Source organism: Dendrobates tinctorius, unplaced genomic scaffold (assembly GCF_039654945.1).
Source record: "Dendrobates tinctorius isolate UK_male_01 unplaced genomic scaffold, ASM3965494v1 ptg000475l, whole genome shotgun sequence".
Taxonomy (NCBI): domain Eukaryota; kingdom Metazoa; phylum Chordata; class Amphibia; order Anura; family Dendrobatidae; genus Dendrobates; species Dendrobates tinctorius.
In genome coordinates, this window is record NW_027362137.1 from 277,753 (window position 1) to 421,931 (window position 144,179).

General features: G+C 48.6%; 1 protein-coding gene across 2 annotated transcripts; it reads left to right on the top strand.

Moving 5' to 3' along the window:
• The first annotated feature begins 31,555 nt into the window (after window positions 1-31,555).
• On the top strand, window positions 31,556-75,514 carry AGPAT3 (1-acylglycerol-3-phosphate O-acyltransferase 3). 2 transcript variants are annotated; one of them, XM_073564706.1, is made up of 9 exons: window positions 31,556-31,703; window positions 71,809-72,040; window positions 72,120-72,289; window positions 72,497-72,658; window positions 72,885-73,038; window positions 73,739-73,841; window positions 73,922-73,997; window positions 74,140-74,338; window positions 74,408-75,514. In XM_073564706.1, exons 2-9 carry the CDS (start codon window positions 71,863-71,865, stop codon window positions 74,494-74,496), a joined length of 1,131 nt encoding a protein of 376 aa, XP_073420807.1. In that variant the 5' UTR covers window positions 31,556-31,703; window positions 71,809-71,862; the 3' UTR covers window positions 74,497-75,514. The 2 variants fall into 2 exon arrangements, with proteins under 2 accessions (XP_073420807.1, XP_073420806.1); XM_073564705.1 differs by having other exon boundaries at window positions 31,641-31,796.
• Window positions 75,515-144,179: the final 68,665 nt, after the last annotated feature.

Genomic DNA, 144,179 nt, shown 5'->3' on the forward strand with positions numbered 1-144,179 from the left:
ATGTTTATTGCTTGGTAGGGTACACCCTGCCTTGTAGAGCATTCCGTGTGGGCCTGGAGGTGCAAGCTCTGTAGCTGGTTTCATGTTAAGGGAAGTTGAACCTTTTGTTGTTTGTTCCCGATGAGGACTGTTTCTATATCTAATGTTTTTGTTTTCCGGTTAGGTCACGAAGGCCAGGTTTGTTTTGCTAGCATTGCACTGGTTTATGCAGTACTTTTTAATCAACCAGTGGAAGATTTAAAGGGACAGTGTTCCTGTATCTACCTCTGTGTGCCGCCAAGTGAGCCTGCCAAGTGAGCCTATCTACCACAGGGTATACACATGGAAAACTTACCACAAATATGGTTATGTTTGTTTTTGGTAGTTGGAAAGCCTACAAAACAAGTTAATTCAATGACCGAGTCCCCGATTCACCCTTCAGGAAGAACGTGTGAGTCACAAGCTTGCAGCTGCTCCAGCCTTGTGGCCAGTAATACTACCATAGGCAGACCATTAGTGTTCTATTTTGCCTCCATCAAACTATTATTAACCCCTTAAGCCCCCAAGGGTGGTTTGCACGTTCATGACCGGGCCAATTTTTACAATTCTGACCCCTGTCCCTTTATGAGGTCATAACTCTGGAACGCTTCCTTGGATCCCGGTGATTCTGACATTGTTTTCTCGTGACATATTGTAATTCATGCTAGTGGTAAAATTTCATTCAAATAACTTGCGTTTATTTGTGAAAAAACGGAAATTTGGGGAAAATTTTGAAAATTTTGCAATTTTCCAACTTTGAATTTTTATGCCCTTAAATCACAGAGATACGGCACACAAAAAACTTGATAAGTAACATTTCCCACATGTTTACTTTACATCAGCACAATTTTGGAACCAAAATTTTTTTTTGTTAGGAAGTTATAAGGGTTAAAAATTGACCAGCGATTTCTCATTTTTGCAACATCATTTTATTTTTACGGACCACATCACATTTGAAGCCACTTTGAGGGGTCTATATGATAGAAAATACCCAAAAGTGACACCATTCTAAAAATTGCACCCCTCAAGGTGCTCAAAACTACATTCAAGAAGTTTATTAACCCTTCAGGTGCGTCAGGAATTTTTTGAATATTTAAAAAAAAAATTAACATTTAACTTTTTTTTTCACAAAAAAATACTTCAGGTTCAATTTTTTTTATTTTACCAAGGGTAACAGGAGAAATTGGACTGCAAAAGTTATTGTGCAATTTGTCCTGAGTACGCTGATACCTGATATGTGGGGGGGAACCACTGTTTCGGTGCATGGCAGAGCTCAGAATGGAAGGAGCGCCGTTTGACTTTTTCAATGCAAAATTGGCTGGAATTCAGATCGGACGCCATGTCACGTTTGGAGAGCCCCTGATGTACCTAAACAGTGGAAACCCCCATAAGTGACCCCATTTTGGAAACTAGACCCCACAAGGAACTTATCTAGATATGTGGTGAGAACTTTGATCCCACAAGGTCTTCACAGACGTTTATAACGTACAGCGGTACAATTAAAACATATTTTTTCCACAAAAATGATCTTTTCACCCCCAATTTTTATTTTCCCAAGGGTAACAGGACCCTAAAAGTTATTGTGCAATTTGTCCTGAGTACGCTGAATCCCCACATGTGGGGGTAAACCACTATTTGGGCGCATGGCACAGCTCGGAAGGGAAGCAGCGCCATTTGACGTTTTTGGCTGGAATTGAGATCGGACACCATGTCGCCTTTGGAGAGCCCCTGATGTACCAAAACAGTGAAAACCCACACAAATGAAACCATTTTGGAAACTAGACCCCCCAAGGAACTTATCTAGATGGGTGGTGAGCACTTTGAACTCCCCCAGTGCTTCACAGAAGTTTATAATGCCCGGGTATGAAAATAAAAAAATCGTATTTTTTCCACAAACATGATCTTTTAGTCACCAATTTTTTTTATTTTCCCAAGGGTAACAGGAGAAATTGGACACCAAAAGTTGTTATCCAATTTGTCCTGAGTACGCTGATACCCCATATGTGGGAGAAAACTACTGTATGGGCACACGTCGGGGCTCGGAAGGGAAGTAGTGACGTTTTGGAATGCAGACTTTGATGGAATGGTCTGCGGGTGTCATGTGCGTTTGGAGAGCCCCTGATGTGTGTAAACAGTGGAATCCCCCCACAAGTGACCCCATTTTGGAAACTAAACCCCCCCCAAGGAACTTATCTAGATGTGTGGTGAGCACTTTGAACCCCCAAGTGCTTCACAGAAGTTTATAACGCCTGGGCATGAAAATAAAAAAATAATTTTTTTCCACAAAAATGATATTTTTGCCCCCAATTTTTTATTTTCCTAAGGGTAACAGGAGAAATTGGACCCCAAAAGTTGTTTTGCAATTTGTCCTGAGTATGCTGATAACCCTATATGTGGGGGTAAAACACTGTTTGGGCGCATGGCAGAGCTTGGAAGGGAAGGAGCACCATTTGACTTTTTCAACGCAGAAATAGCTGGAATGGAGATCAGACGCCATGTTGCATTTGGAGAGCCCCTGATGTGCCCAAACAGTGGAAACCCCCAATTCTAACTCCAACCCGAACCCCAACACACCCCTAGCCCTAATCTCAGCCCTAACCCTAGCCCTAATGGGAAAATGGAAATAAATACATTTTCTTTTAATTTTATTATTTTTCCCTAACTAAGGGGGTGATAACGGGGCGTTTGATTTACTATTTATGGCGGTTTTTATGTTTGGCAGCTGTCGCACGCTAAAAGACGCTTTTTATTGTAAAAATTGTTTTTGCATCACCACATATTGAGAGCTATAATTTTTCCGTATTTTGACCCACCGAGTCATGTGAGGTCTTATTTTTTGCGGGACGAGTTGACGTTTTTATTGGTGCCATTTTCGGGCACGTGACATTTTTTGATCGCTTTTTATTCAGATTTTTGGGACGCAGAATGAACAAAAACCAGCGTTTCATGAATTTCTTTTGGGGGGGGTGCGTTTACACCGTTCCGCCTGTGGCAAAATTGATAAAGGGGTTTTATTCTTCGTGTCGGTACGGTTACAGCGATACCTCATTTACGTCGTTTTTTTATGTTTTGTCGGTTTTATGCAATGAAAACTATATATAAAAAATTATTTTTGTATCGCTTTATTCTGCGAGCTATAACTTTTTTATTTTTTCGCTGATGATGCTGTGTGGCGGCTCGTTTTTTCCGGGACAAGATGACGTTTTCAGCGGTACCATGCATATTTATATGCGTCTTTTTGATCGCGCGTTATTACACTTTTTGTTCGGCGGTATGATAATAAATCATTATTTTTTGCTTCGTTTTTTATTTTTTAAGGGGTTTGCTAAAGGGGTTAACTAATGGGACAGTTTTATAGGGCGGGTCATTACGGACGCGGCGATACCTAATATGTGTACTTTTATTGTTTTTTTTTATTTCCAAAAAATGAATTTATTGGGGAATATTTTTTTTTTCTAATTTATTTGGCGATTTTTTTAAAAGTATTTTAACACTTTTTTCTTTTTTTTTTTTAACTTTATTACATTGTCCCAGGGGGACATCACTGTCCTGTGACAGATCACTGTGACAGATCAGCGATCTGTCACAGGCACTGCTGCAGACTTCCTCATGCCTGCGCTTTGCAGGCATGAGGAAGCCAGCTCCCTGCAGGCCCCCGTCGCCATCTTGGATTCGGGGGCTTGCAGGGAAGGAGCCCCCCGCAGCAGCGCTGCACATTGCGCTGCCGTGGGGGGCTCAGCGAAGCACGGAGGGAGCCCCCTCCCTGCCGATGCTTCCCTTTAACCCCTGGTACACCACGATCGTGTTTGATCGCGGTGTGCACGGGGTTAATGTGTCGGGGGTGGTCTGTGACCACCCCTGACACATTGTGCCGGGTGTCAGCTGTGATAATCAGCGGCGCTCACGTGGGCACCACTGATCGCTATGACGTACTATCCCGTCCCTGGGAATTAAGTCCCAGGGCACATGGACGGGATAGTACGTCTCATGGCAGAAAGGGGTTAAGGAGGAAACCTATGATATTATGGCACATGTTATAGCACTATAATAATAATAATAATAATCTTTATATAGCGCTAACATATTCCGCAGCGCTTTACAGTTTAACAGTTTCAAACACAACAGTCATAAGTAACGCCGTTAACAATACAATAAAGCCCAATCAGCCGCCCCTGCTGGTGAGAGCTTACACTCTACAGGGAGGTGGGGGAGATACAGAGGACAGGGGTGTATATACAATGGTGTATCTACAGTGGTGGTCCGGCCATCCTGAGGGAGTGAGGGATGGATGGAGATAGTGAGTGGGCTACACACGTCAGGGCGGCAGTGAGGGTTTTTGTTGTTTCCATGGTCAGAAATGGGCGGATTCTAGAGATGTTCTTTAGGTGTAAGCGGCACGAGCGGGCAAGAGATTGTATATGGGAGGTGAAGGAGAGATCGGAGTCAGACATAACACCCAGACACCACACCTGCTGCCGGGGTGTTATTGTGGTATCACCCACGGAGAGGGAAATGTCAGATTTAGGGAGGTTAGTAGACGGTGAGAGCAGAAGAAGTTCAGTTTTGGAGAGGTTGAGTTTCAGATACAGAGTGGACATGATATTGGAGACTGCGGACAGTCCCAGGCGTTCTGTAGTACAGCGGGGGCAAGGTCGGGGGAAGACGTGTATAGTTGTGTGTCATCAGCATAAAGATGGTACTGAAAGCCAAATCTGCTGATGGTCTGTCCAATTGGGGCCGTGTAGAGAGAGAAGAGAAGGGGCCAAGGACTGAGCCCTGAGGTACCCCGACAGCGAGAGGAAGAGGAGATGACGTGGAGCCAGAGAACAAAACACTGAAGGAGCGGTCAGAGAGATAGGAGGAGAACCAGGAGAGAGCAGCGTCCTTAATGCCTAGTGACTGGAGCCTAGAGAGTAGGAGAGGTTATCTGCTCGTACCTGGATAGAGCCTTATCTGCATTGGATACCCTGAGAATCCATCCCATGGGCCTCTGGGTCAGCCGATTGCAGCAGTGCTAGGAACAGGCCCAATTTGCCATTGCAGTAGTGTCTTGTCCATCCCCTCGTATACGGTCAGCTGGGTAGTCAGCGCGGCACGTGATGTCGTCACTCTCAAGTAGATACGAGTGCCCTCCAATTGTGAAAATGAATCCGGATTTTTACACGGATCTCCCATTGCTAAGAGTAAGGACTGTCTGTATCACAATGATCCCACAGCCGCTGCCTTCTCCATCATGTTCCTGCTGCCGATGCTGGCCCCGCACAGCTGCACATCTCCTGCTTGTCCACCATGTTCTACACTTTGTGCATCATTATTAAGCACTTTGTAGGTGTGATTAATTGTGTTATTGAACATATGCAGTGCGGTCGGTCAATCCCAAAAAAATTATAAACCTGATTAAGGCTGCCACAGTGCAGTTTTCTCTTTCATAGGAGAATATCTCTGTGCAGAATTGTTGCGCATCTAAATGAAAAACTTACATTTTCCATCTCAAATGTTATGATCACCTGTTTCAGTGAGAAAAGGAACCAAACGGCTCAAAATTTCCAAAAATAGAAAGATTTAGAAAAAAATCTCAGAGGTGCTATAGCGTTATGGATACTGTCAGCTGCTTACATCACATGACACGACACTATTCTCCTTCATCGGAAACCTCCGTGTAAGAAGGGCCACAAGTTCTCTCTAAACTTGAGGTTCAGGAAGGACGAGGGCTGGGACATTCTCCATAATGTGGAAACACAATGGTCAGCGGGTGCTCTAGTCCTCTTCACGAAACCATATGGACCAGGTATCATCCCAGTGAACACCTGCTCACCTTTTACCGCGGGCGTAATACTACTCAGACAACACAGGGTGAGGGTAAAACAGTGTTGCAATAATTTATTTAGCCACAAAACAGGTAGATAACACATAGAACAGACCCAGCACAATACCCCGAGACGGTGAACATTAGAGTCTCACCCTTCCGCTGACTCCCCAAGATAAGAGCAGGTGTAACTTCAAGCTTCTGGGCTGACTACCACACCTGTGGCACACACGGAGAGGAGGTAACAACAAACTTAAGACAGTCCATTGAGGTAAAAGGCCAGGTGACCGGAGCGTCACATCCTGGCTTCTCCAAACATCTACATTGAGACAGGTCAACGGCGGGTCCCAATCCTGACTATGCCAAGCGTATCCATGGTTCAGTGATAGTCAATGGAGCAAATCTGTATTCTTTCAGTAGGGACTGATGTCTCCTAAGCTGGCATCCTGAAGAATGTCAAATCTGTCTCTCGTGATGAAGCCATGATGTCTTGGCTGCGGTTCTGTAAAGAGTCTCTGGTTCTTTGGATCTCTGGATCTCTTGGCTGTCTGGATGTATTTTAGTTAGATGTGCATCTCCTCTTTTTATAGTTAACAACTGTCCTTAAAGCTAGCATCCAGAGGAAGATAGGATGAGGTTGGCTCTTATTATTTGATTATTTAATCTATTTGCATAGTTTTTACTCCTCTGTTTTGCAAGTCAACTAGCTAGCTGGCCAGGACAATGTGTAATCAAAATATCAGCAAACATCATTGCTTCTTTACCAGTTTTGGTGAGGTACCATTGCTTCTTTACCAGTTGTGGTGAGGTGCCATTGCTTCTTGGCAGGCGCGGAACTGCATAAGGAGCGCGCCTCTGACTGTGGAGCCCATCTAACACAATAAAATACGGCCAGTGCCCAGTCCCCCCTCACACCAATCCCCTTGGTGATGCACTAATTGGGATGCCCCTGCCGGCCAATGGTTCTTAAAGGGGAAGGGTCCTACGGCCACACCTACAGGGGTTAAAGCCAGGTGTCAATGCCATTAACTTCCTCTTTTCCTCACGGCGGACACCTGGAAGCTATTGTGCTATTGGGGGGGGGTCGGAGTCCCGTGTAGGTTATACACAGGATCTTCCGTGGTGGAAGAAGCGGAGGAGGGCGCAAAGGTTCGTAAACCGCTCGTTGGGCCAACTCGCCTGTCGAACGCGGACAGGATCTCGGCGCGAGCCGCCCGTTACGAAGTGTAATTGCCTTTCTCTGCTTATGTAATTAATAAACTGTGACCGACCTGTTCAGCCCACCTAGGATTGTCTGTGTTTTATTACGGGATTGGAGCGAGGGGGGGAGGCACTGGTTACGACACACAGGTCTCCACAGTCTGGCAGGCGCGGAACTGCATAAGGAGCATGCCTCTGACTGTGGAGCCCATCTAAGAGACAACAATAAAATACTGCCAGTGCCCAGTACCCCCCTCACACCAATCCCCTTGCTGATGCACTAATTGGGATGCCCCTGCCAGCCAAAGGTTCTTAAAGGGGAAGGGTCCTACGGCCACACCTACAGGGGTTAAAGCCAGGTGTCCGTGCCATTAACTTTCTCTTTTCCCCACGGCGGACACCTGGAAGCTATTGTCCCACCCTCCCTCCCTTATAAAGGTTATTGGAGGTGAATGGCCATACTAACTGGCTGGTAGATGTAAATTTGTAATTTATATTATTAATATAAAAAAAAATGTGTGTGTGTGTGTGTATATATATATATATATATATATATATATATATATATCTGACCATTGTTACCTTTGCTAAGTCACAGCGGTAGAAGCGGAGGAGGGTAGAGGTTCGTAACCGCTCGTTGGACCAACTCGCCTGTCGAACGCGGACAAGATCTCGGCGCGAGCCGCCTGTTACAAAGTGTAATTGCCTTTCTCTGCTTATGTAATTAATAAACTGTGACCGACCTGTTCAACCCACCTAGGATTGTCTGTGTTTCATTATGGAATTGGAGCGAGGTGGGGGGGAAGGCACTGGTTACGACACACAGGTCTCCACAGTCTTACCAGTTTTGGTGAGGTGCCATTGCTTCTTTACCAGTTTTGGTGAGGTGCCTATGTTTCTTTACCAGTTTTGGTGAGGTGCCTATGTTTCTTTACCAGTTTTGGTGAGGCGCCTTTGCTTCTTTACCAGTTTTGGTGAGGTGCCTTTGCTTCTTTACCAGTTTTGGTGAGGTGCCTTTGCTTCTTTACCGGTTTTGGTGAGGTGCCATTGCTTCTTTACCAGCTTTAGTGAGGTGCCATTGCATCTTTACCAGTTTTGGTGAGGTGCCTATGTTTCTTTACCAGTTTTGGTGAGGTGCCATTGATTCTTTACCAGCTTTAGTGAGGTGCTATTGCGTCTTTACCAGTTTTGGTGAGGTGCCTATGTTTCTTTACCAGTTTTGGTGAGGTGCCTTTGCTTCTTTACCAGTTTTGGTGAGGTGCCTTTGCTTCTTTACCAGTTTTGGTGAGGTGCCGTTGCTTCTTTACCAGTTTTGGTGAGGTGTCATTGCTTCTTTACCGGCTTTAGTGAGGTGCCATTTCATCTTTACCAGTTTTGGTGAGGTGCCTATGTTTCTTTACCAGCTTTAGTGAGGTGCCATTGCGTTTTACCAGTTTTGGTGAGGTGCCTATGTTTCTTTACCAGCTTTAGTGAGGTACCATTGCGTCTTTACAAGTTTTGGTGAGGTGCCTATGTTTCTTTACCAGTTTTGTTGAGGTGCCATTGCTACGTTACCAATTTTGGTGAGGTGCCATTGCTTTTTCATCTGACATGCTGTCTGCGCCTGGTAGTAATCCATACTTTATTCGAGTAGCGCGAAACGGCCGTTGTCAGCCTTTCTTGCACTCCTTATGTCACTCCCCCGACTTGACATGTTCATGATATGTCAATAAATCAGTGAAACTTTCATCTCGATGAGTGCGACCTCTTCTCTTTGCATGGATTCCCAGGATTGACTGTTTCCAGGTCTGGCACCCGAGATTCCTAGCTGCTGGGCTTCTGTATGCCACACATCATTTGAAGTTACACGGTAACAGCGGTGCCGTCCGCTTTTTATCTTGAGTTTTGTAATTCCATACTTTATTCACTTTGCAAAGAAAAAAGAAAGCTATAGCCACTCAAAAGAGAAGAGATTTTTGGATGGCTTAAAGAATCCAAACCATTTCTTCAGCTTCCGGACACCAACTTGTTGCTACTCCTCAAGAAGGAATAGGTTTTGGAGCACCACTAGTTGAGAAATCATGACTTTCCAAATGCATTGCCTGCTATTACCAGCGATTTCCATACACTTACCTATAGTCATATCTGATTAGATGTTTGCCTCTGTGATTTGTACTTTATTTCAGGGCATTTGGAGGCTTTGAAGTATTTTCTCATCTTCACAACCAAATTGTAGCAAATCTGTTAAAATTGAGTTTTGTAAGTTTTGCTCATCCTTAAGTTCACTATAAGGTAAAGAAACTGCGCTTTTCTGCTCCTGTTGGCTCGGGCTACAGACACTTGTAGTAATTTCACTGCTTGGACTTAAGTTGCCGCTTGTGTACTTGGCGCGGAGCTGGGGCGACAGGTTTCGGACTAAGGCTATGTACATGAAACGGGGACCAGAGCTGTAGTCGTGGCTAACGGTGGCTGCTCTGTCGCACCCTGGCCCTCTGTCACATAAACACACTGTGCCTTCAGTAGTGCCCTTACTTGTAAAGCGGGGTCCTCTCTGGACTGCTGAGCCTTCTTTTCCTTCAGCACGTCACAATGGCAGTCAGAGTCCAGGTTCAACTTTAACAAAACAGGACAGGACAATGTGTAATCAAAATATCAGCAAACATCATTGCTTCTTTACCAGTTTTGGTGAGGTACCATTGCTTCTTTACCAGTTTTGGTGAGGTACCATTGCTTCTTTACCAGTTTTGGTGAGGTACCATTGCTTCTTTACCAGTTTTGGTGAGGTACCATTGCTTCTTTACCAGTTTTGGTGAGGTACCATTGCTTCTTTACCAGTTGTGGTGAGGTGCCATTGCTTCTTGGCAGGCGCGGAACTGCATAAGGGTATGTGCACACGTAGTTTTTAGTCTCTGCGGATTTTGTAGAGAAAACTGCAGGAAATCCGCAGGACAAAGTGCTGCGGTTTTTCTGCGGTTTATCTGCGGATTATCTGCGTTTTTTCTGCGGTTTTGCCCTGCGGTTTTACACCTCATAATGGATGAGGTGTAAAACCGCAGCGTTTCTGCACCAAACAATTGACATGCTGCGGATTGTAAACCGCAGCAAAACCGCACGGAAAAAAACGCAGCATGTGCACAGCTTTTTTTTATTTCCATAGGAAATAAAAGTACTGTACAACGCAGCAAAATCTGCTGCGTTTCTGCAGAGCCAAAAACGCTGCGGAAACGCAGCAGAATCCGCAGCGTGTGCACATACCCTAAGGAGCGCGCCTCTGACTGTGGAGCCCATCTAACACAATAAAATACGGCCAGTGCCCAGTCCCCCCTCACACCAATCCCATTGGTGATGCACTATTAATTGGGATGCCCCTGCCGGCCAATGGTTCTTAAAGGGGAAGGGTCCTACGGCCACACCTACAGGGGTTAAAGCCAGGTGTCAATGCCATTAACTTCCTCTTTTCCTCACGGCGGACACCTGGAAGCTATTGTGCTATTGGGGGGGGGGTCGGAGTCCCGTGTAGGTTATACACAGGATCTTCCGTGGTGGAAGAAGCGGAGGAGGGCGCAAAGGTTCGTAACCGCTCGTTGGGCCAACTCGCCTGTCGAACGCAGACAGGATCTCGGCGCGAGCCACCCGTTACGAAGTGTAATTGCCTTTCTCTGCTTATGTAATTAATAAACTGTGACCGACCTGTTCAGCCCACCTAGGATTGTCTGTGTTTTATTACGGGATTGGAGCGAGGGGGGGAGGCACTGGTTACGACACACAGGTCTCCACAGTCTGGCAGGCGCGGAACTGCATAAGGAGCATGCATCTGACTGTGGAGCCCATCTAAGAGACAACAATAAAATACTGCCAGTGCCCAGTCCCCCCTCACACCAATCCCCTTGCTGATGCACTAATTGGGATGCCCCTGCCAGCCAATGGTTCTTAAAGGGGAAGGGTCCTACGGCCACACCTACAGGGGTTAAAGCCAGGTGTCCGTGCCATTAACTTCCTCTTTTCCCCACGGCGGACACCTGGAAGCTATTGTCCCACCGTCCCTCCCTTATAAAGGTAATTGGAGCGGCTGCTTGGACTTAAGTTGCCGCTTGTGTACTTGGCGCGGAGCTGGGGCTACAGGTTTCAGACTAAGGCTATGTACATGAAACGGGGACCAGAGCTGTAGTCGTGGCTAACGGTGGCTGCTCTGTCGCACCCTGGCCCTCTGTCACATAAACACACTGTGCCTTCAGTAGCGCCCTTACTTGTAAAGCGGGGTCCTCTCTGGACTGCTGAGCCTTCTTTTCCTTCAGCACGTCACAATGGCAGTCAGAGTCCAGGTTCAACTTTAACAAAACAAGTTTACTCAGCTTGTCCAGTTTAGTCACAGAAACAGCACAAGATTCTTCACAAAATATCACCATTCTGTTCCCTGTATTGTCCCTCACTTCTCCAGGAATATCGCAGGGTCGTACCGTCACCTTCTGTACCGCAGCTTCTTGACTGGTCAGACCAACCCGCTTCAGGAGTTCCCTGTCCGTTTCGCCCCGAACGTTTAGGGTTGTTCCCACAAAGTTAGCTGCTACCTAATTGATGCTGCCCTGTATTCCTCCACTACTTTGTGACTGTCAGCCCATAGGCCCTGGACGTCTGGGCTCCTCTGCTCAAATGTTACGGGACTCAACTGTCCTGTCCGGGCTCCCAGCCCCTACTGACTAACTCCAGGAAGTTTACTCCCAGTTGGCCCCTCCTAACTAACTAAATCCTATTGGTCTAACCTACTCCTATCTTACTCTATTGTGCCCCCCCAGTGGGCTAAATCTATATCCTACGCTTTCCCTACATCTATACAATAAGAGTATATATACATATATATCTATATACACACCAGGCATTACACTATATAATAACATATGGTATATCAATTGTACAGAGACATAGGGACGTGTGCAAGGGGAGCAAGGCATAAACTAGCCTCCGTACCCCATTACATACACATGCCGGCATTGTCAGTAACCGCTCAGAAGGTTGCAGATATGCGTTATCATGTAAATGTGACCCGCTGTTCACTTGTTCAGGTATTTAAATGTTTTTTTAACCGCTTCCTGTTTCTGAAAATAACAAGCAGTTAAAAGAAGTGACCGACCCAATCTTCTGTCATTTTCCCCTCAGAAAACACTCTGTGCTTTACATTGTTTGTGGTGTCTTGCCACAGTTTTCCTTAAAACAATGCTAGCTGTTTTTTTTTCATTATTCAATAGATTGAAAACGACAGTAAAAAAGGACATCGCAAAAACCACTGGAAACAGCTACATAAATCTGCCAGCGACAAAAGCATCAGGAAAACACTCAAGAAACCTCCAAAAAACAACAAGAAAGACGCTGCAGGAGCAAAAACACCAGAGTTTCCTGAAGTGTCTTCTGCTTGAAAATCTAGGCCGATGTCTGAGATTAAAATACGTTGAGTGCTTGTTGCATAAACCTCACTGACCCCGTGTTATGTCTGTCCGAGGCCCGAAAAGTCTACTACAGACAGACTTTGCACAATCAACTCCATCTGGCAAATACCAGAAGAACCCCCAGCCTTCACCCTTTAAGCCTTGCACAGGGATCTGGTCTTTTTCATGGGGTCCACTGGATTGCTTACATGGAAGGACTGCTCACCGGAGGAGTGACAGAGGCAAAGAGAGTTGTCAGGTAGATGAGTGAAAACCAAGAGGGTAGCAAATGTACAAAATTGTTAGGCCGGAAAAATGTTAGTAAAAAAGCCGAGCTCAAAACAGGAACACATACACTAAACTGGAGCAGAGAAACAGGAGGACAAGGCTAGAGCGGGCAGCCTCCAACAGTAGGCTGGGACTTCAGTAGGGTGCGGTGCTCTCGAATTGGCTGGAGCAGAGAGCTGATAACTCTCATTCACATCTATACTGCCAGACTGGATGACACCACAGGCCACAGCCACCCAAATCTAAGTGGCCGGACAGAGCCTGTGCCGTCCATAGCTTCTGGTTACTGCATTGACGTTAGAGAAAACTTATCAGTCCATTCACTCCGGTCAAACCACGGCAGCATCAAATGCTCCCACACTCCAGGGAAAATTTAGTTTTAAAAGCCATCCAGAGACGAGACTAGACCAGCTCTGCCTCTGCCATCTTCTCCCCGTAGCTCTCCAAGTGATTGACAGGTCTCTCCTTACATGCTCACATGGGGCAGACCTGTCAATCAACTAGAGCGATGTTGGGAGAAGGCGGCCAGGGTATCGCTGGGCCAGTTTTGTCTCCAGCTATGGTCTGCAGGCAGATCTGTAAGCCTTGTTTTCTCTGAAGCATCGGAGCATTTCAGAGAAAACCAATTATGCAGCTGGTTCCGGATCGTGTTTCCCATGGTTTGGAATGAATACACAGATTTTCTTTAAAAGTAACCCGGTGTTACAGAACCCCCCAGCACCCCGAATAGAAGATGCATGTATGATAGGTGTAATGTGAGATGTATGCCCTTAATGCAGCAACCGACCGGCTGCGACCCCTGGGCAGAAGTAAACAAGATATCCCACTTCTGACCTCCCCCCACTTTTGTAAATCCCACGGCTATTGTAATGTACGTCTGGCGTCTTAATTGGAGCCTGTTATCTACTGGCCTGCCACATATTGATTGTCTTGCCCTCTGTATGTACAATGCGTGCAGAATTATTAGGCAAGTTGTATTTGAGAGAATTCTTTTTTATTATTGAGCAACAACTATGTTCTCAATCAACTCAAAAGACTCATAAATATCAAAGCTTAATATTTTTTGGAAGATGGAGTGGGTTTTTTTAGATTTGGCTATCTTAGGAGGATATCTGTTTGTGCAGGTAACTATTACTGTGCAGAATTATTAGGCAACTTAATAAAAACCAAATATCTACCCATCTCACTTGTTTATTTTCACCAGGTAAACCAATATTACAACACAAAATTAAGAAATAAACATTTCTGACATTCAAAAACAAAAAAAAAAATCAGTGACCAATATAGCCTCCTTTCTTTACTATGACACTCCATCCATGGATTCTGTCAGTTGCTTGATCCGTTTACGATCAGCATTGCGTGCCACAGCCACCACAGCCTCCCAGACACTGTTCCCAGAGGTGTACTGTTTTCCCTCCCTGTAGATCTCACATTTTATGAGGGACCACAGGTTCTCTATGGGGTTCAGATCAGGTGATCAAGGGGGCCATGTCATTATTTTTTCGTCTTTTAGACCTTTACTGGGCAGCCACGCTGTGGAGTATTTGGATGCATGTGATGGGGCATTGTCCTGCAGGAAAATCATGTTTTTCTTGAGCGATACCGACTTCTTCCTGTACCACTGCTAGAAGAAGGTGTCTTCCAGAAACTGCCAGTAGGTCTGGGAGTTGAACTTCACTCCATCCTCAATCCGAAAGGTCCCACAAGTTCATCTTTGATGATACCAGCCCATACCAGTACCCCACCTCCACCTTGCTGGCATCTGAGTCGGAGTGGAGCTCTCTGCCCTTTACTGATCTAGCCTCGGGCCCATCCATCTGGCCATCACGAGTCGCTCTCATTTCATCAGTCCATAAAACCTTAGAAAAATCAGTCTTAAGATATTTCTTGGCCCAGTCTTGACGTTTTATCTTATGTTTCTTGTTGAAAGATGGTCGTTTTCCAGCCTTCCTTACCTTGGCCATGTCCCAGAGTATGGCACACCTTTGCTTTTTGATACTCCAGTAACGTTGCAGCTCTGAAATATGGCAAAACTGGTGGCAAATGGCATCTTGGCAGCTTCACGCTTGATTTTCCTCAGTTCATGGGCAGTTATTTTGCACCTTTTTTTATCAACACGCTTCTTGCGACTCTGTTGGCCATTTGCCATGAAACGCTTGATTGTTCGGTGATCACGCTTCAAAAGTTTGGCAATTTCAAGACTGCTGCATCCCTCTGCAAGACATCGCACAATTTTTGACTTTTCAGAGTCCGTCAAATCTTTCTTCTGACCCATTTTGCCAAAGGAAAGGAAGTTGACTAATAATTAAGCACACCTTATATAGGGTGTTGATTTCATTAGACCACACCCCTCCTCATTAAAGAGATGCAAATACAATACCCAGAGAGATTAGCAAAATTAGGATTATTTAGTCTAGAAAAAAGACGACTGAGGGGCGATCTAATAACCTTGTATAAGTATATAAGGGGACAATACAAATATCTCTCCGAGGATCTGTTTATACCAAGGAAGGTGACGGTCACAAGGGGGCATTCTCTGCGTCTGGAGGAGAAAAGGTTTTTCCACCAACATAGAAGAGGAGGATTCTTTACTGTTAGGGCAGTGAGAATCTGGAATTCCCTGCCTGAGGAGGTGGTGATGACGAACTCAGTCGAAGGGTTCAAGAGAGGCCTGGATGTCTTCCTGGAGAGTAACAATATTGTATCTTACAGTTATTGTTAGGTTCTTTAGAAGGACGGAGATCTGGGGATTTATTCTGACAGAATTTTATAGGCTGAACTGGATGGACTAATGTCTTTTTTCGGCCTTACTAACTATGTTACTATGTTACCTGATTTACATAATTGGCAGTTGGCTTTCAAGCCTATACAGCTTGCAGTAGGACAACATGTATAAAAAGGATGATGTGATCAAAATACTCATTTGCCTAATAATTCTGCACACAGTGTGTATATATTCTGAGACAGGTGAGTAAAATGTCACACTGGAAATACGTGGAGAAGCAGTGATCTTTTATATGTTCCCATGTTACAAAGCCTTTCGAGCCAGCGACCTTCATCCAGAAGTGAGGAAAAGCAGAGTAATAGAAATAGGGTGGTAATGTAAGAGGTATTACAGCACAGAAGACCCTGTTACACCCGGCTTTTAGCTGCAGACCATTTGACGTCTCCATGGTGGCAGTGTCAGCCATATTGTGTATCTGATCATAGAATCATAGAATCGTAGAGTTGGAAGGGACCTCCTGGGCCATCTGGTCCAACCCCCTGCTCAAAGCAGGATTCGCTAAATCATCCCAGTCAGATGTCTGTCCAGCCTCTGTTTGAAGACTTCCATTGAAGGAGAACTCACCACTTCTCGTGGCAGCTTGTTCCACTCATTGATCACTCTGTCAAAAAGTTTTTTCTAATATCTAATCTGTGTCTCCTCCCATTCAGTTTCATCCCATTGCTTCTAGTCTTTCCTTGTGCAAATGAGAATAAAGTTGATCCTTCTACAATGTGACAGCCCTTTAGATATTTGTAGACAGCTATTAAGTCTCCTCTCAGTCTTCTCTTTTGCAAACTAAACATTCCCAAATCCTGCAACCTTTCCTCATAAGACAGGGTTTGCAGACCGGTCACCATTCTGGTCGCTCTTTTCTGAACTTGCTCCAGTTTGTTGATGTCTTTTTTAAAATGTGGTGCCCAAAACTGGACACAATATTCCAGATGAGGTCTGACCAAAGAGGAGTAGAGGGAAATAATGACTTCACGTGATCTAGACTGTATGCTTCTGTTAATACATCCTAGAATTGCATTTGCCTTTTTTGCTGCTGCATCACACTGTTGACTCATATTCAGTCTGTGATCTATTAGTATACCCAAGTCTTTTTCACATGTGCTGTTGCTTAGCCCTATTCCTCCCATTCTATATATGCTTTTTTCATTTTTACTGCCCAGTTGTAGTACTTTGCATTTTTCCCAGTTAAAAACCATTCTGTTAGTTGCTGCCCACTTCTCCAGTTTATTTATATCTTTTTGAATCCTCTCTCTCTCTTCTCTAGTATTAGCTATCCCTCCTAGCTTTGTGTCATCAGCAAATTTGATCGCATAAAATTATAATAAATTGCTACAAAAAGTCTCACACAGGCGTGACACAGGCCTTAGTCCAACGGCAGCACAGCCCGAGGTTGAATTCTGCTAGAACAGGAAATGTCATAATCATATTTCCACTTCTTACAGCCCATCAGGACAACCCTGAGTCATGGAAAGCTTGGGCTTGCGTGAGATCTTCATGGTCATGAAATGCTTAGAGAAAAAGCGAGGTCCCAAAGATTGCTGGTAAGGGAGGGTTCACAGCACGTCCTGTTCTCCTTTTGGCATGCCTATGGATCTTCTGCCTGAACAGCCATAGAAAGGCATTCCTGTCTAGTCACCTGAAGGAAGCAAAGTCTAAAACATGAACCTTTCGCCTCCGTTTCTCCCCCCATAGATTGGTGTCAGGTTTGCAGACACAGCTGGAAAGGAGGAAAACTGAGGCCAAAGTTTCACGTATTAGACTTTGCTTCATGTAAATGAGTGTTTGTCAGGGTCGTGTCCGACCACAGGGGATTCTAAACGGAGAGCACCATGTAAGAACACTCTCCTTCTCTGCAGAACGCTTATTATCTGACAGAGTAACCAGGCCGCTGATCACCCGGCAAACCCGCAGAACTCGCCTTCATCCGGTGAAATGATCTCATGTGGATCTTCCTCGGCGGTGCATTGTGTGATCAGGGCTCGAGCTGCTGAGAACCAAAGCTCCTTGTATATACTGAGCCATATGTTATGGATAAATCATAATAAGTGTTATCTCTACAGCACCAACCTGGCCACTGGCCAGTATCTGCATGTATGACATGGTCACTGGCCAGTATCTGCATGTATGACCCGGTCACCGGCCAGTATCTGTGCATGTATGAAACCTGTTAGCGGCCAGTATCTGTGCATGTATGACCCGGTCACTGGCCAGTATCTGTGCATGTATGAAACCTGTTAGCGGCCAGTATCTGTGCATGTATGAACCGGTCACCGGCCAGTATATGTGCATGTATGACCCGGTCACCGGCCAGTATATGTGCATGTATGACCCGGTCACCGGCCAGTATCTGTGCATGTATGATCCGGTCACCGGCCAGTATCTGTATATGTATGATCCGGTCACCGGCCAGTATCTGTATATGTATGAAACCTGTTACCGGCCACTATCTGTACATGTATGACCCGGTTACCGGCTAGTATCTGTGCATGTATGACCCGGTCACCGGCCAGCATATGTGCATGTATGACCCGGTCACCGGCCAGTATCTGTACATGTATGACCCGGTCACCGGCCAGTATATGTGCATGTATGACCCGGTCACCGGCCAGTATCTGTGCATGTATGACCCGGTCACCGGCCAGTATCTGTGCATGTATGATCCGGTCACCGGCCAGTATCTGCATGTACGAAACCTGTTAGCGGCCAGTATCTGTGCATGTATGACCCGGTCACCGGCCAGTATCTGTGCATGTATGAAACCTGTTAGCGTCCAGTATCTGTACATGTATGACCCGGTTACCGGCCAGTATGTGTGCATGTATGACCCGCTTACCGGCCAGTATCTGTGCATGTATGATCCGGTCACCGGCCAGTATCTGTGCATGTATGATCCGGTCACCGGCCAGTATCTGTGCATGTATGATCCGGTCACCGGCCAGTATCTGTGCATGTATGATCCGGTCACCGGCCAGTATCTGTATATGTATGACCCGGTTACCGGCCAGTATCTGTGCATGTATGACTCGGTCACCGGCCAGTATCTGTGTTGCCACCTGTTGAACAAATGTCTGAACCTATGCAATGTGATAGAGTTTTGTCCAGGGAGCAACGTCAGGAGTTCAGAAGGCGTAATAAGCTGTGTTTTTTTTTGTGGAGATGCCTCGCATATTATTTCTGTCTGTCCTAAACGAGAGAAACGTTTTGCACACACGTTTTCTGTGGGTGGTGTTCAACCTAAGTTTCTTCTGGCAATTACTCTGATCTGCTCCCTGTCCACATTTTCCGCCAAGGCTTTTGTGGATTCGGGAGCAGCCCTGAACCTAATAGACTTGGATTTTGCTAAACGTTGTGGATTTCCTATGACACCTCTGCGGACGCCTATCCCTTTGAGTGGGATTGATGCTACTCCTTTGACGAAAAATAAACCTCAGTTTTGGACCCAGGTGGTAATGCGGGTCGCCCCAGACCATCAAGAAAATTGCAGATTTTTGGTGTTGCATAATTTGCATGATACCATTGTTCTGGGGTTTCCCTGGTTGCAAATTCATAATCCAGTTTTGGATTGGAAATCTGTGTCTGTGGTGAGTTGGGGTTGTCGGTGTGCCCTTAGTGAGGCTCCGGTTTTTTCCACCTCTCCTCAGTCGCATGATGTTCCTGACTATTTGGCGGATTTTTATGTTGTATTTAGTGAGAATGAGTCTGCATCTCTGCCTCCTCATAGGAGTTATGACTGTGCAATTGAAGTGAGCCCGGGGTGTAAATTTCCCAAGGGTCGGCTCTTCAATTTATCTGTACCCGAGCACGAGGCTATGCGATCCTATATTAAGGAGTCATTGGAGAAGGGTCATATTAGACCATCCTCTTCACCCTTAGGTGCTGGGTTTTTTTTCGTGGCCAAAAAGGATGGTTCATTAAGGCCTTGTATTGATTATCATGCCCTCAACAAAATTACTATTAAATATCAGTATCCGTTACCCCTGATTTCGGATCTATTCTCCAGAGTTAAAGGTGCCTGCTGGTTTACCAAGCTTGACCTCAGGGGGGCGTATAATCTTATCCGCATTAAGCATAGGGATGAATGGAAGACGGCGTTTAATACTCCGGAGGGACATTTTGAGTACCTGGTGATGCCTTTTGGGCTCACTAATGCCCCTTCTGTCTTTCAGTGCTTCATGAACGATATTTTCCGAGACTTTGTGGATAAATTTTTGATTATCTATCTGGATGATATTTTGATCTTCTCCAAGGATTCAAATTCTCATGTGGAACATGTTTGGACTGTGTTCCGGATCTTGAGGGAGAATTCCCTGTATGTCAAAGGATCGAAATGCCTTTTTGGGGTACAGAGGATTTCTTTTTTGGGATTTATTTTGTCTCCGTCAACTATTGAAATGGACCCAGCCAAGGTACAGGCCATTTATGATTGGGTTCAGCCCACTTCTTTGAAGGCCCTCCAGAAGTTTTTGGGTTTTGCTAATTTTTATCGGAAATTTATAGCAAAATTTTCTAGTATTGCCAAGCCATTGACTAATCTGACTAAGAAGGGTGCTGATGTGTTGAATTGGTCTCCGGAGGCTGTTGCTTCCTTTCAGGAGCTGAAGCGAAGATTCACTTCTGCCCCGGTTTTGCGGCAACCTGATGTCTCACTCCCGTTCCAGGTAGAGGTGGACACTTCTGAGATTGGTGCAGGAGCTGTTTTGTCCCAAAAGGATCCTGTAACATCTAAAATGAATCCCTGTGCTTTCTTTTGCTGAAAGTTCTCTCCATCTGAACGTAACTATGATGTGGGGAATCGGGAACTGTTAGCCATGAAATGGGCATTTGAGGAGTGGAGACATTGGTTGGAGGGAGCTAAACATCAAGTCATGGTCCTCACTGACCACAAGAATTTGATTTACCTGGAGTCGGCCAAACGCTTGAACCCTAGACAGGCTAGGTGGGCCTTGTTTTTTACACGTTTTGATTTTGTGGTCTCTTTTCTTCCTGGAACTAAGAATGTCAATGCAGACGCCCTCTCTAGGAGCTTCTTTGCTGATTCTCCTGTGGTGACTAAACCTACTACCATCTTAGGCGAAGGGGTAGTTCTTTCTGCCATCTCACCCGATTTGAGACGTGCTCTGGAAGAGTTCCAGGAGGACAAACCTGAGCGTTGTCCCAGTGGAAAGTTGTATGTTCCTGACCAGTGGAAGAAGAGAGTGATGTCTGAAGTTCATTGCTCTGCATTGGCTGGTCATCCAGGTATTTTTGGTACTAGAGATCTGGTGAGTCGGTCTTTTTGGTGGCCCGCCTTGTCTTGTGATGTCAGGAATTTTGTGCAGTCCTGTGGGACTTGCTCCCGGTCTAAACCTTGTTCTCGCTCTAGTGGGTTGTTGATGCCTTTGCCGGTCCCCAGGAGGCCATGGACCCATATTTCAATGGATTTCATCTCTGATATGCCGGTCTCTCAGAGAATGACTGTTATTTGGGTGGTTTGTGATAGGTTCTCTAAGATGGTTCATCTTGTACCACTCCCTAAGTTGCCATCTTCCTCTGAGTTGGTGCCCCTGTTTTTGCAACAGGTGGTTCACTTGCACGGGATTCCTGAGAACATTGTATCTGACAGAGGAGTTCAGTTTGTGTCTAGATTTTGGAGGACTTTCTGTTCCAAGCTGGGAATTCAGTTGTCCTTCTCCTCTGCTTTTCACCCTCAGACCAATGGGCAGACGGAGAGAACAAATCAGACCTTGGAGTCGTATTTGAGATGTTTTATTTCCGCTGATCAGGATGATTGGGTTTCATTTTTGCCCTTAGCCGAATTTGCTTTAAATAATAGAGCTAGTTCTGCCACTTTGATGTCACCTTATTTTTGTAACTTTAGGTTTCATCCTCGATTTTCTTCAGGGCAGGTGGAGCCTTCTGCTTGCCCAGGTGTTGACACTGTGGTGGAGAGAATGCACCAGATCTGGGACCAAGTGGTGGATAAGTTATCTCTCTCCCAGGAAAAGGCCCAGTGGTTTTCCAACCGACATAGGACCATTGGTCCCCAGTTCAAGGTTGGTGATATGGTTTGGTTATCATCAAAAAATATCGCTATGAAGGTGGCTTCTGCTAAGTTTAAGCCTAGATTTATTGGACCTTACAAGATTTTGGAGATTATTAATCCGGTCTCTTTTCGTTTGGCTCTTCCTGTTACATTTAAAATCCATAATGTGTTTCATAAGTCCTTGTTGAAGAGGTTTGTTGAACCAGTAGTTCCTGGGGTGGCACCTCCGGACCCTGTATTGGTTGAAGGTAACATGGAATATGAGGTAGAGAAGATACTGGATCCCCGTCTGGCTAGACGGGGACTCCAGTATTTGGTTAAGTGGAAGGGTTATGGTCAGGAGGATAATTCCTGGGTCTCTGCCTCTGATATTCATGCCAAAAGATTGGTGCGTGCCTTTCATCGGGCTCACCCTGATCGCCCTGGTGGCGTGGATGAGGGTTCGGTGACCCCTCCTCAAGGGGGAGGTACTGTTGTGAGCTCATTTTCCTCTTCACCATTGAGGTCTGATGAACTCCCTCTTCTGGTGAAGGAAGGTGGTGAGGCTGATTACCAAGCACCTGGGCAGGATGATGATGACTGGGTGACGGGAATTACTGACTGGATATAAGGCAGCCGACGCCCTTCTGCCTTGCTGGTGATCTCTCTGAGGGATTCTAGGAGACCAATCTAATTCCTGCTCCTCAAAAGCTAAGTTTTCTGCTCTACTTTTTGCATTTGTGTTTTGTTTTGCATTGTTTTACTTGATTTCTGCCATTCCCTGCTGGGGTGAGCTGAATTCCTTTTTGCACTGTCTTCAGAAAATACCTGAGTACTGATATAGTCTTTTTGAAGCCTAGCGTCTTCAGGGCTTTTTTCCCTATCAGCTGTTGGCTCTTGTTTTGATAGGGTTTTGGCGGATTACAGACAGCAGCTTTTCTGCCCTGTCCTAGCTAGTTAGCTTGGGCCCCATGATTTGCTCAGCCTATCTTTCTATCTGTGTTAGTGTTTTTTCATCTTGCTTCACCGTCATTATATGCTGGGGGCTGCCTATTGCTTTGGGGTCTGCTCTGGGGCAGTTTAGATTTCCCTTTCTGTCTTTAGGCTATGTAGTTCTCCGGCTGTGATCGAGGGGTCTAGGGCACCGTAGGAACCCTCCACGGCTACTGCTAGTTGTTGATAGGTTCAGGGGTCTGCAATCCGATAGCTGCCAACTTCTCTGGTTTTCTGGACTTAGCTAGTATTTCTGTTTTTGCCTCCTATGGTGACTCATTCATAACAGTCCTCTTTCTCAGGCTCTGGACTCATGGAACCCCCGCCTACCCAGTGTCCCAGGTAGTGGACCTTGCTCATGCCCATTTGGCAATTTCCCAGCTTGATGGTCAGGCCTGCTTGGTGAATACGCTTGAGCACCTCCTGGAGGTGCTGAAGGTGTTCCTCCCAGGTGGAGCTGAAGACGGCAATGTCGTTCAGGTACGCCATGGCGTACTTCTCAAGTCCCTGAAGCAGGTGGTTGACCATCCGCTGGAAAGTGGCAGGGGCATTTTTCATGCTGAAGGGCATGACCGTGGACTCATACAGTCCAAAAGGGGTGATAAAGGCGAATCTCTCCTGCGCCTCCGGGCTCAGGGGAATCTGCCAGTATCCCCGACTCAAATCCATGATGGATATGTATTTTGCGTTTACCAACCGCTCAAGCAGATCCTCGATGCGTGGCATCGGATGTGCATCAGAGGTTGTGATGGCGTTGAGCCCCTTGTAGTCCACGCAGAACCGGGCGGTCTGATCCTTTTTGGGCACGAGAACTACAGGTGAGGCCCACACGCTCTTGGACTGTTGAATCACCCCCAGCTGTAACATCTCATTGATCTCCTGGCGCATAACCTCCTGCACCTCCTCAGAGATCCGATAAGGTGTTCGTCGGAGTGGGGCATGATTCCCAGTGTCTACCTCGTGTACCGCTAACTCCGTCCATCCCGGCCGATTGGAGAACACGGCCCAGAAGAGTTCCAGGGTGGTCAACAACTGCGACTGCTGGGATTCGGATAGTGAGGCAGTTACCTCCATGTCCTCAATGGACCCATGTCCAGGAGGGGATCTTCCTCCGCATCCTCGGGCAGGTTGCAGACCGGTAGGACGCAGGCTTCATGTTCGTGAAGAGCCTTCAGCATGTTGACGTGAAAGGCCTTGCACCTACCCGAGCATGGTCAAGCGTGACCACGTAGGTGACTGGGTTGAGCTGTTGGTGGATGACGCATGGGCCTTCCCAGGCTGCCTGAAGCTTATCTGTTGGTACGGGGACCAGCACCCACACCTTCTGTCCCACCTGGTAGGTCCGCTCCCGGGCGTTCTGGTTGTACCAGTGCTTCTGGTCAGCCTGAGTCTGCACCATGTTGTCATATACCAACTGCGTCAAGGTCTGCATCTTGTCATGGAAGCGCATGACATAATCCACGATGGACACTTCTGTGAGGTTTGGCTCGTCTTCCCAGGATTTTCTTATCAACCCAAGGGGTCCCCGGACTCGCCTGCCATACAGGAGCTCGAAGGGGGAGAACCCGGTCGAGGCCTGCAGAACTCTGTAAGCGAATAGCAGGTGTGGGAGGCAGGGCTGTGGAGTCGTAGTCGGTGCTCATTTTGGTGGAGTTGGAGTTGGTATAAAATGGACCGACTCCGACTCCTAAAATATATAATAAATTGGGTACAGTAGTTCAATGCAGGATGTGCTAAATATTTTTTCATAGGAATTTGGGAAAGTTATGAAATGTCCTATAAATGGCTGTTCTATTCCTGATCTAAGGCTACATTCACACACAGTGTTTTTGCTGCGTTTTTTGAGGATACGTTTTTCAGCTGCAAAAGCAGATTAGCTTTTTAAAAAACTGCATCACCTGAAAGGTTTTTGAGCTCATAGATAATGTTTTCAATAGCAAAAGCAGAATAGAAATCTGCTCTATCTATCCATCCATTTATCCATATCTGTCTATCCATATCTTATCTGTACCAAAAAGAATGAAAGCCGGATAGCACACAGACTAACACTCCTTCTTTTTTAGCACCAGTCAGGTACACCTCATAGCTGCCCAAAAGGACGCCCAGGACAGGCATTGCTCGTCTTCAGTAGCACATCAACATCAATTGATAGTTGGAATAAATAGACTGCATTCATCACATCTTCTTAAGGTGCAGGCTTTATTTTCAAGTGTAAGGGTGTGCAGTATGAGGTTCTGCAGCAGCTGTGTGCAGGTTGAGGTTCTGCGGAACAGTATGAGGTTCTGCCCCCCAGGTTTGATCCTGGCTACACCCATAGTGTGAATGTGGTCTGAGGATCTACCTTTGTCTTAGCTGAGATAAGTCAGTGCTGCACTCCAGCACCAGTGAAGCTCCTCCTCTACAGACAAGGGTACAAAGTAAACACAATCAGAAAGAAGGAAGGCCTGCACTCATCTCAGAAGAATTGCTAGAGTGAACAGGATAACAAGATTAAGGTAATTACTTCTTAAAGTATATTTAAACTTTCAATAAACTGTGCATAAATCAATAGTCCGGTATACTGTATGTTCTCTCTGTATGCTTGATGCTTGTTTTTTTCTTTGAGCTCATACACGTTTGGGAACCTAGCTTTTATACAATATACAGGGAAAATACAGCAACAGGATTGATGAGGACTTATATGAGGACTTGAATAGGTATAGAAGCCAAAACATCAAGTTATTAGCTCTGTTATCAGTTTCTTTGCTCCCTCCCAACTCCCCTCTTCATAGACTGTGAAGTAGTGAGCTGTACCCTTGGAAATTCAAAGTAAAGCTATCTAATAACATATTTTACAAACTTTATATTTGTCATCTGTACTATTGATTTATGCAAAGTTTGTTTTATTTCTATCCAAAATTATACAGTGGGGAAAGTATGTATTTGATACACTGTCAATTCCCACCTACAAAGAATGGAGAGGTCTGAAATTTTTAATCATAGGTACACTTCAACTGAGAGAAACAGAATCTACAGGAAATGTCTGACCTCTGTAATTGCAAACAAAGGTTTCTGTACCAAATATTAAGTTCTGTTTTTCTATTGTATCAAATACGTATCCCATGCAATAAAATGCATATTATTTAAATCATACAATGTGATTTTCTGGATTTTTTTTAGCCTGTCTCTCACAGGTGAAGTGTACAATTGTAGACCTCTCCATTCTTTGTAGGTGGGAAAACTTGCAAAATTGTCAGTGTATCAAATTCTTATTTTCCCCACTGTACATGGTTCCCTGTTCTTGCTGGAATTATAATATACATTATTTTATTTTATAGGACAAAATTATTTTAAGAGTGAATTTATATGATTACAACATGTCTAAGAAGCTCTCCATGAAGTCAGCTTATTTGAGCATTTCACAGTGACTCAAGATGAAAAATATTTTGTGTGTCAATGTATGACAAGTGAGGAAAACAAATGCTGTGATGCCAAAATCAGCACATACTCAGGCTGTGATAAAAAAGCTCCTACAAGAGTTTCCAATCTAAAAAGATATTTACAACGCTTCCACCCAGAAGTTTTCAAAGCTGTGACTGAGAAAGATAACAGCAGCACCAAGAAACCCACGCCCAGCACTTCCTGCCAGGCAAAGGAGGAGGAAAGAGCATCTCAAACATCATTAACAAGATATTTTGTAAGTGACAAAGTTACTGTAACAGTGACAGCAGATATGTCTAACAGACGGCTCCTCCAGCTTGTTGTGAAGGACGGTGCACCATTATCACTATTGGCACGACCAGCTGTTACAGCTCTTAATGGAGAAATGGCCGCAAACTTGGTGTTTCTCTGGAAACAGAAAGTATTAGAAAATTAGTGATTGAAGAAGCCCTTAAACAAAAGGAAGATCTTAAAAAGACTCTCAAAAGACGCTGCATGTTTCTTACACTGGACGCCTGCACACGTCACAGAGTGAACTATTTTGCCATCAGCGTTCGATATGTTTGTGACAACCAAGAAATTGTTACCAACACGCTGGCAGTAAACGATACTAAAGCTCCTCACAGCAGCCAGTTTCTCCAGGCCTTAGTGGAAAAAGTTCTGCAAGATTATGGACTCACAAAAGAACAGGTTCCTGCTATTGTAACGGACAATGCTTCAGACATAAGTGCAATTACACTGATGAATGAGAGTAATGAACAACAGCTAGAGGAACATTTAGGATTCAGTATGAGATGGAAGGCCACAGTGCTGTTCATGTAACTGAGGAACAAACAGATATTACTACAGAAGAACATTAACATTATACAGTAGAAATAGATGATCTTGTTGAAGCTGCTTCACACCTCTTTCCTATTCATCACATGCGCTGTGTTGTGCACACGCTGCAGCTGGCAATAAGAGAGAGTCTGCAAGAGGGACATGCTGGAAATCTGATTGGAAAAGTGAGGAAATTGGCTATTGCCGCCAGAACCCCTAATCTTGAAGAGACGTGCTGGGAAAGGGGCAATTGTCGATCATGCCACTCGGAGGGGCAGCACCTATATAATGATTGAGCGATTGCTTGACCTAAAACCGCTTCTTACAGATATGGCCAACCCTCAGGTAACGCTAAATGAAGGTCAATGGACACAGGTGGCTGAATTGAAGGAATTGCTTAACCACCCATTTACCGTGACTAAAAAATTACAAGCTGAGGATTTAACTCCTGGCATTTTGATAAGGGAGTGGAAGAACTTGCTATTTTGTCTGTCCCAAAGAGGAGATTTAATCGCAGATGGCATTACTGCTTCAGTGAAACGGAGAGAGACACAGCTATTGGAAAATAAAATTTTCCTGGCAGCTGTTTATGTGGACCCGAGTCATTGTATACTGCTTGATGATCAACAGCTTACTGAAGGAAAAGAAGCTCTGACTGAAGTAGCAGTTAGGATGAGTGGCCTACAGGAGGACTGCCAGGCGCAGGAGGACTTGGGTCCTGACAGTGCTACTGCTGCCAAATCTTCATCCTCATCAGATGAGGAGTTTGACTTTGACAAGTATTTGTATGACATGGAGCAGGCAAAGCGTTGCCGCAAGGAAAAAGATTTCACTCCGTCTCCTATAGCAGCAGATTGACCAGATTTCAGCAAAATGTTTCACTTGTTCTCAAATAAATAGAAAAATTCAACCGTTCATCAAAACTGACTGTGCAGGAGGCAATTCCTTTATACCCGGAAATTGTTAGAGATGTTCCCATGTGGTTACGGCATTGCCTCCAGCACAAGTTACTGTAGGGATGTTGTTCTCTGGCCTTAACATTATTAGGTCCGATGTGAGGTCATCTATGAGGGAGGATCTGATGGAGGCAATTCTATTTCTCAGAACAAATTCATAGACTGCACAAATGTTATTTAGTATGTCTTTGTTGAAAACTGTTTTTTTGCCACTGACATAGTTTATTACATAGTGTTATATATATATATATACAATATACTGTATATGTAATCGATATTACATAGTGCATTAGATATTTACAATTTATTACAGTTTTTTGTGTTCTAAAGTTGTATTCCAATAAATATTATGTTCTATCTAAATGTCTTAATTTTTGGATCATAGAAATGATTAAATGTCTGATGTTCACATTGTACTACAATACACTTTTCACTTAATTATAAGCAATATGTGTGGGAGTCAGAGTCGTGGAGTTGGAGTCGCAGGTTTGGCTTACCGACTCCACAGCCCTGGCATCAGGCGCCATGTACCGTATATACGGGTGTATCAGGCGCCATGTACCGTATATACGGGTGTATCGGGCGCCATGTACCGTATATACGGGTGTATCGGGCGCCATGCACCGTATATACGGGTGTATCGGGCGCCATGTACCGTATATACGGGTGTATCGGGCGCCATGTACCGTATATACGGGTGTATCGGGCGCCAAGTACCGTATATACGGGTGTATCGGGCGCCACGTACCGTATATACGGGTGTATCGGGCGCCACGTACCGTATATACGGGTGTATTGGGCGCCACGTACCGTATATACGGGTGTATCGGGGGCCACGTACCGTATATACGGGTGTATCGGGCGCCACGTACCGTATATACGGGTGTATCGGGCGCCACGTACCGTATATACGGGTGTATCGGGCGCCACGTACCGTATATACGGGTGTATCGGGCGCCACGTACCGTATATACGGGTGTATCGGGCGCCATGCACCGTATATACGGGTGTATCGGGCGCCACGTACCGTATATACGGGTGTATCGGGCGCCACGTACCGTATATACGGGTGTATCGGGCGCCACGTACCGTATATACGGGTGTATCGGGCGCCACGTACCGTATATACGGGTGTATCGGGCGCCACGTACCGTATATACGGGTGTATCGGGGGCCACGTACCGTATATACGGGTGTATCGGGCGCCACGTACCGTATATACGGGTGTATCGGGGGCCACGTACCGTATATACGGGTGTATCGGGCGCCACGTACCGTATATACGGGTGTATCGGGGGCCACGTACCGTATATACGGGTGTATCGGGCGCCACGTACCGTATATACGGGTGTATCGGGGGTCACGTACCGTATATACGGGTGTATCGGGGGCCACGTACCGTATATACGGGTGTATCGGGGGCCACGTACCGTATATACGGGTGTATCGGGGGCCACGTACCGTATATACGGGTGTATCGGGGGCCACGTACCGTATATACGGGTGTATCGGGGGCCACGTACCGTATATACGGGTGTATCGGGGGCCACGTACCGTATATACGGGTGTATCGGGGGCCACGTACCGTATATACGGGTGTATCGGGCGCCACGTACCGTATATACGGGTGTATCGGGCGCCACGTACCGTATATACGGGTGTATCGGGGGCCACGTACCGTATATACGGGTGTATCGGGGGCCACGTACCGTATATACGGGTGTATCGGGGGCCACGTACCGTATATACGGGTGTATCGGGCGCCACGTACCGTATATACGGGTGTATCGGGGGCCACGTACCGTATATACGGGTGTATCGGGGGCCACGTACCGTATATACGGGTGTATCGGGCGCCACGTACCGTATATACGGGTGTATCGGGGGCCACGTACCGTATATACGGGTGTATCGGGGGCCACGTACCGTATATACGGGTGTATCGGGGGCCACGTACCGTATATACGGGTGTATCGGGGGCCACGTACCGTATATACGGGTGTATCGGGGGCCACGTACCGTATATACGGGTGTATCGGGCGCCACGTACCGTATATACGGGTGTATCGGGGGCCACGTACCGTATATACGGGTGTATCGGGCGCCACGTACCGTATATACGGGTGTATCGGGCGCCACGTACCGTATATACGGGTGTATCGGGCGCCACGTACCGTATATACGGGTGTATCGGGGGCCACGTACCGTATATACGGGTGTATCGGGCGCCACGTACCGTATATACGGGTGTATCGGGGGCCACGTACCGTATATACGGGTGTATCGGGCGCCACGTACCGTATATACGGGTGTATCGGGGGCCACGTACCGTATATACGGGTGTATCGGGGGCCACGTACCGTATATACGGGTGTATCGGGGGCCACGTACCGTATATACGGGTGTATCGGGCGTACCGTATATACGGGTGTATCGGGGGCCACGTACCGTATATACGGGTGTATCGGGCGTACCGTATATACGGGTGTATCGGGCGCCACGTACCGTATATACGGGTGTATCGGGCGCCACGTACCGTATATACGGGTGTATCGGGCGCCACGTACCGTATATACGGGTGTATCGGGCGCCACGTACCGTATATACGGGTGTATCGGGCGCCACGTACCGTATATACGGGTGTATCGGGGGCCACGTACCGTATATACGGGTGTATCGGGGGCCACGTACCGTATATACGGGTGTATCGGGGGCCACGTACCGTATATACGGGTGTATCGGGGGCCACGTACCGTATATACGGGTGTATCGGGCGCCACGTACCGTATATACGGGTGTATCGGGCGCCACGTACCGTATATACGGGTGTATCGGGGGCCACGTACCGTATATACGGGTGTATCGGGCGCCACGTACCGTATATACGGGTGTATCGGGGGCCACGTACCGTATATACGGGTGTATCGGGGGCCACGTACCGTATATACGGGTGTATCGGGGGCCACGTACCGTATATACGGGTGTATCGGGGGCCACGTACCGTATATACGGGTGTATCGGGCGCCACGTACCGTATATACGGGTGTATCGGGCGCCACGTACCGTATATACGGGTGTATCGGGGGCCACGTACCGTATATACGGGTGTATCGGGCGCCACGTACCGTATATACGGGTGTGTCGGGGGCCACGTACCGTATATACGGGTGTATCGGGGGCCACGTACCGTATATACGGGTGTATCGGGGGCCACGTACCGTATATACGGGTGTATCGGGGGCCACGTACCGTATATACGGGTGTATCGGGGGCCACGTACCGTATATACGGGTGTATCGGGGGCCACGTACCGTATATACGGGTGTATCGGGGGCCACGTACCGTATATACGGGTGTATCGGGGGCCACGTACCGTATATACGGGTGTATCGGGGGCCACGTACCGTATATACGGGTGTATCGGGCGCCACGTACCGTATATACGGGTGTATCGGGGGCCACGTACCGTATATACGGGTGTATCGGGCGCCACGTACCGTATATACGGGTGTATCGGGGGCCACGTACCGTATATACGGGTGTATCGGGGGCCACGTACCGTATATACGGGTGTATCGGGCGCCACGTACCGTATATACGGGTGTATCGGGGGCCACGTACCGTATATACGGGTGTATCGGGCGCCACGTACCGTATATACGGGTGTATCGGGCGCCACGTACCGTATATACGGTTTTATCGGGCCGCACACCTCTCAGGCTGCTTACACTCCCGGTCACTCTGACCTCTATCTAGAGCTCCCGGCATGCATTGCTTCCTACAGCCAAGCAGCGCCGAGCAGACAGCGACTACTGAGGTTCCCTTCTGACTGTCATGTGACTAAGGGGGCGTGGTCACAGTTGACGCGCAGCCGGTGATTGGGCAGCTCAGGATTCATTGCGCAAGGAGGGGCGTGGCAGGGAAACGGCGGCGCTCAATGCTGACTGCTGATTGGTCTGTTTTCCAAGTTCTCTGTCACTTCCGGTGCAGGCCGGCATCGATGGGCGGGGTTCCGGTGTCACAGGTAACGTTTGGTTCCGGGACGGTGGAGGTGAAAGACGGGAGAAGAACCGGGAGGAGGCAGAGGAGACCCGGGACACGCCTGCGGGCCGGCTGTGTGAGTGACGGGGGAGGAGGAGAGGAGAGACACCAGAGAGGAGACACCACAGAGGAGACGGAGGAGAGGAGACAGCTGAGGAGGAGACACCAGAGAGGAGAGACACCAAAGGGGAGAGAGCTGAGGAGGAGGAGAGGAGAGACACCAGAGGGGAGACAGCTGAGGAGAGGAGACAGCTGAGGAGGAGGAGAGGAGAGACACCAGAGGGGAGACAGCTGAGGAGAGGAGACAGCTGAGGAGGAGGAGAGGAGAGACACCAGAGGGGAGACAGCTGAGGAGAGGAGACAGCTGAGGAGGATAAGAGAGACACCACAGAGGAGACAGCGGAGGAGGAGGCGGAGAGGAGACACCAGAGAGGAGAGACACCAGAGGGGAGACAGCTGAGGAGGAGGAGAGACACCAGAGAGGAGACAGCTGAGGAGGAGGATAGGAGAGACACAAGAGGAGACAGCTGAGGAGGAGGAGAGACACCAGAGAGGAGACAGCTGAGGAGGGGAGACAGCTGAGGAGAGGAGACACCAGAGAGGAGACAGCTGAGGAGGAGGAGGAGAGGAGACACCAGAGAGGAGACAGCCGAGGAGAGGAGACAGCTGAGGAGGAGGAGAGGAGAGACACCAGAGGGGAGACAGCTGAGGAGAGGAGACAGCTGAGGAGGATAAGAGAGACACCACAGAGGAGACAGCGGAGGAGGAGGCGGAGAGGAGACACCAGAGAGGAGAGACACCAGAGGGGAGACAGCTGAGGAGGAGGAGAGACACCAGAGAGGAGACAGCTGAGGAGAGGAGAGACACCAGAGAGGAGACAGCTGAGGAGGAGGATAGGAGAGACACAAGAGGAGACAGCTGAGGAGGAGGAGAGACACCAGAGAGGAGACAGCTGAGGAGGGGAGACAGCTGAGGAGAGGAGACACCAGAGAGGAGACAGCTGAGGAGGAGGAGGAGAGGAGACACCAGAGGGGAGACAGCGGAGGAGGAGAGGAGAGACACCAGAGAGGAGACAGCTGAGGAGGAGAGTAGAGACACCAGAGAGGAGACAGCTGAGGAGGAGAGGAGACAGCTGAGGAGAGGAGAGACACCAGAGAGGAGACAGCTGAGGAGGAGAGGAGACAGCTGAGGAGAGGAGAGACACCAGAGAGGAGACAGCTGAGGAGGAGGAGAGACACCAGAGAGGAGACAGCTGAGGAGAGGAGAGACACCAGAGAGGAGACAGCTGAGGAGGAGGATAGGAGAGACACAAGAGGAGACAGCTGAGGAGGAGGAGAGACACCAGAGAGGAGACAGCTGAGGAGGAGGAGAGGAGAGACACCAGAGAGGAGACAGCTGAGGAGGGGGAGGAGAGGAGACACCAGAGGGGAGACAGCTGAGGAGATGCCAGAGAGGAGGCAGCTGAGGAGGAGGATAGGAGAGACACAAGAGGAGACAGCTGAGGAGGAGGAGAGACACCAGAGAGGAGACAGCTGAGGAGGGGAGACAGCTGAGGAGAGGAGACACCAGAGAGGAGACAGCTGAGGAGGAGGAGGAGAGGAGACACCAGAGGGGAGACAGCGGAGGAGGAGAGGAGAGACACCAGAGAGGAGACAGCTGAGGAGGAGGAGGAGAGGAGACAGCTGAGGAGGAGAGGAGACAGCTGAGGAGGAGGAGAGGAGAGACACCAGAGAGGAGACAGCTGAGGAGGAGGAGATACACCAGAGAGGAGACAGCTGAGGAGAGGAGAGACACCAGAGAGGAGACAGCTGAGGAGGAGGAGAGGAGAGACACAAGAGGAGACAGCTGAGGAGGAGGAGAGACACCAGAGAGGAGACAGCTGAGGAGGAGGAGAGACACCAGAGAGGAGACAGCTGAGGAGGAGGAGAGGAGAGACACCAGAGAGGAGACAGCTGAGGAGGGGGAGGAGAGGAGACACCAGAGGGGAGACAGCTGAGGAGGAGGAGAGGAGACACCAGAGAGGAGACAGCTGAGGAGAGGAGAGACACCAGAGAGGAGACAGCTGAGGAGAGGAGAGACACCAGAGAGGAGACAGCTGAGGAGGAGGAGAGGAGACAGCTGAGGAGGAGGAGAGGAGACAGCTGAGGAGGAGGAGAGACACCAGAGAGGAGACAGCTGAGGAGAGGAGAGACACCAGAGAGGAGACAGCTGAGGAGGAGAGGAGAGACACCAGAGAGGAGACAGCTGAGGAGGAGAGGAGACAGCTGAGGAGAGGAGAGACACCAGAGAGGAGACAGCTGAGGAGGAGGAGAGACACCAGAGAGGAGACAGCTGAGGAGAGGAGAGACACCAGAGAGGAGACAGCTGAGGAGGAGGATAGGAGAGACACAAGAGGAGACAGCTGAGGAGGAGGAGAGACACCAGAGAGGAGACAGCTGAGGAGGAGGAGAGGAGAGACACCAGAGAGGAGACAGCTGAGGAGGGGGAGGAGAGGAGACACCAGAGGGGAGACAGCTGAGGAGATGCCAGAGAGGAGGCAGCTGAGGAGGAGGATAGGAGAGACACAAGAGGAGACAGCTGAGGAGGAGGAGAGACAGCTGAGGAGGGGAGACAGCTGAGGAGAGGAGACACCAGAGAGGAGACAGCTGAGGAGGAGGAGGAGAGGAGACACCAGAGGGGAGACAGCGGAGGAGGAGAGGAGAGACACCAGAGAGGAGACAGCTGAGGAGGAGGAGGAGAGGAGACAGCTGAGGAGGAGAGGAGACAGCTGAGGAGGAGGAGAGGAGAGACACCAGAGAGGAGACAGCTGAGGAGGAGGAGATACACCAGAGAGGAGACAGCTGAGGAGAGGAGAGACACCAGAGAGGAGACAGCTGAGGAGGAGGAGAGGAGAGACACAAGAGGAGACAGCTGAGGAGGAGGAGAGACACCAGAGAGGAGACAGCTGAGGAGGAGGAGAGGAGAGACACCAGAGAGGAGACAGCTGAGGAGGGGGAGGAGAGGAGACACCAGAGGGGAGACAGCTGAGGAGGGGGAGAGGAGACACCAGAGAGGAGACAGCTGAGGAGAGGAGAGACACCAGAGAGGAGACAGCTGAGGAGAGGAGAGACACCAGAGAGGAGACAGCTGAGGAGGAGGAGAGGAGACAGCTGAGGAGGAGGAGAGGAGACAGCTGAGGAGGAGGAGAGGAGACAGCTGAGGAGGAGGAGAGAAACCAGAGAGGAGACAGCTGAGGAGGAGGAGAGGAGACACCAGAGAGGAGACAGCTGAGGAGGAGGAGAGGAGACACCAGAGAGGAGACAGCTGAGGAGAGGAGAGACACCAGAGAGGAGACAGCTGAGGAGAGGAGAGACACCAGAGAGGAGACAGCTGAGGAGGAGGAGAGGAGACAGCTGAGGAGGAGGAGAGAAACCAGAGAGGCGACAGCTGAGGAGGAGGAGAGGAGACAGCTGAGGAGGAGAGGAGAGACACCAGAGAGGAGACAGCTGAGGAGGAGGAGAGGAGACAGCTGAAGAGGAGGAGAGAAACCAGAGAGGCGACAGCTGAGGAGGAGGAGAGGAGACACCAGAGAGGAGACAGCTGAGGAGGAGAGGAGACACCAGAGGAAAGACAGGTGAGGAGGAGGAGAGGAGACAGCTGAGGAGAGGAGAGACACCAGAGAGGAGACAGCTGAGGAGGAGGAGAGGAGACACCAGAGGAAAGACAGCTGAGGAGAGGAGACACCAGAGGGGAGACAGCTGAGGAGGAGGAGAGGAGACACCCGAGGGGAGACAGCTGAAAAGGAGGAGAGGAGACACCAGAGGGGACACAGATGAGGAGGAGGAGGAGAGGAGACACCAGAGGGGAGACAGCTGAGGAGGAGGAGAGGAGACACCAGAGGGGAGACAGCTGAGGAGGAGGAGAGGAGACACCAGTGGGGAGACAGCTGAGGAGGAGGAGAGGAGACATCAGAGGGGAGACAGCTGATGAGGAGGAGGAGAGGAGACACCAGATTGCAGACAGCTGAGGATGGGGAGACACCAGAGGGGAGACAGCTGAGGAGGAGGAGAGGAGACAGCTGAGGAGGAGGATGGGAGAGACACCAGAGGGGAGACAGCTGAGAAGGAGGAGATGAGAGACACCAGAGGAAAGACAGCTGAGGAGAGATACCAGAGAGGAGACAGCTGAGGAGGAGGAGAGGAGAGACACCATAGAGCAGACAGCTGAGCAGAAGAGAGATACCAGAGAGGAGACAGTTGAGGAGGAGGAGAGGAGAGACAGCTGAGATCTGAGGAGGAAGAGAGACAGCTGAGATCTGAGGAGGAGGAGAGACAGCTGAGGAGGAAGAGAGACAGCTAAGAGCTTAGGAGGAGTGACAGCTCATGAGGCGTAGGAGAGGAGAGACAGCTTAGGAGGAGAAACAGTTGAAGACGAGAGACACCTGAGAAGAAGAGACAGCTGAGGAGGAGAAGAGACCGGAGAGGAGACAGCTGAGGAGGAGGAGAGATACCTGAGAGGAGACAGCTGAGGAGGGGGAGTAGGAGGAGAGACACCAGAGAGGATACAGCTGAATAGGGGGAGGAGAGGAGACACCAGAGAGGAGACAGCTGAGGAGAGGAGAGACACCAGAGAGGAGACAGCTGAGTAGGGGGAGGAGAAGAGAGACATCTGAGGAGGAGGAAAGACCCCGGAGAGGAGACACCTGAGGAGAAAGAGGAGAGACACCTGAGGAGGGGCAGCAGAGGAGAGACAGCTGAGGAGGAGGAGAGACACGTGAGGAGGTGGAGAGACACCTTGGGAGTGGAAGAAGAGGAGGGAGAGGGGAGAGAAGAGACACATGAGGAAGGAAAGGAGATGGAGAAACACCTGAGGGAGGAGGGCGACAAGTGAGGGGGACACGCCTGTGCTGGGGCATGCACCTTATGTAATACACCTGATGAGGCTGACTGTAACATGGTGTGTGATGTGACATGTGCTTGGTTTCTTCCCATTGGTCATTCAGTGTGTGATGTGGAGGGTGGGGGGAGATGGTGCCCCTTTGGAGGCTGGGGGGGATGGTGCCCCTGTGGGGGGAGGGGGGGATGGTGCCCCTGTGGAGGGTGGGGGGGGGATGGTGCCCCTGTGGAGGGTGGGGGGGGGGGATGGTGCCCCTGTGGGGAGGGGGGATGGTGCCCCTGTGGAGGGGGGGAGGGGGGATGGTGCCCCTGTGGAGGGGGGGAGGGGGGATGGTGCCCCTGTGGGGGGAGGGGGGATGGTGCCCCTGTGGGGGGAGGGGGGATGGTGCCCCTGTGGAGGCCTCGATTTCTGAGCTCCACCAGCTAAAGTTGGCCAATCCTCGAGTCGTATCAGAAGGTGATGACTCTGCTCAGATTAGTAATCCTCAGTTTTTCTTTATTTGATCAAAATATAGTAGAAATTCTCCAGCTGTGGTGATAATCTAAAAATCTGTCTATGGGGAAAGCTTTACTGCCTAGAGTATGTTCACTTCTGTCGTTCCTGCCACTCCAGCTCTACCTCCAATGCAACAAACTGAGGCTCATTTCATTTAGTAATGCTTGCAGTCCCTGCTGATGACGCTATGCCCTCACCCGGTGGATAGTGCATGTGAGAAGTATAAGAAGACGTGCAGTGGCGGCTTTAGGGGGTATGTTGGAGAAGCCTGCACCCAGGAGCATAATGAAGCAGGTGTGTTAGAAGTGCGGGTGTGGAGTCAGCACCAAGGAGCGTGACTGAGCAGGTGTGGAGCCAGCGTCATGGAGCATAATGAAGCAGGTGTGTTAGAAGTGCGGGTGTGGAGTCAGCACCAAGGAGCGTGACTGAGCAGGTGTGGAGCCAGCGTCATGGAGCATAATGAAGCAGGTGTGTTAGAAGTGCGGGTGTGGAGTCAGCACCAAGGAGCGTGACAGAGCAGGTGTGGAGCCATCGTCATGGAGCATAATGAAGCAGGTGTGTTAGAAGTGTGGGTGTGGAGTCAGCGCCAAGGAGCGTGACTGAGCAGGTGTGGAGCCAGCGTCATGGAGCATAATGAAGCAGGTGTGTTAGAAGTGCGGGTGTGGAGTCAGCACCAAGGAGCGTGACTGAGCAGGTGTGGAGCCATCGTCATGGTGCATAATGAAGCAGGTGTGTTAGAAGTGCAGGTGTGGAGTCAGCGCCAAGAAGCGTGACTGAGCAGGTGTGGAGCCAGCGTCATGGAGCATAATGAAGCAGGCGTGTTAGAAGTGCGGGTGTGGAGTCAGCACCAAGGAGCGTGACTGAGCAGGTGTGGAGCCATCGTCATGGAGCATAATGAAGCAGGTGTGTTAGAAGTGCGGGTGTGGAGTCAGCGCCAAGGAGCGTGACTGAGCAGGTGTGGAGCCAGCGTCATGGTGCATAATGAAGCAGGCGTGTTAGAAGTGCGGGTGTGGAGTCAGCACCAAGGAGCGTGACTGAGCAGGTGTGGAGCCAGCGTCATGGAGCATAATGAAGCAGGTGTGTTAGAAGTGCGGGTGTGGAGTCAGCGCCAAGGAGCGTGACTGAGCAGGTGTGGAGCCAGCGTCATGGTGCATAATGAAGCAGGCGTGTTAGAAGTGCGGGTGTGGAGTCAGCACCAAGGAGCGTGACTGAGCAGGTGTGGAGCCAGCGTCATGGTGCATAATGAAGCAGGTGTGTTAGAAGTGCGGGTGTGGAGTCAGCACCAAGAAGCGTGACTGAGCAGGTGTGGAGCCAGCGTCATGGTGCATAATGAAGCAGGTGTGTTAGAAGTGCGGGTGTGGAGTCAGCACCAAGAAGCGTGACTGAGCAGGTGTGGAGCCAGCATCATGGTGCATAATGAAGCAGGCGTGTTAGAAGTGCGGGTGTGGAGTCAGCACCAAGGAGCGTGACTGAGCAGGTGTGGAGCCATCGTCATGGAGCATAATGAAGCAGGTGTGTTAGAAGTGCGGGTGTGGAGTCAGCACCAAGAAGCGTGACTGAGCAGGTGTGGAGCCAGCGTCATGGTGCATAATGAAGCAGGTGTGTTAGAAGTGCGGGTGTGGCGTCAGCACCAAGAAGCGTGACTGAGCAGGTGTGGAGCCAGCGTCATGGTGCATAATGAAACAGGTGTGTTAGAAGTGCGGGTGTGGAGTCAGCACCAAGAAGCGTGACTGAGCAGGTGTGGAGCCAGCGTCATGGTGCATAATGAAGCAGGTGTGTTAGAAGTGCGGGTGTGGAGTCAGCACCAAGGAGCGTGACTGAGCAGGTGTGGAGCCATCGTCATGGAGCATAATGAAGCAGGTGTGTTAGAAGTGCGGGTGTGGAGTCAGCACCAAGAAGCGTGACTGAGCAGGTGTGGAGCCAGCGTCATGGTGCATAATGAAGCAGGTGTGTTAGAAGTGCGGGTGTGGAGTCAGCACCAAGAAGCGTGACTGAGCAGGTGTGGAGCCAGCGTCATGGAGCATAATGAAGCAGGTGTGTTAGAAGTGCGGGTGTGGAGTCAGCACCAAGGAGCGTGACTGAGCAGGTGTGGAGCCAGTGTCATGGAGCATAATGAAGCAGGTGTGTTAGAAGTGCGGGTGTGGAGTCAGCGCCAAGGAGCGTGACTGAGCAGGTGTGGAGCCAGCGTCATGGAGCATAATGAAGCAGGTGTGTTAGAAGTGCGGGTGTGGAGTCAGCGCCAAGGAGCGTGACTGAGCAGGTGTGGAGCCAGCTTCATGGAGCATAATGAAGCAGGTGTGTTAGAAGTGCGGGTGTGGAGTCAGCACCAAGGAGCGTGACTGAGCAGGTGTGGAGCCAGCGTCATGGAGCATAATGAAGCAGGTGTGTTAGAAGTGCGGGTGTGGAGTCAGCGCCAAGGAGCGTGACTGAGCAGGTGTGGAGCCAGCGTCATGGAGCATAATGAAGCAGGTGTGTTAGAAGTGCGGGTGTGGAGTCAGCACCAAGAAGCGTGACTGAGCAGGTGTGGAGCCAGCGTCATGGAGCATAATGAAGCAGGTGTGTTAGAAGTGCGGGTGTGGAGTCAGCACCAAGAAGCGTGACTGAGCAGGTGTGGAGCCAGCGTCATGGTGCATAATGAAGCAGGTGTGTTAGAAGTGCGGGTGTGGAGTCAGCACCAAGGAGCGTGACTGAGCAGGTGTGGAGCCAGCGTCATGGAGCATAATGAAGCAGGTGTGTTAGAAGTGCAGGTGTGCAGTCAGCACCAAGGAGTGTGACTGAGCAGGTGTGGAGCCATCGTCATGGAGCATAATGAAGCAGGTGTGTTAGAAGTGCGGGTGTGGAGTCAGCACCAAGGAGCGTGACTGAGCAGGTGTGGAGCCAGCGTCATGGAGCATAATGAAGCAGGTGTGTTAGAAGTGCGGGTGTGGAGTCAGCACCAAGGAGCGTGACTGAGCAGGTGTGGAGCCAGCGTCATGGAGCATAATGAAGCAGGTGTGTTAGAAGTGCAGGTGTGGAGTCAGCACCAAGGAGCGTGACTGAGCAGGTGTGGAGCCAGCGTCATGGAGCATAATGAAGCAGGCGTGTTAAAAGTGCGAGTGTGGAGTCAGCACCAAGGAGCGTGACTGAGCAGGTGTGGAGCCAGCGTCATGGTGCATAATGAAGCAGGTGTGTTAGAAGTGCGGGTGTGGAGTCAGCACCAAGGAGCGTGACTGAGCAGGTGTGGAGCCAGCGTCATGGAGCATAATGAAGCAGGTGTGTTAGAAGTGCGGGTGTGGAGTCAGCACCAAGGAGCGTGACTGAGCAGGTGTGGAGCCAGCGTCATGGAGCATAATGAAGCAGGTGTGTTAGAAGTGCAGGTGTGCAGTCAGCACCAAGGAGCGTGACTGAGCAGGTGTGGAGCCAGCGTCATGGTGCATAATGAAGCAGGCGTGTTAAAAGTGCGGGTGTGGAGTCAGCACCAAGGAGCGTGACTGAGCAGGTGTGGAGCCAGCGTCATGGAGCATAATGAAGCAGGTGTGTTATAAGTGCGGGTGTGGAGTCAGCACCAAGGAGCGTGACTGAGCAGGTGTGGAGCCAGCGTCATGGAGCATAATGAAGCAGGTGTGTTAGAAGTGCAGGTGTGGAGTCAGCACCAAGGAGCGTGACTGAGCAGGTGTGGAGCCAGCGTCATGGAGCATAATGAAGCAGGCGTGTTAAAAGTGCGGGTGTGGAGTCAGCACCAAGGAGCGTGACTGAGCAGGTGTGGAGCCAGCGTCATGGAGCATAATGAAGCAGGTGTGTTAGAAGTGCGGGTGTGGAGTCAGCACCAAGGAGCGTGACTGAGCAGGTGTGGAGCCAGTGTCATGGAGCATAATGAAGCAGGTGTGTTAGAAGTGCAGGTGTGGAGTCAGCACCAAGGAGCGTGACTGAGCAGGTGTGGAGCCAGCGTCATGGAGCATAATGAAGCAGGTGTGTTAGAAGTGTGGGTGTGGAGTCAGCACCAAGGAGCGTGACTGAGCAGGTGTGGAGCCAGCGTCATGGAGCATAATGAAGCAGGTGTGTTAGAAGTGCAGGTGTGGAGTCAGCACCAAGGAGCGTGACTGAGCAGGTGTGGAGCCAGCGTCATGGTGCATAATGAAGCAGGCGTGTTAGAAGTGCGGGTGTGGAGTCAGCACCAAGGAGCGTGACTGAGCAGGTGTGGAGCCAGCGTCATGGAGCATAATGAAGCAGGTGTGTTAGAAGTGCAGGTGTGGAGTCAGCACCAAGGAGCGTGACTGAGCAGGTGTGGAGCCAGCGTCATGGAGCATAATGAAGCAGGCGTGTTAAAAGTGCGGGTGTGGAGTCAGCACCAAGGAGCGTGACTGAGCAGGTGTGGAGCCAGCGTCATGGTGCATAATGAAGCAGGTGTGTTAGAAGTGCGGGTGTGGAGTCAGCACCAAGGAGCGTGACTGAGCAGGTGTGGAGCCAGCGTCATGGAGCATAATGAAGCAGGTGTGTTAGAAGTGCGGGTGTGGAGTCAGCACCAAGGAGCGTGACTGAGCAGGTGTGGAGCCAGCGTCATGGAGCATAATGAAGCAGGTGTGTTAGAAGTGCAGGTGTGCAGTCAGCACCAAGGAGCGTGACTGAGCAGGTGTGGAGCCAGCGTCATGGTGCATAATGAAGCAGGCGTGTTAAAAGTGCGGGTGTGGAGTCAGCACCAAGGAGCGTGACTGAGCAGGTGTGGAGCCAGCGTCATGGAGCATAATGAAGCAGGCGTGTTAGAAGTGCAGGTGTGGAGTCAGCACCAAGGAGCGTGACTGAGCAGGTGTGGAGCCAGCGTCATGGAGCATAATGAAGCAGGTGTGTTAGAAGTGTGGGTGTGGAGTCAGCACCAAGGAGCGTGACTGAGCAGGTGTGGAGCCAGCATCATGGAGCATAATGAAGCAGGTGTGTTAGAAGTGTGGGTGTGGAGTCAGCACCAAGGAGCGTGACTGAGCAGGTGTGGAGCCAGCGTCATGGTGCATAATGAAGCAGGCGTGTTAGAAGTGCGGGTGTGGAGTCAGCACCAAGGAGCGTGACTGAGCAGGTGTGGAGCCATCGTCATGGAGCATAATGAAGCAGGTGTGTTAGAAGTGCGGGTGTGGAGTCAGCACCAAGAAGCGTGACTGAGCAGATGTGGAGCCAGCGTCATGGTGCATAATGAAGCAGGTGTGTTAGAAGTGCGGTTGTGGAGTCAGCGCCAAGGAGCGTGACTGAGCAGGTGTGGAGCCAGCGTCATGGAGCATAATGAAGCAGGCGTGTTAGAAGTGCGGGTGTGGAGTCAGCACCAAGGAGCGTGACTGAGCAGGTGTGGAGCCATCTTCATGGAGCATAATGAAGCAGGTGTGTTAGAAGTGCGGGTGTGGAGTCAGCACCAAGAAGCGTGACTGAGCAGGTGTGGAGCCAGCGTCATGGAGCATAATGAAGCAGGTGTGTTAGAAGTGCGGGTGTGGAGTCAGCACCAAGGAGCGTGACTGAGCAGGTGTAGAGCCAGCGTCATGGAGCATAATGAAGCAGGTGTGTTAGAAGTGCGGGTGTGGAGTCAGCGCCAAGGAGCGTGACTGAGCAGGTGTGGAGCCAGCGTCATGGTGCATAATGAAGCAGGTGTGTTAGAAGTGCGGGTGTGGAGTCAGCACCAAGGAGCGTGAATGAGCACGTGTGGAGCCAGCGTCATGGAGCATAATGAAGCAGGCGTGTTAGAAGTGCGGGTGTGGAGTCAGCACCAAGGAGCGTGACTGAGCAGGTGTGGAGCCAGCGTCATGGAGCATAATGAAGCAGGTGTGTTAGAAGTGCAGGTGTGGAGTCAGCACCAAGGAGCGTGACTGAGCAGGTGTGGAGCCATCGTCATGGAGCATAATGAAGCAGGTGTGTTAGAAGTGCGGGTGTGGAGTCAGCACCAAGGAGCGTGACTGAGCAGGTGTGGAGCCAGCGTCATGGAGCATAATGAAGCAGGTGTGTTAGAAGTGCGGGTGTGGAGTCAGCGCCAAGGAGCGTGACTGAGCAGGTGTGGAGCCAGCGTCATGGAGCATAGTGAAGCAGGTGTGTTAGAAGTGCGGGTGTGGAGTCAGCACCAAGGAGCGTGACTGAGCAGGTGTGGAGCCATCGTCATGGAGCATAATGAAGCAGGCGTGTTAGAAGTGCGGGTGTGGAGTCAGCACCAAGGAGCGTGACTGAGCAGGTGTGGAGCCAGCGTCATGGAGCATAATGAAGCAGGTGTGTTAGAAGTGCGGGTGTGGAGTCAGCACCAAGAAGCGTGACTGAGCAGGTGTGGAGCCAGCGTCATGGAGCATAATGAAGCAGGTGTGTTAGAAGTGCAGGTGTGGAGTCAGCACCAAGGAGCGTGACTGAGCAGGTGTGGAGCCATCGTCATGGAGCATAATGAAGCAGGCGTGTTAGAAGTGCGGGTGTGGAGTCAGCACCAAGGAGCGTGACTGAGCAGGTGTGGAGCCAGCGTCATGGAGCATAATGAAGCAGGTGTGTTAGAAGTGCGGGTGTGGAGTCAGCACCAAGAAGCGTGACTGAGCAGGTGTGGAGCCAGCGTCATGGAGCATAATGAAGCAGGTGTGTTAGAAGTGCAGGTGTGGAGTCAGCACCAAGAAGCGTGACTGAGCAGGTGTGGAGCCATCGTCATGGAGCATAATGAAGCAGGCGTGTTAGAAGTGCGGGTGTGGAGTCAGCACCAAGGAGCGTGACTGAGCAGGTGTGGCGCCATCGTCATGGAGCATAATGAAGCAGGCGTGTTAGAAGTGCGGGTGTGGAGTCAGCACCAAGGAGCATGTCAGAGCAGGTGTGGAGCCAGCGTGATGGAGCATAATGAAGCAGGTGTGTTAGAAGTGCGGGTGTGGAGTCAGCACCAAGGAGCGTGACTGAGCAGGTGTGGAGCCATCGTCATGGAGCATAATGAAGCAGGCGTGTTAGAAGTGCGGGTGTGGAGTCAGCACCAAGGAGCATGTCAGAGCAGGTGTGGAGCCAGCGTCATGGAGCATAATGAAGCAGGTGTGTTAGAAGTGCGGGTGTGGAGTCAGCACCAAGAAGCGTGACTGAGCAGGTGTGGAGCCAGCGTCATGGAGCATAATGAAGCAGGTGTGTTAGAAGTGCAGGTGTGGAGTCAGCACCAAGAAGCGTGACTGAGCAGGTGTGGAGCCAGCGTCATGGTGCATAATGAAGCAGGTGTGTTAGAAGTGCGGGTGTGGAGTCAGCACCAGGGAGCATGTCAGAGCAGGTGTGGAGCCAGCGTCATGGAGCATAATGAAGCAGGTGTGTCAGCAAAATTGCTGGTGTGGAGTCTGCACCAGGGAGCGTGACTGAGCAGGTGTGGAGCCAGCGTCATGGTGCATAATAAAGCAGGTGTGTTAGAAGTGCAGGTGTGGAGTCAGCACCAAGGAGCGTGACTGAGCAGGTGTGGAGCCAGCGTCATGGTGCATAATAAAGCAGGTGTGTCAGCAAAAGTGCTGGTGTGAAGTCTGCACCAGGGAGTGTGACTGAGCAGGTGTGGATCCAGCGTCATGGTGCATAATGAAGCAGGTGTGTCAGCAGAAGTGCTGGTGTGGAGTCTGCACCAGGGAGCATGTCAGAGCAGGTGTGGATCCAGCGTCATGGTGCATAATAAAGCAGGTGTGTCAGCAAAAGCGCTGGTGTGGAGTCTGCACCAGGGAGCATGTCAGAGCAGGTGTGGAGCCAGCGTCATGGTGCATAATAAAGCAGGCGTGTCAGCAGAACTGCAGGTGTAGACTCTGCACCAAGGAGCATATCTGAGCAATTGCGCAGCCATCGTCATGGAGCATAATGAAGCAGGCACGTCAGAAGTAGAGCTGTGGACTCGGAGTTGTGGAGTTGGTGTCCATTTTGGTGGAGTCAGTATAAAATGGAGTGACTCTGACTCCTCATGCATGTAATCCATTGGGTGCAGTGGTACAACGCAGGATGTGCTGTAAATGTTTTCAATTTGAGAGAGTTATGAATGTCCTATCAATGTCAGTTCTGTTCCTGATCTCAGGATCTCTGCTTTCAGTTGAGATGAATCTGTGCTGCACTTTATGTGCATGCTCAGTAGTGACCAGTGCTGGGGAGTCAGAGGTGAGATGAATCTGTGCTGCACTTTATGCACATGCTCAGTAGTGACCAGTGCTGGGGAGTCAGGTGAGATGAATCTGTGCTGCACTTTATGTACATGCTCCGTAGTGACCAGTGCTGGGGAGTCAGAGATGAGATGAATCTGTGCTGCACTTTATGCACATGCTCAGTAGTGACCAGTGCTGGGGAGTCAGAGGTGAGATGAATCTGTGCTGCACTTTATGCACATGCTCAGTAGTGACCAGTGCTGGGGAGTCAGGTGAGATGAATCTGTGCTGCACTTTATGTACATGCTCCGTAGTGACCAGTGCTGGGGAGTCAGAGATTAGATGAATCTGTGCTGCTTTTTATGTACATGCTCAGTAGTGACCGGTGCTGTGGAGTCAGAGATGAGATGAATCTGTGCTACACTTTATGTACATGCTCCGTAGTGACCAGTGCTGGGGAGTCAGAGATGAGATGAATCTGTGCTGCTCTTTATGTACATGCTCAGTAGTGACCAGTGCTGTGGAGTCAGATGAGATGAATCTGTGCTGCACTTTATGCACATGCTCAGCAGTGACCAGTGCTGTGGAGTCAGATGAGATGAATCTGTGCTGCACTTTATGCACATGCTCATCAGTGACCAGTGCTGTGGAGTCAGATGAGATGAATCTGTGCTGCACTTTATGCACATGCTAGAAGTGACCAGTGCTGTGGAGTCAGAGATTAGATGAATCTGTGCTACACTTTATGTACATGCTCAGTAGTGACCAGTGCTGTGGAGTCAGATGAGATGAATCTGCTGAACTTTATGCACATGCTCAGTAGTGACCAGTGCTGGGGAGATGTAGATGAGATGAATCTGTGCTGCACTTTATGCACATGCTCAGTAGTGACCAGTGCTGTGGAGTGAGAGGTGAGATGAATCTGTGCTACACTTTATGCACATGCTCAGTAGTGACCAGTGCTGTGGAGTCAGAGATGAGATGAATCTGTGCTGCACTTTATGCACATGCTCAGTAGTGACCAGTGCTGTGGAGTGAGAGGTGAGATGAATCTGTGCTACACTTTATGCACATGCTCAGTAGTGACCAGTGCTGTGGAGTCATAGATGAGATGAATCTGTGCTGCTCTTTATGTACATGCTCAGTAGTGACCAGTGCTGTGGAGTCAGCGATGAGATGAATCTGTGCTGCACTTTATCCACATGCTCAGTAGAGACCAGTGCTGTGGAGTCAGAGGTGAGATGAATCTGTGCTGCACTTTATGCACATGCTCAGCAGTGACCAGTGCTGTGAGGTCATAGTTGAGATGAATCTGTGCTGCACTTTATGTACATGCTCAGCAGTGACCAGTGCTGTGAGGTCATAGTTGAGATGAATCTGTGCTGCACTTTATGCACATGCTCAGCAGTGACCAGTGCTGTGGAGTCAGAGATGAGATGAATCTGTGCTGCACTTTATGTACATGCTCAGCAGTGACCAGTGCTGTGAGGTCATAGTTGAGCTGAATCTGTGCTGCACTTTATGCACATGCTCAGCAGTGACCAGTGCTGTGGAGTCAGAGATGAGATGAATCTGTGCTGCACTTTATGCACATGCTCAGTAGTGACCAGTGCTGTGGAGTCAGAGATGAGATGAATCTGTGCTGCACTTTATGTACATGCTCAGTAGTGACCAGTGCTGTGAGGTCATAGTTGAGATGAATCTGTGCTGCACTTTATGCACATGCTCAGTAGTGACCAGTGCTGTGAGGTCATAGTTGAGATGAATCTGTGCTGCACTTTATGCACATGCTCAGCAGTGACCAGTGCTGTGAGGTCATAGTTGAGATGAATCTGTGCTGCACTTTATGTACATGCTCAGTAGTGACCAGTGGAGTCAGAGATGAGATGAATCTGTGCTGCACTTTATGCACATGCTCAGTAGTGACCAGTGCTGTGGAGTCAGAGATGAGATGAATCTGTGCTGCACTTTATGCACATGCTCAGTAGTGACCAGTGCTGTGGAGTGAGAGGTGAGATGAATCTGTGCTACACTTTATGCACATGCTCAGTAGTGACCAGTGCTGTGGAGTCATAGATGAGATGAATCTGTGCTGCTCTTTATGTACATGCTCAGTAGTGACCAGTGCTGTGGAGTCAGCGATGAGATGAATCTGTGCTGCACTTTATGCACATGCTCAGTAGAGACCAGTGCTGTGGAGTCAGAGGTGAGATGAATCTGTGCTGCACTTTATGCACATGCTCAGCAGTGACCAGTGCTGTGAGGTCATAGTTGAGATGAATCTGTGCTGCACTTTATGTACATGCTCAGCAGTGACCAGTGCTGTGAGGTCATAGTTGAGATGAATCTGTGCTGCACTTTATGCACATGCTCAGCAGTGACCAGTGCTGTGGAGTCAGAGATGAGATGAATCTGTGCTGCACTTTATGTACATGCTCAGCAGTGACCAGTGCTGTGAGGTCATAGTTGAGCTGAATCTGTGCTGCACTTTATGCACATGCTCAGCAGTGACCAGTGCTGTGGAGTCAGAGATGAGATGAATCTGTGCTGCACTTTATGCACATGCTCAGTAGTGACCAGTGCTGTGGAGTCAGAGATGAGATGAATCTGTGCTGCACTTTATGTACATCCTCAGCAGTGACCAGTGCTGTGAGGTCATAGTTGAGATGAATGTGTGTTGCACTTTATGTACATGCTCAGCAGTGACCAGTGCTGTGAGGTCATAGTTGAGATGAATCTGTGCTGCACTTTATGTACATGCTCAGTAGTGACCAGTGCTGTGAGGTCATAGTTGAGATGAATCTGTGCTGCACTTTATGTACATGCTCAGCAGTGACCAGTGCTGTGAGGTCATAGTTGAGATGAATCTGTGCTGCACTTTATGCACATGCTCAGTAGTGACCAGTGCTGTGAGGTCATAGTTGAGATGAATCTGTGCTGCACTTTATGCACATGCTCAGCAGTGACCAGTGCTGTGAGGTCATAGTTGAGATGAATCTGTGCTGCACTTTATGTACATGCTCAGTAGTGACCAGTGCAGTGGAGTCAGAGATGAGATGAATCTGTGCTGCACTTTATGCACATGCTCAGCAGTGACCAGTGCTGTGGAGTCAGAGATGAGATGAATCTGTGCTGCACTTTATGCACATGCTCAGCAGTGACCAGTGCTGTGGAGTCAGAGATGAGATGAATCTGTGCTGCACTTTATGTACATGCTCAGTAGTGACCAGTGCTGTGGAGTCAGAGATGAGATGAATCTGTGCTGCCCTTTATGTACATGCTCAGTAGTGACCAGTGCTGTGGGGTCAGAGGTGAGATAAATCTGTGCTGCACTTTATGTACATGCTCAGTAGTGACCAGTGCTGTGAGGTCATAGTTGAGATGAATCTGTGCTGCACTTTATGCACATGCTCAGCAGTGACCAGTGCTGTGAGGTCATAGTTGAGATGAATCTGTGCTGCACTTTATGTACATGCTCAGTAGTGACCAGTGCTGTGAGGTCATAGTTGAGATGAATCTGTGCTGCACTTTATGCACATGCTCAGCAGTGACCAGTGCTGTGAGGTCATAGTTGAGATGAATCTGTGCTGCACTTTATGTACATGCTCAGTAGTGACCAGTGCTGTGGAGTCAGAGATGAGATGAATCTGTGCTGCACTTTATGTACATGCTCAGTAGTGACCAGTGCTGTGGGGTCAGAGGTAAGATGAATCTGTGCTGCACTTTATGTACATGCTCAGTAGTGACCAGTGCTGTGGGGTCAGAGGTGAGATGAATCTGTGCTGCACTTTATGTACATGCTCAGCAGTGACCAGTGCTGTGGAGTCATAGATGAGATGAATCTGTGCTGCACTTTATGCACATGCTCAGTAGTGACCAGTGCTGTGGAGTCATAGATGAGATGAATCTGTGCTGCACTTTATGCACATGCTCAGTAGTGACCAGTGCTGTGGGGTCAGAGGTGAGATGAATCTGTGCTGCACTTTATGTACATGCTCAGTAGTGACCAGTGCTGTGGGGTCAGAGGTGAGATGAATCTGTGCTGCACTTTACATGCTCAGTAGTGACCAGCGCTGTGGGTTCGGAAGTCAGGGAAATTGAGGAGTCAGTTGGTGGTTTGGCTTACTGGCTCCACAGATGTGGTCAGAAGATCTGATGTGGAGGTGGCACAATGAAACTTGTGAAAATGGACCTTGAGGTGGCAGAGCCATGGAGTAGTTGTGATGGTGGCGGCATTGTGAAGCATTGGTGGTGGATGATGGAGTATCCAGATATCCTTTCTCACTTTGTGACGTCCCCATTTTCATCAGGGGCAGGTACTTATCTTTCTTCCCAGTGTGGAGACATTGCTTGGGATGAAGTTATGACTGGAAGGTTTTCAGTATTTCCCCTTTAAACAATCCTGTTTGGTCAATAATTGGAAAACCCTATTCAACTGAAAATAAACCAAAATCAGATGGGACAACTGTGGATAATCACAAGTTACAAATTGTTTTGCCAATTGGATTTAAATATTATAAAGAGGTAATGTTTTTTTTTTTTTTACATAACCTCATGGACTGTTTGAAGTCAGTGATCCAAAGACCCCGAGACACAATCTCAGACCTGTGTGATAATTAGTTGCCAGGTGAAGCCTAATTAAAGGAAAACTCCTTAATAAAGATTAGTTAGTTAAGCATCAGCAGGTTTCGGTAATATGGGAAAGAAAATGGTCGGTCTTCTGCCGAAAAGTGTCACATGGTGCAATACCTTAGACAAGGTGTGAAAACATTAGATATTTCAGGGAAACTGAAGTGTGATCATCATATTGTAAAGAGATTTGTGGCTGATGCAGAGCCTAGACAGGTTCCTGCAGGTAAAGGCATAGCGAGGAAGGTTCCTGCAGGTAAGAGCATAATGAGGATGGTTCCTGTAGGTAAAGGCATAATGAGGAAGGATCCTGCAGGTAAGGGCATAATGAGGAAGGTTCTTGCAGGTAAAGACAAAATGTGTGTGTGTGTGTGTAGTTCTAGACTTTCCCTCTGTTGTACCTGTTTTCCTGTTTTTAGCTTAGCCACTAACAGACACTTACTCGATATTGGTGGCATTATTTGTGCTGTTCTGTTTATAATGTCATATGGTCTTTTACCAGGTTTAATATTTTTATAAACCTATATAATTATGACACATTTGAGACACATCTGAGATGGGCAGCAACGAACTGGAAGTCGTTAAGGACTTCAGCCTACTCGGATCGATGGTCACTCAAGATGCAGCGACGACACCAGAAGTCAATAGAATAGCTACGAGCAAATCCACAATGAAGTCACTGGACGAGGTCTTCAAATTGAGAAATATTTCACTGGCGACACAGAAACGGATCACATGTAGTCTGTTTTCTGTAGTAACATACGGCTGCGCAACCTGGATGATAATGAAATGAGACAAGAAAAATCAACGCCCTCAAAATGTTATTAATACTATGGGTGGCAGGTGTGACGCTTCAGGGATTTGGCAGCGTCCGAGAGTGGACCCTCGGGGTCGCGGAACTGAGAGCCCCGGGGCGAGTCCCTGTACAGGGACCGTTAGGGGCAGGCCCGCGGGGGTCAGACACCACGACAGCTGGAACCAAGAGGGGCGGCTCGAAGGACCGGAGTGGCCACAGCAGGAGCGGGATACCGGACAGGAACCAAGATACGGGACTCCGTGCGCTAAGCGCGGGGAGAGGCTCGGAGCGGTTTAGCACCAGGAACAACTAGGACGACAGACGGAGAGCAGACAGGAGAACTGGTCAGGGAGCAGGACTGACACTGGAGGACGGAACGGAGACCAGAGGGAACATAGGCTGTGGAACAAGGGCCAGGCAGGGCGGAAGACAGGCAGAAAGGCAAGTGAAAGCACACAGTGGCAGAGACAACGAGGCTGGGAGTGGGGAACCAAGAGACAGAGGCAGAGACAATAGACAAACTATAAGCGGCCAGATCAGTGCAGGTAAGGCACACGATAATCAGGCGTCCTCCCCATATGGGAGACACCTGATATATCCCCTGCTGGCAGGTGGTTGGTTTTGCCGAGATCCGGCAGCCGCCCACCGCAAGGTTAAACAATCAGACGGGCCCGCGACCTAAGGCGCATGTGCGAGCTTGCAGCAGCCCGAGAGGAAGAAGGGGGAGGGAGCACGCGAGAACAGAGAGGAGCGCGGCAGGCTGGGTAAGAAGATGCAGCGGCGGGACCCGGTGATGGTGGGACGGCGGCGGGCACGGCTTTGTTCTGAGCACAAGTAGTACAGGAAGCTACATAATCCGTCACGTCCTGGCGAAGAGAGGGCCACCAATAGTAGTGAGAGAGAAGCAAGAGGGTTTTCTTGGTCCCGACGTGTCCTGCGATTTTGGACGAGTGCCCCCAGCGTAGCACCTCCAGTCTTTTGCCCTGTGGAACGAAGGTTCTGCCTGGCGGAAGGGTGGAGAGGCTCACGGGAGCCACGGTGATAACTTTCACAGGCTCGATGATATAGGATGGAGCCTCCTCCATTTCAGGTGACTGCAAAGACCTGGAGAGCGCATCCGCCTTGGTGTTCCTATTCCCGGGTCGAAAATTGAGCTTGAAGTCGAAACGAGAAAAATACAGAGACCATCTGGCTTGCCTGGAATTGAGTCTTTGGGCGGACTGAAGATAGGTTAAGTTCTTGTGGTCAGTGAAGATAGTAAAGGGGTGAACCGCCCCCTTGAGCAGATACCGCCATTCTTCCAGAACCATCTTTATGGCGAGCAACTCCCGATCTCTGAATAGTTACACTCAGCAGAGGAAAATTTGCTGATGACACAAAGCTAGGAGGGATAGCTAATACTAGAGAAGAGAGAGAGAGGATTCAAAAAGATTTAAATAAACTGGAGAAGTGGGCAGTAACTAACAGAATGGTTTTTAACAGGGAGAAATGCAAAGTACTACATCTGGGCAATAAAAATGAAAAAAGCATATATAGAATGGGAGGAATAGGGCTAAGTGACAGCACATGTGAAAAAGACTTGGGTATACTAATAGATCACAGACTGAATATGAGTCAACAGTGTGATGCAGCAGCAAAAAAGGCAAATGCAGTTCTAGGATGTATTAACAGAAGCATACAGTCTAGATCACGTGAAGTCATTATTTCCCTCTACTCCTCTTTGGTCAGACCTCATCTGGAATATTGTGTCCAGTTTTGGGCACCACATTTTAAAAAAGATATCAACAAACTGGAGCAAGTTCAGAAAAGAGCGACCAGAATGGTGACCGGTCTGCAAACCCTGTCTTATGAGGAAAGGTTGCAGGATTTGGGAATGTTTAGTTTGCAAAAGAGAAGACTGAGAGGAGACTTAATTGCTGTCTACAAATATCTAAAGGGCTGTCACATTGTAGAAGGATCAACTTTATTCTCATTTGCACAAGGAAAGACTAGAAGCAATGGGATGAAACTGAATGGGAGGAGACACAGATTAGATATTAGAAAAAACTTTTTGACAGTTAGAGTGATCAATGAGTGGAACAGGCTGCCACGAGAAGTGGTGAGTTCTCCTTCAATGGAAGTCTTCAAACAGAGGCTGGACAGACATCTGACTGGGATGATTTAGCGAATCCTGCTTTGAGCAGGGGGTTGGACCAGATGGCCCAGGAGGTCCCTTCCAACTCTACGATTCTATGATTCTATGAAAAGAACTTAGAGAAAACCCCACAGGGAACCAGATGTCCAGATGATGCCCCCTGGGAAAGAACTGCCCCAGCCCCGGTGGAGGAGGCATCCACCTCTAGGTTGAAGGGCCTACTGGCTACAGGGCCGATCCAAGATTGGTGCTGACGCAAAGGATCGTTTCAGGGCAAGAAAGACGTCTTCAGCCTCAGGAGACCAGGTGTTCGATTTAGTTCTTTTTCGGGTCAGGGCCATGATGGGCTTGGTCACTGAGGAGAAGTGAGGAACAAACTGTAATAATTGGCAAATCCCAGGAAGCGCTGAATGGCTTTCACACCGACAGGACGAGGCCATTTGAGTACGGCGGAGAGCTTCTCGGGATCCATCTTCAGCCCAGAATCCGTGATTATGTAACCCAAGAAAGGCAACGAGGTTTGCTCAAACAGGCATTTCTCTAATTTAGCGTAGAGATGATTCTCCCGAAGGCGTTGCAGGACCAGGCGAACGCTCCTTCGATGTGAGGAAAGATCGGGTGAAAAGACGAGAATATCATCCAAGTACACCACAACACAGGAGTACAATAAATCCCGAAAAACCTCATTAACGAATTTCTGGAACACTGCCGGGGCATTGCAGAGTCCAAACGGCATGACTAAATATTCATAATGGCCATCCCGAGTATTGAAAGCCGTCTTCCACTTGTCCCCTGCGCGGATTCGGATCAAATTATAAGCTCCTCGTAGATCCAGTTTGGTAAAGACCCGGGCTCCCCTCAGCCTGTCAAAGTTCTGGGATTAGCAGAAGAGGATACCGATTTTTAACGGTGATGTTGTTCAGGCCTCGATAGTCAATACATGGCCGGAGGGATCCGTCTTTCTTCCGGACAAAGAAAAAACTCGCGCCTGCAGGGGAAGATGACTTCCGAATGAAACCCTTGGCCAAGTTTTCCTGAATGTACTCTGTCATGGCCGAGGTCTATGCTGGAGACAGTGGATACGTTCTCCCCTTGGGAGGGGTGGCTCCCGGAATCAAATCGATGGGGCAGTCATAGAACCTGTGCGGCGGCAAGGAATCCACCTCCTTCTTACTGAAGACGTCGGCATACGCGTGATACGGTGCGGGAAGTCCCGGGAGATCGGCTGGCTCCTGTAGCGGACGGGAACGGGCCACCAACAACAGACAGCGTTCATGGCAGATATGACCCCAGTGCAGAATCTCCCCAGAGCGCCAGTCAAGAACCGGTTCATGCAACCTGAGCCAGGGTAATCCAAGGAGAACGGCGTGGGACAATTTAGGCAAGTCGTAAAAAGCTATCTTCTCCAGGTGAAGAGCTCCAATTTGTAGCTCCACTTCGGCAGTAACCATGGTGATGAGCTCCGGAAGTGGTCTGTCATCCACCGAGGCAATCGCACGTGGGTTTTCCAAGGTAACCACCGGAATCTGGAACTTGTCAACTTCTTCTAGCCGAATGAAATTACCAGCCGCACCCGAGTCCACATACGCCTCCACAGATCTACGCTCCCGACCTAGAATAATTAAAGCTGAAATGGTAAGGGGCAGAGAGGAATTAGGGTCACCTAGGGAGGCCTCTCTTACCTGGCCTAGGTGGAGGCGTTTCCCGGTCTCACAGGACAGGTCCGCAGGAAATGGTTGGCTCCGCCGCAATACAGACAAAGACCTTTCATTATTCTCTCTCTGCGCCTTTGCTCAGACAATTTTTAAACGGTCTATCTGCATGGGCTCGGGGGCGGTACTAGCAGAGGGTGCGGAGGAACTTGGAATGGGAGCTTGATACTTCCCTTTTGGAAGTGCATTGAGCAGCAAGGTGGTGTGCTGGTGAAAGGGGGAAAAAAAAAAAAAAAACTCTTTTAAATCTTCCTGAGCGAGTGTGAACGAGCTGAGTGTGACCTGAGCGTAAGTGCGAACTGTGGTAAGTGTGTGACTTGAAATTCAGTGAAGAGGTATTTGGAAAACCTATAACAAATACCTGTGTGAGTTGCTGAATTGTAGGTTGCTGAGCGCTTTCTACCTGTTCAATTTTTGGGGGGCTTTGGGGGCTTGTTTAACCTATTTTTTCTCTCTACAGGGTTAATCTCTTCTTTTACTATCTGTGTTTTTAAGGGTAAACTATATTGCATTTAAATCTAGAGGTGTAACTATATTCACAAGGGGTTAATTAAGGGTGGGAGTTCATACAGTAATTAAAGGTTTATAAGGGGCAGCTGGTTGGGGCTCAACTCCTTTTGGAAGTGCATTGAGCAGCAAGGTGGTGTGCTGGTGAAAGGGGAAAAAAAAACAAACAAAAAAACTCTTTTAAATCTTCTTCCTGAGCGAGTGTGAACGAGCTGAGTGTGACCTGAGTGTAAGTGCGAACTGTGGTAAGTGTGTGACTTGAAATTCAGTGACTTTAGATTCAGAGAGTTTCCAAGGGAGGTATTACTGAATTGCTGTTATAGTAATACTTTTTTTTTTTTTTAATTTATTTTTGCTTATCTTATTGTCTGGTGCAATCCCCATTAGGATGTGCTCCACTATTGCCAATGTCATCCAGTGCACGTCTTGCCGCATGTATGCAGTCCTTGAACAGCCGGTGGAGGGTGCATACTGCTGTGCGAGATGTGAGCACGTTGTGCATTTGGAAGCCCAGATACTGGATCTAAATGTGCATCTGGCAACACTGAGATCCATAGACAATATGGAAAGGAGTCTTCTGCTCACTGAGCAGACGCTCAATGGGATAGATGAGGGGGGGGATGCTAGGTTGGAGCTGCAGGACAATGAAGCAGCTAGCTGGGTGACAGAAGGCGGGGTAGAGGGAAGAGCACCAGGGGGGCTAGTCCTGATTTGGCACACCCCAATAAGTTTGCTAAGTTGGCAGATGAGGGGAGTGTTAGTGCAGGAGTAGCACTGCTGCAGCAAGGCATGTCCTCTGAAAGCCGGAGGAGTGTCTGCTCCATTAAGGGGGGAAATAGGAGAGCAGGGCAGGCCAGACAGGTTCTGGTAGTGGGAGACTCAATTATTAGGGGAACAGATAGGGCAATCTGTCACAAAGACAGGGATCGTCGAACGGTGTGCTGCCTACCTGGCGCTCGAGTCCGACACATCGCTGATCGGGTTGACAGATTACTGGGAGGGGCTGGTGAGGATCCAGCGGTCATGGTGCACATTGGCACAAATGACAAAGTTAGAGGTAGGTGGAAGGTCCTTAAAGATGATTTCAGGGAATTAGGCTGTAAGCTTAAAGCAAGGACCTCCAAGGTGGTATTTTCAGAAATACTTCCTGTACCACGTGCCACGCCAGAGAGGCAACGGGAGATTAGGGAGGTTAATAAGTGGCTCAGGAATTGGTGTAGGAAGGAGGGGTTTGGGTTCCTGCAGAACTGGGCCGACTTCTCAGTTGGCTACAGGTTCTACGCTAGGGACGGGCTGCACCTCAATGGGGAGGGAGCAGCTGTGCTGGGGGAGAAAATGGCTAGAAGGTTGGAGGAGTGTTTAAACTAGGGACGGGGGGGAGGGTATTCCTTTTATAGGAGGGGAAGACAGTGCAGCTAGAGACCTGGGCACAAATAATGACATTGGGGGTGGAGGTGGCATGGGGGTGGGGTTAGAACAGTTAATAATTTAAGAAAGAATAGAGGTACAGAGAGATACATAAAGTGCATGTATACTAATGCCAGAAGTCTCGCCAACAAAATGGAGGAATTGGAGTTAATGTTGTTGGAGCATAATTCTGCCATGGTGGGGATATCTGAGACATGGCCGGACGAGAGCCGTGACCGGGGGATAATTTACAGGGCTATAGTCTGTTCAGAAATGACCGAACAAATAAGCGAGGGGGAGGGGGGTGTCTATATGTAAAATCATCCTTAAAACCCATCCTGCGTGATAATATATATGAATCTAATGAAAATGTAGAGTCCCTGTGGGTGGAGATAAGGGGAGGGGGGAAAAATAATAAATTACTGATAGGGGTTTGTTATAAGTCTCCAAAAATAATGGAAGCTACAGAGAATATCCTCATAAAGCAAATAGATGAAGCTGCGACTCAAGGAGAAGTCATTATTATGGGGGACTTCAACTACCCTGAAATACATTGGGGAACCGAAACCTGCAGTTCCAGCAAAGGTGATAGGTGTCTGACAACTATGAGAGACAATTACCTTTCACAACTGGTTCAGGACCCAACAAGAGGGGGGGCACTGCTAGACCTAATATTATCCAACAGGCCAGACCGCATATCAAATGTAAGGGTTGGGGGTCACTTGGGTAATAGTGATCACAAATTAATACGTTTTCATGTATCCTTTAATAAGATGTGTAGTAGAGAGGTTACAAGGACACTAAACTTCAGGAAAGCAAATTTCCAACGGATGAGAGATGATCTTGGTGCAATAACTGGGACGATATCCTGAGACATAAAAATACACAAAGACAATGGGAGACGTTTATTATCCTCCTGAATAGGACCTGTGCACAATATATACCGTATGGGAATAAACATGCGAGAAATAGGAGGAAACCACTATGGCTAAATAGAGCTGTAAGGGGCGCAATAAGAGATAAAAATAAAGCATTTAGAGAATTAAAGCAAGTAGGTAGTGATGAGGCATTAACTAAATACAGAAGATTAAATAATTCTGTAAAAAGCAAATCAAGACAGCAAAGATTGAGACAGAGAGACTCATTGCCAGAGAAAGTAAAAATAATCCCAAAATATTCTTTAACTACATAAATAGTAAGAAGCTAAAAAATGATAGTGTTGGTCCCCTTAAAAATAGTCAGGGTGAAATGGTGGATGAGGATGAGGAAAAAGCCAATATGCTAAATGACTTTTTTTCAACAGTATTTACACAAGAAAATCCCATGACGGATAACATGATCAGGGATAAAAATTCTCCATTAAATGTCACCTGCTTAACCCAGCAGGAAGTACGGCGGCGTCTACAAATCACTAAAATTGACAAATCCCCGGGCCCGGATGGGATACACCCCCGAGTACTGCAGGAATTAAGCACAGTCATTGATAGACCACTATTTTTAATCTTTAAAGATTCCATAATAACAGGGTCTGTACCACAGGACTGGCGTATAGCAAATGTGGTGCCAATATTCAAAAAGGGGACAAAAACTGAACTTGGAAATTATAGGCCAGTAAGTTTAACCTCAACTGTGGGTAAAATCCTGGAGGGTTTTCTAAGAGATACTATACTGGAGTATCTGGAGAAGAATAACCTTATGACCCAATATCAACATGGGTTTACAAGAGACCGTTCCTGTCAGACTAATCTGATAAGCTTTTATGAAGAGGTAAGTTCCGGACTGGACCAAGGGAATGCAGTGGACGTGGTGTACATGGACTTTTCAAAAGCTTTTGATACGGTGCCACACAAAAGGTTGATACATAAAATGAGAACAATGGGGATAGGGGAAAATATGTGTAGGTGGGTTAAGAGCTGGCTCAGGGATAGGAAACAAAGGGTGGTTATTAATGGAGCACACTCGGACTGGGTCACGGTTAGCAGTGGGGTACTACAGGGGTCAGTTTTGGGCCCGCTTCTTTTTAACATATTTATTAATGACCTTGTAGGGGGCATAGAGAGTAGAATTTCAATATTTGCAGATGACACTAAACTCTGCAGGGTAATTAATACAGAGGAGGACAATTTTATATTACAGGAGGATTTATGTAAACTAGAAGCTTGGGCTGATAAATGGCAAATGAGCTTTAATGGGGATAAATGTAAGGTCATGCACTTGGGTAGAACGAACAAGTTGTATAATTATGTGCTTAATTGTAAAACACTGGGCAAAACAGTCACTGAAAAAGACCTGGGTGTATGGGTGGACGACAAACTCACATTTAGTGGCCAGAGTCAAGCAGCTGCTGCAAAGGCAAATAAAATAATGGGATGCATTAAAAGAGGCATAGATGCTCATGAGGAGAACATAATTTTACCTCTATATAAGTCACTAGTGCGACCACACTTAGAATACTGTGTACAGTTCTGGTCTCCGGTGTATAAGAAAGACATAGCTGAACTGGAGCGGGTGCAGAGAAGAGCGACCAAGGTTATTAGGGAACTAGGGTGTCTGCAATACCAAGACAGGTTATTACACTTGGGGTTATTTAGTTTGGAGAATCGAAGGCTTAGGGGTGATCTTATTATAATGTATAAATATATATGGGGACAATACAAAGACCTTTCTAATGATCTTTTTACTCTTAGACCTGTGACGGGGACAAGGGGGCATCCTCTACGTCTGGAGGAAAGAAGGTTTAAGCATACTCACAGACGCGGATTCTTTACTGTAAGAGCAGTGAGACTATGGAACTCTCTGCCATATGATGTTGTAATGAGTGATTCACTACTAAAATTTAAGAAGGGACTGGATGCCTTTCTTGAAAAGTATAATATTACAGGGTATATACACTAGTCTCCTTAATATTGCGTTGATCCAGGGAGCTAGTCTGATTGCCGTATGTGGAGTCGGGAAGGAATTTTTTTCCCCAATATGAAGCTTACTGTTGCCACATGGGGTTTTTGTGCCTTCCTCTGGATCAACATGTTAGGGCAAGTTAGGATAGGATATGGGTTGAACTAGATGGACTTAAAGTCTCCCTTCAACCTTAATTACTATGTTACTATGTAAAGGGTTTCTTCTCCCTAGCTGACTCGCGAGAACGTTCAAGAAACCGGAGATCTATACGGGTGGCCAGGGATATGAGGTCCTCCAGGGTGGTGGGGGTATCCCGACCGGCGAGCTCATCCTTTATTTTGCCCGAGAGACCTCTCCAGAAGGCTCCAACCAGGGCCTCATTATTCCACCCAAGTTCCGAAGGCAGAGTCTGGAAGCGAATGGCATACTGTCCCACGGTAAGGGAACCCTGACAGAGGTTAAAAAGAGCCTCAGTAGTAGAAGCCAACCGTCCGGGCTCGTCAAATACCTTGCGGAACATATCAAGAAAATTCTGGATACTGGAAACCACAGGATCATCCCTTTCCCACAAAGGATTCACCCAGGCCAAAGCCTCCCCCCTCAAGGTGGGACACTATAAACGCCACTTTGGCTCGATCTGAGGGGTATTGCTGGGGTAGAAGCTCAAAGTGCAGTCTGCACTGGTTCAAGAAACCCCGGCATAGCTTGGGATCCCTGCTATACCTGGGGGGCTTTCCCAGGCGAGGTGGCGGGTGAGACGCTGGATCCCGGGGTTGGATAGAGGCGGCCGCAGAGGACTGCAAGGAAAGTAGTCGATCATCGACGGACGCCATGTAATTTAAGATGTGGGACTGGGCATCGCGCTGCTGCGTGAGCTCCTGCTGGAGACCTGCTAACAGGGGGCATTCCCTGGGTCGGTGGTTTGAAGGGCGAAAAGCCAGGTGTCCATGGACTTCATGAAGGACATTATCCGGGTCTGGTTTTCCCGTAAGAAAAGCAATTCCTTTTGTATGGCGGCCGCCGCTCCAGCGGGGTCCATGGCCTGATTATACTGTGACGCTTCAGGGATTTGGCAGCGTCCGAGGAGTGGACCCTCTGGGTCGCGGAACTGAGAGCCCCGGGGCGAGCGCGCCAAGTGGAACCGACCCCTATACAGGGACCGTTAGGGGCAGGCCAACGGGGGTCAGACACCGTGACAGCTGGAACCAAGAGGGGCGGCTCGAAGGACCAGAGTGGCCACAGGCAGGACCGGGATACCGGACAGGAACCAAGGTATGGGACTCCGTGCGGTAAGCGTGGGGAGAGGTACGGAGCGGTTTAGCACCAGGAACAACTAGGACGACAGACGGACAGCAGACAGGAGAACTGGACAGGGAGCGGGACTGACACTGGAGAACGGAGTGGAGACGGAGACCAGAGGGAACATAGGCTGTGGAACAAGGGCCAGGCAGGGCGGAAGACAGGCAGGGAGGCAGGAGAAAGCACACAGTGGCAGAGACAACAAGGCTGGGACTGGGGAACTAAGAGGCAGAGACAGTAGACAAACTATAAGCGGCCAGATAAGTGCAGGTAAGGCACACGATAATCAGGCGTCCTCCCCATATGGGAGACGCCTGATATATCCCCTGCTGGCAGGTGGTTGGCTGGCCGAGATCCGGCAGCCGCCCACCGCAGGGTTAAACAATCAGACGGGCGCACGCCCGCGACCTAAGGCGCATGTGCGGGCTTGCAGCAGCCCGAGAGGAAGGAGGAGGAGGGAGCGTGCGTGAACAGAGAGGAGCACGGCAGGCTGGGTAAGGAGATGCGGCGGGACGGCAGTGGGCACGGCCGCCGACGTTACAGCAGGAAGAACAAACAAATCAAGCCAGACATGTCACTGGAAGCAAGGACCACCAAGCTACAACCTGTCTACTGTGGACACATCATACGAAGACAGCAATCACTGGAGAAGGACATCATGGTCCACAGAATAGAAGGAACAAGAGACGACCAGCAACCCGATGGCTTGATACTATCAATATAGCAGCAGTGAAGACCCTGGTGGACCATCAAGTCGCCATGGCTTGTTATCTAGGTGAAGGCCATGAAATAATTATAGACCTAGTCAAGACCACGCGACCTTATAACATAAAAAGCAAATGGACATCAAACATATAGGTGCAATGAAAGCGCACCTCCTATGCTAAGCAGCACCTCCACATCACAGATGACCCAGTGGGTATGCATTAGGCCTTAGCGAAAAGCAAGGATCGTGTCTAATGTAAGGGAAGTCTAGGTGTAAGTATCCCCTCCTTTACCCATATGTTAGGGATCCTGAGGAGGCGCCTGCACGTGCACACTCTGACGATGGTTCCTTACCTGATGCATTATTTCAGCTATCCTCCATAGTTATACATTCAGTTTTTCGCTTATGCAGTGATGGATTATTTGTGGCTTTGGGTTGCTGCATAGCGGGATGTGTCTGGGCTTTTATTGCACATATTATTCGTTTGATATCTGTGTGCTTTTTATGTTTAGAATGTTGTGGTCTTTGCTCAGGTTTAGAATAGACCTAATAAAGTTTTTTAATACACACTATTTGCTATACACATATATATCAGGCCAGTGGATCCCTTTGCACATTTTTTGCTACTTAGTGCAAAGGCATAACGAGGAAGGTTTCTGCCATAAAAATTCATCGTATTTAGAGAGTAGCTGTTGAAATCCCATTACAAAGCAGCAAACGTGAATGTGAAGCTCCTGGAGCCCACAAACCTCCAGCTGTAGGATCCGCAAGAGGCTGCAGGTGGGCATAAACCTAGTATTCGGCCGCACTCACAAGCAGACCCTGCTGCGGAGGCCTCGTCCTACAGGTGACACCAGAAGGTTCCATCCACTATATAGAAAGACACATCTGCAGGTTTCTCTCAATATCTGACATGAAATCAGACTAATCCCTTCCCGTTTTAGGCCAGTTACGATTACCATAATTATTAATATTTGCCAAATGCAGAATAATGAGAGAGAGAGAGAAGGTTTTAAGGCATTTTTGTTACTTACTGCAAAGTCGACAGTTTCCATACACTAAGATTACTATGCCTTTACGCAATTCTGGACCGCCCAGATGATGATGTCACGTGTTTAGAAGCTTCTGATATGTTTTTTAGCAACATCTGAGTTAATTAGAGGCACACCTGAAGCACACTGCTTTGTGTAGCGTCATGGGTGGCAGCAGTGGGATAATTTGTCACGTACCCACTTCTCAGCATGTGACTTCGGGTTGTGCCTGCAAGGGTCAATCTGTCGTCTCCCACTCAGCCCAACATTCAATCTCTGCCCTATGCTGCAGTGAGAGCATAAATCACACCCCGACACAGACCACGCTGCCACCACTCACCGAACACACGGGCGATGAGTCCTGGAAATGCTACCACTACTGTCCGTCAGTCATCAGGAGCGCACACTTTGAGGCTATGGATTCTTTAATAAGTTTGAACCATGAATTCTCTAAAGTTTTAAGCTTTAATAGAAAAGGTGCAGTGCTTACAATAAAAGGATATAAAAATATGGAAATAAAAAGTGACATACAAATATGCAAAACAGTGATATAATAAAAGGGAGAAACTTACAGAACTATCTGAGCTTTGTAGTCTGGCTTTCTGCTCCCTGAGGGGGATGAATATGGAATGGCTCACACTAGCTTGGCTGTCCCTCAGTCTGTGACCAGCTTTCTATGTGTAAAGGCCTAATTTATAGATTTACTCTGGAGATCAGATTTCTAGACCAGCCTCTCAGGTTAATATTCTAATTCTTGGTTTGTGACTGGATTATGGCTATTTACCCATGAATACATTATTTTCCACTCAACAGTATTTGTGTGATCTTTCTCATAGATAGTGTCAGGCTGTAATTGGCACCTCTCTTCAAAAGAGTCAGAAGGTGTGAAATGTTTCCACTTCCACTGTGTTCTCAGCAAGGCCCCCTGGAAAGACTGGAGACTGCCTTTCTCAGGATAGCATATGTTGGGACCCTTGTGAAGAGCTGCAGCCTAGAACAGATGCTTATTGCTGCTGGTCATACATACATATATATATATATATATATATATATATATATATATATATATATATATATATATATATATTTTTCACTACGAAAATGTATGGGTGAAGCTGAAAAGGCCGGAGTGAGCAAGGCAACCTACAGACCTGGAGCAGTTACACCAGTTTTGTCAGGAGGAATGGGCCCAAAATTCCGACCAACTATTGTGAGAAGCTTGTGGAAGGAGATCCCAAACATTTCACCCAAGTCATTCAGTGTAAGGGCAGTGGTGCCCAATACTAGTGAAATGGATGGAAGCTTCTGACTTTGCAGTAATAAAAGTGCCTTAAACATTCTCTCTCTCTCTCATTATTCTGGCATTTGTCAAATATTAATAATTATGGTAATCCTAATTGACCTAAAAAGGAAAGGTTTATTCTGATTTCATGTCAGGTATTGAGAGAAACCTGCAGATGTGTCTTTATATATAGTGGATGGAAACTTCTGGATTTAACTGTACATGAAGACACATCCTCGTTGAATCCTGAGTGGGCCAGACGGATGGAGTAATGCAGGGGCGAGGAATCTTCTTTCCCAAGGGCCATTTGGATACCTAAAACATCCTTAGGGGGCCATACAAATCACGTGGTAACTCTGCCCACAAAGTACATCATGAGGCAGGTGACAGGACCTAATCTCTCATTGCATGCAGCTCATCATTCAGTAGTGAACACTGCGTGTGCGTACTCATAGACCAAGAAGAAATGAGTGGGCCAGCAGCCATCAAAACGCAGCTGACGGCCCAAGTACTGCCGGCCCCAGGAATCTGCCTGAGGGCTGGACAATAGGTCATCGAGGGCCTTAAACGGACCGCGGGCCTGAAGTTGGTGAACGGCTACCATGTCCCAACAAGGCATTGATTTCAGCAAGGAGGTGGCGGAGTCATGTTTTGGGATGGAATCATGGGGAGAATGATGGAAGGCCCCTTTAGTGTCCCTGAAGGTGTGAAAATGACCCTGGCCAGGTATATAGAGTTTCTGACTATCGACTTTCTTCCATGGTACAAAAAGCAAAATCCGCAGCAAAATAATCTTCATACTGACAATGTCCTATCTCATGCTCAAAGAAAAGAGTCATTGGCTGCTATGGACATAAAAGGAGAGAATCTCATCCTCCCTTGACCTCAGCCCTATTGAGAACCTTTGGAGTCTCCTCAAGCTAAAGATCGATGGGGATTGGGGGGGGGTCGATCACATTAAAACGGCAGTTACCCGGGGGCAGAATAGTGAAGGTGACGTCACAGAAGCTCCGATGTTACATGGAACGCGGCCTTTTAGGAGGCTTCTGACCTCAGTAAATGTGACATCTTCATGCTGCAAATCCCACATGTGACCATCCTCCGTTCTTCTCTACCTAGAAGGTGTTTATAAACTTGTGCAGAAGAACTTGCTGCATTTTGAGTTTTTTTTTGTTTTTTTAAATCCTGATCTCATTGGGAGGTTTCTCCAATAAGAAATGATTTATCCTCCTAACTATCGATGATTTGTTCATTATACTGACTCATTTGCATTCACCATTTAGGAAAATCAGCGAAAAATAGCATTTGCGCAATAATTTGGAAGACTCTACTGTGGTGACGTGCTCGGCCTCTCGTGTTTACATAGTGTGCTAATGTGAACTTGGGCTCTCCTCTCGCTGGTCTCATCATGTGTGACGTGTGCTTCGTCTCTTCCTCCTGGTTTGTCTTTTGTGTGTTCTGTATTATGTTGTGACGTGTGCTTGATGTCTTTCCTCTGGTCTCTAATGTTGTGTGCTTGGTCTCTTCTCTTTGATCTGTCTTATTGTCTGTGTTGTGTACTATGTTGTGACGTGTGCTCAGTCTCTTCTCACTGACCTGTTACATGGTATTTGTATTGCATTATATTGTGTTTCCGTGTTCTCAGACACTTCTCCTTGGTCTGTTTTGTCGTCTGTGTTGTGTGCTTAGTCTCTTCTTTCTGTTATCTTTCTTGGCTTGGTGTTCTGGTCTCTTCTCTTTGGTCTGTTTGTCTGGGTTGTGTACTATGTTTTAGTGATGGTTCCTTTGGTCTCTTCTCGCTGATCTGCCTTTTGGTATGTGCTTTGTATTGTGGTGACGTATGGTCAGTCTCTTCTTTCTGGTCTCTATCTTGGTAAGTGCTCTGTCTCTTCTCGATGGCCTTTCCTCATGGTATGTGTTTTGTATATTATTTTGTGGTGATATGTGCTCAATCACTCCTCCTTTGTCTGTTTCATCTGTGTTGTGTACTATGTTTTGGTGACGCTTGCTCGGTCTCTTCTCACTAGTCTCGTGATGTCATGTGCTTGGTCTCTTCTTACTAGTCTCTCATGTCGTGACGTGTGCTCGGTCTCTTCTCACTAGTCTCTTATGTTGTGGTGTCATGTGCTCGGTCTCTTCTCACTAGTCTCTCGTGTTGTGGTGTCATGTGCTCGGTCTCTTCTCACTAGTCTTGTGTCGTGGTGACGTGTGCTCGGTCTCTTCTCACTAGTCTTGTGTCGTGGTGACATGTGCTCGGTCTCTTCTCACTAGTCTCATGTTGTGGTGACGTGTGCTCGGTCTCTTCTCACTAGTCTCTTGTGACGTGTGCTCGGTCTCTTCTCACTAGTCTGTTGTGGTGACGTGTGCTCGGTCTCTTCTCACTAGTCTGTTGTGGTGACGTGTGCTCGGTCTCTTCTCACTAGTCTTGTGTTGTGGCTTGTGCTCGGTCTCTTCTCACTAGTCTCTCGTGTTGTGGTGTCGTGTGCTCGGTCTCTTCTCACTAGTCTCTCGTGTTGTGGTGTCATGTGCTCGGTCTCTTCTCACTAGTCTCATGTTGTGGTGACGTGTGCTCGGTCTCTTCTCACTAGTCTTGTGTCGTGGTGACGTGTGCTCGGTCTCTTCTCACTAGTCTCGTGTTGTGGTGACGTGTGCTCGGTCTCTTCTCACTAGTCTCTCGTGTCGTATGCTCGGTCTCTTCTCACTAGTCTCTCGTGTTCTGTCGTGTGCTCGGTCTCTTCTCACTAGTCTCTTGTATAGGGGTGTCATGTGCTCGGTCTCTTCTCACTAGTCTCTTGTATTGGGGTGTCATGTGCTCGGTCTCTTCCCTCTAGTCTCTCGTGTTGTGGTGACGTGTGCTCAATCTCTCACTAGTCTCTCGTGTTGTGGTGACGTGTGCTCAATCTCTTCCCACTAGTCTCTCGTGTCGTGTGCTCGGTCTCTTCCCACTAGTCTCTCGTGTCGTGTGCTCGGTCTCTTCCCACTAGTCTCTCGTGTCGTGTGCTCGGTCTCTTCTCACTAGTCTCTCGTGTTGTGACTTGTGCTCAGTCTCTTCTCACTAGTCTCTTGTGTTGTGGTGTCATGTGCTCGGTCTCTTCTCACTAGTCTCGTGTTGTGACGTGTGCTTGGTCTCTTCTCATTAGTCTCTCGTGTTGTGGTGTCATGTGCTCGGTCTCTTCTCACTAGTCTGTTGTAGTGACGTGTGCTCGGTCTCTTCTCACTAGTCTTGTGTTGTGACTTGTGCTCGGTCTCTTCTCACTAGTCTTGTGTTGTGACTTGTGCTCGGTCTCTTCTCACTAGTCTCTTGTGTTGTGGTGACGTGTGCTCGGTCTCTTCTCACTAGTCTCTCGTGTTGTGGTGTCATGTGCTCGGTCTCTTCTCACTAGTCTCATGTTGTGGTGACGTGTGCTCGGTCTATTCTCACTAGTCTTGTGTCGTGGTGACGTGTGCTCGGTCTCTTCTCACTAGTCTTGTGTCGTGGTGACATGTGCTCGGTCTCTTCTCACTAGTCTCGTGTTGTGGTGACGTGTGCTCGGTCTCTTCTCACTAGTCTCTCGTGTCGTGTGCTCGGTCTCTTCTCACTAGTCTCTTGTATTGGGGTGTCGTGTGCTCGGTCTCTTCTCACTAGTCTCTTGTATTGGGGTGTCATGTGCTCGGTCTCTTCTCACTAGTCTCTTGTATTGGGGTGTCATGTGCTCGGTCTCTTCCCTCTAGTCTCTCGTGTTGTGGTGACGTGTACTCAATCTCTTCCCACTAGTCTCTTGTGACGTGTGCTCGGTCTCTTCTCACTAGTCTCTTGTGTTGTGGTGTCATGTGCTCGGTCTCTTCTCACTAGTCTCGTGTTGTGGTGACGTGTGCTCGGTCTCTTCTCATTAGTCTCTCGTGTTGTGGTGTCATGTGCTCGGTCTCTTCTCACTAGTCAGTTGTAGTGACGTGTGCTCGGTCTCTTCTCACTAGTCTCTCGTGTTGTAGTGACGTGTGCTCGGTCTCTTCTCACTAGTCTCTCGTGTTGTGGTGACGTGTGCTCGGTCTCTTCTCACTAGTCTCATGTTGTGGTGACGTGTGCTCGGTCTCTTCTCACTAGTCTCATGTTGTGGTGACGTGTGCTCGGTCTCTTCTCACTAGTCTCATGTTGTGGTGACGTGTGCTCGGTCTCTTCTCACTAGTCTCATGTTGTGGTGACGTGTGCTCGGTCTCTTCTCACTAGTCTCATGTTGTGGTGACGTGTGCTCGGTCTCTTCTCACTAGTCTCATGTTGTGGTGACGTGTGCTCGGTCTCTTCTCACTAGTCTTGTGTTGTGACTTGTGCTCGGTCTCTTCTCACTAGTCTCATGTTGTGGTGTCGTGTGCTCGGTCTCTTCTCACTAGTCTCTCGTGTTGTGGTGACGTGTGCTCAGTCTCTTCTCACTAGTCTCTCGTGTTGTGACTTGTGCTCGGTCTCTTCTCACTAGTCTCTCGTGTTGTGGTGACGTGTGCTCGGTCTCTTCTCACTAGTCTTGTGTTGTGGTGTCATGTGCTCAATCTCTTCTCACTAGTCTCTCGTGTTGTGGTGACGTGTGCTCGGTCTCTTCTCACTAGTCTCTCGTGCTGTGGTGACGTGTGCTCAGTCTCTTGTCACTAGTCTCTCGTGTTGTGACGTGTGCTCGGTCTCTTCTCACTAGTCTTGTGTTGTGGTGTCATTTGCTCAGTCTCTTCTCACTAGTCTCTCGTGTTGTGGTGACGTGTGCTCAGTCTCTTCTCACTAGCCTCTTGTGTCGTGTGCTCGGTCTCTTCTCACTAGTCTTGTGTCGTGGTGACGTGTGCTTGGTCTCTTCTCAATAGTCTTGTGTTGTGACTTGTGCTCGGTCTCTTCTCACTAGCCTCTTGTGTCGTGTGCTCGGTCTCTTCTCACTGGTCTCTTGTGTTGTGTCATGTGCTCGGTCTCTTCTCACTAGTCTTGTGTTGTGGTGTCATGTGCTCGGTCTCTTCTCACTAGTCTTGTGTCGTGGTGACGTGTGCTCGGTCTCTTCTCACTAGTCTCTCGTGTTGTGGTGACGTGTGCTCAGTCTCTTCTCACTAGTCTCTCGTGTCGTGTGCCCGGTCTCTTCTCACTAGTCTTGTGTTGTGGTGACGTGTGCTCGGTCTCTTCTCACTAGTCTTGTGTTGTGGTGTCATGTGCTCGGTCTCTTCTCACTAGTCTTGTGTCGTGGTGACGTGTGCTCGGTCTCTTCTCACTGGTCTCTTGTGTTGTGTCATGTGCTCGGTCTCTTCTCACTGGTCTCTCGTGTTGTGACGTGTGCTCGTTCTCTTCTCACTAGTCTCTCGTGTTGTGGTGTCATATGCTCGGTCTCTTCACTAGTCTCTCGTGTTGTGGTGTCATGTGCTCGGTCTCTTCTCACTAGTCTCTCGTGTTGTGGTGTCATGTGCTCGGTCTCTTCTCACTAGTCTCTCGTGTTGTGGTGACGTGTGCTCGGTCTCTTCTCACTAGTCTTTCGTGTTGTGGTGACGTGTGCTCGGTCTCTTCTCACTAGTCTCTCGTGTCGTGTGCCCGGTCTCTTCTCACTAGTCTTGTGTTGTGGTGTCATGTGCTCGATCTCTTCTCACTAGTCTTGTGTTGTGGTGACGTGTGCTCGGTCTCTTCTCACTAGTCTTGTGTCGTGGTGACGTGTGCTCGGTATCTTCTCACTAGTCTCTTGTGTTGTGGTGACGTGTGCTCGGTCTCTTCTCACTAGTCCCTTGTGTTGTGGTGTCATGTGCTCGGTCTCTTCTCACTAGTCTTTCGTGTTGTGGTGACGTGTGCTCGGTCTCTTCTCACTAGTCTCTCGTGTCGTGTGCCCGGTCTCTTCTCACTAGTCTTGTGTTGTGGTGACGTGTGCTCGGTCTGTTCTCACTAGTCTTGTGTCGTGGTGACATGTGCTCGGTATCTTCTCACTAGTCTCTTGTGTTGTGGTGACGTGTGCTCGGTCTGTTCTCACTAGTCTTGTGTCGTGGTGACATGTGCTCGGTATCTTCTCACTAGTCTCTTGTGTCGTGGTGACATGTGCTCGGTCTCTTCTCACTAGTCTCTCGTGTTGTGGTGACCTGTGCTCGGTCTCTTCTCACTTGTCCCTTGTGTTGTGGTGACGTGTGCTCGGTCTCTTCTCACTTGTCCCTTGTGTTGTGGTGTCATGTGCTCGGTCTCTTCTCACTAGTGTTGTGGTGTCATGTGCTCGGTCTCTTCTCACTAGTCTTTCGTGTTGTGGTGACGTGTGCTCGGTCTCTTCTCACTAGTCTCTCGTGTCGTGTGCCCGGTCTCTTCTCACTAGTCTTGTGTTGTGGTGACGTGTGCTCGGTCTCTTCTCACTAGTCTTGTGTCGTGGTGACATGTGCTCGGTATCTTCTCACTAGTCTCTTGTGTTGTGGTGACGTGTGCTCGGACTCTTCTCACTGGTCCCTTGTGTTGTGGTGTAATGTGCTCGGTCTCTTCTCACTAGTGTTGTGGTGTCATGTGCTCGGTCTCTTCTCACTAGTCTCTCGTGTTGTGGTGACGTGTGCTCGGTCTCTTCTCACTAGTCTCGTGTTGTGGTGACGTGTGCTCGGTCTCTTCTCACTAGTCTCGTGTTGTGGTGACGTGTGCTCAGTCTCTTCTCACTAGTCTCGTGTTGTGGTGACGTGTGCTCGGACTCTTCTCACTGGTCCCTTGTGTTGTGGTGTCATGTGCTCGGTCTCTTCTCACTAGTGTTGTGGTGTCATGTGCTCGGTCTCTTCTCACTAGTCTCTCGTGTTGTGGTGACGTGTGCTCGGTCTCTTCTCACTAGTCTCGTGTTGTGGTGACGTGTGCTCAGTCTCTTCTCACTAGTCTCTCGTGTCGTGTGCTCGGTCTCTTCTCACTAGTCTCGTGTTGTGGTGTCGTGTGCTCGGTCTCTTCTCACTAGTCTCTCGTGTCGTGTGTCCGGTCTCTTCTCACTAGTCTCTCATGTTGTGGTGTCATGTGCTCGGTCTCCTCACTAGTCTCGTGTTGTGGTGACGTATGCCCGGTCTGCTCGCTGTGGTCTGTCTCTTCTGCTGTCTATTTGTTCATTAATCAGATTATCAGCTTTACTCTGCTCAGTCTATAAGTGCTTTGTTTTCGCTTCTCTTTCGGCTCTGGGGTGGATTTTCAGGGTTTTTGGGTTTCACATTTTTCTTTCAGTCCCGCTGTTTGCTGGGAGTTGGGGGTCTATTGAATGAGGGGGCATCCGGCCCCGGCCAGGCTTCTGCTGACCCTGCAGATCTGTCCCTCTGAGGCTTAATCCTCAGGGATTGTCCGGCTTTAGATAGACTCTCACCTGTCACGTCTGTGCTGGAGAAGAATCGACAGGACACTTTACCCACAAAAGATTACCCTGACATAGGTCCCCCTCTTATAGGCGATGTGCGGTAGACTCCTCGGGGGGTTTGTAGGGCAGTGAATCGGTGGCTCCAGAGACCTTGAATGATCCCGGTGAAGATTATGGACGTCGTGTGAATTGTCGCAGTTCCTTTCTCCGGGTTCATAGTGAGCAGGCTTCCTGATAGCCGACTTTTTCATTACTGTTCTGCTGTTTTTCGTCATTGGGCCGGCAGCGGACTTTCTCTCAAGAACATATTGGTCTTTGGCCACCATGTTGGCTAATCAGTCTGCCGTCTGCCTGTTCTCCGGGGTGTGTGCCACCTTGTTTGCTCTGGCCATGGTGTACTATCTTTACTGGTGAGTGTCTGTGTGTGTGTAGTGATCCCATGTCGCCTCCACAGTGGGGAACTAGTCTCCTATTGTCATGCTCATGTTACCGGAGCGTCCGCTGTCACCACTGGGGTCGTCCCGGGGTGTTGACTCCTGCTGTGGTTGTGTGAGAAATGTGTTGTCTACAGTTGGGGGTCCAATGTTATTTGGGGCATGGGTCTACTGGATCCGGATGTACACGATACTGAGTAGTCTATGAAGGATACGGTATCGCCTGCATCTGACGTGTTAAGGCAGGCACCTCGAGACTGATATGTTTTTCGCTTTGTTGGTGCCACCAGGCAGTGAGACCCTCTGCAGAGTTTGGCATTAATGCATTGAAGTAAATGCAGAGAAGCCCCCAGAGAGCTGAATGCTTGCAGACACTGATGTGGCGGTGTGCATGCTGGTTGTGCACGCCTCGGCCACCGCTCCTGTGCAGACTCGGAGGCTGACGGCGACTTTCACGTCCTCTACCTCATGTTGGGTCCTGTTAGATACATTCCATTCTCGCCCCCAGCTTCACTCCTCGGCTCATTCTCATTCCTGTTTGTTTCTTCTCAGGACGGTGGCTTTGAGTGAGGGTCCGTGTAAGCGGCACTGAATGCTGGCTCCAGAATGGGGGCTTGGGGTTTCCTGAAGACTCAGTTTGTGGTCCACCTGCTCATTGGCTTTGTGTTTGTCGTAAGCGGCCTGATAATCAATTTCCTGCAGCTGTGCACCCTCCCGCTATGGAGCTACAACAAGCAGCTGTACCGCAGGGTGAACTGTCGTCTGTCCTACTCGCTGTGGAGCCGTAAGTGGCGTACCGCAGGGATACGGTAAGGGGTACGGTACGGTTGTCCTGTGTGCTCATGATGTCCTGTCTCTCGCAGAGCTGGTGATGCTTCTGGAGTGGTGGTCTGGCACACAGTGCACCCTTTTCACTGACCAGGAGACTGTGTCGCACTTTGGGAAGGAGCATGTCATTATCATTCTCAATCACAACTTTGAGATTGACTTCCTGTGTGGTTGGACCATGTGTGAGCGTTTTGGAGTCTTGGGGGTGAGTACTGTGGTGGTTGTGATGTCCTGCTGGATCTGTAGGCTTCATGTTCAGTGTGATCTCTATCACTACATGCGACAGAGGTGAGGCTGGGAAAATCCTACACCCAGCAGTACCATGACTGCCGCGTCTCCACCGCTCAGAGTGTGACGCCTCCGTCTGATCTAATGCAAACCGTTTTAATTTTTCCTCTGTTCTTGTCACAAGAGCTCAAAAGTTCTGGCCAAGAAAGAGCTGCTGATGGTGCCGCTGATCGGCTGGACATGGTACTTCCTGGAAATAGTCTTCTGTAAGCGCAAGTGGGAGGAAGATCGTGACATGGTCATCAATGGTCTGCACAGCCTCCGCGACTACCCGGAGTACATGTGGGTGAGTGCGTCTTCTGTGGCTAGTGTCAGCCTGGGGGTAATGGCCTGGACTTCTCGGCAGGGTGCATCTTTCTGCTGAGAGCTCTGATTGTGGAAGAACTGTTCTTCTGATCTGAACTTTGCCTCTTCTTTCCTCAGTGGTTATATCTGTTGTGACTCTTCCCCAGATCCTCCTCTTCCATGGCGCCTGGTGACTTCACTAATCTTTTGTCTGTTTCCTCTCCTAGTTCTTGCTGTATTGTGAAGGGACAAGATTCACTGAGACGAAGCATAAGATCAGCATGGAAGTGGCGGATAAAAAGGGACTGGCCCGGCTGAAGCATCACCTCCTGCCCCGAACTAAAGGCTTTACCACTGCGGTCCAGTGTCTCCGTGGAACAGGTGATGGAAACCTCTGCTCCACAAGTGCCGTGCTTCAGTTTTCAGTATCTTTATAGCTGGCGCCATCTCCGCTCCCTGTTCAGATAAGTGCTGTGACCAGGACAGCCCAGAAAGCCAGGCATTAATGGCTAAGGCTGCTTTCACATTAGCGTTTGTGTCCACAGCGTGGTGCTGCTGACTTCTTTCCTTAAAGCTCCACCTACTTCAGCATGGTTCCGCCTACTTCTGCATGCGTCCTGCGTACCTATCTTTAACATTGGGTACGGAGGGATATGCGTTGTATGTGGATGCGTCCGTGTTCAACGTTCTGTCGTGTCCATTGAACGCAACATGTTGCATTTTATTGCGTTTCAGCGGACACATCAAAACGCCGCATTCGAACACATCCGCATACAACACATCTCTGTGCACCCAATGTTAAAGATGGGTATGCAGGATGCATGTGGAAGTAGGCGGAGCCATGCAGAAGTAGGTGGAGCTTTAAGAAAAGAAGTCCACAGCACCACGCTGCAGACTCAGACGCTAATGTGAACTTCGCCTTCTGCAGATGTAGGATGTCAGGAACCTGCGGCCGTCTCCTGTGTGTGGTTTATGGCTAGTGATGACGCGTGCCTCAAGCTGCGCTGGGCGCACTCACATCAGCCTGGTCATCGTGGGCCTCCTCACTTACAGCTTTGACATCTTTCATGTCTTTTCACAGTCTCAGCTGTGTATGACGTCACCCTGAACTTCCGTGAAAACAAGAATCCATCTTTACTAGGGATTCTGTATGGGAAGAAGTATGAAGCGGACATGTGTGTGAGGTGAGCTGCAGATCAGCAGGGCCCAATAACCTTCTGTCCTCTGACTATTGAGGACCCCTCTCATTTCACTATCATCCCAGGCGTTTCCCCCTTGAAGAGATCCCAGAAGATGAGCAGGAGGCGGCAGCGTGGCTCCACAGGCTCTATCAAGAGAAGGTAAGCTTTGAAAGAGCGGTGGCTCCAACCAGCGGCAAAAGAGGTGGTCGGGGCGATGGGGCTGATCTGTCCGGGCAGTATTGCAGTGCCTATGGGTGTTTGTGCGCCGCAGGTTTCTCATGTGGTTTGGCTCATTTTTCAGGATGCTCTACAGGAGCAGTACATCCAGGAGGGCACCTTTCCTGGTCCTCAGATTGTGCCCTCTCGACGCCCATGGACCCTGCTGAACTTTCTGTTTTGGGCCACGCTTCTGCTCTCTCCTCTCATCTCATTTGCGATCGGCATCTTTGCCAGCGGTTCCCCCCTGCTCATCTTGGCGTTTATGGGCTTCATGTGGACAGGTAGGAGCTGTTATTCCTTCTCCAGGGTGGGCTCTCTTCTGGTGACCTTATATGATCTCCTCTTTTCAGCCTCGTTTGCTGTACGGCGTCTGATCGGTGTGACAGAGATTGAGCGAGGCTCCAGTTATGGTAACAGTGCTGTGAAGAAGACCAATTAGCTGCAGGCGGCATGATTCGGAGGCAGTCTGGACTGTATCTTGCTTTCTATTCCGTACTAACATGACCGGAGGGGGAGGTTTCGACTCTTGGGACCGGTGCCGAGAGCCAGTAGGAATCTGCCTTCTCGTAGGTTCAAGAACTAGCTGCGCACGACTTGCCATATGGCAGCAGAGATTCTGCCCTCCGCTCCCCTTCTCTGAACACTGGGGGCCGCATTCTGCCAGCCCTGCCCCGTGCTTCTCCCTTCTCTCCACCAACTTTTATTTTGGCTCCTCTCTGCCCATATTCTCATGCTGCCACTAGCATTTTGTGCTTTTCCACAGTCCTATTTCTGGTGTCACAGTATAAAGAGGCCTTGTTGCTGGGATACAAATAAACTGAGCCGGTCACACTGCAAGGCGTTCTCTGTGACTGCTCTTCAGTCTTCTGCTCAGCAGCTGCTGGGGAGCGCAGCTCTGCAGCACAACCACTACATGCCACATGTTCAGCAGCAGGAACGGCTCTGCACACAGCAGCTACTGTGAATGTACATTCTTCACCTGCACAGATCACTCCGGTATTTTGGACTAATCATTGGACTCGGGTCACGCTCCTGAAGACAAGGATCCTGCACAACCTGGTCTCCTGAGCTCTCTGCTCTTCCCTCACTCCCGGGCTCCAAACCCCAGGAGGGGCCCGTGTCATATCACATGACTGCCTCCGGCAGGGGATAGAGGCTTAGAACTTAACGAGTCAGTAGCATGTAACGGAGCGGACAGAGGCAGCGTCATATCATATGTCAGACATCTCATCCCATAGGGAGCAGGGAAGTAACATAGGGCTAATCCTGTGTGGGCAGGCGTCCGACCATGGAGAGGGCCTCGGAGATCCACGTCTGGTCTTCAGCATCGTCACACCAATCGCTAACGTGTGTCCTACATGTGACCACTGTGGTGATGCTTCCATGTCGCTGCCTGTCTGATCACCTCCACCCTACCTGTAAAGAAAAGCTAGGAGAAAATAAAGAGAAGAAACCTGCTCAGAGCTTGGGCGACCCTTATTCTGGATGTGGGGTGATTGTGGTGGGTGTCGTAGCTGGATGTGGGGGATGCCCGCAGTGAAATGACGTGATCCTGGACTGTACTGTGCAGTGACCTGCGAGGGATGTGACTGGGTGGGTGGAGACCGGGGGTGGATGGAGACCGTGTGGATGGAGACCAGGGGTGGATGGAATCCGTGTGAATGGAGACCAGGGGTGGATGGAGTCCATGCGGATGGAGACCAGGGGTGGATGGAGTCCATGTGGATGGAGACCGGGAGTGGATGGAGTCCAGGGGTTGGATGGAGACCAGGGGTTGGATGGAGACCAGGGGTGGATGGAGACCAGGGGTGGATGGAGACCAGGGGTGGATGGAGACCAGGGGTGGATGGAGACCAGGGGTGGATGGAGTCCGTGTGGATGGAGTCCGTGCGAATGGAGACCAGGGTTGGATGGAGTCTGTGTGGATGGAGACTGGGGGTGGATGGAGTCCGGTGGATGGAGACCGTGTGGATGGGAGACCGGGGGTGGATGGAGACCATGGGTGGATGTAGTCCGTGTGGATGGAGACCAGTGGTGGATGGAGTCCGTGTGGACGCAGCGTGACCTTCAGCTGTTGGGTGAGCTGATAATGTCTCTTGAAATCATCCACCAGAGATCCGGCTGCTCCACTATTATCACCGATTCCAGCAGGTCGGGCAAAACAAACCTCCCATTGTAGAGCGCTGGGGCCAGATCTCCCGTCTGCATCCACCCCCATGAAATAAATAGGCAGATTACCGGTCTGCTGCTGATCCTATGTAGATGAACCCCATCAGCTTCGCTGTACTGGAAGAGATCTTTCCGGCCATCACTGGCCTAGATCAGTCGTCATTGATCATCCAATTTTCATACATCCCACCACTATCACCCGACGATCGTCATTTATCACTCAATTACCATAGATCCCGATACTATCACTGTAGCCAATGTGGCTGCCACGGGGCCCGGAGGCTCCGGGATGCCCCTGCAGGGGGGGCTAACACTGAGGGCAATCTGGCCTATCTATCCGGCTCCGGGGTGCCCCTGCAGGGGGGCTAACACTGAGGGCAATCTGGCCTATCTATCCGGCTCCGGGGTGCCCCTGCAGGGGGGCTAACACTGAGGGCAATCTGGCCTATCTATCTGGCTCTGGGGTGCCCCTGCAGGGGGGCTAACACTGAGGACAATCTGGCCTATCTATCTGGCTCCAGGGTGTCCCTGCAGGGGGGCTAACACTGAGGGCAATCTGGCCTATCTATCCGGCTCTGGGGGCCCCTACAGGGGGGCTAACACTGAGGACAATCTGGCCTATCTATCTGGCTCCAGGGTGTCCCTGCAGGGGGGCTAACACTGAGGGCAATCTGGCCTATCTATCCGGCTCTGGGGGCCCCTACAGGGGGGCTAACACTGAGGGCAATCTGGCCTATCCAGCTCTGGGGTGCCCCTGCAGGGGGGCTAACACTGAGGGCAATCTGGCCTATCTATCCGGCTCTGGGGGGCCCCTGCAGGGGGGCTAACACTGAGGGCAATCTGGCCTATCTATCCTGCTCTGGGGGGCCCCTGCAGGGGGGGCTAGCACTGAGGGCAATCTGGCCTATCTATCCGGCACCAGGGTGCCCCTGCAGGGGGGCTAACACTGAGGGCAATCTAGCCTGTTCGTCCGGCTCCAGGGGGCTCCTGGCCAGATTGCCCTCATCTGCGACAGGCAGGAAGCGATTCCTGCAGCTCCGCTGCCTACAGGAGAAAATGTCAGAGCTGCAGGGATTCGTCCTCTGCTTCCTGCCCGCGCCTCCGGTCTGACATAGCAGCGTGGCTGGATGACATCAGTATTCAGCGCGTGGCTGTTTCAGAGAGAAAGCTGCCAGCGACAAAGATGCTGTGGCTGCCAAGGAACGTGCAGAGAGGTGTGTGTGTCTGCCTGCGGGGGAACGTGCAGAGAGGTGTGTGTCTGCCTGCCTGCGGGGGAATGTGCAGGGAGATGTGTGTCTGCCTGCCTGCGGGGGAATGTGCAGGGAGATGTGTGTGCCTGCCTGCGGGGGAATGTGCAGGGAGATGTGTGTGCCTGCCTGCGGGGGAATGTGCAGGGAGATGTGTGTGCCTGCCTGCGGGGGGAACATGCAGGGAGATGTGTCTGCCTGCGGGGGAACGTGCATACAGGTGTGTGCCTGTGGGGGAACGTACAGAGAGGTGTATATGTGTGTCTGCCTGTGTGGGAACGTGCAGAGAGGTGTGTGTGTGTCTGCCTGCCTGCGGGGGAACGTGCAGAGAGGTGTGTGTCTGCCTGCCTGCGAGGGAATGTGCAAAGAGGTGTGTGTCTCTGCCTGCCTGCGGGGGAATGTGCAGAGAGATGTATGTCTGTCTGCCTGCGGGGGAACGTGCAGGGAGGTGTGTGTGTGTCTGCCTGCCTGTGGGGGAACGTGCAGAGAGGTGTGTGTGTGTCTGCCTGCCTGTGGGGGAACGTGCAGAGAGGTGTGTGGGTGTCTGCCTGCCTGCGGGGGAACGTGCAGGGAGGTGTGTGTCTGCCTGCCTGCGGGGGAATGTGCAGAGAGGTGTGTGTCTGCCTGCGGGGGAACATGCAGAGAGGTGTGTGTGTCTGCCTGCGGGGGAATGGGCAGAGAGGTGTGTCTGCCTGCGGGGGAACGTGCAGAGAGGTGTGTGTGTCTGCCAGCGGGGGAACGTGCAGAGAGATGTGTGTGTCTGCCTGCCTGCGGGGGAATGTGCAGAGAGGTGTGTGTTATGAGTTCATTTTCCCCTTCACCATTGAGGGCTGATGAACTCCCTCTTCTGGTGAAGGAAGGTAGTGAGGCTGATTACCAAACACCTGAGCTGGTAGAGGATGACTGGGTGACGGGAATTGCTGACTGGATATAAGGCAGCCGACGCCCTTCTGCCTCGCTGGTGATTTCTCTGAGGGATTCTAGGAGACCAGTCTGATTCCTGCTCCTCAAAAGCTAAGTTTTCTGCTTTGCTTTTTGCATTTGTGTTTTGGTTTTATTTTGCCTTGCTTTTCTGGATTCTGCCATTCCCTGCTGGGGTGAGCTGAATTCCTTTGTGTCTTTTTGCTCTGTCTTCAGAAAATATCTGAGTACTGACATAGTTTTTTTGAAGCTTAGCGTTTTCAGGGCCTTTTTCCCTGTCAGTCTGTTGGCTCTTGTTTTGATAGGGTTTTTGGCAGATTGCAGACAGCAGCTTTTCTATCCTGTCCTATCTAGTTAGCTTGGGCCCCATCATTTGCTCAGTCTATCTTTCTATCTGTGTTAGTGTTTTTTCTTCTTGCTTCACCGTCATTATATGTTGGGGGCTGCCTATTGCTTTGGGGTCTGCTCTGGGGCAGTTTAGATTTCCCTTTCTGTCTTTAGGCTATGTAGTTCTCCGTCTGTGATCGAGGGGTCTAGGGCACTGTAGGAACCCTCCACGGCAACTGCTAGTTGTTGTTGATAGGCTCAGGGGTCTGCAATCCGATAGCTGCCAACTTCTCTGGTTTTCTGGACTTAGCTAGCATTTCTGTTTTTGCCTCCTACGGTGACTCGTTCATAACAGAATCACCAGCCATACCGCAGATCCTAGGGTACTCAATAGCAGGAAAGAATTGTAAAAAAAAAAAAAAGGTGTGTATATTTTTTCCTCTATATCTCTGAGGCCATAGGGGGAATTTTTTTTTTTTCTCTCAATGGAGATAAAGCAATTGTCTGATCGTGTGGAGCAGCTCGCTGCGGAAGTGCGGGGAATTTCCGCCTAACTTGCTCATTCACATGCTGCTGAACCAAAGATCCCTACTCCTGATGTGTTTTTTGGGGATCGGTCTAAATTTTTGAATTTCAAAAATAATTGCAAATTATTTTTTGCCTTGAAGCCTAACTCATCAGGGAGCTCCGCGCAGCAGGTTAAAATTGTCAACTCTTTGCTGCGTGGCGATCCCCAGGATTGGGCGTTTTCTTTGAAACCAGATGATCCTATTCTGACTAATGTGAATGCGTTTTTTCAAGCCTTGGGGTTGTTGTATGATGAACCTAATGCTATTGATCAGGCTGAAAAGACCCTGTTGGCATTGAGCCAGGGTCAGGATTCTGCAGAATTGTACTGTCAAAAATTCTGAAAGTGGGCGGTCCTTACTACCTGGAATGGTGATGCCTTGGCAGCTCTCTTTCGGAAGGGTTTGTCAGAAGCCGTAAAAGATACTATGGTGGGATTTGCTGTTCCCTCTGGTCTTGACGATTCTATGTCATTAGCCATTCAGGTTGATCGGCGTTTACGTGAACGCAGGGCTGCACGAGAGGTGTTGCCACCTGTTGAACAAGTGTCTGAACCTATGCAATGTGATAGAGTTTTGTCTAGGGCGCAATGTCAGGAGTTCAGAAGGCGTAATAAGCTGTGTTTTTTCTGTGGAGATGCCTCGCATATTATTTCTGTCTGTCCTAATCGAGAGAAACGTTTTGTACACACGTTTTCTGTGGGTGGCGTTCAACCTAAGTTTCTTCTGGCAATTACTCTGATCTGCTCCCTGTCCACATTTTCCGCCAAGGCTTTTGTGGATTCGGGAGCAGCCCTGAACCTAATGGACTTGGATTTTGCTAAACGTTGTGGATTTCCTATAGTCAGTAGATAAACAGTCGCACTCAAGTGTGGATTATTGTTGCCAAAAAATCTTGAAGATTTTGTGAAATTTTTGGATTTTTATTTTATTTCAAATACATCAAATAGTGTAACACCGCAGACAAAAGAAGTATCCAAAATGTGGGTATAATATCGTAATCCAGGATATGAGTATACTATGGTTACGTTTCGACCTACTAAGAGGCCTTTCTCAAACCATACTGCAAAATAAAATAAAAAGCAATTACAACAATGAATATGGATGACAAACTCACGGAAAGCTGGAAAAGAAATAATAGACATGAAAAAAATGTGAAAAAATAAAAAAAATAAATAAATTTTTTTTTAAAAATATTAACAAAAAAACAACAAAAACAGAAAAGTAGTGCAAAAAAAGGCGAAACATATATCTATACAAATTTAAGCACGACAACATAAAGGTCCCTAAGGCAATTAGGAAAATGTCATATAGAGAGTAAAAAAATTAAATTAAGCAAGTGCTAGAGAGACTATTGGCCACAAGTCAATTTTAACATTCTAGGCATCAGGAGTAACAATGGGGATAAGCAGCAGACCTAGATGAGACATATTATAGTATTGTCTCTGTACATGATGAAATAACAGGGGTGGTGGAAACACAAGGCAGGCAAATAAGGCAGATATACTGAGAACTAACCTCAAGTAGTGTCAAGGAAAAGATTAATTAGAGCATTTTCAGAAGTCCCAAACGGGCTGTAGGAGAAAACATGAGAGATGAATGTGGAGAAGAAAAAAATGGATCAGAAGGAGATGTTATGCACCAGATGGTGCTGCAGAGCTGACCTGATGGCATGGGAGCAGCCTGGACCTGCGGTGTTGTAAGTGTGTGCTCAAGAAAGCGCGGTATATATATATATGTGTATTCAGAAGGTGCAGGATGATGACATAAAGCCAACGTGGCTAGAGCGTTCTGGCGTCTGTATGGGGTTTGGGGAGCAGGGGGAGGTCAGGCTGATGTGGGACAGGGCGGCTGATGTGGGACAGGGCGGCTGATGTGGGACAGGGCGGCTGATGTGGGACAGGGCGGCTGATGTGGGACAGGGCGGCTGATGTGGGACAGGGCGGCTGATGTGGGACAGGGCGGCTGAGGTGGGACAGGGCGGCTGATGTGGGACAGGGCGGCTGAGGTCCTGCACTGTTGGAGGAGAGACTCAGTGGTGGAGGGAGGGGTGAGAAGGGGAGAGAACAGTTTATGATAAATGAGAGAGAGGAAGGGATGAAGTTGGAAATGTGTCAATAAATAAAAAAGAAGTAGAGGGGAAGAAAAAATAGAATAAGAAAGATCAGAAAAGCGGGTTAATAAATAAGAAGGGATATAAGTAAAAAAGAGGGGGGGGGAGAAGGGAATCAAGGCCGCAAAGGAAAAAATAAAACATAAAAATGGGAAAAATAAATTGAAAAAATAAAAAAATAGAAAAATTTAAAAATTAAAAAAAAAATAAAAAATAGTAAGATGAAAATAAAGAATAAAAAACAATAAAAAAATAGAAAAATAAAAATAAAAAAATGAATTAATAGAATTTGAGAGAAAATGTGAAAAAAATGGAAAAAGAAATAAAATAAAAATGAAAATAAAAAAAATGAGAAGAAAAAGAAAAACGAATGAAAATTAAAAAATAAAAATAGAAAAAATATACACGGGAATACTCACCCATGCGGGGGAGGGGGGAAAAAAAAAATTAGTGGATCTGTAAGATAAAGAAATAAAAAGAATTGAAATACAATGAGATGGAAAGCCGCCATTCCACCACCCTAAGGGATAAAAAGACAACATAATATTAGGTTAATAATATATGTGAATACATGCTTAAACCAAAGATGCATAAAATAGGTAGAAATCCAAGGAACTATTGCGGGCTAAGGTCCAACTCACGGTTAAGGCCTTTAGGGGCCAAAGTCTGTAACCTACATATCCAGAAGGATTCCCTTGATTTTAGGAGCTTGATGTGGTCACCTCCCCTGCGTGGTCTTTCAACTTTTTCTATAACCTGGAACCTAAGTTGAGATACTGAGTGGTTGGCGTTGATGAAATGATATGGGATTGGAAGCCAAGTCTTCTTGCACCGGATAGTTGATTTATGGCTCGAATTTTTGGTTCAATAAGGCCTTGTATTGATTATCGTGCCCTCAACAAAATTACTATTAAATATCAGTATCCTTTACCCCTGATTTCGGATCTATTCTCCAGAGTTAAAGGTGCTTGCTGGTTTACCAAGCTTGACCTCAGGGGGGCGTATAATCTTAACCGCATTAAGCATGGGGATGAATGGAAGACGGCGTTTAATACTCCGGAGGGACATTTTGAGTACCTGGTGATGCCTTTTGGGCTCACTAATGCCCCTTCTGTCTTCCAGTGCTTCATGAACAACATTTTCCGAGACTTTGTGGATACATTTTTGATTATCTACCTGGATGATATTTTGATCTTCTCCAAGGATTGGGATTCTCATGTGGAACATGTTCGGACTGTGTTCCGGATCTTGAGGGAGAATTCCCTGTATGGCAAGGGATCGAAATGCCTTTTTGGGGTACAGAGGATTTCATTTTTGGGATTTATTTTGTCTCCTTCAACTATTGAAATGGACCCGGCCAAGGTACAGGCCATTTATGATTGGGTTCAGCCCACTTCTTTGAAGGCCCTTCAGAAGTTTTTGGGTTTTGCTAATTTTTATCGGAAATTTATAGCAAAATTTTCTAGTATTGACAAGACATTGACTGATCTAAGAAGGGTGCTGATGCGTTGAATTGGTCTCCGGAGGCTGTTTCTTCCTTTCAGGAGCTGAAGCGAAGATTCACTTCTGCCCCGGTTTTGCGGCAACCTGATGTTTCACTCCCGTTCCAGGTAGAGGTGGACGCTTCTGAGATTGGTGCAGGTGAATCCTGTAACATCTAAAATGAATCCCTGTGCTTTCTTTCCCGAAAGTTCTCCCCATCTGAACGTAACTATGATGTGGGGAATCGGGAACTGTTAGCCATGAAATGGGCATTTGAGGAGTGGAGACATTGGTTGGAGGGAGCTAAACATCAAGTCGTGGTCCTCACTGACCACAAGAATTCGATTTACCTGGAGTCGGCCAAATGCTTGAACCCTAGACAGGCTAGATGGGCCTTGTTTTTTACACGTTTTGATTTTGTGGTCTCTTTTCTTCCTGGCACTAAGAATGTCAAGGCTGACGCTCTTTCTAGGAGCTTCTTGGCTGATTCTCCTGTGGTGACCAAGCCTGCTACCATCTTAGGCGAAGGGGTAGTTCTTTCTGCCATCTCGCCCGATTTGAGACGTGCTCTGGAAGAGTTCCAGGAGGACAAACCTGAGCGTTGTCCCAGTGGAAAGTTGTATGTTCCTGACCAGTGGAAGAAGAGAGTGATGTCTGAAGTTCATTGCTCTGCATTGGCTGGTCATCCAGGTATTTTTGGTACTAGAGATCTGGTGAGTTGGTCTTTTTGGTGGCCCGCCTTGTCTCGTGATGTCAGGAATTTTGTGCAGTCCTGTGGGACTTGCTCCCGGTCTAAACCTTGTTCTCGCTCTAGTGGGTTGTTGATGCCTTTGCCGGTCCCCAGGAGGTCATGGACCCATATTTCAATGGATTTCATCTCTGATATGCCTGTCTCTCAGAGAATGACTGTTTTTACTCTTCGCCACGACAGCACCCACTGGAGGTATCGGATCCGCCCATTTGGAACAGGAAACCCTACAGGAAAGATAAAAGGGGCGGTCCGCCTTTCCTCCTCAGTTTTGGTTTCCTGTTCCAAATGGAGCAGGATCCTGCAGGATCTTACCCGGGCCATGCATCCGCCTGTGCGGTCTCATCGGGAACGGCAGGGGCTGCGGTCCGGAAGCAGCGTCGGGGGAGATTCCGTTTGACGGCTCCCCCCTCGTCTGGTGGCATAGTGGTAATGACCGGGTCCGGGGAGGGCCGCCCGGTCTTACCAGGGAGCGGGCCGGGCCGGTCCGGCATCCGGGGGATCCCCCCCCCAATCGGTGGGGATATAGCGTGGAGGTGAGGCCATGAGCGCGCGAGCCGCGCGTGTGAGTAGCGGTGGCGCGGAAGCTGGCCGGCACCCGACGCTCCTATACCCCGGAAGTAATGGTTGAACTTCCGGGGTAGGATGGCGATGACGCGGCGCATGCGCCCTGTGACAGGGCGACTTCCGGGGGCACGACAAGAAGAAAGATAAAACGGCTCTGCAGCGCTGCATCGTTGGAACCATGTCGTCCCCCGCAGAGTCGCAAACCCCAGCAGGGGATTCAGCTGGGGGCAACTCCACCAGGGACCGCAGCGCCAGGACAGAGACTGCCCGCAGGAGCGAGGCAGCAGAAACCCGATCCAGACCGTCTCAGCCATCCGACCCGGTATTAAGCTTCACTGGGTGAGTGTGCAAAATATATACTCTACCTATTAAGCTAACCTCCTCCCTCCCACCCCTCTCTCTTTACCTTTGACCTCTCACTTCAGTCAAAGAAAAAAGAAAAAACTAAACATAAAGAATGCGCATTATGTTCAGATCCTCTCCCTGACTCCTACCCCAAAAAACTCTGCAAACAATGCATGAAAGAGACCAGGCAGGGGTCGACGATATCTTCTAAGGATATCCGAGCCATAATTAGGGAGGAAATACAAGCCATCAACCGCGCCAGCACTCCCGCAGAGTCCAGTCATAAGAAACAGGTCACTGTTAGTTCAGAGTCAGAGGAAGAACAGGAGTTAAACTCAGGCTCCGCATCCACGTCCTCATCGTCATCCTCGGAGATGGAAGGACGCGCATGTTTTCCACTGGACAGCGTAGATAACCTTGTAAAAGCGGTTAGAAATACTATGGGATGTGAAGAAGAAAGGGGAGCCCAAACCGCGCAGGACATTATGTTTGCGGGATTGGCAGAGAAAAAGAGGAGATCATTTCCGGTGATACCGGCAATTAAGGACCTCATCAAAAGAGAGTGGGAGAAACACGACCAGAGGGGTTTTCTCCCATCAGCTTCAAAACGGAAATACCCGTTCACTGATGAAGATCTATTAAAGTGGACTAAAGTACCAAAGGTGGATGCCGTCATATCCTCCACTTCCAAACAGACCTCGATCCCGGTCGAGGACGCAGGATTGTTAGCAGACCCATTAGACCGAAAGGCTGAATCTTCGCTCAAAAGGTCCTGGGAATCCACCACCGGGGTATTCAAACCCGCAATAGCCAGCACATGTACTGCTAGATCAATGCTGGTATGGCTAGATCAATTAGACCAGCAGATTGAGCAAAGAGTGTCAAGGGAGAAACTGCGTGCAGCCATCCCGTTGATAAGAGGTGCAGCTGCCTTTATGGCAGACGCTTCAGCGGACACCCTAAGACTGGCAGCGAGATCGGCAGCCCTGGTGAATAACGCCAGACGCGCGCTGTGGATAAAGAGCTGGAAAGGGGATGCACAATCAAAATCCAAAATTAGTGCAACCCCATGCGAGGGTGAGTTCCTCTTTGGAAAAGCCTTAGACGAAATTCTCGCCAAGGCAAAAGAAAGGAAAAAGGCCTTCAGTGATTCTCCCATTCCGTTTTATAGGAAAACCTTTAAAAGACGGCCATTCGGGAGAAGAAGGCAATCGGACAGAACGAACAGATGGGCCACGAAAGACGAAAAGCAGAAGGGTACCATCTTCAGAGGGCCAACATATAGGAGAGATAAAAATTAAGAGTTTAGACCCACCAGTTGGGGGTAGATTAAAATTTTTTTTTACCAAGTGGGAACAAATTACGTTAAACCCATGGATTTTGAACATAATCAAGGAAGGAATAAAGATTGAATTCCTTCGGATCCCCTATGAGTTCTTTGTTATAACTCGCCTTAATTCCTCACTTCAGCAAAAGGCTCTCGAAGACGAGATTCGAGTCCTACTAGCTAAAAAAGTTTTAGTTGACGTCCCTGAGGAACAACAGGGTAGAGGCTTTTACTCTCCCCTGTTTTTGGTGCCTAAACCAGACGGTACGTTTAGAACCATTATTAATTTAAAGAAGCTAAATTCATTTATAAAAAATTATAATTTCAAAATGGAATCAATTAGATCCACTATAAAGCTTCTTTTCCCAAATTGCGTAATGGCAGGGATTAATTTAAAAGATGCTTATTATCATCTCCCTATACACAACAGATTCCAGAAATACCTAAGAGTCGCAGTGGAAGTCGAGGGAAGGATTCGTCATTTCCAATACGCGGCAATGCCCTTCGGGCTTTCCACAGCACCAAGAATATTTACCAAGGTGATGGCAGAAGTGATGGCCTACCTTCGCCAAAAAGACACACTAATTGTGCCATATCTAGACGACTTCCTAATAATTGGGAATTCAGTCAAACAATGTACTGAACGCGTAACTGACGCAATCTCCTCTTTTCAGAGCCTTGGCTGGATCATCAATATCCAAAAGTCCAGACTCGATCCGCAATCTCTCCAGACATTTCTAGGATTTCAACTAGATTCCTTGACCCAGAGATGTCTACTACCTCAGGTAAAAATCACCCTCACAAAACAAAAAATACAAGCAGCTATAGATAAACCACGTGTATCCTTGAGAGAAGCAATGTCACTATTAGGATCACTAAATTCTTGCACCCCGGCAGTCCGGTGGGCCCAGTACCATGTCCGTACGCTACAACACCAGATCCTCCAAGAGGATAAGCGACATAGTGGTCATTTGCAGAGCAAAATAACCCTGTCACAAGAAGTCTTGACTTCCCTAGAGTGGTGGTTAGACGATAACCATTTATGTTCAGGAGTTCCATGGGTTATAGTTCCATCCTGTATCGTAACCACCGATGCCAGTCCCCAGGGCTGGGGAGCCCACATGGAGAATGGGTTTCGTCAGGGAAGGTGGAATAAAGAGGAATGCGATTACTCATCTAATTTAAAAGAACTGACTGCAGTGTTCTATGCTCTATACAACTTCCTTCCGCAGCTCCAACAGAAGCATGTAAGGATCCTGTCGGACAACACCACCACAGTGGCATATATAAACAGACAAGGAGGAACTCGATCAGAGACTCTGATGTCTTCAGCGGCAAGAATTTTAAACTTAGCAGAAAACTATTTTTTGTCCCTCTCGGCCCTTCATATCAGAGGCGAGAGCAATCAAAAGGCAGACTTCCTAAGCCGACACACTCTACGACAAGGAGAGTGGTGCCTCAATCGGAAGGTCTTCAGGGACATAGTAGCCTCATGGGGACAACCCGAGGTGGACCTTTTCGCCACAAAGGAGAACAGGCAGATAAAAACATTTGCCTCCCTATCTCCGTCAGATCACCCAGACATACTGGACGCCTTTCTAGCTCCATGGAATTTCAACCTGGCGTATGCGTTCCCTCCATTGACCCTCCTACCTCAAGTAATTCGGAAGATCAGAGACGACAAAGCAAGAATAATCTTAATAGCACCGTTCTGGCCAAAAAGACCGTGGTTTTCGTGGCTGCAGATTATGTCAATAACAGATCCTTGGATCCTTCCGACTGCCAATCTACTCTCCCAAGGCCCCTTTTTCCACCCTCAAGTGCTCAGCTTGCACTTGACGGCGTGGAATTTGAGAGGCAGTTATTGAGGACAAGAGGATTCTCGGAGTCCTTAATTACTACACTACTACAAAGTAGAAAACAGTCCACAACCCAAATTTACACTAGAATATGGAAAAAATTTCTTCAATTCCATACAGTACCTCATACAGCAGAAGTTCCGATAATCCCAATCTTGGAATTTCTGCAGAAGGGGAAAGACTTAGGCTTAGCAGTAAATACACTGAGAGTACAAATATCGGCATTAGGAGCACTATATGGCCATAATATAGCAGGCAACAAGTGGATAACTCATTTCATTACAGCATGTGAACGAATAGCTCCAATCCACATACCCTCCGTCCCTACATGGGATCTAAATCTGGTCTTAGACGCCCTAACGGTAGACCCCTTTGAGCCGATCGACACAATACCCTTCAAATACTTAGCACTTAAAATGGCCCTCTTAGTATCACTGACCTCAGCTAGAAGAGTGGATGATATCCAGGCCTTGTCAATAGATCCACCTTTTTTCCAAGAATACCAAGACAGATTGGTATTAAAACCAGACCCTGCCTACCTGCCAAAAGTGGCAACAAAATACCATAGATCTCAGGAGATACTCCTCCCAACCTTCTATAAAAATCCCTCTACTCCGGAAGAGCAGAAGTTCCATACTCTGGACGTCAAAAGAACTGTCCTAAAATGTATTGAGAGGTCCAACAGTTGGAGGCAGAGTAGGGCCCTATTTGTTTCATTTCAGGGCTGTAAGAAGGGGTATGGAGTCACGAAGAGCACCATTTCCCGGTGGATCAGAGAGGCCATTCGTTTAGCCTACTCCGCAAAAAACGAAGATCCTCCAGGGAACATCAGGGCGCATTCCACCAGGGCAATGGCAACCTCTTGGGCGGAAAAGGGAGATGTTCCGATTTAAACTATATGTAAGGCGGCAGTTTGGTCATCCCCTTCTACCTTCTATAACCACTACAGACTTGATCTTTCATCAACCTCTGACTTAAGCTTTGGCAGGACTATCCTTGGCACGGTGGTCCCACCCAGGTGATGGTCTCTGGAATCTCTCCAGTGGGTGCTGTCGTGGCGAAGAGTAAAAAGCTGGATTACTTACCGGTAATGCTCTTTTAATGAGTCCACGACAGCACCCGTTCACTTCCCCCCCCCCTAAGGATATCAATAGTTAAAGTATATTAACCAAATAATGGATAAGAAAGATGTTAAAATAAGAGAACATTGCCTAATCCTTGGCGGTCCTTTTGGTACTCTGAAACGAAAAACTGAGGAGGAAAGGCGGACCGCCCCTTTTATCTTTCCTGTAGGGTTTCCTGTTCCAAATGGGTGGATCCGATACCTCCAGTGGGTGCTGTCGTGGACTCATTAAAAGAGCATTACCGGTAAGTAATCCGGCTTATTTGGGTGATTTGTGATAGGTTCTCTAAGATGGTTCATCTTGTACCACTCCCTAAGTTGCCATCTTCTTCTGAGTTGGTGCCCCTGTTTTTGCAACAGGTGGTTCGCTTGCACGGGATTCCTGAGAACATTGTATCTGACAGAGGAGTTCAGTTTGTGTCTAGATTTTTGAGGACTTTCTGTTCCAAGCTGGGAATTCAGTTGTCCTTCTCCTCTGCGTTTCACCCTCAGACCAATGGGCAGACGGAGAGAACAAACCAGACCTTGGAGTCGTATTTGAGATGTTTTATTTCCGCTGATCAGGATGATTGGGCTTCATTTTTGCCCTTGGCCGAATTTGCTTTAAATAATAGAGCTAGTTCTGCCACTTTGATGTCACCTTTTTTTTGTAACTTTGGGTTTCATCCTCGATTTTCTTCAGGGCAGGTGGAGTCTTCTGCCTGCCCAGGTGTTGACACTGTCGTGGAGAGAATGCACCAGATCTGGGACCAAGTGGTGGATAAGTTATCTCTCTCCCAGGAAAAGGCCCAGCGGTTTTCCAACCGACATAGGACCATTGGTCCCCGGTTTAAGGTGGGTGATATGGTTTGGTTATCATCAAAAAATATCGCTATGAAGGTAGCTTCTCCTAAGTTTAAGCCTAGATTTATTGGACCTTACAAGATTGTGGAGATTATTAATCCGGTCTCTTTTCGATTAGCTCTTCCTGTCACATTTAAAATCCATAATGTGTTTCATAAGTCCTTGTTGAAGAGGTTTGTTGAACCAGTAGTTCCTGGGGTGGCACCTCCGGACCCTGTATTGGTTGAAGGTAACATGGAATATGAGGTAGAGAAGATACTGGATTCCCATCTGGCTAGACGGAGACTCCAGTATTTGGTTAAGTGGAAGGGTTATGGTCAGGAGGATAATTCCTGGGTCTCTGCCTCTGATATTCATGCCAAAAGATTGGTGCGTGCCTTTCATCGGGCTCACCCTGATCGCCCTGGTGGTGTGGATGAGGGTTCGGTGACCCCTCCTCAAGGGGGAGGTACTGTTATGAGTTCATTTTCCCCTTCACCATTGAGGTCTGATGAACTCCCTCTTCTGGTGAAGGAAGGTAGTGAGGCTGATTACCAAACACCTGAGCTGGTAGAGGATGACTGGGTGACGGGAATTGCTGACTGGATATAATGCAGCCGACGCCCTTCTGCCTCGCTGGTGATTTCTCTGAGGGATTCTAGGAGACCAGTCTGATTCCTGCTCCTCAAAAGCTAAGTTTTCTGCTTTGCTTTTTGCATTTGTGTTTTGGCTTTATTTTGCCTTGCTTTTCTGGATTCTGCCATTCCCTGCTGGGGTGAGCTGAATTCCTTTGTGTCTTTTTGCTCTGTCTTCAGAAAATACCTGAGTACTGACATAGTTTTTTTGAAGCTTAGCGTTTTCAGGGCCTTTTTCCCTGTCAGTCTGTTGGCTCTTGTTTTGATAGGGTTTTTGGTGGATTGCAGACAGCAGCTTTTCTATCCTGTCCTATCTAGTTAGCTTGGGCCCCATCATTTGCTCAGTCTATCTTTCTATCTGTGTTAGTGTTTTTTCTTCTTGCTTCACCGTCATTATATGTTGGGGCCTGTCTATTGCTTTGGGGTCTGCTCTGGGGCAGTTTAGATTTCCCTTTCTGTCTTTAGGCTATGTAGTTCTCCGGCTGTGATCGAGGGGTCTAGGGCACCGTAGGAACCCCCCACGGCTACTGCTAGTTGTTGTTGATAGGTTCAGGGGTCTGATAGCTGCCAACTTCTCTGGTTTTCTGGACTTACCTAGCATTTCTGTTTTTGCCTCCTACGGTGACTCGTTCATAACAGGTGTGTGTGCCTGCGGCGGAATGTGCAGAGAGGTGTGTGTCTCTGCCTGCCTGCGGGGGAACGTGCAGAGAGGTGTGTGTCTCTGCCTGCCTGCGGGGGAACGTGCAGAGAGGTGTGTGTGTGTGCCTGCATGCGGGGGAATGTGCAGAGAGGTGTGTGTGTCTGCCTGCCTTCAGGGGAACATGCAGAGAGGTGTGTGTGTGTCTGCCTGCATGCGGGGGAATGTGCAGAGAGGTGTGTGTGCCTGCCTGCGGGGGAACGTGCAGAGAGGTGTGTGTGTGTGCTTGCCTGCGGGGGAACATGCAGAGAGGTGTGTGTCTGCCTGCCTGCGGGGGAATGTGCAAAGAGGTGTGTGTCTCTGCCTGCCTGCGGGGGAATGTGCAGAGAGATGTATGTCTGTCTGCCTGTGGGGGAACGTGCAGGGAGGTGTGTGTGTCTGCCTGCCTGCGGGGGAATGTGCAGAGAGGTGTGTGTGTCTGCCTGCGGGGGAACGTGCAGAGAGGTGTGTGTGTCTGCCTGCGGGGGAACGTGCAGAGAGGTGTGTGTGTCTGCCTGAGGGGGAATGTGCAGAGAGGTGTGTGTGTCTGCCTGCCTTTGGGGGAATGTGCAGAGAGATGTGTGTGTGTGTGTGTGTGTGTGTCTGCCTGTGGGGGAACATGCGGAGAGGTGTGTATGTCTGCCTGCCTGCGGTGGAATGTGCAGAGAGATGTATGTCTGCCTGCCTGTTGGGGAACATGCAGAGAGATGTCTGCCTGCCTGTGGGGGAACTTGCGGAGAGAAGTGTGTGTGTCTGCCTGCCTTTGGGGGAACGTGCAGAGAGATGTATGCCTGCCTGCGGGGGAACGTGCAGAGAGGTGTGTGTGCCTGCCTGCGGGGGAACGTGCAGAGAGATGTGTGTCTGCCTGCCTGCGGGGGAACGTGCAGAGAGATGTGTCTGCCTGCCTGCGAGGGAACTTGCAGAGAGGAGTGTGCTTCTGCCTGCCTGCAGGGGAACGTGCAGAGGTGTGTGTGTCTGCCTGCGGGGGAACGTGCAGAGAAGTGTATGTCTGCCTGCATGCGGGGGAATGTGCAGAGAGGTGTGTCTGCCTGCCTGCCTGCGGGGGAACATGCAGAGAGGTGTGTGTGTGTCTGCCGGCATGCGGGGGAATATGCAGAGAGGTGTGTGTGTGTCTGCCTGCCTTCGGGGGAACATGCAGAGAGGTGTGTGTGTCTGCCTGCCTGCGCGGGAATGTGCAGAGAGGTGTGTGTGTCTGCGGGGGAATGTGCAGAGAGGTGTGTGTGTCTGCCTGCAGGGGAACGTGCAGAGAGATGTGTATGTGTGTCTGCCTGCCTGCAGTGGAACGTGCAGAGAGGAGTGTGTGTCTGCCTGCCTGTCTGCGGGGGACTGTGCAGAGAGGTGTGTGTGCCTGCCTGCGGGGGAATGTGCAGAGAGGTGTGTGTGCCTGCCTGCGGGGGAATGTGCAGAGAGGTGTGTGTGTGTGTGTGTGTCTTGAAAACCTCAAAAAGAGGAGAAAAAAAATCCTCCAAAAAATTCAGTTACAAACCAGACAGGCCCAAATGCATCTGCACTAATCCAGGGTGCAGCGATCCGCTGCACCCTGGATTAGTGCAGATGCATTTGGGCCTGTCTGGTTTGTAACTAAAAGGTGTGTGTGTCTGCCTGCCTGCGGGGGAACGTGCAGAGAGGTGTGTGTCTGCCTGTCTGCGGGGAAATGTGCAGGGAGATGTGTGTGTGTGTCTGCCTGCGGGGTAACGTGCAGAGAGATGTGTGTCTGCCTGTCTGCGGGGAAATGTGCAGGGAGATGTGTGTGTGTGTCTGCCTGCGGGGTAACGTGCAGAGAGATGTGTGCCTGCCTGCCTGCCTGCAGTGGAACGTGCAGAGAGGAGTGTGTCTGCCTGCCTGCGGGAGAATGTGCAGAGAGGTGTGTGTGTGCCTGCCTGCGGGGGAACGTGCAGAGAGGTGTGTGTGTGTCTGCCTGTGGGGTAATGTGCAGAGAGATGTGTGTGTGTCTGCCTGCCTGCAGTGGAACGTGCAGATAGGAGTGTGTGCCTGCCTGCGGGGGGACTGCAGAGAGGTGTGTGTGTCTGCCTGCCTGCGGGGGAATGTGCAGAGAGGTGTGTGTGCCTGCCTGCCTGCGGGGGAATGTGCAGAGAGGTGTGTGTGCCTGCCTGCCTGCGGGGGAATGTGCAGAGAGGTGTGTGTGCCTGCCTGCCTGCGGGGGAACATGCAGAGAGGTGTGTATGTGTCTGCCTTCCTGCGGGGGGACGTGCAGAGAGGTGTGTGTCTGCCTGTCTCCGGGGGAATGTGCAGGGAGATGTGTGTCTGCCTGCGGGTGAATGTGCAGAGAGGTGTGTGTATCTACCTGCCTGCGGGGGAACGTGCAGAGAGGTCTGTGCCTGCGGGGGAACGTGCAGGGAGGTGTGTGTGTCTGCCTGCCTGCGGGGAACGTGCAGAGAGGTGTGTGCCTGCAGGGGAATGTGCAGGGAGGTGTGTGTGTCTGCCTGCCTGCGGGGAACGTGCAGAGAGGTGTGTGCCTGCGGGGGAACGTGCAGGGAGGTGTGTGTGTCTGCCTGCCTGCGGGGGAACGTACAGAGAGGTGTGTGTGTCTGCCTGTGGGGGAATGTGCAGAGGTGTGTGTGTGCCTGCCTGCGGGGGAATGTGCAGAGAGGTGTGTTTCTGCCTGCCTGCGGGGGAATGTGCAGAGAGGTGTGTGTCTGCCTGCCTGCAGGGGAATGTGCAGAGGTGTGTGTGTGTCTGCCTGCGGGGGAACGTGTAGAGAGGTGTGTGTGTGTCTGCCTGCGGGGGAACGTGCAGAGAGGTGTGTGTGTGTGTGTCTGCTTGCCTGCGGGGGAACGTACAGAGAGATGTGTGTATGTGTCTGCCTGCCTGCGGGGAAACATGCAGAAAGGTGTGTGTGTATGTCTGCCTTCCTGAGGGGGAGCATACAGAGGTGTGTGTGAACGAACGTGCGGAGAGGTGAGTGGTGTGTGTGTAAGTATGCGGTGGAGGGGGCAATGATGGGGGTGGTGGAGATGGCAATGATGGGAGTGGTGGGGGAGAAAGCAATGATAGGTGGTGGAAAGGGTAATGATGGGGGTGGTGGGGGGAGTCAGTGATGTTGTGGTTGAAAGGACAATGATGAAGTGGTGGAGAGGGTAATGATGGAGATGGTGGAGAGGGCAATGATGGAGGTGAAGGAGAGGATAATGATGGGGGTGATGGGGAGAAGGCAATGATGGAAGTGGTGGAAAGGACAATGTTGGGGTGGTGGGTGAGAAGGCAATAATGGAGGTGGTGGAGAGGGCAATTATGGGGGTGGTGGAGAAGGCATTGATGGAGAAGGCAATGATGGAGAAGGCAATGATGGGATGAGCAGGGGGAGGACAATGAAGGATGTGGGGGTTTGGGATGGGAATAATGGGTACCTATAATAGACATACAAACGAGGAGGTGGAGGAGGATGTTAGATATAGATGTAAAATGAATTGGATGGTGGAGGAGAGTGCTTAGTCCCTGATAGTGTCCTCCATATCACAATTCATTGTGATGCTGTCAGGGACTGAAAATTTATTGTGGAGAGTAAAGGAGGTGGTGAGGTGCATAGGACCCCATATAATGAACTGAAAGGTGGGAGAAGACGCTGTCAGGGACTTGTAATGAATTGGGAGGTGGCGGAGGAGGCTCAGTACCTGGTAATGTCTTCTCCCACCCCCATATTCATTATGATGCTATCAAGGACTTATAATGAATGATGGGGACACGTTCAGGATTTGCAGGAGAAAGTTGTGCTGCATGTCCTAATGTATTGGCAGGAAGAACGCTGTATAAAACACATTTATTTTTTTTCCACATTTTTCTATGCTTTTTTTTACGTATTTTTCTTAGTACGGGTGAAATACGCTGCAAGAACTGACATTATGCAGATTTTAATCTGCTGCAAATCTGCAAGGAAAAAAATCTGCAGCGTGTGCATGAGACGTCAGGGATCTCACTTTTCCTGTATGGTAAAACCTTTCATACATTCCGTGTGCACCGAGCCTGACAGGCAATGGGGGAGAGACACAGACTGAATAACGTATATTACTGGGAGTCAGAGATTATAGGTAATGGGGGCACAGCGCTGCTTATCACTTTGTATTATTAATGGTGCGTGGCTAATAGTATATTAATGGTGGGGTACATCTCTGTATTCAGGGGAGACACCTGTATGTATACAATGTGGGTGACCTTGTTATTTTCAGGGCTGTGGCGATCATTGTGACAAGACGAGTCGCTGCTTGGAGATGTCGACATGAATGTCTGACCAGATGGAGGAGAAACAGGAGCAAGCGGCTCTAATCAGGCGGGACGTCAGCGGTAAGTGCCTGGATGTGGATATTATTCTGTATCGGCACTGTGTGATGTGGAGTGATAATGTTATCTGTACAATCCCTTATTCTACATTCTCACATTTTGTGAAATGTCTGTGTGCTGCCAGGTTTTTTTTTTATCGGACGGCACACGGATGAGTTATATAGGTCCATTCACAGATACATGAAAATCACGGATCTGAGAATAAGAACCGTGAGGGTCAGAGAATGTTCTGTTCTGATCCGATTATGAGGACCAGAATAGGACATGCTCAATGCGGCTGTAAAAGCAGGCAGCACACTGACACTGCATACACATACAGGAATGTAGCCTTGTTATGTATAGCAGAGTCCCTTAGTATATAGTGTACTCACTTATTATTTATAGCACAGTCCCTTAGTATATAGTGTACTCACTTATGTATAGCACTGCCCTTAGTTTCATATTTTCCTCTTTTATTATGCATTACACCATCCCTTATTACGCACCATCCTTTCTAGTTATCTACGGTGCGGTACCTTATTTTATAGCTTCCTCCGCTTTTATGTACTGTGCTGTCTCTTAAATAGTTTATTCTTGTTACTTTTGTTAGTCACAGTGCCATCTTTTATTACATAGTCCTGTTTTGCCAAGTACTTAAAGGGCTTGGATACGGCTTTAAAGAAGGCGATTAATTTCATTACAATAATTAAATGATTACAGAAAACAGGAAATATTGTGCATCATATAAATCACAAAGGTAAGGTACTTGCATTACACGCTACACAAGAAAAACTTTACCAGAAATAGTGCACATCATCTGTCCGGAAACATCAACCGTGAGAAGCAGAACAGCGAAGACCCACGGGTGTCTCCCCCCCCCCCCCCCCTCCAGTCCACAGGTTAAGAGGCTTCTGTCTTAGCTGAAATCTTCCCCAGCTTATGTCTTGTTTGGAAAAAACAATGCTTGTGTAACCAAGTGTTACACAAACTCTGACAAATTCTATTTGTCCAATATAGTATCTCTCTTCCGAGTGGCCAGCTCTGCAGATGTCAATCAACACCGGACAAATACCTCACCGGATAAACCATGCACAAAAGCTTTCCTGGCACCAAATGTCATTTCTCACTAAACGTTAATAACGAAACTATGCAGTAATTGGATGCATAATATAAGCATACGCTTACCCACTAGAGATGCTGTAAACCTGCACGTTCTCATTAAATATTGATGGAGTCTCCAGGCGTTAGGAAAATTACAGGAGATACAAAGCTAAACTATTACTCTCTAATATCTTAAAGGGGTCTTTAAAGACAGGCTACCAATATGGGTTCCCGATGGTCATTACTATCTTAGCACTACAATCCACCCTTGACCATTGGAAAACCATATATCAGTTATATACAATGCCATACAAATACAGAAAATACAAGCCTAATATGAGCTGAACTGTTACTGTCCAATATCTTAAAGGTTCCTTAAAGACAGGCTACCGATATGGGTTCCCGATGGTCATTAACATGTTTGCACTACAAGTCCCTTCTCTTGTTAGATATAAAATGACTGCTGATGGTGCAGTCGGTGACCAGAAGACAAGTCCATCAGCCCTCCATTAGAAAAGAAGCTTTCCCATGCTCCATCAGCCATCATTGCATTATACATCTAACAAGAGAGGACAGTATGTAATAAAGACAGGGCTCTGTATAATCCGATATGTAAGGGACGGTACTGTACATAACGAGAGAGCACTGTGTAATAAGGGATGTCAATATACTGTATATAATAAAGGAGACTATGTAAGATATATTGTAACGGGGGTCTACCAAGCTGGGGTACCTCTTTCAGTACCACCCCGTGTTTTCGGAGGTCCACTCTGCGTTGGCTGGAGTCTGAATGAATGAATGACGCTGGCTGGAATTCCTTGGTTACATGGGCGCATATAAAAGATCACTGCTTCTCCACGTATTTCCAGTCTGACAACACTTTACTCACAGGACACAGAATATATCACACAGATACAGAGGGCAGGCCAATAGAAAAGCGGCAGGCCAGACATGCATTACAAAAGCTGCAGGTGGCCGGAGCCTGCCGATGTTTACTGTGGGAATTACAAAGGTGGGGGGAGGGCGGACAAAAGGAGAATATCGTGTCCCCTCTGCCCAGGGGCGCAGCCTGTGGGCTGATGCATTAGAGACATGCATCTCACATAGAACCTATTATACATACATATAACTGCACAACATATTCTGGGTGCTGAGTGGTTCTGTAACACGGCTCCCCTTTTCAGCGACGCGATCGGCATACACAGTCTGATCCTCAACGGATCGGTTTGGGGATGACCGAAGGTTATGGGGTAGGTACAAGTTCCGTTTGTCGACTTAGTCCATCGGCGTTACCATTTTGTTTGCCTGGTCTGTGGTGGATGGTGAAGTCCAGAGGTTGTAGGGCTAAACTCCACCGCAGCAATCTGGCGTTGTCTCCAGAGACCTGATTAAGCCAGACTAGGGGATTATGGTCCGTTAGGAGGGAAAACTGTCGTCCATACAAATATGGTTGCAACTTCTTGAGTGCCCATACTACCGCCAGGCACTCTTTCTCGATGGCCGCATAGCTTACTTCACGGGGCAGTAGTTTCCGACTCGGGTAAGCTACCGGGTGTTCTTGGCCGTCTGGCCCGACTTGGCTCAGTACTGCCCCCAATCCAAACATAGAAGCGTCTGTGTGAACCAGGAAACGTTTAGTTGGATCGGGTGCGGCCAATACAGGGGTATTGGTGAGGGCGTCCTTTAGTTGGCGGAAGGCTTCCTCACACTCTGAGGTCCAGGTTACCTGGCGGGGTTGGTTCATATGGGTCAGATCAGTGAGGGGCTTGGCTACGCTGCTGTAATTGGTAACGAATTTCCTGTAATACCCCGCTGTCCCTAGAAACGCCATGACCTGGGTTTTAGTGCGTGGGATGGGCCATTGGCTATGGCCTCAATCTTGGCTGGTTCTGGTCGCTGTTTCCCACTTCGCACCCAATGCCCTAAATACTGAACCTATGCTTTGCCCATGTGACACTTGTTTGGGTTCAGGGTGATTCCGGCCTGGTGGATCCTGTCCAATACTGTCTCTAGGTGATTTAGATGCTCTTCCCATGTCGCACTGTAGATGGCGATGTCCAGGTAGGCACAAGCATAGTCCTGGAGACCATCCAGAAGCCGGTCAGCCAGCCTTTGGAAGGTCGCCGGGGCATTCTTCATCCCGAATGGCATAACTCGAAACTGGAATAAGCTGAACGGGGTGACAAATGCCGACTTGGGAATAGCGTCAGGACTAAGGGGAATCTGCCAGTAGCCTTTGCATAGATCGATGGTGGTCAAATACTTTGCCCCCGCCAGCCGGTCTAACAACTCATCCACACGTGGCATGGGGGTACGCATCTGTCACTGTTTTCTCATTGAGCTTACGACAGTCTACACAAAACCGTGTAGTCCCATCCTTCTTGGGCACTAACACTACGGGGGATGACCAGGGACTATCTGACTCTTCAATGACCCCTAAACGCAACATCTCTTGTATCTCTTGTCGCATCCCCTCTCGTACAGACTCAGGGACACGGAAGGGGTTTTGTTGCAGGGGGGGTCTGATCCTGGGTCTCAACCTTGTGTTGTGCCAGGCGAGTGTACCCCGGTCTCTCTGAAAACATCCTCTGTCGCTGCCTCAACAACGCCTCCGCCTGCTGTCTCTCCCGGGGGCCTAGGTCTTCACCCAAGTGTACCTGGTCCCATGTTTTAGACTGAGTCCTTTCCCCTAAGACATCCAGCAAGGGAAGTCCGGCTAAATCATGTGCTTCAGGTGCACAGATGGGCCACTACCTCTTCAGGGCGCTCCCGGTAGGGCTTCAGCATATTCATGTGGAACATGCAGATAACCCTGGGGTCGTCACAATTGGCGACATTATAGGTTGTGTCGACTATTTTCCCCACTACCTGGTAGGGCCCCTGCCATGCAGCTTGAAACTTATTCTGCTTAGTGGGCGCTAAAACCAGGACCTTCTGTCCTATTTCCAAAGTGTGCTCTCTGGCCCTCCGATCGTACCATATGCGCTGGCGCCGCTGTGTCGCCTGCAGGTTCTCACGTACAACCTGGGTCAGCTCCTGTAGGCGGTCCCGGAATTCCAGCACATAGGGTACAATAGGTACCCCTTTTATGAGGCCCTCCCCTTCCCAGTGTTCCAGCACTAAGTCTAGGGGTCTCCTTACCCGTCTCCCTTATACCAGCTCAAACGGGGAGAACCCCGTGGATTCTTGGGGCACCTCCCGATAGGCAAACAGGAGGTGTGGCAAGAATTTCTCCCAGTCCCTGTAGGTCCTGGTAAAAGTCCCAATGAGCTGTTTTAATGTCCCATTAAAGCGTTCACAGAACCCATTGGTTTGCGGGTGGTACGGGGCGCTTCTAATGGACTTTACGCCGCACAGCTTCCACAGTTGGTTGGTCACCTCTGCGGTAAACTGGGTACCCTGATCCGAGATAATCTCCCAGGGAAATCCAACCCATGAGAAAACCTGGAGCAGGGCGGCCGCCACCATCTCTGCCAGTATGTTAGGTAACGCAACCGCCTCTGGATACCGTGTGGCATAATCTACCACGGTCAATATATACTTTTTCCCTGACGGACTGAGTTTGGCTAACGGCCCTATCAGATCGACCGCTACTCGGCTAAATGGTTCCTCCACAATGGGGAGGGGGCGTAATTTGGCCTTGCATCGATCCCCCCTCTTGCCAATGCGCTGACAACTGTCACAGGTCTGGCAGTACTGACGAACATCATAGGTCACCCCCGGCCAAAAGAAGTTTTGTGTCAGATGATGCCTGGTGCGACTGACGCCGAAGTGCCCGGCCAAGGGTATAATCATGAGAGATTCGCAGTAACTCCTGCCTATACTTCTTGGGAACTACCAGCTGTTATTTTATAGTGGGGCTCGTCCCTGTGTGGTGCTGCTCTGTGATCCAGTAGAGGAGTCCCTGCTTCCATACAAACTGTTCCCCTTCCAGTACTCCTCTCCCCTCCTGTTCCTTCCCACGATATCCCTCTAATGAAGGATCCTCAAGTAACTCCCTCTTAAATTCATCTGGGGTGGCCCAAGAAATGTGTCTGGCTATGGGAATACGTGCAGGGCTGGGATATCTTACCTGGGCCTCCTCTGAGTCTGATTCCGCCTCCGCAGCTCGAGTTTGACTCCGGGTGGTCACAGGATAGGTCTCAGTCAGAGGGGCCACCGAGAATGCAGACAACATGGGCCCCAAGTCATTTCCCAGCAAGACGTCTGCAGGCAAATCCTCCATCAAGCCGACCTCAACAAGGCCATCCCCGACTCCCCAGTTCAGGTGAATCCTGGCAGTGGGTAGTCGATGTATGGCTCCCCCTGCTACACGGACTGCCACTGTCCGGTCCGTCTTCTCTTGGTCCCGGACGAGATGAGGCTTCACAAGGGTCAAAGTTGCCCCGGAATCTCTTTGTCCCTGCATACGTTTCCCATTAACCCACACGACCTGTCGATGCTGTTGTCGATTATCTGCCCGGACTGCCTGCACGGGGTCTACTTCATGCCGCACTTCCTCCATCTCTTCCACCCCTTGGTTAGTCGTAGCCCCCAATGCCGGGTCAACTTCGCCTTGGTAGCAGTGTACAGCAGCCCGGCTGAAGGTTGCTGTTCCCGCCTTTGGCCACTGGGTATGCTGAGTCAGGTTGGGACATTGTCTTTGCAGGTGGCCCAGCTGACGACAGGTGTGGCATCGCGCCCCAGGGGGACTGTGGTAGGCCGGGTTTCTAGCTGGTCCCCCTACAATCTTCAGTGGTTTGGGGCCCTTCAGGTCCATGGGCGGGCCCCTAGTGACCACCTTTGATCTGGACAACTGCGGTCTCCTGGCATCATGATGTTCATCGGCCAGAGGAGCGGCTTCCTCAAGAGTCGTTGGCCGCCTGTCCCGAAGCCATTCCTGTGTCTCGGGGTTTAGTCCATTAAAGAATCGTTCTAACAGGAAGAGCTGGAGGACGTCCTCCTTAGTGGTTGCTTGGCTCCCTTGTACCCACTGTAGCAGTGACTGCTGTAATTTACAGGCCCATTCAGCGTGGGTATCGGTTACGCGTTTTATAAGTCCGCGGAACTTTTGGCGGTATGCATCTGGTGTCAGCGCTTACCGGGCCAAGATCACTTCTTTGATCCGCTCAGTCCATACAGTCCTCATCAGGTACCGTGCGATAGGCGTCCGCTGCCCGGCCCGTCAGCTTGCTGGCCAGAATCTGAACCCGTTCCTCCGGCTTCACTTGATGAAGGGCACACTGCCGCTCAAAGTCCTGCAGAAAGCCATCAATGTCTTCCTCTGCCTCCCCCATTTGTCGGAAGGCATTGTACTGGATCTTTTTGTGACTTACTGTTGAAGGTACCTGGTCGAAGGCCAGAGCTCCCCCTGCTCGCTGGCACTCCTCTCTCTGCTCTGCCATCTCCATCTTGGCCAGCTCCACTTTGGTCCGCTCTGCCATCTCCATCTTGGCTAGCTCTATCCTGGTCCGCTTGGCCATCTTTTCCTTCAGATCAGTACGCACATCAGCCATCACCTCTCGTATGATCTCTACTGCAGGGTTTAGGCCATAGAACGCCAGTCTGTTCTTTACCTCCCTCTGGAATTTGGTCTCCTCCACATTCACATTGGGGGGCGCTGCACTGTCGTGTTCCTTGATGGCTGCTATCAAATCCGCTTTTGTTTTGTTGCTGGCGATCAACCCTCGGGCTTCCACCAGATCTTTTAATGTAGTCCTCTTTAACTTCTGGTAGTTACTTTTCATTCATTCCTTTCCTCCTGTAGAAGGGGTATCAAATCCCGCTGTCTGCCACCAGTGTAACGGGGTCTACCCAGGCTGGGGTACCTCTTTCAGTACCACCCCGTGTTTTCGGAGGTCTGCTCTGCGTTGGCTGGAGTCTGAATGAATGACGCTGGCTGGAATTCCTTGGTTACATGGGCGCATATAAAAGATCACTGCTTCTCCATGTATTTCCAGTCTGACAACCCTTTACTCACAGGACACAGAATATATCACACAGATACAGAGGGCAGGCCAATAGAAAAGCGTCAGGCCAGACATACATTACAAATGCTGCAGGTGGCCGGAGCCTGCCGATGTTTACTGTGGGAATTACAAAGGTGGGGGGTGGGCGGACAAAGGGAGAATATCGTGTCCCCTCTGCCCAGGGGCGCAGCCTGTGAACTGATGCATTAGGGACATGCATCTCACATAGAACCTATTATACATACATAAAGCTGCACAACATATTCTGGGTGCTGAGTGGCTCTGTAACACGTAATATATATATATATATATATATATATATGTATATGTGTGTGTGTGGCTATATATACAGTTGTGCTCAAAAGTTTACATACCTCGGCATAATTTTTGCTTTCTTGGCCTTTTTTCAGAGAATATTAATACACCAAAACTTTTTCTCCACTCATGGTCAGTGGACGGGTGAAGCCATTTATTGTCAGACTACTGTGTTTTCTCTTTATAAATCATAATGACAACACAAAATATCCAAATGACCCCGATCAAAATTTTACATATTTCTTAATACCATGTATTGGCCCCTCTAACATTATTATTATTATTCATTTTTATTGCGCCATTTATTCCATGGCGCTTTACATGTGAAAAAGTGGCAAATATAGGCAAGTACAACAAACATGAGCAATACCAGGCACACACAAGTACTGTAGGTGAGAGGACCCTGCCTGCGAGGGCTCACAGTCTACAGGGGATGGGTGAAGATATACTAGGAGAGGGTAGAGCTGGTTGTGCGGCAGTTCAGTAGGTTGAGGATCACTGCAGGTTGTAGGTTTGTCGTAAGAGGTGGGACTTCAGGTTCCTTTTGAAGGTTTCCGTGGTAGGCGAGAGTCTGTTGTGTTGGGGTAGAGAGTTCCAGAGTATGGAGGAAGCACGGGAGAAGTCTTGTATGCGGTTGTGGGAAGAAGAGGTAAGGGGGGAGTAGAGAAGGAGATCTTGAGAAGATCGGAGGTTGTGTGCAGGTAATTACCGGGAGACCATGTCACAGATGTATGGAGGAGGCAGGTGGTGGATGGCTTTGTACTGTATGTCACAGTTAGGGTTTTGAACTGGAGCCTCTGGACTATAGGAAGCCAATAAAGGGCTTGGCAGAGAGGAGAGGCTGGGGAATAGCAGGGAGACAGGTGGATTAGACAGGCAGCAGAGTTAAGGATAGATTGGAGTGGTGCTAGAGGGGAGGCCAGAGAGTAGGAGGTTGCAGTAGTCAAGGCGGGAGATGACGAGGGCATGCACGAGTATTTTTGAAGTTTCTTGGTCAAGGAATGTACGGATCCGGGAAATATTTTTGAGTTGGAGTCGGCAGGAGGAGGCAAGGGCTTGGATTTGTGGCTTGAAAGAGAGGGCAGAGTCGAGGATCAGCCCGAGGCACTGAGCATGTGGGACTGGGGAAAGTGAGCAGCCATTGACGTTGATGGATAAGTCTGGTGGAGGGGTAGAGTGGGATGGGGGAAAGATAATGAATTCTGTTTTTGTTTATGTTCAGTTTTAGAAAGCAAGCATAAAAGAAAGATGAAATGGCGGACAGACATTGTGGGAGTTTGGTCAGTAAGGAGGTGTAAGGATTCCAGATTTCCTTTTTGAGCCTGTTCGCCCTTATCCAAGATAGAGTCTTGTATTTCGCCCTGTCATGGAACTTCCTGTCTGTCTTGTTATTTAAGTCCGGGTCGTGTGTTCCTCCTTGTCTGAGTATTTTGTGCTGTTGGCTCCTGAGCTCCTGCCCGGTGTGCTGGTGAACTCCCTGCTACTGCTGCTCGTTACTCGGTGGTCTGCCTCACCTTGCTCAGCTGCCTTCCATTTTCTGTGTGCTCCTGGTTCCTGACCGGGGTTGCCTATTGACCAGTATACTTTGGTGCTGTCTCTCACCTCAGAAGCTGCTGCGGTGAGTAAAAAGTGTTAACTTCTTTATAACTTCTGGACTACGTCTGTTGGGCTGTGGTGCGGGACTGTCAGCCCTTAAAGGTACCTTTGAAGACCTTCCTCTGTCTACGCTTCTTCTACATATTATTGGACTCCCACAATCAAGTGCCGTACTCGCGTGTGATCAAGGTATTGCTGGACTCCCTCGTTTAAGTACTGTGTGCATTCCCACTACCCCCTTTCTGGATAACCATGTTTAAGTACTGTATGCATACCCACTGATATCTTTAATGGGCTTCCTCGTTTAAGTGTCTCGCGCACTCCTGCGTCATATCCTTGCTGGACTGGTTCGTATTAGCGGTCACGTCCCGCTATTCAGGTTGCTGTGATTTACTATATTGTGCTGAGCACCTCGTTTCAATTGCAGGAATATCGGCGTTAGTTCTCTTTGCATTTCTGTTTTGTTTAAATACATCTTTTTGCTGCAGCTTTGTTCTCAGACTGGTTTTATCTCACGCTATCAGATTCCTTAGTACCTACATATTTGTTACAGGAGGTGATGTCGGGTCCAGATAGGTAGATCTGCGTGTCATCGATGTAGAGATGATACCGCAAACCGTGTGATTCTATGAGCTGTCCCAGGCTGAAGGTGTAGATGGAGAATAGTAGGGGTCCTAGGACTGAGCCTTGGTAAACACCGACAGACAGGGGGCGAGGTGAGGAGGTGGTGTGGGAGAGGGAGATGCTGAATGTACGGTCTGTTAGATATGATGAGATCCAGGATGGGGCCAAGTCTGTGATGCCAAGAAATGAGAGAATCTGTAAAAAGAGGGAATGGTCTACAGTGTCAAAGGCAGAAGACAGGTCCAGGAGAAGGAGGACAGAGTAGTGACGCTTGGCTTTGGCAGACAGTGTTATGGAAATATATATGTATTTCATCTAGATCTCACTTGCCTGCTATAGGCTATATACTCCATATACTGCTATATACTCATGTACTCTTATATAGGCTATATACTGTTACATACTCATATATGCTCGCTTGGAGATATAATCATAGCCGTCTTGAACTTTGTAACCATTCTACCAAGGATGACCTAACCCGTCTGGAGAACCAATGTGACACCCATTGTCTTGTGTCTTGGGAAATATCTAGCAGACATAGGGAATAAGGAAGTAAGGCCAGATGGTCCAGCCGATATTGGAGACTTGCTGACGAGTGCAAGACTCCGGACAGTAAATCATGTGGTGTCTAAGTAACCCCAGGTCGGACACCCATATATGTTCATGTTTTCAAATTGACCAATTAGCTAAGAAGTAAAGCCTTTATGTTAATGAGTAACCACTCCTTTCTGTACAGCTGATAAAACCAAGTATATTCAATAAAGTTTCCAGAGTTCTGCTGGAATGAGTTGTTGCTAACTAAGTGTAGCTTTCTCTTTTCCTTTGAGCGCTCAATAAGACTCTGTCTAATCAGGACAGGCCACAGTACACACAGGAGTAAATTCACCCAACCAAAAAATCCACATCAATTGGCGCCCAACGTGGGGCCGTGGACGAAAACGCACGGGGATCCTGCTGACCGGAGAGGACAGAGGTGCCGGCCAAGGTCTTGGCTCATGGGAACGGAGATTTGCGCAACTCCATAAGGTAAGAAAATCTAGATATCTTACCTGAATGTTCCCTGTGCCCAGTCCGGGTCAGCAACTCTAGCCGGTCAGTGTGGTCACCAAACCCAGGTAGTGTTAAAAAGTCCACGTGCAAATCCAAACCCTGGGATAAGCTAAGTGTCTACTGTGATCCTGTGTGTCTGAGATCCGGATGAGAGAGTTGGTGGAGACTGTGACTTGATTTGTGGCTGCTGAGACACCGATAGCAAGACTGAGTCTCTCTGACTAAGTCAGATCACGTCCCTGCACCACGCGGAGGTTTTGACTTAGACGGGATATCACAGGTGAATTCCTCTGAAAAAGCTGTCACGGTCCCCACACACATACACGGAGGTGTCAGCTTAAGGGAGGTATCACAGGTGAATCGCACGACTGTCACAGTCCCCGCACACATACACGGAGGTGTCAGCTTAAGGGAGGTATCACAGGTGAATCGCACGACTGTCACAGTCCCCGCACACATACACGGAGGTGTCAGCTTAAGGGAGGTATCACAGGTGAATCCCTCGGCTGCCACAGTCCCCGCACACACTCGGATGCAGGCAGACTGGAGAGATATCACAGACTGATCACTGGAGAGATTACCATGGTTCCCGGGTGCACACGGAGGGGTGATAATCTAGTGGGATATCACGGCTCCCGTCTCCCAGCAGACAGAGGGTGATACATCCCGGTGCTAACCAAAGCGCCACGGGTGATTGGCAGTTACCGGTTGTCAGCAGCTGTTTGACGTGTCACAGAAGGGCTTTCGATCCCTCTCCCCGGACTTCTATATGTGAATTCATTGCAGGTTTCCGCAAAGATCTGAAGCAGAAAGAGTTTAGCCTTTTTATTGTAAACTTCCTCTTTTGCCTGCAGGGTGTGCCCCTGATAGATATGTATATATATCTATTTTTTTTTCATATTGTTATATTTTGGACTCCGCTTTTCCCTATTTTATGTTTTATTTTGTATTTTTGGTAGAGGCTTTTGTTACTGTAAGAGAATTTTCAGGAAAGCTGGGTCATTTTGAGTCTGCTTTTTGGTTTTCCATTGTTCTCAGATTTCACTGAGAGACGCAGGCAGGAAAAAAAAAAGATAGAGGAAGTTGGGTGCCTGCATTCTACATTCTACATTAACCCTTTTGTTGTTGGAAGTTGTAAAGTTGTACTGATTTTTTGGAGTTTTATTCTTATTTCTTCCTTTTGGAGTGTTTTTTCCAAGGTTTATCAACTTCTTGATTGTGTCTTTTGGTTTTCTTTCTTTTTCCCTCCATTTTCCCTGAATTTATTGGTTTTTCTGAGTGGTGCTTTTTAAAGTTTATATACTATATACTTTTTGATTTTATCAATTTTTTGGGGTTTCATCATTTAAAAATCTTTTTTAGAAAAAAAGGAAAGAAAATCATTTTTCCCTTTTTATCTCTTTTTAGTTTTCTTCCACTTTTTGTGACATTTTCAGTTTTTTAGGTTTAATTTTCACTTCCAGTTTTTTGTTAAAAAAAAAAAAAGAATTTTGAATTTTTACCTGTTTTGGTAATTCCTGTGTTATCTTGCCAATTTTTGATTTTCCATATTAGGTTTTAATCACTCACTTTTTTTTTTTTAAGTTTTTGGAACAGACACAGTAGGTGTTATTCAGAAAGTTAAGCATGTCATTTTCTATGGGCAGCTCCGTATGCTGCAGCATGGCATAATATATTGAAAGGAAAAAAGGGAAGTAGCTAGTTGAGCTCAATTACTGTCTGCATTTTGTTAAACTGACAGAGGATTTAACAGCGCAGTAGGTGCTAGCAGATAGTGTGAACAAGAAAGGATTGGTTTTTTTTGTTTTACGTGTAGGAAAAGTGTTTTCAGCGGCATACTAATCTGTGCCATCTGAGAAGGACCACAGGTCCAAGAATGCCTTTTGTGATGGACAAAAAGGGGAAGCAATCCGCTCCCCCTCCCATCTCCGCTCTTCCCTTTATCTCTGCTATTTTCACAACCTCCTCCCCTCTCTCATCTATTTCTCCTCCTATACCTCGTCCTCCATTACCATCTCTCCCTCTCCCTCTATCTTCTTCACCTCCGCCTATCTCTCCTCCTATCCCTTCTCCTCCTCCTTTTCTCTCTCCTATCTCTCCTCCCACTCCATCTTCATCACCAACGCCCACCTCTCATCCCTCTCCTCTTCCCTCCTCCTCCTCCTTGTCTTCACCATCTCCTCCCCACTCTCCTTCACTATCTCCCACTTCTCCTATTCCAAATACTTCCTCCACCCTTCCATCTCTTTCTTTACCTCTCCCACCCCTCAGTTCATCGTCACCCGCTGGCCCAGTGCCAGATCCAGACAATGAAGTGTCCCTAGTTCCACAGGGCACTCTCTAAAGAGACAGTTATAACACCGGGAGAAGAAAGTGAATCCCTCCCCACACATGACAACACAGGTGCCCTCCCGATACAACAGATGGCAGAAGGGAGGTGTGTGCCATCAGACACTGCACTTGCTGAGACTGAAGATCCTATGTGCCACACGGAGCTGCAGTCTCAGGAGGGGGAAGTATACACACACAGAAAGACAATCACACAATGGCACAGTTCCTCCTCTGATGAACATGAAGAGATTATGCTGCATAGTACTAGGGGAAACTCACAGACACCAAGAAGGCAGGGGCAGATAGAGCCAGAACTCTTACACTATGTGCCCTTCATCCCTAGTCAGGTGTTCAGTATTCTAAGAAATCTGCCAGACCCAATTATGGACCCCATGCCATTTTACCAAAGAATGCAGCAGAGCCAGCAGACATATGCTGCAACCTGGAGTGATCTCTGGTCCATAATGGAAATTAAAGCAGGTGAAACATTCTGGCCAATCATGAAGGAACACTTCAAGCTTCCATCAGAATTAGATGTGCATTCCTGGGAATCAGGATCAAAGCTAATTGAACAGCTTAGAGAGTGGGCCGACGCCAGACAAGCACGCAGCCTGCATAACATGAGCCAAGCCGAGACAGAGTCTGTAGACGAGTTTCATGGCAGAGTGAGGCAAGTATTCCAAATTTTAGGCTTCACTATTCATGATCAGGTACACAGACAAATGTTGGCACAGGCCTTTGTGCATGGACTAAGAGAACCAATCAATAAACTACTGATAGTGGCCAGGCCTGAATACAGGACAATAGCAGTGGATGTCCTGCTTGCAGTAGCCAGAAGAATTGAGTCCCTCCCAGGAGTGCAGAGGACAGACCCTCCTGTGGTGGCCACTGACATGGAGGAGCAACTATCACACAGAGTTAGGAGAGCTGGCAAGTGTTTCAACTGTGGCAACTTTGGCCATTTCCGGAACCAGTGCACAGCACCCCGGCAACCCAGGTCATCCCGCAGAGGAATAGGCCAAGGAAGAAACACAGAAGACAATGAAGAACCCTGTCATAGGACAGAGGCAAACCAGGTCCGCCAGACGTCATGCCCCTGACATGCGAAACCCCATCAGCGGACCCAATACCTCAAATCACGGGGGGCTGTCATATCTTTCCTTGTGGACACTGGTGCAGTCAGAAGTGAAAATCCCCGACCCCACCAGTCTATCAGAACACTCTGTGTGTTGTATGGGGATTAAAGGTCAAGACAAACGTTCCCCAGCTTGCAAGCCCCTGAGCATGAGGACACTGCCAGGACACTCCATCCTGTTCCAGTTTACGGTGGAGACCTGCCCACCCCACCTGATGAGCGCAGACCTTACTGCAGGAACTGAAGGTGACCAAAGTGTCCCATGAAGATGTGACCTTGACCTCTTCTCCACCTCAGACCCAAGAAGAATCAATCATGCCCATGCTGGTGGCCCTACAAGAGCCTCGCTCGAATAACCGGTGCAAGCCTACCCAAGGAGGTGCTGGACATAGCACCCAGAAGCCTATGGCCCAAGGGAGACTTCAAGTTGCGCCAGTGCGGGTGTCACTCAAGTCTGCAACCCCGGACGCTCCGAAGGCCCAGCATCCGCAGCTCATCACCCTCAGCTAAACTGCCTCTGACCAACTGGAGGTCTAAGTGGAACTGCTGTTCAAGAAACGGCCTAAGAACTTTGGCATGGGCCAGGAAAACTCTCAACCCAGAGGGACCACACCCGCTTCGTGAAATGGCTGCACTGCTTCCGGCTCCAGCGCCACAGGATCTTGGACAAGATTCTGAAGGTGCTCCCTGAAGTTAATCCAGGCCCTGGAACAGAAGACAGCCACTCAACTCCTCAAATTAGAATCATAGAATCGTAGAGTTGGAAGGGACCTCCTGGGCCATCTGGTCCAACCACCTGCTCAAAGCAGGATTCGCTAAATCATCCCAGTCAGATGTCTGTCCAGCCTCTGTTTGAAGACTTCCATTGAAGAAGAACTCGCCACTTCTCGTGGCAGCTTGTTCCACTCATTGATCACTCTAACTGTCTAAAAGTTTTTTCTAATATCTAATCTGTCTCCTCCCATTCAGTTTCATCCCATTGCTTCTAGTCTTTCCTTGTGCAAATGATAATAAAGTTGATCCTTCTACAATGTGACAGCCCTTTAGATATTTGTAGACAGCTATTAAGTCTCCTCTCAGTCTTCTCTTTTGCAAACTAAACATTCCCAAATCCTGCAACCTTTCCTCATAAGACAGGGTTTGCAGACCGGTCACCATTCTGGTCGCTCTTTTCTGAACTTGCTCCAGTTTGTTGATGTCTTTTTTTAAAATGTGGTGCCCAAAACTGGACACAATATTCCAGATGAGGTCTGACCAAAGATGAGTAGAGGGAAAAAATGACTTCACGTGATCTAGACTGTATGCTTCTGTTAATACATCCTAGAATTGCATTTGCCTTTTTTGCTGCTGCATCACACTGTTGACTTATATTCAGTCTGTGATCTATTAGTATACCCAAGTCTTTTCAACATGTGCTGTCACTTAGCCCTATTCCTCCCATTCTGTATATGCTTTTTTCATTTTTATTGCCCAGATGTAGTTCTTTGCATTTCTCCCTGTTAAAAACCATTCTGTTAGTTGCTGCCCACTTCTCCAGTTTATTTATATCTTTTTGAATCCTCTCTCTCTCTTCTCTAGTATTAGCTATCCCTCCTAGCTTTGTGTCATCAGCAAATTTAATCAGTTTACCCTCAATTCCTTCATCTAAATCATTGATAAAGATGTTGAACAATACAGGGCCCAGGACAGAGCCCTGTGGTACCCCACTTGAGACATTCTTCCAACTGGATGTGCAGCCATTTACGACCACTCTTTGGGTCCGATCACTAAGCCAGTTATGAGTCCACCTAACAGTTGCCTTGTCCATTCCATACTTAGTCATTTTTTCAATAAGGATTGTATGAGAGACTTTGTCAAATGCTTTGCTGAAGTCAAGATATACTATATCTACAGCATTTCCTTGATCCACCCAATCAGTGATTCCATCATAGAAGGAAATTAAGTTAGTCTGACATGACTTATTAGTTACAAACCCATGCTGACTCTGTTTAATCACTTCATTCTTATCCAGGTACTGACATACATGTTGTTTAAAAATTTGTTCAAAGATCTTTCCTGGTATAGAAGTCAGACTCACCGGCCTATAGTTGCCTGGGTCCACCTTCTTCCCCTTTTTGAAGATAGGAACAACATTTGCTCTTCTCCAGTCTTCTGGCACTTCTCCTGTTCTCCAAGAATTTTCAAAGATTATGGAGAGGGGTCCAAAAATTTCTTCTGCTATCTCCCTCAGTACTCTGGGGTGTAATTCATCTGGACCTGGAGACTTGAATTCATTTAGGTTAGCTAAGTGTTTCCTCACTATCTTTCTGTTTATAGATATCCTGGATTCTTCTATTCCCTTAATAGGACAGTGAAGAACAGATGATGTTACATTTCCTTTCTGAGAGAAAACAGATGCAAAATAGGAATTTAAAAGTTCAGCCTTTTCAACATCCTGTCTTACCATTTCATCATTTTCATCCTGTAAAAATCCTATAGCATCTTTGACTTTTCTTTTACTTTTGACATATCCCCAAAATCCTTTATTATTGCTTTTGACATCTTGCAAGCCTCAATTCATTTTCAGCTTTAGATAATCTGATTTGTGCCCTGCAGGTTCTGCAGACAGCATTATATTCTTCTTTAGATATGCCTCCCTCTTTCCATTTTCTAAACATTTTTTTCTTCCTTTTTAGCATGTGCTTAAGTTCTGTGTTCATCCATCCTGGCTTCCTTAAATGCTTCCTATTCTTCCCTCTTTTCGGAATTGCTAACAATTGTGCTTTGAGAATTTCATTTTTCAAGATTTCCCATCCTTCCTGGACATTTTTGTCTTTAAGGATATCCAGCCATTGGATCCCTCCAATTCTCTTTCTGAATCCCTTAAAATCTGCCTTTCTGAAATCTAACTTTGACGTCTGAGTCTTCACAGGTCTTCCGCCTCTAGTTATCCAAAATTCTAAAATAGCATGGTCGCTACCTCCTAGGGTCCCAGCCACTTTTACCTCCTCAACCATTTCCTCCCTGTTTATAAGGATTAGATCCAAGGTAGCCGTTCCCCTTGTTTTCTCCCCTACCTTTTGGAAGATAAAGTTGTCAGCAAGAGAGGATAAGAATTTCCTTGACCTGTTAGTTTTGCCTGAGAGGGATTCCCAACAAATGTCTGGATAGTTGAAATCTCCCATGACAACTATGTCATATTTTTTGGAGAACTTGGCCATTTGATGCATAAAGAGTTCATCCATGTCTTCAGCTTGCACAGGTGGCCTGTAGTAAATGCCTACAATGGTGTCCTTTCCATTGTTCTGTCCTTGTATTCTTACCCAAACAGTTTCCACAGAACTCCCAGTCTCTGAAGCTTCAATCTCTGTGCAGATATACGCGTTTCTAACATACAAGGCGACACCTCCTCCTCGTTTATCAAGTCTGTTTCTTGCAAATAAGTTGTATCCTTCTAGTCTTGTATTCCAATCATGTGTATTGTCCCACCAAGTTTCAGTGATTCCAATGACATCATATTTCTTTTCCTGTGTTAGTAGTTCCAGTTCTCCTTGTTTGTTGCCCATGCTTTGTGCATTAGTATAGAAACATTTTAGTTTGTGATTGGTTTCTCTTTCTCCAATATTTTTATTAATTAGATTCTTTTGTCTTTGTTCTTCCTTTCCACTTCTAATAGCAGAGTTCTCAATAGCATTTGTCAGGTGTATGGCTTTTTCTGGTCTTTTGCTTCCCTTCCCATGTTGTTCTAGTTTAAAGCTCTCCTTACAAGTGTAGCAAGGCGACTTCCAAATACATGCTTTCCAGTCTTCGTAATGTGCACCCCATCTCTAGCAAGTAGTCCATCGTATAAGTAATTCATTCCGTGATCCAGAAATCCAAATCGTTGCTGACGGCACCATCGACGTAGCCAGTTGTTCACCTGCAGAATCTTATTCCACCTCCTTGTTCCATGGCCATCCACTGGGAGGATGGGAGAGAAGACCACCTGCGCTCCCAGTTCTTTCACTTTCTTAACAAGTGAAAGAACTGGTTAACAAGATGCTGACCTGAAATCAAGCTGGGTGAAAGGAACTGCTGCTGGTTGGTAAAGAAGATGCCCCAGCAAAAAGACCCCCTGTGAGAGCAAGAAAGCTCAGTTGAACATCACCTCTGACGAAAAAAGGACCCCAGCAAACGGTTTGGTTTCCTGCCAGCCCTGTGCCAGAAGATGGGAGTCACTCACGGCACTGTGAAGAGCAAGGCCAGATTGAGCCGCCTCATCCACGGGAATCATCATGCGGTCCCAGCTTCTCTCGATCAAGAGGAAGACTGAAAGGAGAACCAGACCAGATTGAATGGTGCATAACCTGAAGACTGTGAGCGAAGCAACCGTGTTTGAAACCCCAGTTGTGCCAGATCTGCACACTCTGCTGACAAACGTGCCAGCCACAGCAACAGTGCTCACGGCAATGGATCTGCCCGAAGCTCCCCTCAATGTTCCCCCTCACCTGAACGACCAGTTCCTGAAAACGCACAAGGGGGGTGCGGAACAAATGGACAGTGAGGCCCAAGAGGGCCCGGAACAGCCTTTCACAGCGCGCCAGAGCATTGTCCTTCATCCCAGTCAACTGGATTGCGGAGCATGCAGAAGTCATCGACATCGCTACCTGCACAGCACTTTCCATGTCTCCTCTACTCTGCCTGGCGAAGCAGCAATGTAAGTTCTGCAAAACAGAGTCCAGTGGTGTCAAAAGCAAGTTCCTGAAGACACCGTATCGCCCACTAGACGAAACACTTGACAGATGACCGGGGGACCGCGGAGGAGAAGATGGCTCCCTCAACAACTCCGAAGATGCAGGCCTTCCTTAAGTCTAGTCTCATACTGCAGAACTTGGATCCCTGGTGCTCCAGGCTTAATGCAGCCTCTGTGCAATTGCATCAACGCATTGCAACCTTCATCTCGTACAGGAAAATGAAAGACTTCATAGTCTCTGCGCCAACTCTAGGCCTCACTGAGTATGAGAAGCCATCCCGTCCTGACCAAACGGAAAAAGAAGGACCAAGATGGAGAAGGTCATGCTACTGGCCAGGCTTAAAACAGACCCACGGAGGAAAACCAGAGGCCTCTAGACTACCTCTCAGCCGGCCTGGATCCAGTTGCAAGGGGGGGGCCCTCCTGCATGAAAACAATATCTGCAGCACACGCCCTCCTGACAAGGCTGCCCTCCTGACAAGGCTGCTCTCCACCACTCTTCAGTGCTCTCAGCCGTTACCTGTCTCTATTCCCACTCCCAAGGGGGGATGCGGATACAGACCCTCAGATGAAAAGTCTGCAAGATACCGTAGATGGCTCCAGTTTTGCAGATGATGAAGGAAGGTTCCACACGGGATGTGCAGCGACCAGCAATCAAGACATTCTATGGTCCAGAAGGTTGTCAGCCCAAGAGCCCAAGAAGCGGAGCTGATAGAGCTGACGAAAGACCTGCCACATTGCGAAGAACAAAAACTTCCAGGTACTCGCATGACATGGCACCCGACTTTGGACCCATCTGGGCTGCAAGAAACTTAATCACAGCAAGCGGATCGACCGTGAAGCACCATGGAGCCATCAGAGACCTGCTGGACGCTCTTCAACTACTAAAAGTGGTGGCAGTGCTGAAGGTCAAGGCACACGGAAAACTGAACACAGTAGAGACACTGGGCATCAACATGGCAGACGTGGCAGCCAAAACAGCAGCCGGAGGAAGACAATATGGAAAATGGGAGAGGTCGTAGAGCCGGACGGCTACTACATGACGACTAAAGACGAGAAAACCTGGCAAACAGAAGTCAATGGGAAAACCGTTGAAGATGCCATCTCTGAATTGGACAGAAGTGCTGCCTCCTCCTCCATCAGCCAACAAGCTGAATCACTTCCAGGATGAAGACTCTGACGTGGATATGAATTCTGAGGCAGAAGAATGGTTCCCACCTTTACCAGAAAGGACGTATTTGATGGAGAACAGTCCAGAAGATTGTCCTCCACCACCCTCTCGTGGGGAAGCTTCTTCTCCAGCACAGTCCTACGATTGGCAGGGCAGTCCACGGCAACACTCCCCGAGACGAGCTGCATGAGTCCGATGGCATCCCAAGACTACAACAGTTTTGACCTTTCCCCCTCATCCCCGGAGAATACCGGCTGGATCTGTACCAATGCAAAGAGTCCCAAGTCCTCCTCTGACACAGTCTAACCCGAGTCTTCATACAGAGGGAGGCACGGACATAGACGAAACCTCAGCTAAAATCCCACAATCAGCTCAGAGAATGTCAATTACCGCAACCTAGTCACTAAACCTGACAAAATGACTTCCTGAAACCTGTACAAGAAGTAACAGGATCAGACTCGGAAGGAGGAGAAGGAAAGCTGGATGCTGAAGGCCAAAAGCACTGGACTCCAAGAAACAGTCTACTTCAAAACGTCTACCTCGAGACAGACCCAGTCTATCTCAAAGTGTGTACCCTACAGTGGTTCAATGGGCACATGGCCCTGCACAGAATTGAAGACACAAATGAATGACCTGATTGGACTCAACTCCCACCTTAACAGCCAAATTCCCAGCAGCTGTTTGGCCTCCGACAAAATTCAACATCGGACAAGTGGGAAAAGTTCCCCCTCATTGTCTGGCCTGAAGACTTCCCAGTAAGGAAGTGGTTGGCGAAGACTACCGCAAAGAAGCTACTCTCAAAAATAGTGAGCAGATATGGGGGTTCCAGAAGCAATAGCAAGTGATCAGGGACCCACATACACAGCAAACCTGACACAAGAGATCTGATCAGCAGTAGGGTCAGACTTAGGCCTACACACACTACCCACCATCCCACACCATAGACGAGGTGGGACACTTAAGAGCAGCATGCTAAAAAATTTGCCCAAGAGACAGACAAACCCTGGCATTAGACACTCCTGTAGGCTCAGAAAAAAGCTGTCACCAATATGAAACTTTATTTGGGTCAAAAACCCAGTTTAGGGGTATTCTTTACTTAGCAGTTGACTATGCAATATGATTCTTTGTCTGCATGTGTAATTGAATTTATCAAGAATCTTGCTAATGTCCATTCTCGAGTTTTCTCCTTCATTGCCAGGTCCAGATTCGGTGCCTGGTATGCACACCCTGAAGTCAGGAGACTGCTGAGTGTTGGTGGGAAAAGTCCGTAAAAAGAAGCACTCAATCCCAGATCCGATGGCCCTTCAACAAGTGCTGACGCCACCAACCTGGAGGGAGAACCCCCACCTGGATCCACACACCGCATTGCAGGAAAAAGCCTTCATACCAGAGGACACACCTGAGCTGGAATGATGCTGTGGATGACCTCCATGACTGAATAAATTACCTACCTGACAGAGAATACGCATAGACCGCTAACTAAGAGACTTTGATTACATTGCACCACACCCCCTTTAGGGACAGATCTCCTGACCGCCCATTTGCGAAAAGTCTGTACAGAGGAGGATGTATGCACCAGGCATATTCCAGTCCATTGGCAGCATAAGAGTTGCAGCGCTTTGGGCCAGGAGCAGGTTTTTAGGGCAAGTGTTATCTAAGGGGGGATTGTTATGGAAATATATATGTATTTCATCTAGATCTCACTTGCCTGCTATAGGCTATATACTCCATATACTGCTATATACTCATGTACTCTTATATAGGCTATATACTGCTACATACTCATATGCTCGCTTGGAGATATAATCATAGCTGTCTTGAACTTTGTAACCATTCTACCAAGGATGACCTAACCCGTCTGGAGAACCAATGTGGCACCCATTGTCTTGTGTCTTGGGAAATATCTAGCAGACATAGGGAATAAGGAAGTAAGGCCAGATGGTCCAGCCAATATTGGAGACTTGCTGACGAGTGCAAGACTCCGGACAGTAAATCATGTGGTGTCTAAGTAACCCCAAGTAGGACATCCATATATGTTCATGTATTCAACCTGACCAATTAGCTAAGAAGTAAAGCCTTTATGTTAATGAGTAACCACTCCTTTCTGTACAGCTGATAAAACCAAGTATATTCAATAAAGTTTCCAGAGTTCTGCTGGAATGAGTTGCTAACTAAGTGTAGCTTCCTCTTTTCCTTTGAGCGCTCAATAAGACTCTGTCTAATCAGGACAGGCCACAGTACGCACAGGGGTAAATTCACCCAACCAAAAAATCCACATCAACAGTAGGTCATTGGTGACTTTAGTTAGGTCGGTTTGAGTAGAGTGATGCAGTCGGAAGCCAGATTGTAACCGGTCAAAGAGGGAACAGGAAGAGAGGTGGGAGGACAGTTCAAGATGGACATGCTGTTCCAGTAGTTTTGAGGCATAAGGAAGAAGTGCTATTGGGCGATAGCTAGACACAGAGGATGGGTCGAGGGAGGGTTTTTTGAGGATGGGTGTGATTGAGACATGTTTGAAGGAAGAAGGGAAGACACCATTTGTAAGTGAAAGGTTGAAGAGATGTGTTAGGGTTGGGATGAAGACTGTGGCGAGGTTAGCAATCAATGACTTGGGACGGGAGCGGGTCAAGCGTGCAAGTGGTGAGATGTGATCTTGACAAAAGGTGGAGAGCTGATCTGTCATGGTGGAGAAGTTGGTTTTGGAAGAACAGGGCTGAGCAGTTAAGAGGAGGGGCATTGGTGGCTGCGGGCCAAAGCTTTCTCTGAATTTATCAATCTGCTTAAAGAAAGAAGCAAAGTCTTCAGCAGAAATGAGAGGAGAGGGAGTAGGTGCTGGGGGACTGAGTAGAGAATTGAAAGTGTTCAAAAGCTGTTTAGGGTTGTGAGACAGGGAGGATATGAGAGATGAGAGGTAAGTTTGTTTTGCGGCAGTGAGAGTGGACTTGAAGCTGGCGAGGGACTGCTTGTATGCAATGAAGTGCTCAGCAGAGTGGGATCTCTTCCACCTCCACTCAGCAATCCTGGAAGCCCGTCTCAGTTCTTTGGTCAGGCTGGTCAGCCAGGGTTGCCTGTTGATTGTATGAGTTTTGCTGTGCGAGAGGGGGGCGGCCAAATCAAGTGTTGCTGTTATTGTGGTGTTATAGAAAGTGGCAGCTGCATCTGGGTCATGTAAGGAAGCTATGTCTGTAAGAGGGAGAAGGGACTCAGAGAGTGAGTGTAATTTGAGGTGTTTGAGATTTCTGCAAGGGTGAGTGAGTTTGTGCAGTGGGGGCTGCGCACTAGGAGAGGAGAGGCAAGAGAATGTCAGTAGGTTGTGGTCAGACAGAAGGAGGGGTGAGATTAGTAAGGGAAGAGTGGTGGGTGAAGATGAGGTCCAGTGCGTGGCCATCTCTGTGGGTGGCTGTGGAGGACCTTTGATTGAGGCCAAAGGAGGCAGTCAGTGATAAAAGTTTAGAGGCAGCCGGGGTGGAGGCATCAATGGGGATGTTGAAGTCACCCATGATGATAGTGGGGATGTCAGCAGAAAGGAAATGAAGTAGCCAGGTGGTGAAGTGGTCGAAAAAGGTGGAGATGGCTAGTTCTGGGGGGCGGTAGATGACAGCCAGTTGGAGGGGGAATAGATGCAGACGGAGTGCACCTCGAACAAGGGAAGAGTAGCGGAGGGTGGGAGTGGAATAGGGGTAAAGGAGCAGGTATCAGACAGGAGCAAGCCAACTCCTCCACCGCATTTGTTGCTGGAGCGAGGGGTGTGAGAGAGATGGAATCCGCCATAGGAAAGCGCAGCTGGAGAAGCTGTGTCAGAGGCAGTGAGCCAGGTTTCGGTGATGGCGAGGAAGGAGAGTTTATTGGTGATAAAGAGGTCATGGATATAGGACAGTTTGTTGCAGACAGAGCGTGCATTCCATACCGCTCCATGTAAGGGTCCCGGGGGAGTGGGGGCTGGATGAATGGGTATGAGGTTATCAGGGGCGTAACTACCGTGGTCGCAGTTGCAATGGGGTCCGGAGTGCTTAGGGGCCCTATCGTGAGTTTGCACTTTGAAGGTGAGCTGTGTAGTGGGCGTGTCAATGGAGTGGCAGCCTCTGGGAGCTGCAGCCGCTCATTGTCTGTGCAGCTCTGTGCTTTGACTGCCAGGCTGCAATTGGCCTGACACGATGGCTGCTCTGTGCGCACATGACCTGTGATGAGGTCACAGGAGGGGAGGAGTCAGGGGTCACAATCAGGAGCCTCCGTGTATGCGGGACTCTGCTGTGCTGGTTGTCGTGGTGCTGGATGAGGGATGTTTATGTGTGGGCTCAGGAGGGGTTTAGAGGGTGGATGTAGCAGAGCTGTGTGTGTACAAGGTGTATGGAGCGGAGCCGTGTGTGTATGAAGTGTATGGAGAGGAGATGTGTGTGTACGAAGTGTATGGAGCACAGCCGTGTGTGTACGAAATGGAGCCGCGTGTGTACAAGATGTGTGGAGTGGAGATGTGCGTGTACAAGTTGTGTGGAGTGGAGCCACGTTTGTACGAGGTGTATGGAGCGGAGATGTCTGTGTATTTTGGCATGGGGGGCCAATTTGAAAGTTCGCACGGGGGCCCATAACTTTGTAGTTACGCCACTGGTTATCATGGTTGTGAAAACGTTTAGAGGATCGTGGTCGGATGTTAGAGAGGAGTGTGGGGATGTGTTGAGGAGGGCCAGGATTTGGGGATACATTGCCAGCTATGAGGAGTAGCAGACAGAGCATTAGAAGGTGGGAGGGAGCAGAATAGGACATGATGTGGCCGTGTGTGTCTGGAGAAAAAGGATTGTATGACGAGGAACAGTTCTGGGGAGGATGCAGAGGGAAATGACTAGTTCCTTGCTAGGTGGTGGGATTACAGGAGATAGTAAGAAATAAAGTAGAATGGGGGTGAAAGTGAAAAGAAACAGAAAAATTGTAGCGGTTTTCTATTCCATTACCTTACAATCAATTCCAGTCCAATTCGAGTCTAATTCAAAATATTGTACTTAAAAAGATGTACTTTGAAAGATTCATGGATCAGACAAATGTCTGGATCAGACTTATGGGTCTGAATATATCTTTAGCTAAGGGTAATCAGGTGTGAATGGGGAGGTTGGGTGGAAACATCAATGACAGCTTGAAGTCTTTTGTGGTAGTTGTGGATGAGGTTCTTTATTTTCTCACATGATAAAGCTGCCCACTGTTCTTGGCAAAAAGCCTCCAGTTCCTGTTAATTCCTGGGCTGTCTAGCATGAGCTGCGTGCTTGAGATCTCCCCAGAGTGGCTCAATGCTACTGAGGTCAGGAGACTGAGATGGCCACTCCAGAACCTTCACTTTGTTCTCCTGCAGCCAATGACATGTCGACTGGGCCTTGCGTTTTGGATCGCTGTCATGTTGGAACGTCCATGTACGTCCCATGCGCAGCTTCCGGGCTGATAATTGCAAATCTGCCTCCAGTATTTGCTGATACCATGGCATAACATATTTTGTAATGGTGGATAATAAACGGAAATGTGGAATAATTCAATTATCTTCATCGAGTAACAATAAAATATAAAACAAGCGTAAAAAGACAGGGCAAAAAAGCCTCCAAAAAAAGGGGATGGCCCGCAGCAGAAGAAAAAAAAATAAATATATATATATACTGTATATGTAAAAAAATAGGCAGCACTCCAAATTAAATGTGAAAAAAGTGGATACTTTACTGATCCTCAGGTGGCGACGTTTCAACGGTGCCCCGTCTTTATCAAGCAACGTGCTCACAGTCCGTACAAATTTAAATAGTGGTAACACACATGTGCATACAATTCCAATAATTGATCTGTTTTACATATTCAAAATGGCCATTGCCATAGTAACGTTTACAAGTGCTCCATAAAACATATGTGCATATGACTGGAGATCTGGATTACAAAGTGCAACAGTGCGTATACAGTGCTTTAAAACGACTCCGCTTTGCCAAGAAAATCACTCGTGACACAACCTCTGAGGGTACTGAGGCTTATATAGGTAGAAAAGTTGGCCTACTTTACTCCTATCCCTGCAGCTCTCTGTCACTGCTGGTTACTTGCTATGGTCAGCGTTGTTTGTCGCCGTCCAGCTCCATCATGTGACTAACCACTGCATAGCCAATCACCGCAGGGTGCCTGAGCATGCTCGCTGGACACACTGTTCAGAACTGCCATTTTGCTTCAGGGCATCACAGCCCTTATGCTGATTCCATGTAAATGCATGTATTAGTGCCTGGGGATGGCCACAAACCTTAGAGGCACCCAGCGCGGTGACAATGTGGCTGTGTTGCTGTTTTTACAAGAGATGACAACATCACTCAGTCTCTCTTTACAGCATTAACCATTCCTGAACACCCTTCACCACCAGAGGTCACTTTTTATGCAGCTCCCATTCACTCTGCTTCACACATACCAGGCATTAGTATACTGTAGTGAAATGGCCATAAAACTCATTGTATAGAAAAATAAACATCTTATCTGAACGCCTGTTAGTAAGTACCCTTCATAGTCTTGTAGTCACTCTCTTCACAGCATCATATATCTGGAGAAAGAAAAAAAGGATATAATTATAAAAATATTCATATATATATCCAAAGTAGGGGGATGGTGGCAATACATTGACGATATTTTTCTGACTTGGACTGGATCACGTGAAGAGCTTCAAGAGTTTTTTGACCTCTATTAATGAAACCATAAAATTTACAATGCAATGCTCCAGAGAAGAGTTGAACTTTTTGGATGTGTTGATAAAGAAGGATGGCGAGAGGTTGGATACTGAACTTTTTTTGTAAGAAGACCGATCGAAACAATCTCCATCTAGTCTCTAAGATGTATGACTTTTTGATAATGCGTGAGTGTGTGGAACTATGTGACAAGAGAACACTCTATATAACTTATTTCCTCTGGAACTTCATGAATAGTTGTCAAAGAAATGGTTAATCTCTGTTCTCTAAAGCTAAGAAAAATATCAGAAAAACAAGTATATAACCCATGACTCCATCTTAATTGTTATCATCTGTCTACATGGTTAAATACTTTTGGCCAGCGGTCAGCTCCAACATTCCCCCTTCTATATTTGAATTATGTCTAAATGTTACGGTCAAAGTATCTTTTTGGCCAAATGTACTAAAAAGATATAGTTCCGCAAATTGTTAAATTGACATTAAAGAAGTGGCCAAAAACACCCCTTGTTCCCGCCACATTCAATTTTATCTCGACCCAGGATATAGCTGACATGTTGTTATGTGACTTATCTTTTTTTGCCAACTATTGTGTAAACTCTTCATTTTGACAATTGTTACGAAATGTTACGGAATTGTCCATTTTTGTCCATTTCCTCTTCTGATGGGCTATAAAGGACCTATCCTGCCCCCCTAATAAACAGGAGATTTACTTGATAGACAAGCAACCTGTGTCTCTCGTTTTATTTCTCCCACTCCTAGGTTCCTCGGCAAGAGAAGCTCCACCTGAGCTCCACCTGAGGTTGGTTACTAGAGAAAAAAATCCCAACGCTGACAGGAGCAACGTGCGGGTCACAAAGCAGTCTCTGATCCCGCCGGAGTTTCACTGAGTTCAATAACGGAGGTGGGATGCAAGTCAGCCGACTCCGGTGGATAGTGCTGTTCAGGGGTGGGCCACGCACCCACATTAGTCTGAGGAATGGCACATTCGGTCAACTCAGTCTCAGAGGTAGGTGAAGGCACGCAGTCAATTCCCTCACAGTCAGGGGTGGTGTGTGGCAGCGTAAAACAGTGAGGGACGGTGTTGAATTTCATAGACAGGTCCTGCAGGGTCAATTCACCGTTTCATCCAATAAGGGTGTTTCTCCTATCGATATTCTAACTTATCTCGAGGGCGTTTCTCCCGTACTAGCACATGGTCGCCCACTGGAGAGCTGTTCCTCTAACAGAATTCTCTTTACATGCTCCAATTCTTGAAGTTTGGTCCACACCAGGCAATGCAAAGTCTGTAACCGATAACAATGCTCTCAAACCCAGGTAGACACCCCCGCCCGGGGATACTCCTCCTCAGGCTCCAGTTCAGCAATGTCTTTCCCTGGATGCCCAAACAGCAAAGTATACGGGGCATAGCCAGTGACTCGGTTTACCCAGTTGTACACCCATTGTTATGAGCGGTGGAACGCACTAAATAAAATTAAAATAAAGTGCGTTCACCGCTCGGGGTCCACCGTGCGGTAGATGGGGTAGCCGCTGCTAAAAGAGGCAGGGCACTCAGGCGGTAATGTGCACAGGGTTTTAGCTGCACTCCGTGCACTAGAGCAGACTCTGTTATATGCACAGAGCTGCCAACAAAAACATAAATACCGCTGAGTCTGTATAGGGTCACAGACTTCAGCGATGTGGACACGGTATTAAAGGTCACAGAAATAGCCTTAACCACCAGGACTATCCCCTATAGACCTACCGTAAAAAATAAGGTACGAGGTGTCGCAACTGCGAACACCCGGGAGGCTGCAACCGCAGCGCGGCGTGAACAGAGCCGCAAGCAAGGCGCTGCAAAGACGCTGGCGCAATGCAGGACGCTTAGCTGCTGCAAAAGGTATTGCTGGAGCGCGCTGGCGCTAGCGCTGCTACTGGCGGCTGCCCAATCACTCACACAATCGTAATATCAGAGGGAAGGGGTTTCATAATAAGTCATTCACCAGTCCAAGCATACAATACCAAACACACAGCAAGTATGAAAATACTAGCGCATGGCGGAACAGCCATGCGCACTTTTTATAGTGACCGGGACCTTCCGGAAATCTCCAGAGCCCTGAGCTGAACCAATGGAATCAGGAGCAGGACCTGAGCATCTGACTCCTGAACTCCAATGGGAGCTCATTCCAGGAGCCTGCTCAGAAGCTGGCTGAAAGGACTTAGCCTCTGGAGACAAATGTGAGGATCTGGATCTCTGCATAAGTATGGCAGGACACAGATTCCTAACATTACCCCCCTCCTAAGGCCGCCTCCTCCCCGAGCCCTCTGGGCGAATACCCTGTGCCCTACGGTGGCATAGGGCTCAAACTCGTCCGAGGGCGAGCTTGGTGTCCAGGTAGGGGTTACCGTAACCCGAGACACCTGGAAGGCATCAGAGGAACCAAGGTCACCAGGTTTCAAGAGAGACACTTGGGAGATAGTAGGAGCTGGAGTGACAGAGGCACTCTGCCACGTGTCGGCAGATGTCGCCGCCCTCTGTCTAGGAGGGTTAGGCTGAGCACATTAGGTGCAAGCCTGAATAAATTTTTTTATGTCCCAAGCTCTATGGGGCCACCAATACGCATCAGCCAACATTTTTGAGACCTGCATATAGCCCCGATGGCGGTGCGTGTTAGGCGCATGCGCCCAGGCGAGCACCTGAGCCCTGAGATGAGGAGGGACAAAGGTCTCGATAGCCGGTTCAGACTCCGACCTTTGCGGGGAGCCGGCTTCCGGAGAAACCGCACAGACATGGCGACAACCGCAGATGGATTCCTGGTCAGAGTCTGTATTAAAGTTGGTGCGAGACACCTCCATGGGCTCAGGAGGTAGAACCTCCGGCTCGTCTAGCTCAAGGGGTACAAAAAATTTGGGAGCAGAAACGGATTTGCGCTTGGAGTGGGCTCGCTCCATACCGCGCTCCGAAAAACGGACATCGATGCGTGAGGAGTCTGAGATTAGCTCTTCCAAGCTAGTGGGGAATCTCTCTAGTAGAGAGAGCATCCTTCACATGCTCCGCTAGACCGCGCCAAAAAATGGGGATTAGGGCCTTGTCGGACCATTCCAACTCGGACGCCAGTGTCCGAAAACGGACGGCATACTGGCTAACCGAGAGTGACCCCTGAGTAAGGGCGAGTAACTGCAGGGACGTATCATGCGTGACCCGAGGACCGAGAAAAACTTGCCTGATGGCAGTTAGCAAGTTAGCCGCGGACCGAATCTCGGGGTCACCACGCCCCCACAGAGGCGTAGCCCATTCCAGCGCCTTGCCCGACAGTAGGGAGATAACAAAAGCCACCTTGACCCGCTCTGTAGGGAATTGTGCAGCCAGCAGCTCCAGATGTATCGAGCACTGGCTGATAAAACCCCTACAGGAGGCGCCATCCCCAGCATATTTATCGGGCAACGAGAGGCGGGTAACTGTCAGTGCAAGGGCGGACATGGACATACGTCCTACCGCATCTGTGAGTGCCCGGACGGCAGCATCTGTAGCCTGCGCAGCTGCGAGAGACCTCTCAAGAGTAGCAAGGCAAGCCTCGAGCAGACGCACAAGCTGTAACAGCTGCTGCTGATCCGCCATCTCAAGCCAGACCCTGGCGCTAGTATTATGTTATGAGCGGTGGAACGCACTAAATAAAATTAAAATAAAGTGCGTTCACCGCTCGGGGTCCACCGTGCGGTAGATGGGGTAACCGCTGCTAAAAGAGGCAGGGCACTCAGGCGGTGATGTGCACAGGGTTTTAGCTGCACTCCGTGCACTAAAGCAGACTCTGTTTTATGCACAGAGCTGCCAACAAAAACATAAATACCGCTGAGTCTGTATAGGGTCACAGACTTCAGCGATGTGGACACGGTATTAAAGGTCACAGAAATAGCCTTAACCACCAGGACTATCCCCTATAGACCTACCGTAAAAAATAAGGTACGAGGTGTCGCAACTGTGAACACCCAGGAGGCTGCATCCGCAGCGCGGCGTGAACAGAGCCGCAAGCAAGGCGCTGCAAAGACGCTGGCACAATGCAGGACGCTTAGCTGCTGCAAAAGGTATTGCTGGAGCGCGCTAGCGCTGCTACTGGCGGCTGCCCAATCACTCACACAATCGTAATATCAGAGGGAAGGGGTTTCATAATAAGTCAGTCACCAGTCCAAGCATACAATACCAAACACACAGCAAGTATGAAAATACTAGCGCATGGCGGAACAGCCATGCGCACTTTTTATAGTGACCGGGACCTTCCGGAAATCTCCAGCGCCCTGAGCTGAACCAATGGAATCAGGAGCAGGACCTGAGCACCTGACTCCTGAACTCCAATGGGAGCTCATTCCAGGAGCCTGCTCAGAAGCTGGCTGAAAGGATTTAGCCTCTGGAGACAAATGTGAGGATCTGGATCTCTGCATAAGTTTGGCAGGACACAGATTCCTAACACCCATACCAACTCAACCACATACTCGGGCCATCGAGCTTTCCGATCTTCTTTCAGTGTTCTCAGCATCTGAATGACAGTACGATTGAATCGCTTGCAGGCTCTGTTTCTTTGTGGATGGTAAGGTGTAGTGCGGGATTTCTCGATCTGATATAACCGGTGTAATTCCTCCACCACTTTTCCAAAAAAGCAAGCTCCCTGATCAGAATGGATTTGCTTTGGGCAGCCGTATACTTGAGTGAAGTTTTTACAGATGGCATACGCGGCGGATTCGGCCATCTGATCTCGTGTTGGGGTCACAACAGCAAACTTCGTGAAGTGGTCCACCATCGCTAAGCAATGTTCATACCCTTGATGGGTCGGCCCAATTGTCAGGTAGTCAATCATTAGCACAGGTCTCTACAGGTCTCCTCCACTACTGTTCTTAATCTGGGATGGTACATGAGTCGTTGTAACCATTGGAAGGTCTTCTCCTGGCCGCAGTGTGTCCCCTGTTCATGTTCTTCTGTGGCCACATCGGATAACAGCATCTCCAGGATCACTATTTGCCAGATGGCGCCGAGTTCCTGTCGTAGCTGGACCTTCTGATACAGCAGCTCATTCCGCACCTAAAGTCCTTCCCATTGCCGAAGAATCTTCAGAGTCCCTGGTGATAGAGCATTTCTTCCTGACTGGGGGGCTGTTTTGAAGTCACCCACCACCTGTGTTGGGCTAGTTCTTTATCTTCCTGCTGTAATCGAACCCATTCATCACAAGAGCATCTCAAAACTCCCTGACCGGTCAACACTTGCATCTGTTCCTGCATAGCTACCACCGTCCTGGTAGAATTCTGGAATCTAGGGATTTCTTCATCTTCCAATTCTTCATTCCTGTTCTGCCCTGGCCGTGCATGTTTTGCCTGGGACAAAGCATCCGCATGAGTGCTCTCAGCCCCTCTTTTGTAGGCGATTTTATACTGAAACTTCACCATCCTAGCTACCTACTGCTGTTCCAGAGCTCCCAATTTCACATTCTCTAAACGGGCCAGAGAGTTGTTATCTGTATGCACCAGCACTTCGGACCCCGAGAAGTATTCCGCAAACTTCTCTGTCATAGCCCACACCAACGCCAGCAACTCTAGATTGAAGGAACTGTAGTTGTCGGTATTTTGTTCGGAATTATGAAGGGACCGCCTCGAATAAACGATCACCTTCTCTCTCCCGCCCTGCATCTGTGACAACACAGCCCCCAATCCATGTAAGCTACTGTTTGTGTGGAGAATCAACGGCAGGGAGAAGTCTGCATAAGCCAACACGGGTGCATCCGTTAGTGCCTTTTCCAGATGTTCTTCCCATTGAATTTTCTGTTGTTTGGCACCCGAAGGCACTCCCCTTAAAAGCTCTAGCAGGGGATTCACTATGCGGGAAGAAAAATTTCATGAAACGTCGATAATATCTGGTCGGACCCAAGAAAGCTTGGACATCTTTTACCATCGTCGGTGTGGGTCAATCCCGTATTGCAGCGATCTTCTGAGATAGCTTCACCCCTTCTGCGGAAACGACATGACCCAGATACTCTATTTGCGGACGGAACAAATGATAGTTCTGAGGCTTTACTTTTAGCCCATGTGTCTGGAGACGACTCAACATCTGTTCTAATCTCTGCAGATGATCCTCAAATGAAGCTGCATAGACTATGATGTCATCCAGGTAGATGAGCGTGGCTTCAAATGGTGGGGTTGTGGAGTCATCTCTTCTCTGTGGGAGGAGATCAGTGACGTTTTATCCTGATGTGGGCATCAAAGACCTTATCAAATACAGCAGAAATGCCAATATCAATCCGAAGTGACAAATATTTCTCATCCAAATTTATATATATATATATATATATATATATATATATATATATAAAAAAAAATATACAGAGTATCCCTGGTGACTCCTGACAGTCTGCATAAACCGGTTAGATTGTTCCTTTTTTTGAAATCTCGTTTATGGAAGGCTGTGAACCTGTTGGTCTGGCCTATGAAATATATATGTGCATACATGTGCAATTGGCTATAGCATTGTGCTAACTATTTATGCTGTATCCATTATATAGATTGTTATCTGATTTATTAGTTACATTCTATATCCCTGTGTGATGTGTTTGGGTGCTTGCAATTATCCTTTGAGGATCACCCATTTATTTTGCATCTCATTCTAAATTCACTTGTGGGTGACACTATTATTTTTGGTACTTTTAAGCTTTTTCATTAAAAGTTATATTTTATCTCATTTGCTGCTATATACATCAAAGACCTTACCCTGTCCTGGATCGCCTCTTACCTTTCCGACAGCACATTTAGCATTTCCCACTCCCACACTACCTCCTCATCCCGCCCCCTCTCTGTTGGAGTCCCTCAAGGTTCTGTCCTGGGGCCCCTACTTTTTTCCATCTTTATCCTTGGCCTAGGACAACTCATAAAGTCCCATGGTTTCAAGTTCCACCTGTATGCAGATGACACTCAGATCTACCTCTCTGGCCCTGATGTCACCTCTCTGCTGTCCAGAATCCCGGAGTGTCTATCAGCCATATCCTTCTTCACCTCTCGCTCCCTAAAACTCAATGTAGACAAATACGAACTCATCATCTTTCCTCCATCTCACATATCTTCCCTACCTGATCTATCCATTAAGGTAAACGGCATCACACTCCCTCCCGCACCTGAAATCTGCTGCCTCGGAGTAACTCTCGACTCTGCCCTGTCCTTCAAACTACACGCCCGAACTCTTGCCATCTCCTGTCGCCTCCAACTCAAAAATATTTCTAGAATCCGTCCCTTTCTCAGCCCTCAATCTACTAAAACTCTTGTACATGCACTCATCATCTCCTGCCTTGATTACTGCAACACCTTCCTCTGTGGCTTCCCCGCCAACTCTTTTGCACCACTCCAGTTTGTCCTCAACTCTGCTGCCCAACTAATCCACCTCTCTCCTCCCATTTCTCCCCTCTGCTAATCCCTCCACTGGCTCCCAATTCTCCAACGAATCCAGATCAAACTACTAATACTGACCTACAAAGCCATCCACAACCTTTCCCCTCCCTATATCTCTGAACTAATCTCTCAATATCTTCTCTCACGTAATCTTCGATCCTCCCAAGACCTCCTACTCTCCTCCACTCTTATTCGTTCTTCACACAACCGCCTCCAAGATTTCTCCCGAATATCCCCTATCCTCTGGAATGTCATGCCTCAACACGTCCGATTATCCACCATCCTCGGATCCTTCTGACGGAACCTGAAAACCCATCTCTTCAGGAAAGCTTAGAGCCAGCAATAACCATTCTGCCGCCTCACCACCACCCGAGCTGCCACCTCATCACCACCAGAGCTGCTGCACCCCCCTACCTTCTGTCTCTTCCCCATTATCCTGTAGAATGTAAGTCCGCAAGGACAGGGTCCTCTCCCCTCTGTACCAGTCTGTCATTGTAAATTTGTTTACTGTAAACGATATCTATAACTTTGTACGTAACCCCCCTTCTCATGTACAGCACCATGGAATTAATGGCGCTATATAAATAAATAATAATATGGGTAGGAAGCACATTTGCTGGGGCTGTGGAGTCCTCTCTTCTCCAAGGGAGATCAGTAACGTTTTATCCTGATGCGGGTATGAAGCATATCTGCTGGGGTTGTGGAGTCCTCTCTTCTCTGTGGGAGGAGATCAGTAACGTTTAATCCTGATGCGAGTATGAAGCATATCTGCTGGGGTTGTGGAGTCATCTCTTCTCTGAGGGAGATCAGTAACGTTTTATCCTGATGCGGGTATGGAGCATATCTGCTGGGGCTGTGGAGTCATCTCTTCTCTGAGGGAGATCAGTAACGTTTTATCCTGGTGCGGGTATGAAGCATATCTGCTGGGGCTGTGGTGTCCTCTCTTCTCCAAGGGAGATCTGTAACGTTTTATCCTGGTGCGGGTATGAAGCATATCTGCTGGGGCTGTGGAGTCCTCTCTTCTCCTAGGGAGATCAGTAACGTTTTATCCTGATGCGGGTATGAAGCATATCTGCTGGGGTTGTGGAGTCCTCTCTTCTCTGTGGGAGGAGATCAGTAACGTTTAATCCTGATGCGAGTATGAAGCATATCTGCTGGGGTTGTGGAGTCATCTCTTCTCTGAGGGAGATCAGTAACGTTTTATCCTGATGCGGGTATGGAGCATATCTGCTGGGGCTGTGGAGTCATCTCTTCTCTGAGGGAGATCAGTAACGTTTTATCCTGGTGCGGGTATGAAGCATATCTGCTGGGGCTGTGGTGTCCTCTCTTCTCCAAGGGAGATCTGTAACGTTTTATCCTGGTGCGGGTATGAAGCATATCTGCTGGGGTTGTGGAGTCCTCTCTTCTCCGTGGGAGGAGATCAGTAACGTTTAATCCTGATGCGAGTATGAAGCATATCTTCTGGGGTTGTGGAATCATCTCTTCTCTGAGGGAGATCAGTAACGTTTTATCCTGATGCGGGTATGAAGCATATCTGCTGGGGTTGTGGAGTCATCTCTTCTCTGTGGGAGATCAGTAACGTTTTATCCTGATGCGAGTATGAAGCATATCTGCTGGGGTTGTGGAGTCATCTCTTCTCTGTGGGAGATCAGTAACACTTTATCCTGATGTGGGTATGAAGCATATCTGCTGGGGTTGTGGAGTCATCTCTTCTCTGTGGGAGATCAGTAACACTTTATCCTGATGTGGGTATGAAGCATATCTGCTGGGGCTGTGGAGTCATCTCTTCTCTGTGGGAGATCAGTAACGTTTTATCCTGATGCGTGTATGAAGCATATCTGCTGGGGTTGTGGAGTCATCTCTTCTCCGTGGGAGGAGATCACTAACGTATTATCCTGATGCGGGTATGGAGCATATCTGCTGGGGTTGTGGAGTCATCTCTTCTCTGAGGTAGATCAGTAACATTTTATCCTGATGTGGGTATGAAGCATATCTGCTGGGGCTGTGGAGTCATCTCTTCTCTGTGGGAGATCAGTAACGTTTTATCCTGATGCGGGTATGAAGCATATCTGCTGGGGTTGTGGTGTAATCTCTTCTCCAAGGGAGATCAGTAACGTTTTATCCTGATGCGGGTATGAAGCATATCTGCTGGGGCTGTGGAGTCCTCTCTTCTCCAAGGGAGATCAGTAACGTTTTATCCTGATGTGGGTATGAAGCATATCTGCTGGGGCTGTGGAGTCCTCTCTTCTCTGTGGGAGGAGATCAGTAACGTTTAATCCTGATGCGAGTATGAAGCATATCTGCTGGGGTTGTGGAGTCATCTCTTCTCTGAGGGAGATCAGTAACGTTTTATCCTGATGCGGGTATGGAGCATATCTGCTGGGGCTGTGGAGTCATCTCTTCTCTGAGGGAGATCAGTAACGTTTTATCCTGATGCGGGTATGAAGCATATCTGCTGGGGTTGTGGAGTCATCTCTTCTCTGAGGGAGATCAGTAACGTTTTATCCTGATGCGAGTATGAAGCATATCTGCTGGGGTTGTGGAGTCATCTCTTCTCTGAGGGAGATCAGTAACGTTTTATCCTGGTGCGGGTATGAAGCATATCTGCTGGGGTTGTGGAGTCATCTCTTCTCTGAGGGAGATCAGTGACGTTTTATCCTGATGCGGGTATGAAGCATATCTGCTGGGGCTGTGGTGTCCTCTCTTCTCCAAGGGAGATCAGTAACGTTTTATCCTGGTGCGGGTATGAAGCATATCTGCTGGAGTTGTGGAGTCCTCTCTTCTCCGTGGGAGGAGATCAGTAACGTTTAATCCTGATGCGAGTATGAAGCATATCTGCTGGGGTTGTGGAGTCATCTCTTCTCTGTGGGAGATCAGTGACGTTTTATCCTGATGCAGGTATGAAGCATATCTGCTGGGGTTGTGGAGTCATCTCTTCTCTGTGGGAGATCAGTAACGTTTTATCCTGATGCGAGTATGAAGCATATCTACTGGGGCTGTGGAATCATCTCTTCTCTGAGGGAGATCAGTAACGTTTTATCCTGATGCGAGTATGAAGCATATCTGCTGGGGTTGTGGAGTCATCTCTTCTCTGTGGGAGATCAGTAACACTTTATCCTGATGTGGGTATGAAGCATATCTGCTGGGGTTGTGGAATCATCTCTTCTCTGTGGGAGATCAGTAACGTTTTATCCTGATGCGGGTATGGAGCATATCTGCTGGGGCTGTGGAGTCATCTCTTCTCTGAGGGAGATCAGTAACGTTTTATCCTGATGCGGGTATGAAGCATATCTGCTGGGGCTGTGGAGTCATCTCTTCTCTGTGGGAGGAGATCACTAACGTTTTATCCTGATGTGGGTATGAAGCATATCTGCTGGGGCTGTGGAGTCATCTCTTCTCTGTGGGAGGAGATCAGTAACATTTTATCCTGATGTGGGTATGAAGCATATCTGCTGGGGTTGTGGAATCATCTCTTCTCTGAGGGAGATCAGTAACGTTTTATCCTGATGCGGGTATGAAGCATATCTGCTGGGGCTGTGGAGTCATCTCTTCTCTGTGGGAGGAGATCACTAACGTATTATCCTGATGTGGGTATGAAGCATATCTGCTGGGGTTGTGGAGTCATCTCTTCTCTGTGGGAGATCAGTAACGTTTTATCCTGATGCGGGTATGAAGCATATCTGCTGGGGTTGTGGAATCATCTCTTCTCTGTGGGAGATCAGTAACGTTTTATCCTGATGCGGGTATGGAGCATATCTGCTGGGGCTGTGGAGTCATCTCTTCTCTGAGGGAGATCAGTAACGTTTTATCCTGATGCGGGTATGAAGCATATCTGCTGGGGCTGTGGAGTCATCTCTTCTCTGTGGGAGGAGATCACTAACGTTTTATCCTGATGTGGGTATGAAGCATATCTGCTGGGGCTGTGGAGTCATCTCTTCTCTGTGGGAGGAGATCAGTAACATTTTATCCTGATGTGGGTATGAAGCATATCTGCTGGGGTTGTGGAATCATCTCTTCTCTGAGGGAGATCAGTAACGTTTTATCCTGATGCGGGTATGAAGCATATCTGCTGGGGCTGTGGAGTCATCTCTTCTCTGTGGGAGGAGATCACTAACGTATTATCCTGATGTGGGTATGAAGCATATCTGCTGGGGTTGTGGAGTCATCTCTTCTCCGTGGGAGGAGATCACTAACGTATTATCCTGATGCGGGTATGGAGCATATCTGCTGGGATTGTGGAGTCATCTCTTCTCTGTGGGAGGAGATCACTAACGTATTATCCTGATGTGGGTATGAAGCATATCTGCTGGGGTTGTGGAGTCATCTCTTCTCTGTGGGAGATCAGTAACGTTTTATCCTGATGCGGGTATGAAGCATATCTGCTGGGGTTGTGGAGTCATCTCTTCTCCGTGGGAGGAGATCACTAACGTATTATCCTGATGCGGGTATGAAGCATATCTGCTGGGGCTGTGGAGTCATCTCTTCTCTGTGGGAGGAGATCACTAACGTATTATCCTGATGTGGGTATGAAGCATATCTGCTGGGGTTGTGGAGTCATCTCTTCTCTGTGGGAGATCAGTAACGTTTTATCCTGATGCGGGTATGAAGCATATCTGCTGGGGTTGTGGAGTCATCTCTTCTCCGTGGGAGGAGATCACTAACGTATTATCCTGATGCGGGTATGGAGCATATCTGCTGGGGTTGTGGAGTCATCTCTTCTCTGTGGGAGATCAGTAACATTTTATCCTGATGCGGGTATGAAGCATATCTGCTGGGGCTGTGGAGTCATCTCTTCTCTGTGGGAGATCAGTAACGTTTTATCCTGATGCGGGTATGAAGCATATCTGCTGGGGTTGTGGAGTCATCTCTTCTCTGAGGGAGATCAGTAACGTTTTATCCTGATGCGGGTATGAAGCATATCTGCTGGGGTTGTGGAGTCATCTCTTCTCTGAGGTAGATCAGTAACATTTTATCCTGATGCGGGTATGAAGCATATCTGCTGGGGTTGTGGATTCATCTCTTCTCTGAGGGAGATCAGTAACGTTTTATCCTGATGCGGGTATGAAGCATATCTGCTGGGGTTGTGGAGTCATCTCTTCTCTGAGGTAGATCAGTAACGTTTTATCCTGATGTGGGTATGAAGCATATCTGCTGCGGTTGTGGAGTCATCTCTTCTCTGTGGGAGATCAGTAACGCTTTATCCTGATGTGGGTATGAAGCATATCTGCTGGGGCTGTGGAGTCCTCTCTTCTCCAAGGAAGATCAGTAACGTTTTATCCTGATGCGGGTATGAAGCATATCTGCTGGGGATAGTGGAGTCATCTCTTCTCTGAGGTAGATCAGTAACGTTTTATCCTAATGTGGGTATGAAGCATATCAGCTGGGGTTGTGGAGTCATCTCTTCTCTGAGGGAGATCAGTAACGTTTTATCCTGATGCGGGTATGAAGCATATCTGCTGGGGCTGTGGAGTCATCTCTTCTCTGAGGGAGATTAGTAACATTTTATCATGATGCGGGTATGGAGCATATCTGCTGGGGTTGTGGAGTCATCTCTTCTCTGAGGTAGATCAGTAACGTTTTATCCTGATGTGGGTATGAAGCATATCTGCTGTTGTTGTGGAGTCATCTCTTCTCTGAGGGAGGAGATCAGTAACGTTTTATCCTGATGCAGGTATGAAGCATATCTGCTGGGGCTGTGGAGTCCTCTCTTCTCCAAGGGAGATCAGTAACGTTTTATCCTGATGCGGGTATGAAGCATATCTGCTGGGGCTGTGGAGTCCTCTCTTCTCCAAGGGAGATCAGTAACGTTTTATCCTGATGCGGGTATGAAGCATATCTGCTGGGGCTGTGGAGTCCTCTCTTCTCCAAGGGAGATCAGTAACATTTTATCCTGATGCAGGTATGAAGCATATCTGCTGGGGCTGTGGAGTCCTCTCTTCTCCAAGGGAGATCAGTAACATTTTATCCTGGTGCGGGTATGAAGCATATCTGCTGGGGCTGTGGAGTCCTCTCTTCTCCAAGGGAGATCAGTAACATTTTATCCTGATGCGGGTATGAAGCATATCTGCTGGGGCTGTGGAGTCATCTCTTCTCTGTGGGAGATCAGTAACATTTTATCCTGATGCGGGTATGAAGCATATCTGCTGGGGTTGTGGAGTCATCTCTTCTCCAAGGGAGATCAGTAATGTTTTATCCTGATGTGGGTATGGAGCATATCTGCTGGGGTTGTGGAGTCATCTCTTCTCTGAGGGAGGAGATCAGTAACGTTTTATCCTGATGCGGGTATGAAGCATATCTGCTGGGGTTGTGGAGTCATCTCTTCTCTGAGGGAGATCAGTAACATTTTATCCTGATGCGGGTATGAAGCATATCTGCTGGGGTTGTGGAGTCATCTTTTCTCTGAGGGAGGAGATCAGTAACGTTTTATCCTGATGCGGGTATGAAGCATATCTGCTGGGGTTGTGGAGTCATCTCTTCTTCAAAGGTGGAGATCAGTAAAGTTTTATCCTGATGCGGGTATGAATAATAATAATAATAATAAATTTTATTTTTATAGCGCTGACATATTCCGCAGCACTTTACATTTCAGAGGGGATTCGTACAGACAATAGACATTACAGCATAACAATAATCACATACAGTAGATCATAACAGATACCAAGAGGAGTGAGGGCCCTGCTCGCAAGCTTACAGTCTATGAGGAAAGAGGGAGACACGAAAGGTGGGTGGTAACAGTTACCCTGATTGTATGGACCAGTCATAATGTTAAGTGTGTAACAGTACAGACACAGAGGGCTAATGGAGGCATAAAGCATGTGGGAACATGATGCAGGGAACCTGGTTATGGTAAAACTTTTGGCTCTGCCACACAGGGATAGATTAGGTTAATGTGTTGGGGTGGTAGGCCAGTCTGAATAAATGCGTTTTCAGGACACGCTTAAAATTGTGGGGATTGGGGACTAATCGTATTGACCTGGGAAGTGCATTCCAAAGAATTGGCGCGGCACGTGTAAAGTCTTGGAGACGGGAGTGGGAGGTTCTGACTATTGAGGATGCTAATCTCAGGTCATCAGCAGAACGGAGGGCGCGGGTAGGGTGGTATACTGAAACAAGGGAGGAGATGTAGGGTGGTGCTGAGCCATGGAGGGCTTTGTGAGTGAGGGTAATAAGTTTATACTGAATTCTGGAGTGGATGGGTAGCCAGTGTAATGACTGGCACAAGGTAGAGGCATCGGTGTAACGATTGGTGAGGAATATGATCCTGGCTGCAGCATTCAAGACAGATTGGAGGGGGGAGAGTTTGGTAAGAGGGAGACCGATTAGAAGAGAGTTACAATAGTCGAGACGAGAATGAATAAGAGAAACAGTAAGAGTTTTTGCAGAGTCAAAGGTAAGAAAAGGTCGAATTCTAGAAATGTTTTTGAGGTGCAGATGACAAGAGCGAGCCAGTGATCGAATGTGGGGGGCAAAGGAAAGCTCGGAATCAAGTATGACCCCAAGACAGCGGGCCTGTTGCTGGGGAGTAATAGTGGAACCACACACAGAAATGGCAATGTCGGGTATAGGTACATTAGTAGAGGGAGGAAACACCAGGAGTTCAGTCTTTGACAGGTTCAGTTTCAGATATAGTGAGGACATGATGTTAGACGCAGCGTTTAGACAATCGCCGGTGTTTTCTAGAAAGGCTGGCGTGATGTCAGGAGAAGAAGCGTATAATTGGGTGTCATCAGCATAGAGATGGTACTGGAAATCAAATCTACTGATTGTTTGACCAATAGGGGCAGTGTACAAGGAGAAGAGGAGGGGACCTAGAACCGATCCTTGGGGGACCCCAACAGTAATTGGAAGATGAGAGGAGGAGGAACTGGCAAAAGATACAGTAAAGGAGCGGTCGGAGAGATAGGAGGAGAACCAGGAGAGAACGGTGTCCTTGAGGCCGATGGAGCGGAGCATAGTGAGGAGGAGCTGATGATCCACAGTGTCGAATGCTGCAGAGAGATCCAAGAGAATTAGCATGGAGTAGTGACCATTTGATTTAGCTGTTAGCAGATCATTAGAGACTTTAGTGAGGGCAGTTTCAGTGGAGTGTAAAGAGCGGAAACCGGATTGGAGAGGGTCGAGAAGAGAGTTTTCTGAGAGATAGCGGATAAGACGGGAGTGGACCAGGCGTTCCAGGAGTTTAGAGATGAAGGGAAGATTAGAGACAGGTCTATAGTTAGCGGCACAGTTTTGGTCGAGGGATGGTTTTTTTAAGTAGTGGATGTATGATGGCATGCTTAAATGAGAAGGGAAAAATACCAGAAGAGAGAGAGAGGTTAAATATTTTAGTTAGGTGAGTGGTGACAGCAGGGGAAAGGGGCTGGAGGAGATGTGACGGAAATGGGTCACTGGTGCAAGTGGTTGGGCGAGAAGATGCAAGGAGCCTGCTTACTTCTTCTTCTGTGACTGGTTCAAAATCAGAGAGTGAGCTAGATGCAGTGGGGGAGGGAGGACAGTGCATGGTATGAGGTGATTGGGAGATAATTTCCTGTCGGATCTGGTCAATTTTTTCTTTGAAGTAATTGGCCAGATCGTCAGCTCGGAGCTCCGTGGTTGGGGCCTGTACTCTTGGATTGAGTAGAGAATGAAAAGTGTCAAAGAGACGTTTCGGGTTATTGGACAGTGAGGTGATGAGGGTGTTGAAATAGGTTTGTTTGGAGAGGTGAAGGGCAGTGTTGTATGTTCTAAGCATAAACTTAAAATGGGTATGAAGCATAGCTGCTGGGGTTGTGGAGTCATCTCTTCTCTGTGGGAGGAGATCAGTGACGTTTTATCCTGATGCGGGTATGAAGCATATCTGCTGGGGTTGTGGAGTCATCTCTTCTCTGAGGGAGATCAGTAACGTTTTATCCTGATGTGGGTATGAAGCATATCTGCTGGAGCTGTGGAGTCATCTTTTCTCTGAGGGAGGAGATCAGTAACGTTTTATCCTGATGCGGGTATGAAGCATATCTGCTGGGGCTGTGGAGTCCTCTCTTCTCTGAGGGAGATCAGTAACGTTTTATCCTGATGTGGGTATGAAGCATATCTGCTGGGGTTGTGGAGTCCTCTCTTCTCTGAGGGAGATCAGTAACGTTTTATCCTGATGCGGGAATGAAGCATATCTGCTGGGGTTGTGGAGTCATCTCTTCTCTGAGGGAGGAGATCAGTAACGTTTTATCCTGATGTGGGTATGAAGCATATCTGCTGGGGCTGTGGAGTCATCTTTTCTCTGAGGGAGGAGATCAGTAACGTTTTATCCTGATGCGGGTATGAAGCATATCTGCTGGGGCTGTGGAGTCCTCTCTTCTCTGAGGGAGATCAGTAACGTTTTATCCTGATGTGGGTATGAAGCATATCTGCTGGGGTTGTGGAGTCCTCTCTTCTCTGAGGGAGATCAGTAACGTTTTATCCTGATGCGGGTATGAAGCATATCTGCTGGGGTTGTGGAGTCATCTCTTCTCTGAGGGAGGAGATCAGTAACGTTTTATCCTGATGTGGGTATGAAGCATATCTGCTGGGGCTGTGGAGTCATCTTTTCTCTGAGGGAGGAGATCAGTAACGTTTTATCCTGATGCGGGTATGAAGCATATCTGCTGGGGCTGTGGAGTCCTCTCTTCTCTGAGGGAGATCAGTAACGTTTTATCCTGATGTGGGTATGAAGCATATCTGCTGGGGTTGTGGAGTCCTCTCTTCTCTGAGGGAGATCAGTAACGTTTTATCCTGATGTGGGTATGAAGCATATCTGCTGGGGTTGTGGAGTCATCTCTTCTCTGAGGGAGATCAGTAACGTTTTATCCTGATGTGGGTATGAAGCATATCTGCTGGGGCTGTGGAGTCATCTTTTCTCCGAGGGAGGAGATCAGTAATGTTTTATCCTGATGCGGGTATGAAGCATATCTGCTGGGGTTGTGGAGTCATCTCTTCTTCAAGGGTGGAGATCAGTAAAGTTTTATCCTGATATGGGTATGAAGCATAGCTGCTGCGGTTGTGGAGTCATGTCTTCTCTGAGGGAGATCAGTAATGTTTTATCCTGATGCGGGTATGAAGCATAGCTGATGGGGCTGTGGAGTCATCTCTTCTTCAAGGGTGGAGATCAGTAAAGTTTTATCCTGATATGGGTATGAAGCATAGCTGCTGCGGTTGTGGAGTCATGTCTTCTCTGAGGGAGATCAGTAATGTTTTATCCTGATGTGGGTATGAAGCATATCTGCTGGGGTTGTGGAGTCCTCTCTTCTCGGAGGGAGATCAGTAACGTTTTATCCTGATGTGGGTATGAAGCATATCTGCTGGGGTTGTGGAGTCATCTCTTCTCTGAGGGAGGAGATCAGTAACGTTTTATCCTGATGCGGGTATGAAGCATATCTGCTGGGGTTGTGGAGTCATCTCTTCTCTGAGGGAGGAGATCAGTAACGTTTTATCCTGATGCGGGTATGAAGCATATCTGCTGGGGCTGTGGAGTCATCTCTTCTCTGAGGGAGGAGATCAGTAACGTTTTATCCTGATGCGGGTATGAAGCATATCTGCTGGGGTTGTGGAGTCATCTCTTCTCCGTGGGAGATCAGTAACGTTTTATCCTGATGCGGGTATGAAGCATATCTGCTGGGGTTGTGGAGTCATCTCTTCTCTGTGGGAGGAGATCAGTAACGTTTTATCCTGTTGAGGGTATGAAGCATATCTGCTGGGGTTGTGGAGTCATCTCTTCTCTGTGGGAGGAGATCAGTAACGTTTTATCCTGTTGAGGGTATGAAGCATATCTGCTGGGGTTGTGGAGTCATCTCTTCTCTGTGGGAGGAGATCAGTAACGTTTTATCCTGTTGAGGGTATGAAGCATATCTGCTGGGGTTGTGGAGTCATCTCTTCTCTGAGGGAGGAGATCAGTGAAGTTTTATCCTGATGCGGTTATGAAGCATAACTGCTGGGGCTGTGGAGTCATCTCTTCTCCGAGGGAGGAGATCAGAAACATTTTATCCTGATGTGGGTATGAAGAATATCTGCTGGGGTTGTGGAGTCATCTTTTCTCCGAGGGAGGAGATCAGTAACGTTTTATCCTGATGTGGGTATGAAGCATATCTGCTGGGGTTGTGGAGTCATCTCTTCTCTGTGGGAGGAGATCAGTAACATTTTATCCTGATGTGGGTATGAAGCATATCTGCTGGGGTTGTGGAGTCATCTCTTCTCTGTGGGAGGAGATCAGTAACATTTTATCCTGATGTGGGTATGAAGAATATCTGCTGGGGTTGTGGAGTCATCTTTTCTCCGAGGGAGGAGATCAGTAACGTTTTATCCTGATGCGGGTATGGAGCATATCTGCTGGGGTTGTGGAGTCATCTCTTCTCTGTGGGAGGAGATCAGTAACATTTTATCCTGATGTGGGTATGAAGCATATCTGCTGGGGTTGTGGAGTCATCTCTGTGGGAGGAGATCAGTAACGTTTTATCCTGATGTGGGTATGAAGCATATCTGCTGGGGTTGTGGAGTCATCTCTCCTGCGAGGGAGATCAGTAACATTTTATCCTGATGTGGGTATGAAGCATATCTGCTGGGGTTGTGGAGTCATCTCTTCCCTGTGGGAGATCAGTAACGTTTTTTTCCTGATGCGGGTAGGAAGCATATCTGCTGCGGTTGTGGAGTCCTCTCTTCTCTGTGGGAGGAGATCAGTAACGTCTTATTCTGATGCGGGTATGAAGCGTATCTGCTGGGGCCGTGGAGTCAAATCTCCTCTGAGGGAGATCAGTGACGTTTTATCCTGATGTGGGTATGAAGCATATCTGCTGGGGTTGTGGAGTCATCTCTTCTTTGAGGGAGGAGATCAGTAACGTTTTATCCTGATGCGGGTATGGAGCATATCTGCTGGGGTTGTGGAGTCATCTCTTCTCTGAGGGAGGAGATCAGTAACGTTTTATCCTGATGCGGGTATGAAGCATATCTGCTGGGGTTGTGGAGACATCTCTTCTCTGAGGGAGGAGATCAGTAACGTTTTATCCTGCTGCGAGTATGAAGCATATCTGCTGGGGTTGTGGAGTCATCTCTTCTCTGTGGGAGGAGATCAGTAACGTTTTATCCTGATGTGGGTATGAAGCATATCTGCTGGGGTTGTGGAGTCATCTCTTCTCTGAGGGAGGAGATCAATAACGTTTTATCCTGCTGCGAGTATGAAGCATATCTGCTGGGGTTGTGGAGTCATCTCTTCTCTGAGGGAGATCAGTAACGTTTTATCCTGATGTGGGTATGAAGCATATCTGCTGGGGTTGTGGAGTCATCTCTTCTCTGTGGGAGATCAGTAATGTTTTATCCTGATGCGGGTATGAAGCATAGCTGATGGGGCTGTGTAGTCATCTCTTCTCCAAGGGTGGAGATCAGTAACGTTTTATCCTGATATGGGTATTAAGCATAGCTGCTGGGGTTGTGGAGTCATCTCTTCTCTGAGGGAGATCAGTAACGTGTTATCCTGTTGAGGGTATGAAGCATATCTGCTGGGGTTGTGGAGTCATCTCTTCTCTGAGGGAGATCAGTAACGTTTTATCCTGATGCGGGTATGAAGCATATCTGCTGGGGTTGTGGAGTCATCTCTTCTCTGAGGGAGATCAGTGACATTTTATCCTGATGCGGGTATGAAGCATATCTGCTGGGGTTGTGGAGTCATCTTTTCTCCGAGGGAGGAGATCAGTAACGTTTTATCCTGATGCGGGTATGCAGCATATCTGCTGGGGTTGTGGAGTCATCTCTTCTCTGAGGGAGATCAGTAACGTTTTATCCTGATGCGGGTATGAAGCATATCTGCTGGGGTTGTGGAGTCATCTCTTCTCTGAGGGAGATCAGTAACATTTTATCCTGATGCGGGTATGAAGCATATCTGCTGGGGTTGTGGAGTCATCTTTTCTCCGAGGGAGGAGATCAGTAACGTTTTATCCTGATGCGGGTATGCAGCATATCTGCTGGGGTTGTGGAGTCATCTCTTCTCTGAGGGAGATCAGTAACATTTTATCCTGATGCGGGTATGAAGCATATCTGCTGGGGTTGTGGAGTCATCTTTTCTCTGAGGGAGGAGATCAGTAACGTTTTATCCTAATGTGGGTATGAAGCATATCTGCTGGGGTTGTGGAGTCATCTCTTCTTCAAGGGAGGAGATCAGTAGCGTTTTATCCTGATGTGGGTATGAAGCATAGCTGCTGCGGTTGTGGAGTCATGTCTTCTCTGAGGGAGATCAGTAATGTTTTATCCTGATGCGGGTATGAAGCATAGCTGATAGGGCTGTGGAGTCATCTCTTCTTCAAGGGTGGAGATCAGTAAAGTTTTATCCTGATATGGGTATGAAGCATATCTGCTGGGGTTGTGGAGTCATCTCTTCTCTGATGGAGATCATTAACGTGTTATCCTGTTGAGGGTATGAAGCATATCTGCTGGGGCTGTGGAGTCATCTCTTCTCGGAGGGGGATCAGTAATGTTTTATCCTGATGCGGGTATGAAGCATATCTGCTGGGGTTGTGGAGTCATCTCTTCTCCGTGGGAGATCAGTAACGTTTTATCCTGATGCGGGTATGAAGCATATCTGCTGGGGTTGTGGAGTCATCTCTTCTCTGTGGGAGGAGATCAGTAACGTTTTATCCTGTTGAGGGTAAGAAGCATATCTGCTGGGGTTGTGGAGTCATCTCTTCTCTGTGGGAGGAGATCAGTAACGTTTTATCCTGTTGAGGGTATGAAGCATATCTGCTGGGGTTGTGGAGTCATGTCTTCTCTGTGGGAGGAGATCAGTAACGTTTTATCCTGATGTGGGTATGAAGCATATCTGCTGGGGTTGTGGAGTCATCTCTTCACTGTGGGAGGAGATCAGTAACGTTTTATCCTGTTGAGGGTATGAAGCATATCTGCTGGGGTTGTGGAGTCATCTCTTCTCTGTGGGAGGAGATCAGTAACGTTTTATCCTGTTGAGGGTATGAAGCATATCTGCTGGGGTTGTGGAGTCATCTCTTCTCTGAGGGAGGAGATCAGTGAAGTTTTATCCTGATGCGGTTATGAAGCATAACTGCTGGGGCTGTGGAGTCATCTCTTCTCCGAGGGAGGAGATCAGTAACATTTTATCCTGATGTGGGTATGAAGCATATCTGCTGGGGTTGTGGAGTCATCTTTTCTCCGAGGGAGGAGATCAGTAACGTTTTATCCTGATGTGGGTATGAAGCATATCTGCTGGGGTTGTGGAGTCATCTCTTCTCTGTGGGAGGAGATCAGTAACATTTTTTCCTGATGTGGGTATGAAGCATATCTGCTGGGGATGTGGAGTCATCTCTTCTCTGTGGGAGGAGATCAGTAACGTTTTATCCTGATGTGGGTATGAAGCATATCTGCTGGGGTTGTGGAGTCATCTCTTCTCTGTGGGAGATCAGTAACGTTTTTTTCCTGATGCGGGTAGGAAGCATATCTGCTGCGGTTGTGGAGTCATCTCTTCTCTGTGGGAGGAGATCAGTAACGTTTTATCCTGATGCGGTTATGAAGCATATCTGCTGGGGTTGTGGAGTCATCTCTTCTCTGTGGGAGGAGATCAGTAACGTCTTATTCTGATGTGTGTATGAAGCATATCTGCTGGGGTTGTGGAGTCATCTCTTCTCTGTGGGAGATCAGTAACGTTTTATCCTGATGCGGGTATGAAGCATATCTGCTGGGGTTGTGGAGTCATCTCTTCTCTGAGGGAGGAGATCAGTAACGTTTTATCCTGATGCGGGTATGAAGCATATCTGCTGGGGTTGTGGAGTCATCTCTTCTCTGTGGGAGGAGTTCAGTAACGTTTTATCCTGATGTGGGTATGGAGCATATCTGCTGGGGC

Coding starts and splice junctions, on each gene's coding strand:
- AGPAT3 (XM_073564706.1), top strand. CDS start 71,863: ATGGGGGCTTGGGGTTTCCTGAAGACTCAGTTTGTGGTCCACCTGCTC. Junction 72,290..72,496: donor AGCGTTTTGGAGTCTTGGGG/GTGAGTACTGTG, acceptor TCTTGTCACAAG/AGCTCAAAAGTTCTGGCCAA. Junction 72,659..72,884: donor ACTACCCGGAGTACATGTGG/GTGAGTGCGTCT, acceptor TTCCTCTCCTAG/TTCTTGCTGTATTGTGAAGG.